General features: G+C 38.0%; 1 protein-coding gene across 4 annotated transcripts; it reads right to left on the bottom strand.

Annotated features, from left to right (window-relative positions):
• Positions 1-33,949: 33,949 nt before the first annotated feature.
• On the bottom strand, positions 33,950-100,659 carry LOC149782878 (uncharacterized). 4 transcript variants are annotated; one of them, XM_089934416.1, is made up of 11 exons: positions 100,605-100,659; positions 66,822-66,939; positions 63,268-63,440; positions 61,529-61,679; positions 57,049-57,215; positions 50,477-50,616; positions 43,030-43,184; positions 41,746-41,849; positions 36,502-36,748; positions 34,996-35,103; positions 33,950-34,267 (listed from the first exon to the last, which is right to left on the bottom strand). In XM_089934416.1, the coding sequence occupies exons 1-11, from the start codon at positions 100,631-100,633 to the stop codon at positions 33,986-33,988; spliced, it is 1,674 nt and encodes a 557-aa protein (XP_089790542.1). In that variant the 5' UTR covers positions 100,634-100,659; the 3' UTR covers positions 33,950-33,985. The 4 variants fall into 4 exon arrangements, with proteins under 4 accessions (XP_089790542.1, XP_089790544.1, XP_089790541.1 ...); XM_089934418.1 differs by lacking the exon at positions 100,605-100,659 and adding an exon at positions 94,535-94,605; XM_089934415.1 differs by lacking the exon at positions 100,605-100,659 and adding an exon at positions 91,716-92,116.
• Between the last annotated feature and the right edge of the window lie 43,520 nt (positions 100,660-144,179).

Genomic DNA, 144,179 nt, shown 5'->3' with positions numbered 1-144,179 from the left:
CTAGGTTAAGGATTGATGTGAGTTACAATTTGTGAATTTCATGCAATAGTAATCGAACATGTAGTAACATGTAAAAGAATACGGTAATATTCGATAGACGCTTACGTAGTAATTTAAGACCTGCCCGCTGGAAGCGAGGTCAACGTCCTACCGTACTAAGTCAGAATTTACGCAGTGTATGAATAGCCAACATACTCTGAGTAGCGTGAGTGAATTTTATGTACGTCTTAAAGCGTGGGGTATACATAAATTTAGGGGTAATTTTGTCCTTTAAGGAACAGCTTTCTGGGAGAGAGACGAGACAGTCTGAAGACAGAAGTCCGATGAAAAGAAGGACGAGGTCAGAATAAAAGGATCAGGAAGTCCACGAAGGGACATAGGACAGAGCTTGGGAAGGATGAACTAGGAGGACGTTGATATACGGTCAAGGAAGGGAAGGTGGTGCAATCAATCCTGGACATTGCGCTCTTTTCACCTCTCGTTATGGTGACGAAATAAATCCAAATTGGATACTCCTGTTAAATTCTATTGATATAATCTAACTTGAATTGGAATTGCCGTTATTAATTTGTTGTAATTAAATTTGTTATTTTCTTGTCAAAGGGGGCTCGTATTGCTTTATTTCTTCACAGTATTCTCGCTCAGTTCTCTGTGGAAATTATATTCTTCTTTCACTCCCGCCGGGCTATAATATCGAGGGAGGTCATCCTCTAGATAACGCCAGGGAAATCCAATTAACCATTCCTCTTACTAAGAGGGCAACGTTACAGCGGGTATAGAACCCAAGAACCTCTGATTACAAATTCGACGCTCTATAAGTTTAACTCCCTGGGCTCCTCGTTATTAGATTGTTAGTAATATTGTCCTACCTATCTCGCGGTTCTCCAGGAAACCCTTCTTGACGTTAGATTCTGGTTGATCAGCTTAAACGATTCTACGGAGTGGAAATATACATTTTAAAGTTATGAAAGTACGCAAGGTTTGTTATGTGTTTAAAGTGTAATACTCACAAAGTCACACTTGTCACTTCTAATGATTGAACGATAAAAGTGTATCTTAAATAAGGTCCCACCAATTTTTGTAACGTTAACAAGGATATATTTTTAACAACGTGGTCTTTGCTGGAATACATCATTTACTCCTTGTTTGAAATTTTGGAAATTGCATCTACGTCGCTGGGGTGCTTGAGTCGATTTGAAAATAATGGAGACTTCAGCAGTTGCAGGTTAGTTGTCGATGTTATATTTGATGTCAAATCATCTGCACAGCTGTACTGGCTGAAAATTAAATGCCCCCTTCATTCATCCAGGTATTTGAAAACCGTGTAGTATTCTTTTTATATTCAGAGAGTGGTTAAATTTTACCAGGTTGTAATCACCGTATGCTATGATGACATACTGTTGTAGGTACTAAGATCATTCGATGGTTGTGTGGCTTGGATTCTTACGATTCTCTGGATCTTTCTAAAATCTTTGTATCTTGTTTTGCATTATCATTTATTCACTACGTATTGCCGTTATGTGTAGTCAGACTTAAAATTTACACATGACCAAAGTTAAGCAAGTCTCGGCAATTAAACACCTTGCGGGCAACGTCCTACCTGAAGTAACTGCGAGGACAATAGCCGTCTGTTATAAGGCGTATTAATGATGTGAGCCATTCTCCGATTAAAAGAAAAAGAGATTGCCCATTTAACATTGTTACCTAATAAGCATAAAAAACGGTGATCATAGAGGTCCAATACCACATGATGCTTGAATAAAAAGTAACTAGGCGGTTAATATCGTGTTGTGAAATTCGTGACACAAACGAGGTCACACCAGATCTCTTCTTGTGTTGAAGAAGACGGAAATACAGTAATAGTGTTATCAGATCGATATTAAACCGCGACAATCTCGGAAAAAGAGGGTAATTTGGGCATTCAGTTAATGGACATTTCCGTGGTTAAAGCAACAAACTCCATTTCTATATCACTAAATGGAATCTCGAAGACACGAGGTTCCTTAATTGAACGATTTCCGATGGTTTAAGGTATTGATTAATTGCCATATGCAAATGAGGCCGCTCAGGCTAATACATCTTAATTAGGCCTTGAATTAGTATTTCTCCTCACCATCAACAAATACCGTGCTGCTTGCATTGACATACATTATCCGGTTTTGGTAGTGACTTCATGTAACAGGGAGAAAAAATCACAAGAGATTAGCGTTTTGGCCGGAGACCTCCGAACACTAACCGAGCGCTCTGGATTCGTGCCAGAAATGTAGATGCTCCCGCTTAGCCGTACTGGGAATGGCAACCGGACGTTTACCATTTTAACAACACTCGGATATATTCTCATCACTTTTTTGAGTATGAGTTGGAAAGTTATCTTCCTGTATACATTCTATACTGTATTACATTTAAGACTTTTCCTTTGTGATTGGGTGTAATTTTCATGTCTTAAAGTTTACCGTTGGTACATTTCTTCTTCTGTTGTAGGTATTTCTGCCTTAACTGAAAGTCACAATCGCTCAGGAAACTTAAAATGGATACTTTCTTCAATCCACCTAGCTTCGTCTTTGGAATTGTCTTGTCTGCGACGAACGGTGCAGAGCTCTCATCTATCGTTTAATTGATTGATATCATCATTTCATTTTTGTGTTCTTTTTTCTTCTTGAAATCCACATTTCTTGGTTGAATCGGTAAATCGTCATCACACTTTGCACAAAAAGAACATAACCGATTCAAGGCGATTGTTAAACTATATGATCCAAGGTCAAGGACAATGTCAAGGGCAACAAGAGAAAGAATTTCGAATGTTATAATTTAGGAACCAAAGTCAAATATGGGCTAAATAGTGTTATCTTCCCTTTAGTTTTCGTTTGCTTACAAAATTGAGTGTGGGATTTATTTACTGTTTTGCTGCGTGCAACCTTTGTCGACGATGAATGAAGAATTTAAAGCCAACATTGTATCTTGGCGTGTAGACTGATGCCTGTGATGTATATCATGTAACCGTTCTCCTTCCCCTCGCTTAAGAAAAATAATGGTACCATTATACTATCACCCTCACCCACCAAAAACAAACAAACAACACAGCCAAATATAAAAACACAAAACAACACCACCACCAATAAAATTCCACACATTTGTTCATGGTATAATGAAGGACACACTACAATCCATTAAAAATAACAAAGCTTTTATCGTTAGTATGTGGTCTAAGTTGTTTTCTCGAGTTTCACCTTTTAGGATGGAAAGGAAAAAGACTATCAAGTATCATACCAAACTTTTAACACAGCTAATTCCATGTTGATTACGATTCAGTTCTAATTTATTCCAATGAAGGAAAAAATTATGGGCCCAGACATCCACGGACGGAAAGGTCGCTGTTAGCAACGACTGGACATGGAATAAAGAATCAAACGGCTGTATTGCATTCTCACTACGTCAGAGGTGTTAACAGCAACTCGCAAAGACGTTTGTATGGCTTCTGATGTAGAGAGGTTGCTGCACTATTGTTGCTCTGAGTTCTGTAACCTTAACCCAACTGTCAGATTGAAAAGGCTTTGAAACAACCAGGACTAGTTGTTGATAAAGCTATCACTCATAGATGATATTTGCTAGACTTCTCCCAAAGCTTAATGGCATTTTAGAAAAGACCTTTCACTTGTGCGTCGTTTTCCAGAAAGAGACCAAAAAGCTTCAGTAAGCACAAGCTGTCGCAATCTGATGTGTGCGGACAATCAGTTTTTTTTTCTCCACAAGCGTAGGTTTTCATCTGTGTTGGAAAGAAAGAGAAGGACAGACAGGATAGGCACATTCGTGGATCTTTTCGTATCATGAGGAAGTTTCGTCAAGGTTGCGGAATTACGGATGGTTAATCCAAGAGTGAAACATTTTACAATGTTTTAAATTACATTTAAAATTTGATATTTCTCGCGAAATCTTGCACTAAAAATAAATTTCTTTCAACTTTTTTGTAGTGATCGAAAGTATTGCGACACGATTAATAACTTACGGAAATATATGTTATAATGCTAATTGTTTTTATTCTTTCATGTGTTTTATATTTCCACCAATTTCCTTATCGACTGTCTAGAAATGAGCATTTACTTCCTTAAAAGAGAACAAAACTTGCTGATTTATTTTTGCTAATGTATGGGGTCAACATGGATGTGAGGAAGTGAATGATGTTATAGTGCTTTGGTTATCGTTATCTAGGAGATGATCGACCACGGCGTTTTTGCTCTGATCGAGTAAAAAATAATATAAAATATAAAATTAATGGATGGAATAACATAATTCTGAGTAGAGATATAGATTAGAACAACACGAGCCCCGGTATGTAAAAATAACAATTTACTTAATTGCATAAACAAACTTAAGTTGAAAATGATGTTTGAATAATACTCTTTCTCTTAGAAATATATTGACAAAATTAAATATATATATATATCTATATATATATCTATATATCTATCTATATCTATATATCTATCTATATCTATATATATATATATATATATATATATATATATATATATATATATATATATATATATAGATATATATATATATATATATATATATATATATATATATATATATATATATATATATATCTATATATATATATCTATATATATATATATATATATATATATATATATATATATATATATATATATATATATATATATATATATATATATATATATATCTATCTATATATATCTCTATATATATCTATATATATATATCTATATATATCTATATATATATATCTATATATATATATCTATATATATCTATATATATATGTATATATATGTATATATATATCTATATATATATGTATATATATCTATATGTATATATATATATCTATATATATATCTATCTATATATATATGTATATATATATCTATCTATATATGTATATATATATATGTATATATATATATCTATCTATATATGTATATATATATATATATCTATCTATATATGTATATGTATATATATATCTATCTATATATATATGTATATGTATATATATATCTATCTATATGTATATGTATATATATATCTATCTATATATATATGTATGTATATATATATCTATCTATATATATATGTATGTATATATATGTATATATATATGTATATATATATATATATATATATATATATATATATATATATATATATATATATATATATATATATATATATATATATATCCTAACATTTTCATTAATCCGACTGTTTCGTGTAAAATGGATATTCATGAATTTATGTTCCGGTGTTACATTTGTTAGTTTGTCATTGTCGAAAGATACTCAAAGGCTATCGATAGGATGCAACAAAACAGTTAGCACGTTAATATTTTTGCCTATGTAAGTAGTTTTGTCATTCCTTCCCATCAGTCGCAGCGTATGATTATAGAAAATATTTTTTGCAGTTTCTTCCAAATAATAATGATAAACAAGATTTGTGACACCTAATAATAGAACCATGTTCAAAATGGATGTATGTGACAAATTTCCCATTGTTTGAACCATGCAACTAAGTACACTTGGAAAACATAGTCAGCAATTCAGTCCAATGCATTGGTAATAAAAGCAGTTTAAGTTTGCCTCAATTTTCTGAGAAATCCGCAAAATACCGTTTCAAGTTCGAAATGACAAACGAAATTTGGCAGTTTGCGGAAAAAGGTAAGACAAACAACCATTAGTTGCTAAACCATTAGTTACTCAACAGTTTCTGCCCGATTAATACCGAAAAGCTGCTGGGTAAAATCACCACAATTTGATTTCTAACAATTCCATAATCGTGTACATGTAAAGATTCTGAGAATGTTGCCGTAAGCCCACAATAGCTACATTTTTAAACCATTGAACCAGATGCTTCCCGCCCATAATTTTCAGCAAACGGTTCGAAACAATCTACGTTTCTTGAGTACATACGCAAAAGTAGCAAATGGTAAGTAGTTTATTTCTCTTTGTGCTTTGTTCCTGAAACGTCCTTGGCAATTTGCTCTAAAAAGCCGCATCAACCGTGATCCTTGAGATTTCTTCTCTGTCTTATATATAACTCTTCTCTGTACATCTTCTCCGAATAAAGAAGGACTGCATGTGCTCCACTGGATTAAGAATCCTTAAAGTATTTTATGTGTTCCTTTTCCGTTTGGATTAAGAATCCTTAAAGTATTTTATGTGCCCCTTTTCCCTTTGGATTAAGAATCCTTAAAGTATTTTATGTGCCCCTTTTCCCTTTGGATTAAGAATCCTTAAAGTATTGTATGTGCCCCTTTTCCCTTTGGATTAAGAATCCTTAAAGTATTTTATGTGCCCCTTTTCCCTTTGGATTAAGAATCCTTAAAGTATTGTATGTGCCCCTTTTCCCTTTGGATTAAGAATCCTTAAAGTATTGTATGTGCCCCTTTTCCCTTTGGATTAAGAATCCATATTTTATTCACAATTTGCAACTACTGGTTTGGGCGCATACTGAAGTTATTGATCAATGGCCACCACGTTTTTGACCATAGAGATATCGACTTTTCTAGGGGCAAGAATAAGAGTCGATTCAAGATTAGCTCTTGTAGCAAACGAAAGTACCGTATGTACTCACTTATAAGACGAGTAAAATTTCAGGCAACAAAGATCCTGGTCTGTCATAGCACAATGCTCCCGCAGACTAGGGTATATGTTTTTTTTTCTTCCTACCAATTACTCATAACAAACTGCACATTATGCGACGGCAGATCTGGATCTGTGCAATTTGCAATTGAATTCGACTTATTAGCAAGTATAAACTTGAAGGAAGCCATTTAAGCCGACTATAAACAAACACAAAACTTCTGTTCATTGTTTGGGGTTACAGACTTACGCTACACGGGAAACTGGCTTATACAAGTATATTTAATTCTGATTAAATACCGTCATTTTGAAATTTTCTCACATAAGATTACGATCGTAGGAACATAAAAAGATGAGTCATGAATACTAACACAATTAAGACTTGAAGTCAAAATTAACTTACGATGTAATGTTTGCCACAGATTGAAGACTGCACTTCCCTTTTAATGTGAAATATCAACAGTCTTCAAGACAATTTGCACCACGAATCATAAAAATAGCAATAAATTAATTATAGTCTGTTCGCGCGTTTAGATCTATTACAACACGTCAATAAAGGAGCTGAAATTAGCTTTGGGAGTCCACGAGAATATCTCTGTGGACTCAGAATTGGTGTTAACATACCACTGAGACATCGCCCTAGAGATCTCTTGACTGAAGACGGTTGCTGCTTAGCAATGACTTTGTCAAGCTCTTGACAAGCGTTAAGTGAAATTGATCTGTGTTAATACAATGCTGGATATCGATACAAAATAGGAACCAGTCACGAGTCCAGGATAAAGAGCATCGATTTAAGTCAAAGTGGACACTGATGTACAAGCTGAAAGATCAGATGTTCTCCTTTACCTTTCCTGACAGCCCACATATTTATCAAGATTGATTACAAGATTTGTAACAAGCGGCTATTCTGAAAATTGTTAATATTAGAAATCTGTAATGCATGTTTTAAGAGTTCAACACATAGCGTGAGCTTCAAATAAGATATTTTCCGGTAGATTTCTAGACTGCAATAAAACTTATCATATTTTGGGATTTTTCAGTGACAGTATATGCATGAAAACAAATGATAGCAATAAAGCAGGATGAAACGTACACCATTTTACATTCATTGTCATAGTTACCGTAAACTGCTTACGTAAAGACATTCAAAGATTTAACCGTTAGTTTCTCTATGAGATGGCAACACTACGTGCAATCTTGTATATAATGAAAATATCAACATAACAGATTTTAAGGAATATTTCTTAAATAAGTGATGTGCACGATAGCGCAGGTCAGAGTGTACAGGAATAGAAATCAACCTGAGCTTCTAGTTTCAAGTCGTTGTTGTTAGTTGTTCCATGAATCAGCTTATGCAAATAGATAACTAATCAGCAAACCAGTCATGCAGCAATCGGCAGATAATTATCAATTATCAATTGAACGTGAGCTTTAAAAACTCTTTAGTTAGCTTGTTTTCTCCCTTAGGGTTAGCTTAGTAGTGCCTCTCTAAGTAAATCACATACGTTCAAATACTAATCAAGTTACATTAACATTGAAGGTTTCGAATTCTGGCCGAAGACCAAAAGTGTTTCGGTCGTGGATTTATTATTTCTTTTCATAAATATTCACATTAAGCATGTTTTCTACAGTTTCCTTGATTCCGCAATTAAGTGACGAAATATTTCTCAACTGTTTATATAAAAACTAAAGTACTCATTCATTTAAAACATGTCTAAAGTTACTTTTATTTTAACAAGAAATATCTTAGAGTGACTATATTTAAATGACCTATACTTTACTCAGTATTCGTTAAAGCAACTCGCTGCAGATAGAGTACTGTTATGTTTATTTAATTTGCATTTTTTGTTATTTTTAAAAACATTTGCTGTATTCTTTATTATACGAGATTGATACTATAACATTATATGTTGAAATTGATCTTGTCCAAAATCAAGTTCATTTTCTTATTAACATGAATCATTGATGTTTTTCTTAAGTTTGTAAACAACTAATACATATCTGAAGTATTCTCTATGTGTATGGGTTTAATATTAGGATCATTATTAATAGAAGTAAACATATTAACTTGGATCTGATTCAAGGTTATTATAATTTCTATATAAATGTACCTGGTCGACATTCTATATTATAATTTTAATAACAGACCTTCTAATTATAACTAAGATTTTATTTAAGAAACGTCTTGCTTTTCATTAGGTAATAGTGTTTATTTTTAGAAAATGCTAATTGTGACCTGAGGTCAAGTAGAAGACTACATAATCTTGTTCTTCTAGTAATTATTCATCCGTGCTTTAAGATCTCATCTGAATCGGTTGTATTATTGTTTTGTCCAGAAATTCATTTAGGTAGGAATTTTTGTATTTTAATTATTTATTTACTGGAATCAAACATTCTTGGAAATAGAGACTTGATTTTATACTGAATTTTCAAAAAAGGATTTAATTCTTGGATTGTATTATTGTGATCTAACAAAAGACTGTACATCTAGGGCCACCACGGGTACATCAAAACTTTCAACGTTGGATTTAATTTAGATTTCCACTAACGTTTATTCAGAACTTTAATCATTCGGACTTGGGCCTGTAATTCTATGATTATTTGGGATTTAATACGCTGCACAGTAATTTCTTTTTTCTATTTTCTTTGTATTCTCGGGAAATACATTATTTGCTGAATTTTACAAAGCTTGTTGCTTCTCACTCTTTTCTATCACTTATTTTAAGACCAGAGAGTCGTAATAGTACTAAATTGTTGAGCATGAATTTTGTGTTGTTTGGTTTGGTTTTTTCTTCACAAAAATGGGGAAATGAATCCGCCTTGTACATCCGAATTCTGACTTAACAGAAAAGGTCGAAGCTATTTTCCGAAGGAACATTGGTCTAAAACAGTCGTTATACATGAAATATTCGATAAGAGCAAAAAGAACTCCAATTAACTTTCGTTTCTGACAAAAAACAAAACAAAACAACAACAAACAGTACGTGAAGATAAAGCATGCCGTTTGAAAGCAAAACACAAAATATATATACGCACAGTAGAAAGAATTCAATTCTCAGACGAAAATGTTCAAATATAATATGAATATTACAGAATGGAAGGTAGGAAGAAAGAAGACTATAATTTGTCATAGTATGTTACTATTAGGTACAAAAATGTTCTTGCTGTCTAATTTGGAGGAGGATGTACATGAATTATATTTTAGGAGGATCCATTTTCCTTCAATAATACTTTTTAAAAACTGCAAATCTTTGAAACTTGATTATACGTATTTATATCGAAATGATAGTTGGAATAATTCCCTTGCCTTGTTCGTGAATTCCAGTAAAGTTGCTACCGTCTTCCTAAATTCCCTCCAACATTTTTAGACACTCATTGCGAATTTAGTGGGGTTGTCGTTGAATAACATCAAGTGAAAAGAAATGTACATTCTGGACACGGATGGATAGTAAGAAAAGATAAATATTCATTGCGTTTTTTGTTTCTTTGTTTCCGTTTCTTTGTGTAGGGGAAGATAATGGAGACAAAAATGTTGATAATAATTAGGAGCTTAGTTCTGCAGAAAAGGAGCGAAACCTGTTTGTGGGCTAGAAATTGGCTGTTTGGCAGGAAATTTCAAGGAATCCCTCAAAGGTACTGCATATAAATATTCTTGTCTTATTTATGAAAGAACAGTGGATATGGCTATTTTTGAGGAAACTGTTGAAAACACAGCTAGTTTCGGACTCAACAACGACTGATTCAAAGCATATAACCCTGTAATACACGCATTCGTTACAGAAATTAATCAATCCGCGACTCATGAGTGATGTATTAGACAAAATACTTACTGTCCTTAGTAGAAATGTATGGAATCAGAGAGAAGGGGCTCACAATGGTTATATGTAAAATATTGGCAGCTTGCTCCATATCTGGAACGCGGCTTTCAACTTTGAACTTTGTGAATCGGTAGAATTCGACTGGATCCTCTTTTAAACCTAAACGGTTTCTATATGATTAACACACTCTTCAAATCTGCCCCACGCTATCGCTATTTGCAAAAATATATTAGTCACTGTGTACATTTTCTTTTTTATAACGTTGTCGTTTGTCACTACCTTTATTGCCAGTGATGTCATTCCATTCCTATTCAATCTGATTCGACATATTTGATGTTGTGTGTGTGAGGGTGGGGGGAGACTCTAACTGTCTGCTAGGGGTGCTTGTAATAGAGTTAGAATACTATTTAGAAACATATTGTCTAGCTCTGTTTGTATTGCAGCTCGGAGAGCTGGTAAGATACTGTAACATCGCTTCTTAGTAAGAGAGGTGGTTAATTGTATTTGACTGGTGCTATCTATGGGATGACCTCCTTCGACTTTATAGCCCGGTAGGAGTGGATAAATAGAATAGCAACAGATACTTGAGCAAGAATATTGGGAAGAAATAATGCAATACGAGCCCCCTTAGACAAGAAAATAACTCTAATTCAATCGACGCTATGTCAACAGAATTTAATAGCAGTGTCTATTTTGGAGTTATTTCATCATAATAACGAGTGGTGAAAGGAGCACAATGTTCACGACTGATTGCATCACCTTTCTGATTGCATCACCTTTCTCTCGTGACCCGTGTATCATGTCTTCCTATTCTCTAGTCTTCCTATTCTGAACGTTTCATCACTTCCTGGACCTTCTAGCCTTTTATTCTGAACACGTCATCTATTTCCGGACTTCCGACTTCGGTCTTCGGACTATCCTTTCTCTCCCAGAAAGTTGTTTCCTTAAGGACAAAATTACCCCTAAATCTCTATAAGTATCAATTTCTATACGTACATAAAATTTCCTCACTTACGTTACTCAAAATCATAACTAGTTATCCAAACGCTGCATAAATTATGACCTAATTCGATAGATTATCACTCTCGCTTCACGGCGACCGACCTTAAATTAACACGTGAGCGGTGTTTCTAACATTATTGTATCTCTTTACCAACGCTACCACATGCTCGATTACTACTGTATCAAATTCACAAAATTCTAGCTCACAGCAATCTCTAATTTACAAGATTATTTAAACATTTTAAAAGATCAGATATAACATGCAAGTATCGTTAACTCATGATAATCAGTATCGTCCTAACAAACAAAGGAAATTATGGCATATAGTTCTATGAAATCCAACACATATGAAAATTTGGATCGCATGCAATCCATCTACTCTATCAATGAACTAGTAACTGTAAAATTAAAGAGATAAATTGCATAACAACTCTAGCATCAACAGATATCCATGAAATTGAATAAACGATACATAATATGGATCATAGTCATGTAAAACATATTTGTAAAAAACAAACAACAAAAAATAGAAAATTACGTAAAAAATTACAATTGCGTACCTTAATGCTGTTCTCTTTCAGAAAGTGCGCGTCCTAGTACTAAAACCTGTCTTTTCTTAAAAGACAGCCACCTGGTCCCCTTTTTTTGTTTAACGAGGAAAGCACTGTTCTTTTTAGGCTTCCTCGGATCCAAAACTTCTCCTCTCTCAGGAATTTCAGACTAAAGAATTTCGACCAAGGTCGTCACGTTAAATTCACATTACTTCCAAAGCTTAAGCCTTAATTTACTCTGACCAATCGTACGCAGCGGTTATTAATTTTTTCCAAGATAATCATATCTTTCGTCAGATTTTGGTTAGCTTAGAATCTCTGACCTACGTTGCAATCAGCTCTCTTTGAAAATGACTATTGACATGGGTTCATATCAAGCGGTTATGGTTGGTAGTTCAAATGTTTACTTTTTCAGGACGGCGTTGCGATGCCCTGGTAAAATTTCAATGAGTCGCAGATGTTGGCCGTTCAAGTTTAACACTGACATGGAAGGGGGGGAGGAGAAGAGTGGACGAAATGACCTTCACAAAGACTTTTCTGGCTTAAATGTAATAAAATTGTAATGCTCAATGCGTTCAACTTTAAGGTTTAATACTTATTCAAAATTCGGCACTTTACAGATGCCGATAACACTTTTTTTTAGAAACACGCTGACTGTGTTTCGTTTTGTTCCAGATAGTAATTTTGGTAACACACTTAAAAAATGACTTAAAAACATACTGATTGGCTCTGCGTATAAATGCTCAGAATACTGTTTAGAAAGCATACCGATTGGTTCTGTCCCGGTTACAGCTGCACGCTGGTAATACAGTCAGATCACTGTTTAAAACATACAGGCTCTGTGTTATAGCTGCATGCTGTTAATATACTGAGATCATTATCTTTTGTGAGCGTGTAAGATTCGCTTAGTGGTGTACTTTGGATTCAGTTTCACCGCTGTGACAAGTATTGTAATTCACCCCATAAGACCGACGAAGAAAACAAACTGGGCATTACAGTTTGGCATTATAATTTACAAAACCAGAGCAAAACGTTGGTTTTCATGGAAGAACTGCCAAAGTGTATTCGGAATGTTGCGGGTTCAAATAATGTACAGGCCGAGCAGTTGTGTACATGGGTACAGTACTCTACTCCATTGCCTAAAGTTTTGATATGCCATGAAACTAAAAAGGACACAAAGAAGCAAACAAACTGTAATTTTCTGGTATTCTTTTCTGTTTGATAAACCCTTGTAAATCAATAAGAGGTTACAGTTACCCATCTGAAATGAATAGATGTAACATACAACAAGCTCATCTGAATGCATCATCAGTTGGTACACACAAGACTGTTATGGCCATGACATTCCATTAGTTGCATGAATGTCGTTCGTTTGTTATGAATGTTGAACAGCATTTAAAAGACCAATCGACCCATTTCAAACAATTCCTAAGGCATCCTGACAGTGGACTGGCTTGTACAATTGCTGTTGATCCATCAAGACATGGCCACCAATTCCAATACTTTATTATTCGCTTTTTTTTTCTAGTGAGCTATCTGAAAAGTGTGTCCATGGCATCTTGTTGGGAATGGCGTGTTGGTGAGTATGTTGGATGAATTATGCCCTTACCTACATTCCATACCAGACTGTCGTAACATGCCATGGTATGAGAAAAGTTTCTGAGAATTTGCAGCCAAACGGCTCAGAGCTATGTTGTTATAGCGTTTAACGCAATTTTTCAGCACAACATAGGCTATATATGGCGGCCAGTATAACAGGTGGAGGAAGAACCCGGGAAAACCCCGGAAACAACCACCGACCCACGAGAAGCTACTAGCAAGCTTTCTCACATACACACACTGGCCGAGCCTGAGACTCGAACCCACGCAGACAGAGGTGAGATGGCAGTGATCCGTAAAGGTGACCGCTTTAGACCACACCGCCCCCACCCCGTCTTAGAGCTGGAATGGATGATTTCATTTTCCGATTCCAATTCTGCTTAAATCATCATACTTGATCGGCAATTTCTAAGTAACAACCGCTTTAACTTTTGTGTAGCTTTAGAACATGTAGTTATACAAACGCTTTTGTACGAGTAAAGAAGATAGATAATACTCTTTTTAATTGCTGACACTATTCTATGTTCTATCTGAATCCATGTTACCGCATGAAAACATTCTGGCAATGGTGTTTGTGGAGAAAACCATTCCGTCGCAGTTTGTTTATAATGTAGATCACAATACTTCCCTCGTATTCTCATTAATCAGTACCTGCAAAACAGATAGAGATACTCTTAGATTAGTATATACAATAACCAGACATATAGGTGTTTAATTATGAATATGCATGACTGTGCCTAAAGCCATACGCAAATAACTGTAATACGTGTATTCAACGAATGTTTGGTTATTTGGGTGCTTCAGGACAAGATAAAACATGTATGTTATTTAGTGCTAAGACAATTCTAGTGCCTTGTCCAAATACACGCCACTGCAGCCGACTCGGCTGATCTAATTATAGGATTTGAACTCGTACCCTTTCTGTCGCCAGTCTTGCACGTCAATCAATGAGCCACTGTGGACCCTACTTCCATCAGTAGCCACTTACGAAATGCAGTAAAGTGTATCTGACCCTTTCTACGTCGTCTGAGCCCATAAAAAAGAGGTGGGTGATGGGACACCATATCACGTATACCGACCATATCAAGTATACCGATTCACCTGTTGTTATAGGCGTGCTGTCCACGAATAATCAGAAGTCTTTGGCTAATCAAGAAGCCATATAATTGGTGGGGGCCCGAGGGTTCAGGGCATCCGGTGGCAATGTTTTTTAGTGGCGCCCCTTCTTTGCTACAGAGAATAGTTTTGTAAGTTGCCAACATGTAACTCCACCTCTAATGTGCGTTTTTTTGTTGTTGTTAAAGATTAGCCTCCAGCAAATTAAGGTGAAGGTAATATAGTAAATTTCAGCTGCTAAATGAAACAATCTCAATACGGTGACCCATTCGCCTGGTGCATTGGGGGAAATTGCCCCCTCTCAAACACTTGATAGAATCTAAAGTAAAACGCACACCTAGAGTTTACCATTTGTTTTAGCAGACTTTAGGTAAATACCCGTACTCCTTAATGTTTTTGTTAAATTATCTGAAATCAGCGAGAGTTTGGTAGCATGTTGGATACGGATACATTAAGAAGTAAAATCAAGTGGCTCACTTTAACACACGTTTCTAACTATATTTTCACCCCTTCAAATCAATATCTGAATGGAAACACTGAGAAATGCCACGTGTGAAGAGTATTTTGAAACATTGTGTTGCTTTTTATCTCTGTAAGACGATCATGTTAGGTTATTTATAGAGAAATCGCATCATGAGAGAGATATGAGACGAAATGAGCATGCTATTGCACACCAATTTACCTTGGTTTCTTAAAATAACCCACGTCTGACACGATATACTTCCACAAGAACCGCGTATGTACTTTTTCCCAATAGTGAGAATACCTGTGTATATGGTATTTTACCGTCCGCTTTTGTCCCAGAAGTGTCTTGTGTCTCTTATCATTTCGGTGTGGAACATCGATTCAAGGGAGGTAACACGAATAAGCGCATGATATCCTCCGAGTTGGTAGTCTCCTTTCTTTCGTTAAACTCTGCCTATCGTGTTTTATCTTCGAAACTTTGCTTCTTGAAAAAGTAATGCATTTTCTTTACTAGACAACACAATGCCACCTAATCGTACCTGGATATATCTATGTATATATATATATATATATATATATATATATATATATATATATATATATATATATATATATATATATATATATATATATATATATACGTATATCTATATATATCTATCTGTATATACATATATATATATATATATATATATATATATATATATATATATATATATATATATATATATATATATATATATATATATATATATATATATATATATATATATATATATATATACATACATACATTCATACAGGTGTGTGTTTGTGTGTGTGTGCAATAATTTTTCATGTGTCATACATTATTATATCTTTATATATTTTTGAAGTGTATTTATGAAATGGAGCAAGGAAAAGGATCAGGTTCATTGGAGTACATCATAAATATACTCACATCAGCTAAATCATACACATTTATACAATGATTCTGGTGCTTTTGGCCTGCTTTTTTAAAATCCTTTTCTATTCGTTTGGGTAATTGTTTGTCTCTCCGTTTTATATTTTGATTTTTAAGATTCCGTGTTTCGTTCTTGATTTAATAGGCGATAACATGGAATACCCAGTGCCTTTCCTAAGGTTATGCAGGTGAAGCCGAGTGGAGGCTGGAGAAGGAGATTCGAGTGTTTGATTACAAATCAAACAAGCTACCAAATAAAGCAATTTTTAAAGATGTATTTATATTTTTATGTGATCCGAGTTCTTTTTCTCATATTATGTACGTTCTTTTGTTTTCCAGTGTTTGTCAAACGAAATATATTATATCATCCTAAACACATTTGGATTTAAAATATTCATCATGAATGGTTGTCAAACGAAATATATTGTATAGTATTAAAACATTTTGATATAAAATAGTCATCATCAGTGTTTGTCAAACGAAATATATTGTATCGTCCTAACACATTTGGATTTAAAATAGCCATCATTAATGGTTGTCAAACAAAATGTATTATATCGTCCTAACACATTTGGATTTAAAATATTCATAACGGATAGTTTCTGATATATAGATGATTTCTAAGTTTTTTAAAAAGTAGATAAACAGAACTATTTCACGAGTGAAGTGGACACAGTGTATTGTCGCGAGTGGCGAAATGTTTCCACTTATCGCGTATTCAAAATTATCCTTAATTTAGAATAACTTTGGGATTGCGATATTTTACAAACTTAGCGTTTACATATCATGCATCAAATTTCGTATTTTGTCCAAATTATCACTGTCATCGTACTAGATTTTTAATTTTGTTAATACATTTTATACTCTGATAGTGTTTGTATCAGGTAGGCTTAATGTAGAAAACATTTTATACTCGGATTGATAGTGTTTGGGTGAAGTAGGCCTAATGTAAGAACAGTTTATACTCTGATTGATAGTGTTTGTATGAGGTAGGCCTAATGTAGAAAACATTTTATACTCGGATTGATAGTGTTTGGGTGAGGTAGGCCTAATTTATAAAACATTTTATACTCTGATTGATAGTGTTTGGGTGAAGTAGGCCTAATGTAAGAACAGTTTATACTCTGATTGATAGTGTTTGGGTGAGGTAGGCCTAATTTAGAAAACATTTTATACTCGGATTGATAGTGTTTGGGTGAGTTAGGCCTAATGTAGAAAACAGTTTATTCTCTGATAGTGTTTGGGTGAGTTAGGCCTAATGTAGAAAACAGTTTATTCTCTGATAGTGTTTGGGTGAGGTAGGCCTAATGTAGAAAATTCACGAGCAGTAGAATCTGACAGGCCTCAGAGAACAACATCTTTGAACAACAGGCTTTAATGAATGTGTTTACTTGTGAAGGTTTTCTTTTCTTATTTTTTATTTTTATGTGGCCTCGGCAAACGTGCAGTCTAGTTAGGTATCAGAGGCTGTATCCAGTTCTCGATTGCCAATTAATTTCGGTTTACAATCAACATTAACCAATGTTTGATTTATGCGTCGTTTGAAACACGATTGTGAAGTGAGTTAAAATTTCTACTTAAAAGGTTTTTATGGTATTTAATCACGAGTTGCTTATTTTTTCTTTATAAATTTTACATTGACAAAAAAAAAAAAAAAAAAAACCCAACAGATTTTTCAAGAAAAATTGTACTTGGTTGAAATTACCATCAAAACATATTAGACTGTCTTTAGCAATTAATCTCAAAAACAAGGTAAAGAAGTTAAGTATGAAAAACTTGTTGGTAGCTACTTATCATAATTGTGTATACGTATGAAGAACTTGTTAGTAGCGTTACGTATATCTGATTTAATTCATATTTATTTTAATTTTGTTGTTTGTTTGTCAGCATTAAAAATTTATTTTATTGTACATGCTATTATAATATCATCTTGTTTACGTGATTTGGAATTTTTTTTTTCAGAAAATAGTTTGACCTTGATTGATTCAATTGTAAACACATAAAGCTGACCTAGTTCCCGACCTTAATTCAAAATTAGCAACAGTCATGTGAACAACTGTTTTTATTTAGTTTTATTGTGGGAATATTAAGGTTGAGATCGAGGCTGTGTTGGATACGTGACCCTCGACTTGTAAATAGTTTTTAGTGAAGTAAAAACTTTTTTTTTATATATATTTTATTCTTAGAGTAAAATGATTGGTTTTCGTCAGGGCCATGTTTTGAGTACGTGATGTAAACATGATCATGTGACCCTCATACGGGCACTCATTCTACGCCTAAAAATTACTGTATAGCCATTGTTTTAGAGAAATAATCTCAGTCGGTCTACTAAAAACTGGAACGTAAAGGTGTTTGTTTTGTTGTGTCATTTTGGGAATTACATTTTAATGTTTATTCGAATTATCTGGATTCTAAAAAAGTAATTCTTTTGTCCTGGAAATATATGTGTGCTCATTCAGAATTCTTGAACTAAGACATTTCTTAAAAATTTTATTCGGATTTCCAAAACTGGAGTGTTATTTCTTGTGTTTCTACAAGAAACTGTAGACAACCACACTATACAGGATACATCATACGTCATCGCCTTCCATCTTGGATTCTTCGTCGGGACTCGGACTTGAATTCATTAGAACATTTTATTATTAGAACTTCTACAATTTTATTCGTGGATTATTCTTGGATTATTTTGAATTTGATTCTTAAAACCGTATGCTCTTATTTTTTATATTTTTACAGTCTTTTTCCAAGGAAACAATGAATTTGTTAAATTTTTCAAAGATTGTTGTTTTCACCCTTTCTTGTGTTACGTAACATAGGAGTAGCTTCTTATCATAATTTGTATTCGTATGAAGAACTTGTTAGCTACTTATCATGACGGTGTATACGTATGAAGAACTTGTTGGTAGTTACTTTATATTTGTATTCGTATGAAGAACTTGTTGGTAGCTACTTATCGTAATTGTGTATATGTATAAAGAACTTGTTGGTAGTTACTTTTAATTTGTATTCGTATGAAGAACTTGTTGGTAGCTACTTATCGTAATTGTGTATACGTATGAAGAACTTGTTGGTAGCTACTGATCATAACTGTGTATAAGTCGAACTGGTCGGTGAAAAGATAATGTGCAGAATGATAGAGATTACACTCTGTAATTTCGTTCAGCTTGTAATTGGACTCGACTTATAAGCGACTGGAGACGTTAATGAAAATAAACATCAAACCAGACCATCTATGACCAGAACATCTTCGTATCTATGTATCTACAATGGTGTTTTGAATAAATGTTAAACTAAAGTGTCGATAATGTGTGAATGGATGGATAAACATTTTACCCCAGAAATTATAGCTATACAAAAATCTTTGAAATACGCTAAAACCTGTTTACTATCAAATTTCAACTTTTAATAAAAAGCTTTTCCACGATCCAAGCAGAGAGAGAGAGAGAGATGTTTGCTTGAAATGATGACGTCAAAAGAATATGGGATATGCTTGCTTGAAAAGAACAAAAGAACAGGGGAAGTGTCTGCCTTAATGACGTCCAAAAGAATAGAGACGTTTCTGCTTGAATGACGCCCTAAATGTCGTCTGATACACATGTAAGTAGACTGTTTCGAAATTATTGGAATTTAAATTGTATGTTCGACACTACTGAATGAATAATATCTAATGAAAGAGACATATGTTCATTTTTTTAAAATAACTTTTTAACAATTCAATTATTTTCACGTGCAATTGGTATGATAAGCTAGACACCTACTATCGTTGTTCTCGATGATGGCCGCTGTCTCCGGTCAGTAGGTGCAGCCAGTTGGTGGACAGATTCGAGTAGGTGCTCTGGGACAGAACTTGGCTTATCTGTCTTTGTTGAATAACGGTCGAGATTTTTATCTTATTGGTTGAGTCAATGTTGGAGGAACATAATCGACGGAGAATGTAACCGAGATGGGTTTATCGATGAATTGCACTCTTTCGTGTTAGGAACTATCCTTGTGTTTTCACATCTGGTGGTGTAGATCGCGACCAGGTGTTTTCACGAGCTAACACAATGATTCTATGAAGTTGGCTTCGATTTGGTATTGGCACACGAAGGTTGTTCCAATTGGTGCTTTATATTTGTCCCTTGGTAGAATATATTTCAGTGTATACGAGGGCTGGTTGACACCACTCTGAATCACATATTCGTATACAAATAGAACAAAATCAACATCGATGTTATCATCATCCGTCTGCCGATCCAGCACCCTATCTGTAAATTTTGCAACATCTTCATAGCGTGGCTGTTCAGAATCCATGATGTGTATGTAATGATAATATCTTGTATTTAATCGTTAAAAAGACGGTTACTTAAAACGCTGGAAAGATGTTGAGCCCTTCCAACAGAATTGCGACTAATGATATTGATGCTGCATGCGTACTGTTTTGTCACAGCCTCGGAAACGTGTAATTTATGATAAATTACACCAACACAACAGAGTCTATGATTTTTTGAAAATGTTGAATGTTCAATTATCCACGAAGAGTTTGGGAAAATTCTACGAATTTTCCACAGGCGCGTCAATGAACCTCATTCGGTAACTTTAGCCCTGCAACAACTATAATGTACTGGATAGGATTACAACAATACATCTGCACTGTACTCTGAATTAACAGCGTCTCTTCCTATACGTGCCTTAAAGTGTATTTTCACGATGGACTGTTTATCCAGGTCTAGATGGTCAATGGAAAAATAAATAAATCTGGTAAATATATAGGAAATCATGCTAGGAAATCTGCAAGCCTGTGTCAACATTCTGGTCTCGGTCCAGGTATTTTAACAGCCGATGATAAACACGAGTGACTTGATTGTTGTCAAAGTTAAGGAAAATATTTTCCGTGGGTTCATGGTGACCATTTAACCTCAGCGAGGCCTCAGTCACTACCAGTTTTGCAAATATCATTGGACTTTCCAACTGGATGTTCAGATTCCTCGGAGGCCGCTTCGCTTTGGGTCTGTGGTCATCGCGAGAAATTAAATCATAGCTATTCCGCTAGACTCCATTATAATGTCAAATGATCTTCTGTGATCACCGATGGGCTAATTGATGGCATCAACAGTGTAAAATATAGATAACTCAACTTTACCATAGGCGGCTGCATTATCACGCCAAATTGCATCATCGTCCCTGCCCTTCCCAGTTTAAGCTGAATGTCTTTGGCCGCGAAAATAACTTCATAAAAGTCGTTACAAAACTTGTGTGTGTGTGTGTGTGTGTGTGTGTGTGTGTGTGCGTGTAATCATGCAGAAAACTTTCCGCGTGCAATAAGCTGGGCTTGACACCGCATAAATCCAACGTTGAAATTTGGGTTGGCGCCAAACTGTGTAGGGCCGACGGCAAGACCAGGTCTGGCAGGCATAAATATATATGGGTTGTTATCGGGACAATTGCTTGAGTCTTTGACGAAAATCACAGACTGACCAGAAGACTTTGCGTAATTATCTTTATAACGGGCGAGTCTGTAAATTGTTTTAGCGATATAGACCTTGTCGAGAATTGCTTCATTTCCCTTACCGTCTATGAAACATCGTGCTCTGCTGAACAACGTCATGATATCGTTTGTTGACAGATCCGACTTTGCCGTTGGCAACGTATGAGGTGTTGTCGGTCTTTTCCTTGGACTTCGAAAAATGTATCGCACGGAAGCAAATGCCGAGATGTGTCATGAAACTGACATTCTCTTGGTTCTTGTGGATATGGCGCCTTAGCCTCGCACGTGTATTATTGGTAATTTGAACGCTTCTTTCTAGCATAACGTGCGCGTCATGTCTCACGCTGGATCGAGTGAATTTTCGTACATTATCGTTTATCATTTATACATTATTGGTTTTGTCTAATACATGCCTAAAATGGTATTTGTCTAATCCATGACAAGAATGTTATTTGTCTAATACACACCATGGCTTTGCGGCGTCTGTCAGAATACTATGCTATAACATCGCTGACGGATTTTTCTGTTTTTAACAATATATGCGTCGAGTTGTTGTTAAACTGATTTGTTCAAACCCACGCGATACTGCAGCGGTGGATAAGTCAAGTCATTTGCGGGGAACTATGTGGGTCCTAGGTGACCTCCGCGAACATATTCGAAAGTCTCAGGAGGGTCGACGAAACACGAAGTCTTATGAATGTTTCGAGACCATCCGCGTCAACGCCACGAAATATCATCAAGTTGAAGTTATCACGAAGTAATTTAGGTACGAGTACGCATTCTCGTGTTACATATATCACGTCTGTGTTTTTGTGTCGGCCACAGAAAAATATTCTGGTTGGATTGTCTTGCCAGTCAATTTTCACATTGTCGTACACGACAACATTATTATTCTCCTGGTCAACGACAGGGGCTTCATCGAGCATCGAAGAGAACTCAGTGGTATACGACAAAGACGTCTTCGACGAAACAAAGCCTCGTTGAAATGGTTGATCGACCGCGGATGTCGCAATCACGCACAACCAATACCACGTTAACCATCATATTCATTATTCGGACATCAGTAAGATTTGTTGATCGTTCTCGCGAATTGGCGACACGGCTTCAGTCGGTGATAACAGTGTTGAATAATGAAACCACATGCATAATCGAGTTGAAACCCGCTGACGCGATCTGGCTAAAGACTGTCGAGACCTGAAACATTTAAGCTGTTTCACAAACACCTACATAAGTTCCACTCTAAAACATTTCCGTTCGGTATCGGTATGTACCAGGGGAGTGAGAAGGCGGACAACGCAGATGCATTTACAACCTCAAAGCGAATCAATATTCCGGGACAACCATCCCGCAACCATTTGGAAGCTGTTGACAAACAAGCGGTCCAGCCACCGAATAGAGCACTTGTGCGGTAGGAAATACAAGTTGTTTCCCGAATATGAAACTACCCCCAAGATTTATTAACAATCGTGCAATGACCGTCCGCGAAAGTAGCCATTCCATCAGGGAAAATCCGTCGCATAGTATCCAGTGGGGACACACTCACCTTGAATCAACGTTATGCATCCATGCGATGTTTCTTTGACCGAATAAGATTTGCCGCGTATGTGAATTTGCGGGTCTCGCGTAAGCACTCAACATGCATATTATGCTGGAAATTCTCTTGTACAGCCATGTATGGGATTCCTTTCGCCTTTATAATGCCGTAGAACTTCTAACTCCATCTGGGGAAACCACAATCGAGTAATTTTGGATCGTTTTAGAATTTCCTTACAACATTCTTGTTGCGTTGATATATAGTGCATGATTCTTCCGATACTCGCTAGTGTCAAATTAGTATGTCCGCATAGACATCATCGGCGGTAATTTTGGTGCACCAATAAAGAGTTCGTGTCCTTGTATATAATCTTGACTTTATAGCCGTAATGCAGCTTTACCGTGTCTTGGACTGCATCTTGCCCAGACGAAGACCATCTTGTATTTTTCAATGTTGTTGGCAATGCATCTTATTAGTGAATTCGATGCACATTGCAACTCTTTGTACTAAGATATGAGCATCATACTCGAGAAGGTTATGACGCACTTGAGGAATTCGTATTTTACTTTCATAAATTCATAACTGCAGGTTGCATGCGCTATGTGCGGCCCCGCTGTACTCGCCAGCGATATGACAATGATCACTCACTTTAGAACTTTTAGTTCCATCGCTCTCAAACGGACATTTAGATCCAGCATTCGTACGTCGCTGCAAAAGCTCGTTAGTATCACCATTAGTCATAATAATGTCTGCGGGTGAGTATAGCTTTTGTCGAATCCGGTTTGCTATAACATCGAGCGATTTAATACATTCCTTAACCGAGTCACGGCCACGGTATAACAATGGTGGCTCAGTCGCTCCATGACATCGGACAACATTGTAGCCAAACTCGCATGGGAAATATTAGGCAACTTGCGTCGTATTTGATTGGACCTCAGGGTCATTGGAACCTTCGGTTCTGACTGGGACGTTCAGGTATTCAAAGTCTGCGTAAATGATGTATGTTACTTTCATCTTCCGTGTTTTTTCACTGACTCTTCCACAGTAAAAGACATTGTCTTCAAGCAACACATGTACGAATCGACTGCATGGAAATTTCCTCCTTTTGTACTTGCTATGCCCGTACACCATTCGTGGAAAATCCTTTATTCACATGTAACTTTACCGTGCCGTTGACCATGCATCAATAACAAATCAGTTGTTGTTGTAGGGTTTAACGCCATTTTTCAGCACACGATAGGCTATGCATGGCGGCCAGTATTAATGGTGGAGGAAGAACCCGGGAAAACCCCGGAAAGAACCACCGACCCACAAGAAGCTACTGGCAAGCTTTCTCACATACCCACATTGGCCGAGCCCGAGACTCGAACCCACGCAGACAGAGGTGAGATGGCAATGATCCGTAACGGAGAGCGCTTTAGACCACACGGCCACTCGGGGCCCCAAAAACAAATCAGTGTTAAACCGCTTGCATAGATTATTATCGCACGCAAGATGTAGTGCAGATAAAATCGCCCCTTCGAACTGGTTGTCATATTATTTTACGTATAGCATTGCTCTGCGTGTAATATATGGTGGTGTTTGTCCGGGGAAATATGTATATGAACTTCTCAGCATCTGGAAAACATCCACCCTGAACCTCTTCTGTAGTATTTTTCAAACGTATCAATGATCTTTTCATAACTTTTATCGGTTTCCGGTGTCTCAATAGTTTAAGATTAGTTTAAGGCACCGCTATGAAAACACGGTCGTGATATTATAGATGACGTGAGCCTCCTTCGGTTAAATGACCTGGCATAGTAAATTCCACCTTGAGAACCATGGCCACCTTCAATCCGGACAGCAGCGCAGTTTCCCCCACTTTGATGGAACATTAATATTATCTACGGAGTCCTATTTGATAGAAATTATATAACGTCGGTGCTCAGTTAATACACGCGCAGGTTAATTGCCCAGTAATCTGAAGATCATGAGAGAGAGGGGGGGGGGGGCAGGTACTATAAGGCCTCCTTTTAGCCAAATGTTTTACAATTTTTCAAAAAAGGTCACATCATGGCAAACTCTTCGTCAACGTTTGAAACATCATAGGCAGTAGATGCTGACGCTAAATTTGACTACAAATCAGCCATTTTATAATAAAGTTGGAGTTGTTTTTACAAAACTAAGGCGGTCCACATGCGACAAGTAATTTTATACCTTTAGGAAATTGAAAGGTATGCTGCAGTAACGCACTACTATAGTATCATTTTGGTTGTAGCATGTGAACCATGTGAAAAACGAAAAAAAATTAAGACCGTCAGCGTTCATTGGTGTCTCGTATCACTGTAACGCTCAAGTTTCAGCTACATCTAAACTGACGTTTCTGCTACAGTGAATGCATACAATGATTTTTACATACAAATGAGACATTCATATGAAATAACCAACATTGCAGATACAGACGTTTTTGCAGACAAGAATTTTCCCCGACATATTCAAGAATTGCATGGAGACAACAGATGTTACATTATTTATAATCCTACCAACAATGTTCAATGGAAAAGGTTGGAGATATAAGGGTCGATTTTTTTTTACCCCAAATCAGAAATTGATTGAAGTGATTGTAGAACATGTTTATGGCTATACCAAGATGTCCAATGTAACCTATATGATATAGCGGAACAATGTGACAGAAAAGTTAAATATTTTCTCAAAAAAAAAACAAATTTCGCCGTATTTTTGCATCTTCAAAGACCTAAAAAATTACTAGTGCAATTAAAAACATTTTCTTTACAGAACACACCTTTTAAAACTAACACCTATTCTCCTTTGCGCTCCTCCTTAACAAACAGACAAAAGAAGTCAATGCGTGTTCTGTGTCACCCCATATGCCCCTCGCTATATGGTCCAAACACTAAAACTTCAAAGTATCACAGAAATGCGCCCCGCATTTTAATTGATTAAAAAATTAACTGACATTCAAATGTCGTCTGTTATCTGCATTCTTTTGGTCTTTTTCTGATCGCGTTTTGGGACATTCTGAATACAGGGATGAGGGTAATAAAAAATATAGAACAGCCGCGTGAATGACGTCAACCCAGAACAACAATAAAATCAGCTTACGTTATTATTTGACTAAGAGGTTCCGAAAGATAAGGAATGATGATAGAAATAACGATTATAGCATTCATTGTTTTAATTCGTTTTGAAGAATTTGTACGAATTCACAGTCTTGAAATGTGACAAACATGTTTTTAGTGTAAATAAATAACGTGAATCATACAGCTATACGCTATGAAAGGAATGATATCAGCATAAAACAAATTTAAAATGCTATATGTTTAGCATTATTATTTATGTTTCCTATTTGATGAATTACTTCAGTGCACAACTTCTCAGTTTCATCTGCTAAAGACTATAGATTGGTCTCCAGCTGACAATAGACGCAAAAATAAAACTGAATGCATTATGCACAGATATTGGTCGCCAGCTGACAGTACCAAGGAAACATGGGTCTCCAACTGACAATAGCACGAAAAAATAAAATGCATTTGTTATTGAATAAATATTTATTGAAGAAAGGGATTAAATGCACGATTATGAATTTTACTCTACTTGTAATGCAAAGACACGCATAAAATATTTATTTATTTTTATTTTTGAAGGGAGAAATGATATTCGATATAAATGACATTACCCAAAGAAACCCCACACGACAACATGCAAACTGTAATAGCTAATTTCCGTTTCAAAGTTATCCACGATCCAAGTGGTATAGAGGTAAAGCTACATATTCAATAATTGCATGGAGACAACCGATATTTTGCCTTCAGTGACTTATGCTTCTTCCTCTTGCACTGTTTCTTTATTTCTGTCCAACTTTCGTTGTCACAGATTTTTTATTGTTAACTGAAACAACTATTTATCCAAATATTTGAATTTGCCTGAAAATTTCACTGAATGCCTTTTGTTTTAAATTCTGCTATTTCTGCTGGTTGATTACATTAGTCGTTATGTACTCTGTGTGTCTGTGTGTGTGTGTGTGTGTGTGTGTGATTTGGATTTGTAACGTAGCTTTAACAAAATTTAAGTCATATCGCTACGATGTCTGCAGTGTGGCAGTTTATAGTGATGTTTAGCACTGGGTTATCCTGCCGCAGGCATGTAGCATGATGTCACGCACAGTCACATTATCCTGATACAAGGCCGACTAGTCCTAACACTAACCTCTTAATACTGAGCGCCTAACGTGGCAGCTGTCTGCACCATTTTTATAAGTCTTTGGTATGACTCGGCCGGGGTTCGAACCCACGACCTCCCGCATTCAAGGCGGATTCTCTTAATACTAGGCCACTGGAGTGGTCTATCATTATGTACTAATGGTTGTTTCTATTTCCATTATTTCCTGAGGATGATTAGAAAATATATTTGCCCATGACCATTCAGTTGTGTGGGGGGGGGGGGAGAAAGAAGAAATAAGAATGGCCATATCGGGAAAATCAACGTGTCAAACCTTCGCATCTTTGTCAGTGTTCAATTGTTGGATTTTTAATGTCATTTACGTATCTTCTTTTAGCTTTCAACTACTAATCTATATTTGTTGTATATGTCTTTGTGGATCGTCAAAATCGGGCGAGATGGTCGACCATAGCTGGTCAAATTATAAATAAACAGTTCGATTGTGGACCTCACCACTGGTACAACATTCTCCTTATCCTTGAGTTAAAAGCTCCAAGTCCCTGTGTGTGTGTGTGTGTGCGCGCGCGCGCACGCGCTTGTGTTAAAATATACAAATTGTTATGTACGGACTCCATATCGATGCACATATAAAACAGTCTGTCATTTCTCACACATTAAATTTTGCTAATTTTCCTCTTAATCTAGCATTAATAAAAAAGTGGTGTACATCGTTTTAAGGTTTAGTTCTATGTTTTCGAGCTTGCAAGAAGACAAATGTTACCATGTCAACTTGGAATTCATTGACATAGGACTTTGTTTATTTGGGGCACATGGGTTTGGGTATACAAGCCTCATGCTATACAAAGAGAATGCTTTGGTGTACATCTGGATGTTAAACAATCAATGGTTTATCCAAACAATAATCATATGAGGATATCTCAACTCTGAAAAACACTTTTGGGTAAGGATACTTATCAACGGACACTTGGTTAATCTGCGGAAACAAAGTAGTGCACAAGGGCTTTGTAGGATCACCGTTCACATTTACTTTGGTTGGATCGATACAGCTGGGAGTTGTGGTTGGAGGCGTTTGGTTGGTATACTGTCAACATTGGCGTAGAACTAGAAAGTAACATAGTCCTCCAAACACTCGCAATGACATCTCGTTGCATCTTTTCCACCAAGTGTATAGCTGTTCCTTGCAGTGGTGTCCTTGCCTTCATATATCGTCACGTACGCTTTTCCACAGGTTTTCACTCTATTTTGAACGGAATTGACGCCAGGGTCTCTGATGTAGAAGCTTCTCCAGTGGATTCCTAAGTACTTTTTGGAAGTAGCTGCAGGCATGCCCCGCACCACGATGATACTATTTATACATGTTATACAAAATTGGAAACATGAATAAGTAATTTACCTCTAAGAGATGAGAGAATACTTACATCTTCGTGAAGCACCGCGGACGGCAGCTGCTGTGAGTAAAACACTATGACTATAATATGTCAATTTCATCTCAAATTCGATCTTATCTACTCAAGATGAAAGAAACATTTTATTTAAATACTTAAAAAAATCTTTGCATTGGGATACATTGGAACAAAGTATTCCATTGAATAGAAACTATAATGATCAATCATTCCATCAGTCCTGTGGCAACTTCACTTGGAAACGAGACGGAAAGTGAAAAAATGCGCTTGCCGCGGAGAGGTCACAATACACAGAGTGGCTCTTGGCAAATGGAATTCAACAGAAAACAAGATGAACTTTTTTCAATGCACTGTCATGATTCTATTTTGATACCAGAGTCGTAAAATGTAAATATTCAGCGCCAAAACAGTCTGTTTTTGAAAACAGGTCGCAAATAGCGTGTAAAAACAGATACATCGCTGAAATGAACATAGCTTGCATCGTAATAATTAAGTTTTGGGGACATTTAACGGTCAGGAATATGGATGTTGACAATCGGTTTCGGTTGGAAAAAAGAGTGTACTAATAAATTCGTACAGTGTTTTGTTCCTAAAATTTATATAAGCATTTCTTTAGTCAAATTGGAACATATGCATTTAAATGCATAACGTCCCAGTTAATTGGCGTTTCCTTCGCTGGATCATTAGTTTGCGGAAGAGTGACTGAGGAGACAATATTCATACAACAAACTACTGAAAACAACTAAAACACCTAGCCACATACGTTACAAGACGACTGTACCAGAAACCTCGAAGAAGCAGGCGGGGGATCATAATCTTTCGTACAGAAAAGCACTTGCATCAAAGAAGAAATCTCTGAAATAGGGTATGGTTTTCTCGAAAGTCCAGTCTTTTTGTACATTATGGAGCGAAAATATAAGGGTACACACTTGTAAGAAGGACACAGTAATCTATGCTTGACCTAATATTAGACACAGTATCTTTGTCTATAGTTGATCTAATATTAGCCAGATATTTAATTTATTACGCAACGTATTTATCAGTGAACCGCTGTGGGTCAGGTGTTACAATGCTATATTCTCGACAAGAAAGGTACGGGTTCGATTCCTGTCCAGACCAAGCCTATTTATCCGCCATGATGTGTTTCTTGGCAAGATACTCTATTGTTATATTCACGGGCAGATGTACAATATTAAACGTTATAATTGTATTGATAACAATTTAACTGCAGTTTTAATGCATATCTGGAAGAAGTAAAGCAAAGAAAGTTCGATAGAATTATGTGAAACAACCCCATCAACAAGAGCATATTGGTGGCAAATGAACATTGTTAAACATTGCAAAAAGGATTTATCAAACTGTACGGTGTACGAGGCTGTACATTGTACAACGTACGGTGTACGAGGCTGTACATTGTACAACGTACGGTGTACGAGGCTGTACATTGTACAACGTACATTTACGGTAGCTCCGATTGACAAGAGCTTATGCAAGTCGTGAGAGTTTCTTAACGTTACAAAAATTAAAATGTTCTATCGACCTTTACAATCCATACTCGACTGTCTTCCTTCATTAAAGATTTAGGCTATAGATTTCAAGTGATTGACACACCAGCTGTCAATATCAAACGTGAAACTGGCCTTTACAGGCAACTCTACCCCCCACTAGTTGAATATAATGCATTTCAAATGGAGAAGGATTCGCAAAGCTCATGACTGATTTCAAAAAGTGGGTTGTGCCGTTTCTGTTTTTTAAAAAAACAGCAACTAAACAATCTACTTAAATGTATATTGGCCTTTGCTGCTATACAAAAGAACGCATTAAAACGTACTTTCTTTTTTCTTTCAAGGCAATTTTGATAAAATTAGCATCCCTGCATTTGGAGGCAACTCTCCTTACCGCTTCTTTATTTCAGCTAATGTCAGTTTCAGAAACAAACTATAGAGCATGCCTGAGCAAATTACTCCAGGGTGGGGGCAATATAAGCCACATCCTAAGATGGGAATAAGCCGATAAAACCAGGCCAGGCCAGGCCGTAGTTTACCCATCCCTGCTATAGAATATGAGTGCACTGTTGTTGTTGATAAAAGTGTTTTGCCTTTGTGCATAGTAGTAAAATGTTACTGTCAATCCAAATCAATAGGATATGCTAAATATATGCCGGTGAGCTATACTTTAATCTTGAAAAATGCATAGTAATACTGTCCTCGGTATGTCATCTCCTTAGGTATTTTTATTTCATACGTTCTCTGAATTTCTTTTCGGTCATAAAATCTGATGTGATTGAAATATTAGAGGAGAGTTTTAATATTGATGCTCGAGACGAGTGCTGTTTGTAATCAGACCAGTCCTCTTCGACTTTAGTTTGTAATTAGAAAACTACGATCAAACGTTGTGACATAATTTTGCCGTTTGACGTTCTTTTTGAAATTTCCCTCTCCATAAAAAATAATTTTAAAACCATTATACACTTAATCACTTTATTGTTTTATTCGATTTGACTCTTCTAATTTATAGCATTCCAAGTCCTTAACATCCTCACTCACTTACCCTCTTCTTCCCATCTCACTCTTCTGTTTATGTTTGGAACTCACTCCCAGATCCATTAAAAGACGAAAAAAGGCTATTTTATCATCAGAAGCAAAATAGAGGCTTAGACAACACAAGGGCCTGCCCATTTTATTGTTGGTAATAGGAAATTATCTATTCTGCATACTAGAATTGAAAATAAATGTAGTGATTCACGTAATGATTTATTTTCTGATCATGAGAGATAATACAATGTGTGTTTATGATGATGATATAGAAAATGCATAACATTACATACTTACTTGAAAATGCTATACTGAACAGAGTAGGAAACTGGTTCAGAATTTAAATCATCTCTATATACCAGCACATACAGATAATTTGTTTTACCGATTATCTGATATGTCCTTATTTCGAATCTGGCATTAACTCGATTACAATGATTCCGATTTCTAAGGTTACAACTGTTCGTCTCACCGACCAATTGTGGCAGAATATCAGCAGGATAAGGAGAGACACTGTATACAATATTATGAAAGGAACATTGTTTATGAAACTTTCTTTTACCTGCCAAGGTCACCAACCAGATTTTTCATAAGTCTTACGATAGTATACACTTCTATTAAGACCAGTCACAATTCTGATTGTAGTTGTTTTACGTTAAGACAGTCTTCAGCCGAAAAGCCATTCCATACTGCAGCAGAATATTGTAAGGGTTGGATGTATGTAAAATGTTTTCTAACGTCTTCCAGCTAATTTATGTTTCAGTATTTCAAGGCACTTATCATTTTTTTAGGTCAACATAAATGATTAATCAACAAGTTTGGTCCACTTGCCTGGACTACTGAAAGTTACCCCAAGGTGTTTTTGGAACTTAACAAATCAGAGGACTTTGCAGCGATGTTCCGTCTTGGTAAAGAGAGGGGGTTAATTAGCTTTGGCTATCGTTATCTAGAGGATGACCTCCCTCGATTGTATTGCCCGGTGTAAGTGAATAGATAGAACGTCAACAGAGAACTGAGCATAACTATTGAGGAAAAGTAATACAATACGAGCCCCCATTAGACAAAAGAATAACAATTTAATAAATGACACAAACTAATAGTGTCAGATTCAATTCAAACATATTTACATTTACAGAATTGTCAATGGCAGTGTTCTATTGTTGATTCATTTCATCAAGAGTAGTGAAAAGAGCACAATGTCTCCGCCTGATTTACATCACCTAGCGTCGTTTTCTGTCTCCTTGTATTCCACGTCGCCACCCCCCCCCACCCCTTCACGTGTATACGTTTGATCTTTCTTGATCCTTCTATCCTAACCGTGTGATCTCTTAGCCGGACTTCCCTCTTTCGGACTGTCTCAGACTGTTCCAGAGAGCTGTTTCCCTTAATGCTGTTCTTTCCAAGCAAATATGCGTCCTAGCACTAATGACCTATCTTTGCATACAAGAGAGCCTCCTGTCCCCTTACTTGTCTTAACGAGGAAGAACTACCTTTTAGTTTTCCCCATAGTCAACCGAGTCTTGCTCCTCTTGCAGGACAAATCTCGGACTGAGGAAATTCGCCCAAAATCATTACTTTAAAGTCAACATTTCTTCCAGTGTGTACGCCTTAAGTTAAACAGACCAATCGTGAACAGTCATTTCTAATTGTTCCCCAAGATAATTATTACTTCCGTCAGATTTTGACAGCTTAGCGAATCTGAGATATACTACACATACCAACCTCCTTTTATTAATTGACTATTCGACATGGCGTTCTCAATGAGTGGATATGGTCGGCATCTTAATGTTTACTTTCCCAGGGCAGCATTGCAATGCCCGGGTCAATTCTAAATTAGCCGTAGATGCTGGCCTTCCCCTAACCCACGAAATCTACCAACTGACATGGGCAAATGTCGAAGTGACCCTTCACATAAAACCTTGCTGGCTTGACTGTACTAAAATTTTAATGTTCAATGTATTCAATTTTAATGTTCAATACTTATGCAAAATTCGACACATTACAGACTTCGTTTATCAAGTTTATGTTCAAGAAAAACGGGCTGTAGCTTCCGCGAGAATAACACTACCCGAGGTTAGATTAGATTTAGTATTTGTGCAGTATGGAATTACTATCAGTTTTGCAACGAACTTTCAAATTCTAATGAATGATCATTTCTAGCACATTCAGTTTTCTATCTTTGAGTGGCATTGTAGGTGCTGTCAAGAAGTCCTCCAATTTTTTAAAGTAATAATTGTCTGTTGTCCACATAATGTATAGATTATTGTCCAAAAATATAATTTTTTTAAATGTCCGAAAATATAATGAAGGCTAGTAGAACCACTAATTTCAAGTTTTAAAACGTACATCTAAAAGAAGAAACACACCCACAAAAATTGGAATAGAACAAAAGTTTTCCCATTATTATCTGCTAATGACTTAGTTTCCTTACTGTGAAATTCATGAATGATACAATATATAAAGAAAATAAAAACGATATTGTCAATAGATGATCGGTTCAAGAGCGCCGATTATTATATAAGTGTGAGACCAAGGCTGGAATAAATAAGAAAGCATGCCAACCGATAAAGATATTTTCAAAAATGAAAAATAGCCCAACAATTGCAATTGTTTCACCTAATTTCTAATCATCCTCACGTTGATCAGGATATGAAAACTGACATAAATCCAGAAACACAACCTTACAGTTTGAAGGACGGACGGACAAACGATATATCAAGATGTAGCGGCCAAGACTCTGGAAAGTTGATTTTAATGTAATAATGAACAACTAAAATTCACTCTCGACCTGTAAGTGAAATGTCGTAATAACAGTATTAAGATCAAACAATTATGACATTTTGGTCCGCTTGATGTCAGATCGACGTCCGCATACATTTTCACCATCGTCTTTGTGACTGTTGAATCTTGGACTCCATAAAATGACGACGAACAGATCAAACACTGAATAGTCATTGTGATGCACGCACAGCCCAAACAATAGAGCTGATAAATTTTAAAACAATTGTATGGTCGACTTGATGCACGTAGTGCCTAAAGATGGATAAATAAAGAAAATAAATCAATAAAACATTGTATGGTCTTCGTGATGCACATGTGGACCAAACATTGTAGCGTTATTCATCTCCTTTCTGATTTTCGTTGAGGACACGGACTGCGTATAGGGGAGAAAATGTATAGGCATGAGATTCTCGCACGTTGTACGTGACGGGAAATTAGGCATGTCATCTCCTCTCGCATAGATACTCGTGCAGTCCTCATTTTGGTCAAAAATGCATTTGAGATAGGGTGTTGGATCAGTACCGTGAACGCAAAATACCTGAATAATCAAAAGAATTAAGACAAAAGCATGTTTAATTTACAGAATGCAAGTATACTGGGGGGAAATAAGTGGATGCAAGTTAGCTGGATTTTTTAAAATGGGGGAATACAGTTTATTTCATCTGCTGATTGAATGTGTATGATGAAATTTAAATCAAGCTGACCACCTCATTACACGGCCAGTCCATATTTAGTTAACAAAGTATTGTTATTTATTCTTATACCGTATTATGTCATTCGATCCAACATCACCATTAACTCATCGAACATACATGGTTTTATCTTATTTTTCATTTGGTTGCTGCAAGTCCTGACAAAGTTACTCAGTTAAGCTAGTGTCAAAGATATAAAGATTTGAATGTTCTTAAAATGATAGCTTTATAAATCTGTCATACGTGTCTTGTAACCTGGAATTTTATAACATTCAAGTAATAACTTACTATATCGGCATGCTGTTTTACGTTCGCCATTCGTCTCGATGTGCTGTCGATTGGAACTCTCTTCTTTAGTTTGAAAATGCTGCGACTGTCGTGAACACCAACGATTACCTGCAAAAGAAAGCCCTTAGACGTGTATTTGAAGGTCACCAATCTACACAGCAGTTTACAAATCGCACCACCCATATCCCTACTCATGACAAAAACAATTAAAACACGAGACAAAGTCAACTTGCAAGTAGTCAAATGGTGGTACAAGGACTTTCACATAAACTAAATAACAACAACAAGGAAACAATATATGCAGTATTGGATCCATTCCTAACGAATACTACTGAAAATTGTTTTTCGGAGTTTTTAAGTTGTGCTTTCTTGGTAAGGACCAGTGATTTACAATTTAAGCAGAAGACAGCTCTTATCCCTCAATAATTTGTTTATTACTTTTGAAACGCGTGAAGCTTGTGTTTGTGGGGCTTTGTTTATATATTTTAACGTAGCTTTAACAATTGTAGTCATATCACTATGATGTATGCAGTGTGGTAGTTTATTGTGACGTCTAGCATTGGGGTATCATGCCGCAGACATGTAGCATCATGTCCCACCAAGTCACATTATCCTGATACAGGCCGATCAGTCCTAATACCAGCCTCTTAATGCTTAACGCCAAGGGATGCAGCTATAAGTGCCATTTTTATTTAGTCTTTGGTGGTCTGATATATTTGCCATAGAACAAAGCCTACGGGCATATTCAGTAGAAGTGAAATAGATGATGTTCTATACCAAATATAAGACGTTTCTGTTCCATTCCAAATATTAGACTGTTTCTGTCCCATACCAAATATAAGGCTTTTCTGTACCATAACATAAGACTTTAATGTCCAATACCGACATAACCATCACTTCATATACAAAATATTGTCCTTAAAAATACCATTAAAAATGCAACAGAAAATTCCATGCAATAAACTAAATTCCTTTTCTTCCAACAATTCATACACATTAACGCGGTTACAACTTTGTTACATGTCATTACTTATGCGTGCTCTCCTGGGCGTTTTCTAATATACCTATCTTATTCTTGCAATAGTCATGTGTTTTATAATCTGAGGACTTTAATTGCGGTTTTACTGTCCCAAATATCCGTTGGACAGGCTCCGCTAGTGCTTCCCCGGTATAAGCCAACAAACAAAAGTAAACGTCCTCAAATTATCGATACGTTATCGCCAAAAAGCAAACACCTTCGAGGCGGTATCATGAGTAAGAGGTCCATAAGTACATTTGTTACCGTTTGAATAGTATGTAGCGATAGGTCAATAAGAACCCATCCAGCACTCTCGTCTATCGCTGGATGGCGTGAATATACGACACCTATGGAGTTTCTAGACTGGATGCCAGTTTCGTTGGCTTTTGTCACAAGCAAAGTTTTAATAAGGTCAGAGTAAACATTCGCCATTTGAAGGGGTATTGTGAGCTGAATTCCACTCATTAGGCATGGAATAAAAGTCTAACCTGTTTCCCGATCTCCTTCATTCTCTGTATAAGAATGACGTGTCCCTTATGGAAAAGATCAAAACAGCCAATAGTGTATATTTTGTCGACTTTCTTCTTGGAAATTTCCAAAATGGGAATCGAATGACTTCGCGTGAGTGACCGGGACAGAAGGTCTTTTTCTGGTGAATCATCTTTTTCTGGTGAATCATCTTTTTCCTCACTATCAGACATGTACTCCCCTTTGACCAAATCCACGGAATTCAACCTACGCATCACAAATGGAAGATATTAGCATGATTGCTCATATAAAATTAACATTCATAACATAATTTGAAGGATTGCTATCCAAAAAGACTGAAGTGATTCAGCTCGTTTTATAAATTCCATTTGAAACGAGACTTGCCCCGAAGTCACTAAATTGTCTATAAACAAAAAGGTAAATTCGTGCTAACATTTGATAAATTTTGATCTACTTTAACTTCTTAATTTGGCTCGAATCATTATTTTTTCTAAATTATCGTAATGTTTAAATTTCTGCATACATAAACAATTTCAACAAAACTGCATGACTCTTACGTATAAATTTTGAAGGCTGAGTACAGCTTTTTGTGCTCTGATTGTTCCATGTCGATGAGAATAGGTCCTGTTTTCTCCAAACCTTTCGAGTACAAATAACTTGAGCTCGAAACCATAAAGTCAGAGCGAATACTCAATTACGTATACCTAATTGAAACCACAAAGTTGGATGGGTCACTCAAGTTACATATATCAGACTTAAACCCCCGAATCGGAGATATAACTCCAGTTACATATATCAAACTGAAACTACTAAATCGGAGATGTAACTTCAGTTACATATATCAGATTTAAACCCCCATATCGGAAATGTAACTCCAGTTACATACATTAAACTGAACCACCAAATTTAGAGATGTGACTCCAGTTACATATATCAAACTGAAACCCCAAATCGGAGATGTAACTCCAGTTACAGATATAAAACTGAAGAAAAAACAACAAATCGGAGATGTAACTCCAGTTAAATATATCAGACTTAAACCCCTGAATCGGAAATGTAAATCCAGTTACAAACATCAAATTAAAACCATTATATCGGAGATGTAACTCCAGCTACATATATCAAACTAAAAACCCCAAAAGAGGACAAGTATAAATACTAATTTAAAACCCTAAAGTGGGATAGGACACTTGTTACATGTACCGAAACTGAACCCCAACGTCAGATAGGTCACGCAGGTCATAATTGAGACAAATCTTAAATGAGTGTGATAAAATGACTTTAAAATATTTCTCTGACGCCCCTCAAATGCTGCGTCATACGAGTAGTTAAATGGGGCACCCTAGCGACAATGGGAAAATATAGTACAGAACCCTGTGGGGAACTCTAGCGACAAGACTTACCAGTTCACCCCTGGGCGATTCTAGCGACAAGGGAAATTGCATAGGGAATATTGGACCTGTGTAGGGACAAGGGAAAATGGAGATGTTATATAGGGACAATAGGAATGGAACAGGTAGGATGACGTCACGGTAATGAACATTGGTAACAATGTAGCAAGGGGCTTACCTGAATACGCGATACTCTAGGGAGAGACAAATACAGTAGAGATATAGACATATACAACACATAGATCAAGGGACAGGGGATCTTGAACATGTTTGGACCTGTTTAGAGAGAATGGGGAAATTGTATAGGGCCTGGCTAAGGACAAGGATGGTAGAGGGCCAAACACAACAGAGACAAAAACAGACATATATTAGTTCAAGCCCGAGATTTATATATAAAGCAATACCTAGACCTAAAATTATGTTGGCGCTGTTCATATATTTGCATAATTGTAATGATGCTATAAATAGCTATATTCAAGGAAAGGACCAACGCCAAAACGGATGTAACTAGAAGTAACGCTAAAATGTCGAAATATGTCCCAGAATCTAAAGGAGACTAAACATATCCCTAAACATTAGGTTACATTGGTTTAGACTAAATTGGATAAACCTAGTAACTATTTATAGTCTCAGCTGGTGTGACGATCGTGGATAAACAACCACGTATCCATTTATAGCTATAACATGTTGAAATTCCTATGAAATCCCACTATCTAGATATAGCTACAACTTGTGGGAAATTCCTTTGGAAAAACCCACTGTATGTTTATAGTTTCAACTTGTATGACGTTCCTGTTTAAAAACCCTATTTTCTATTTATAGCTACAACCTGTGGGGGGAAAAAAAGTATACATCTATAGCCTCAAAATTAATAGCTTCAATGACGTCACTGAACTGAACACTAGAGGAATAATGGCAACAGTGTTGCATATAGCTGACCTGATACACGCCACTGTAGGTAGGTAGGTAGGTAGGTAGGTAGGTAGGTAAAGTGGCTTATCGCTTACAGATGAACTTTCAGGATACCGAAACGTTGTCCGACAGGTTTAATGGTAGTTTGTTTGAAATTTTGGGTGGACATCCACAGATGGTCGTACCGAAGATCAACAGTAATATGGATTTTTACAGGGCTTTTGTATCCCCTGTAGAACTGAACCAAAGACTCAATTTGATATTTGTTTATTCCGATGTGGTGGAGTACAACGTAGTGGGACACACCTCCGTACCGTTACTACGGTCATTCCTTTCAAAGTGGATTCTGCCACGACCAATGATCAGGAAGGTAGAAACACCTATTACATTCACCGCGAATTTGTACATCCTCACTATTTATCCGTCAATAAGTCGCATTTTGACACTGCAAACATTGCTATAAAAGGAGATCTGGGACAACATATTCCATTCTCCAAAGGGAAAGTCACGGTGAAACTCCATTTTCGAAAACGATTCTCTAACGAGTTATAAATCATGTAGCCAGTGTACCGAGGCGTCCCTCTACAGCGAGGTCATATTTTAGGAGATCTGCTGAAATCGGCCATTCGTTCGGTGGCCTAGGTTTTGAAACCGATGGTAACACAAGGATTGCATGCTTTGAAAGATGCCGCATTAATGCACGGCAAAGAATTTCTCCAATATGTCATCATCGATAATCAAAACCCCAAAGAAGCTTTCTTGGGAGCAGGCAAAAATGTTTTGCTTCAAACGGGCAAAGACAATTTGGGCCGACGAGAAACTCCCATAAATGCCATGGACGCTACCGAGTCAGGCAGAAAGAGACGACAAAGATACCATTCCAGAGGACTTCACACCCTTAGAGCTAGAAAGACCAAGAAAATAAGAACCGTCAGAAACTTAGACGTTTTTGATTATTTAAAAACAGAGAGAAAAAAAGAAAAGAAAATGATGCACCAAGAATCTTGCGTCTGTTCCAAGTCGGAACTGGATCTATTTGCCATGCCACCCACTATGATGATAATGAAAGAATCCCAATGGGTCGAATTTCATCCCGTCTTCTCTGTCAAGGACTCAGGATCAGCTCATATCGAGTTTGAAATCAAATCCACGATCGTCACACAAGTTGATACTATAAATGGTTACTAGGTGTATCGATTTTAGTCTAAACCAATGTAGCCTAATGTTTTTTTATATGTTTAGTCTCCTTTAGATTCTGGGACAATTTCGTCATTTTAGCGTTACTTTTTGTAACATCCATTTTGGCATTGATCTTTTCCTTGATTATAGCTACTTATAGTATCATTACAATTATGCAAATTTATGAACACCGCCAACATAATTTCAAGTCTAGATAATGCTCTATATATAAATATCAGGCTTGTACTAGTATAAGTCAGTTTCTGTCTCTGTTGTGTTTGGCCCTCTAACGTCCTTGTCCCTAGCCAGGCCCTATACAATTTCTCCATTATCCCTTGACAGGCCCAAACATGTTCAAGGTCCCTTGTCCCTTGATGGTCATCAATCTATGTCTATGTGTTTATGTCTATATCTCTGCTGTATTTGTCTCTCCCTAGAGCAACACGTATTCAGGTCAACCCCTTGCTACATTGTTACCAATGTTCAGTACTGTGACGTCACCTCACCTGTTGCATTCCTAACTCCACTTTCCTTTGACGCTATACAGGCCCAATATTCCGCATGTTCAATTTCCCTTGTCGTTAGAATTGCCCAGGGTGATCTGAAAAGTCTTGTCGCTAGAGTTGCCCAGAGAGATCTGTAATATATTTTACCATTGTCGTTAGGGTGCCCCACTTTACTAATCATACGTGACGCCATGACATTGTATGTTACGCCTTTCGTGACGCCATGATATAAAAACCATGATAATGGTTAAAATAATGTCTTCTTCATTACGTCACGTAAAAAACGACAAACCTGTCAGGTTTCTATTATAAGGGCACTCTACAGATAGCATGAACTTCTGAGAGAGTGACAGGTGTAAAGTGAGGCTGTTTACATTTGCAACGTGCACACTGGCGAGAATGTTGGCATACCGCTATATTACTTTCAAGTACTGTGGCTTAAATTTCTTCTGATATTGTACTTGTGAAAACTGTAAGTGATATGAGCACACAGCTAACCAACAATCCAGGAAGTAAAAATTACAAAGCGGAGCAAGCAGTTTTTTTTTTATATAGGTATACATCTGAAGTAAGGCCAAGCGTTATACTCTATAGTCCAAGACTACAACTATCAATCACACACCAAAATAATGGGAATTAAAAGTTCTTTTAACAATACCTAAGATATGCAAGGTCTTTTTTTTATACAGCCAGAATAATCAGTGAGGAAAACCGGGGAAATTCCTTTTCTTTAAAAATCTAACCTTATACAAAATACGAAACCTCTATAAGATGGATGTTAATTTAAAATGTTTACTCTCAGTGTAATTGATGATGCATCCTTGTTCGTTAAATACGCATTGGTTAGTAGGGTAGTTTACGACGAGTACAAAAATAACTAGTATTGGCTAGTCGGGTAGTTTACGACGGGAAAAAATAGCTTGCATTGTGTTACAAGTGACAAAATAACTGGCTTTTTAGCAGAAAGTTTTAAATCGCCTTCATGCTACCTGTCAGTACAGACATAAATAGCATTTTAGCTTTGTAATTAATAAAGGAAGAGATCAAAAGGATTGAATGCTATCAGCTTTTGATGTTCACTTCTTTACGTTTAGCAGAGTATTTTATAAATAAAGTATCTTTTTTCCTTCCTCTAAGTAAATTTTGCTAAGAGTTGCCCCTGCTACACTAATATGGAGAAATCCTTACATTATAAAAGATGGAGTAAAATTATATTAACTTTGAGTGTAGTACCCATCGATATGAAATGCAATACCTCTTCGTTGGACTTGAGTCCTTGGATGAATACGACAAACTTCCTTTATCTTCTGATTCTTCCTCTTTCTCTTTCCTTTGTTTTGTCTGAATCGCATTGGTGACCTTCAAGAGAAAACTTTTTGTTACGCAGACTGCCCGTAAGTTATCAAGAAGTTACACCTTCTTCCATATAAATCTTTAAAAGTGCAACCTTTCAGCGATAAAAAGACTGGATATAGCATGAGAAAAATAAGTTTCGTACTTTAATAGTATAAACTATGGCGAAATGTATCATATCAGTTAAACTTGATAGCTGTAAACATTGCTAAATATCGATAATAAATTTAAAATAATCTGGTCTTTATTTTTCTTTGGATGATAAGCTCGTGACTTGTTCTATCGTTTATCATTCTGTGATAAAAATGAAATACGAGCCAAGTTAGAATTCAAAAGGCATGCACCACATTTCTAAACATCGCTTTTTTTCTTCTAAAGACTCAAACTGAATAATGCAGTTCAAAATCTGATCGTACCAGATTTATTATTATTTCGACACATTTTTAATCTTATCCACGCTTTTTTACGCATCAAAATACAGCCTAAATCTAATTGCTTCGTACACGTAATGTATTTCGCAATCAAGGTCTTGAGACATTGCCTACCGATTGAGATCCGATTGCTTATTATTGGGTGGTATTATCAGTAGTGACCATAGCCAATTTACGTTCTGTGAAAAGATACGCTTTAGTTTCTGTTCTTTGTTTTGTTATGCTGCTGCTGTTGTTGCTACTGTTGTTGTTGTTGTTTTCTTTATAAAGTAGAAAGCATAAGATTTTCTTTACTTTTTCTATTGGTATCACTTCCACTCCATACAATTTGCATGATTACTAGTTAGGCATGTCTTGTCATATATAAAAATTTGTCACGGGTACACTTTGCCACATGCTATGCTGTTTACATGCTGTGGAAATGGCTGTCGGTCTTCTGCCAGTATTGTCATATCATGTTTGCATATTCGGCATTATTTGTTGGAACCAGTGGTGGCGCTAGGGAGTAGTCGGGAGATATTTTCATAGCATTTCACCTTCAAATTAGTAAAACAAGGGCAAATCTTCACAAAACTTACCTGGGGGAGGGAAAGGTTGGATATTGGCGAAAAAAAGACACGAATTTGTCCTCTGTACCAAAGTAGGGGCGTCATTACAGAACTTTACCCCCGAGCACATCAAGCCCTCGTGTCACCACTTGTTGGAACCCTTTAATCTCCAATAGTACATGACGAAGAATGTGACAAAAAACTTACAGTTGGAGTCTCACTTTCTGTCTTCCGACAACTGTCTTCCGGTAGACTTTCTTTGCTATCAGTTTCTGGCTTTCCTCTGGCAGTAAGTTTGTACTGAAGACTTGCATGAGCCAGACGCACGGACAGCAGCAAGCAAACAACACCCAATATACCACCTGAAGCAATTATTACTCCAATTAATTAAAATACGTACTATACGACATACTCTCACGGTGGTAATTATTGCTCTAATTAATTAGTGTAATTACCCTGCGACATACTCATACGGTGGTAATTATTGCTCTAGTTAATTATTGTAATTACCCTGCGACATACTCATCTGGTAGTAATCTTATCTTTATCCGTAAATAGTAAGTAATTTATTATGCGACGTAAGAGCCAGGTGATGAACGTCAGACTAATAATTCAAGGATGACGGGTTCGAAACCCACCCTTGCCATACTTGGTCGACTGCCATGGTGAATCCTTGGGAAAGACATGTAGCTACCTTTTCGTCGGCATAATGTAGTCATTCATGTGTTAAAAGTAGAGCTTAAAAGGGGAAAGAAAACATACTTCAGTTTTCTGTAAAGTGATTTCTACGGAACCCCAGAGCAGTCCTTAGTGGTCCATTTGGAATGGTGCAAATTCCTTTATTTATGTAGTGCATTTATTATTGTATGCTGTGCATTGCCGATTAAATAATGCACATTTCTTTTTATATGATGTGTATGTTTTACTATATGACATGCATGTATTATTATATAATGTGTATGTTTTATTATATGATGCATACTTATTAATACTAGTATATTATGTGCAGTTATCGTATGGTTTTAGACATATTCTGAATTAGTGGAGTATCCATCACAGAATCAAATGTGAAAACACGGCTGAAGAGTAAATGCAATAATCAGAAACTAAGTGGTAGAAATGGTTAAATAAATATGAAAGTTTAAAAAGAAAATCTCCACCAAAGACATGAAAACCACCCAAAATTTTAAAAGAAAGCCACGATAATGAGTCATTGTTTATTCAACCAGGCCCTTCAGGAGGTTATATGAATCCCAGTGTCATCAGACAATGAAGATGATATTGAAGATAGAGAAAAGAACTGTGCCTGCAGGGAATACAAAACAAAGGAACTGAAGTACTTCATTTCTTTGGCACTCTCAATGTTGGCACAAGTAATATTCATAACTGAAAGCACCATTTAGTTTACTGTTGCAAGCAAAAGGATGATAAGCAGGAATTACATATTTATATGTCCATGTCATCTGAAAGAGTAAAACTACATCAGACACAGAGGCTTCTGAATGAAAAACATAGGCTACAGAAGGCCTGTTTCGAGACTTTATAAGACAGAACTTCGCCATCTAAGAAGGCAGCCTTCAACAACATCAAAATGACTGTCCAATATCAACTCAGAGAATTGCAACACTCATGGCTCAGCGGTAAGGGAGATGAGATTCATTTCTACGCAGAAACGAATGACATGAAGAACGTTGCTTTGAAGACAATCTACTGCCACGGTCATCAAGAACATCTCTAATACTGAGTGCTAACAGCACCACATCACTAACTGACAAAGAGAATATACTTCAAAAATGGACAGAACACTTCGACAACATTCTCGATTTACAGTAATCTATCAGTGATGAGGCAAGTGATCAAATTGAAATCAATGTATCACTTGCTGATCCTCTAATGCTGACTGAAACTGTGAAAGTAATTGACCTGCTGTAAAATAACAAAGCATCTGAAGCAGATTAATACCAGCATAAATCAACAAAACAGAATGCTCGCACATGGCACAGAAGCTGACTGAATTCTTCCAATGAATGTGGAATCAATCAACTATACCCCAAGAGTCCAATGATGCATCCATCGTCCAATTATACAAGCGGAAAGACAACAAACAATCCATCGACAATCATCGCGGCATCTCCTTCTTGTCAACAGCCGGAAAAATACTCGCCAGAATTCTGCTGAATCACTTTGCACATGACACTGATCAAGAGCTCTTGTAATGAGAGTCAGCGTGGCATCAGAAAATGACGAGGGAACACAGACACGGTGTTTGCAGAGCATCAACTCAACGAGATATACCAGACACGGAACTATAGCTGATACACGACATTCGTCGACCTGAGAAAAGCCTTTGACACAGTCAACCGTGGAAGCCTTTTGGAAGATTATAGCGAAATTAGGATGCCGAGAGAAATTCAAGGTAACGGTTCGGCAATTCCATGACAGCATGCTTACTCGTGTCGTTGACGATATATCATCTAATCCATTCCCAGTCACCAAAAGAATTAAGCAAGGTTGTGTGGTGGCTCCAACTCTCTTCAGTGTGGTATTCTCTGCCATAGTAACATGCGCATTTCGTGACTATGACACTCGGATTGACATATTAGATACAGGATTGACAGCAAGTTCTTCAATCTGAGGAGACTAAAGGCGAAAACAAAGTTGTAGGAAGTGACTGTTCGTTATCTCCTATTTTATGGCGACTGCACCTTGAATGTTAATTCAGAGTTTGACATGCAGCACAGAATGGGCCATTTCTCTTCCGCTTGTGATAATTGCGATCTCACAATCAGTAATCAGTATCAAGAAGACAAAGTTGATTCACCAACCTGCATCATGATGGCCTTTCGTAGAACCTATCGTCACAGTAAATGGCCAAACACTCCTAGTAGCTGACATGTTTACCCATCTCAAAGCACACTCTCACGTGCAGGCCACATTGAGAATGAAACCAATGCCAGAATTGCTAAAGTAAGTATAACCTTTGGCAGATTACCCGCAAATATATGGGAGCACAAAGGCAGCAGTCTACGAGCAAAACGTAAGGTCTACAACGCCATTGTGCTGCCAACCCTACTGTATGCTTACGGAACCTGGACGGTGTAAAGACGCTATGTTAAGAAGTTGAACCATTTTACACAGTCTGCCTGAGGAAAGTGATGTTGATAAGATGGCAGGACAGGATCTCAGACACTGATGTTCTCACATTGGCAGGCATTCCAGGCATCTACATTCTACTGTTGAAATTGATTGACATGGACAGTCCAGGTCACCAAGATGTCAGAAACGCGACTACCAAAGATCTTTCACGAACAGCTGAAGGAGGGAAATCAACCTCAAAGTGGTCAGAAGAAACGATTCCAAGATTCCCTCAAAGCATCCTCGAAACACTTCCACAATGACCCTGAGTCTTGGGAACATCTCGCACAGGATCGCTCAAACCGCTGCAGTCTAATCCATACTGAAGCTATAGACTTTGAACGGAGAAGAATTGCAGTGACATTGCTGAAGCACCAGCAGCGTAAATGTCAGAACTTCAGCAGGTCCTCTATTGATAAAGCAATCCTATGTGGCATCTCCTACAAGTGTGCAATAGACAGTTCAGCCAAAACAAATTTAGCACGATCAGCTTCTCACGTACTCGCAAAAATCAAACGAGTTTGTAATGCCATGGTCATCTTCGAACTCGAAAGATGAACAAGAACGACACCATTTTGTATGTTTCATGATTCAAGTTACCGTTACTTTCAAAGTAAGTGAAGTTGGAGCCTTAAATGTTTTACTGCACTGGAAACAGACTGGTTTCCGGAATGGTCACCGAAACAGGTCGATTGCATGTTTCTGTGATGACATGGATTCTCTCATAACGGTTTTCTCAATGTCTTGGAGCGGACAGTGTTTTGTGTTCGATATACTGATGGAGTTTTAGTTTTTATAAAACTGGATATATGCTTGTATCCTTGTTCTTGTCGGGATATCCTGCAATTTCATCGTGATGCATAAAGTCATGAAATGTGGTGGAACACGCCATAATTTTTCCCTTCAAACATATATAATTTATTTTACCTTGATGCATTTTACGTTAATTTTACAGTGCTGATTAACGTCAATGAAATTGGGTGGAGCACCCTACTTAATATATGATATTTAGGTTTTATTACGTGATGTACACATTTAAATATATCATATGCAGTTGTTACTGTCAGCTGTATATTTTTTTATTATATCACGTTTTGTTGTAATTATACATTGTACATTATTCACTATGAGTGCATTTCTAACTGTATGCTGATTCTGTTTTTAACTATACGATGCACACAAAGTATTTGAAGTGCGTTGGTTACTATATGATACTGTAGAATAACAAACGTTTTATGCTTTGCAAACTTCATTGTGTGATGTGGATGTTTTATTATATGATGTGCATTTTTCATTATGATAGTCATGATATGCTGTGCATTTTTCATTATGATGATCATTATATAATGTGCAAACTCATTATGATGATGATGATCAAATCGAAAATGCCCCAAAGAGAAAGAACTGCACGATGCTGACTCATGTAGGACTCATTGCCCCCTTATCCTCCATACCTATAAATTTCTTACCACTGAGGCTTAGTATTGTCGTCTGCGAGTGACCTTTACTGTAAATGCTTTACAGTTGGGTACTTCAGAACTAAAATGAAATATAGTACAAGAATCAGTCAATTTGCCAATCATGAAAATCTAGCAATTGAGGATAGCTTTAGTGTATTTCTGTATCGATTCCATAATCAATGTGAACTGATTATGAACTGGAAAACACTTTTTATATTCGCTCTTTGGACTTAAAATGCAAAAGAGATAGACGCTTACACTTTTCAGCCTATGACCATCAATTTGTTTGTTGAAAATGACCATTTAAGTGTTAATACGAAAAAGTGTAACGGTAATTGCTATTTTGTATAGTTTACACAATCCACCACCCGAACCCACTCCCTCCTCAAGTACAACCACTCCGGGCGGCTTAACCAGTTAGAGCGTCCGCCTCGGATGCGAGAGGTCGCGGGTTCAGACCCCGGCCAAGTCATACCAACGTCTTCGAAAAGTGTTACTAGCAGCTGTCTCGTTAGGCGCTCAGCGTTATGAGGCTAGTGTTAAGACTGGTTGGCATGGTGTCAGGATAATGTGACACGGTGGGACATGATGCTACATGTCTGCGGCATGATGCCCCAGTGCTATACATCACTATAAACTGTGGCACTGCAGACATTGTAGCGACATGACTACAATTGTTGTCGCTACGTTACAAATCTAAAATCACATTCACACTCCTGAACAACCTCAATAGGGGTGGGAGTTTCTCGCTAAAAATTGAGAAGATTTGGTAAATTTACATTCAGCGAAAGAGGAAGTTGTGTGGGAACAGACCAAAGGACAAACAGTATATATAACATAATATATTTAAAAACAAATTAAACCTCACTGGTCAGAAGTGTATCCGTATTGAGGGCAAGATGGCAAAAACGTCCTAAACAAGCCAACAAAAATTGGTCATTTTTCACTGAAACCAAATCAGCACACGAATTTCTAAGACACCGACAGAAAGCGCATCTTCTGCCAGTTGTATTGATGTGTGTTTTATAATTTTATAAATATGAGTTGTAATACTCGCCATATAATCTTTACTAAAACTATTGATTGCATTATATTATGGTTGCTGACATAGCGTCAACTTAAAATGATCTATATATATGATGGTGTAATAAACGTTTTTGTTCAAAACCGGTGCATAACTCAGTTCTCACTGGTAGAAGAGTTTCTTTTTTGATCGTCATCATGATGAGTTTGGGCATTATATAATGATCATCATAATGTAAAATGCACTTCATATAATGACGATCATAATGAAAAATGCCATCATAACAAAAAATGCACATTATATAATGACCATCATAGTGAAAAATGCACATGATAGAGTGACCATCAGAGTGAAAAATGCACATCATATAATGACCATCAGAGTGAAAAATGCACATCATATAATGACCATCATAATGAAAAATGCACACCATATAATGATCATCAGAGTGAAAAATGCACATCATATAATGACCATCAGAGTGAAAAATGCACATCATATAATGACCATCATAATGAAAAATGCACATCATATAATGACCATCGTAATGAAAAATGCACATCATATAATGACCATCAGAGTGAAAAATGCACATCATATAATGACCATCATACTGAAAAGTGCACATCATATAATGACCATCATAATGAAAAATGCACATCATATAATGACCATCATAATGAAAAATGCACATCATATAATAAAACATCCACATCACACAATGAAGTTTGGAAAGCATAAAAAAATGTCACAGCCCCATATAGTAACAAATGCATATAAAAAGTAATGGATGTATATCATATAAATAAAAACATATTACGTATCATCAGACATGCACATCACATAATAAAAAATGTACAGCGTACAGATATAACATAACATAATATAATAAAAAATGTACAGCGTACAGATATAACATAACATCACATAATAAAAAATGTACAGCGTACAGATATAACATAACATAATATAATAAGAAATGCACATGCGATATTAACAACTGCACATCATATATTTAAATGTGTGCATCATGTAATAAAACCTATATGTCACATTATAAGACATGCACATATAGTAAAAAATATTGTCATAACATAAGAAATGCACATCATATATAATAAGCAATTTACTCAGGTAGCAAAAAAGTACAACATATAAGGAGTGCACATCATATAATGCGTTTTCATCCGTGTGTATTCCAAAAGAACGAACCACTTAATAAAGCTTTGGAATTCCATGGATATCCAGTTTAATCAGTATGGTACGTAACACCGCTTTGACATTCCAATGATTTCCAGTTTAATCAATATGGCAACCACTTAACAGTTTTGGCATTCCATGGATTTCCAGTTTAATTGATATGGTACGTACCACAGTTCTGGCGATCCATGGATTTCCAGTTTAATCAATATGGTACGTAACATAGCTTTGATATTCAATGGATCTCCAGTTGAATGATATGGTACGTTCGTGATTTTAGATCATGTTTTGTTATCTCCCACTTTTACCGAATCGCATTTAAACTTTTACCGATACGCATTTAAAAATCTGACTTGTCAAACCGGTAAGACTAGATTTTCTTTTGATACATATTCAATTCCATTAAAAATCAATTTGTATATTGTAGCTGTTTTGTAAAGAAAGTTATGTTACCTACATGGTATTTATGAAACTGCCCTACTCCTAATGATGTTTACGTACGGACTAGTGTCCAGTTTCTAGTAATTCATCAAGTATTGCAAGTTTCAACTTTAACATAGTGTATCTTAAAATCAATCTTGGAAAATACCTATAGTAATTATAACCGTGCCATTTGCGAACAGTTTAGGTCCAAACACAACAAGTATACGCAATCGGGATTTCATTAATCGCCGATGAGGATCATTTGCCATTAATGGGCGAAAAAGACCACTTTGCTTTTTTAGTCAACCCTTTTAGAACGACGCCTCTTTAAGTCTGTAACAGGCAGCTGCTTCTAAGCTCAGCATGGATATATAGTAATACGAAGTACTAGTTAAATAAAACTATTAATTACCAATGCTTTCTATCGGGATTGTTGAAGATTGTGAGAGGCACAGAAATCCAATGCCGAGTGATTCAAGCTTTTCCTTCAGTTTTCCTTCCATCACCGCCGCCGTGTTTGACTGAACAGATTGGTTCAGCTTCCCATATTTCCTATAGGAGAAAGACATTCAATATGTACCTAGATCACCTAGATCTTCTTTATCATGATGGATGTGTTCACCTGTAAGAGATTCTCGATCCGTCTAAAGACACCAAGACACCCATTGACACCCCAGTACTACTCCGAAAACACCATAAAACTGTTCAAAGATACCCTCAGCTACCCAGAATACACGTATACAATTAAATAAAAGCAAAATAACAAAGACTTACAAAGACCGGTATTATAAATCTATACGTTTATACTTTTTAAATTCTTTACAAAATCTGTAATAATAAATGATGCAAGTACTACTCATATTCAAAACAATTTTGTATGACGGACAGCGGAATACTAAATAGATCTCAATTACAGTGTGGTACATATTTCTTACATTACTTTTATAATCTTTAAAATCAGATGTTGTAGTTACTGGTAACATTTAAAATTAAATGTTGAACTTTAATTTTTAACAATGAAAATAATTACGCATATACGTCAGAATAACACGCTGCTATATTTCGATTTCATCGCAAGGTAACTTACTCCAATTAATACTTAAAAGCTAGCTGGTTAATTGATGTCAGTGATGTACTGCAAATCAAAGTTTGAATTGCACACATTAAGACCCCGTGAATTTAATTTTGTCAACGGATTCGGTGTTATTGACGACTCGAAATATTAATTTCCTCATTATATTCACGTGCATTATTATAAACAAATCACTGACTCGAGTATATAGTGCGTACTGCAGTTCACATATACTTGTCGGTTGATATTCTAAAATCTCTATCAGTTCATACAAATTCCAAAACTCACCAAGCCTCTAAAAATAGCACAAAACTGCAGCAACTAAAAGAGCAGCATTCTGGCTATGCGGTTCATGTCGTTTAAATTGTACGTATGACTTTATACTTTGCAACTCTTGCAACCGGTAGAATCATTCAAATTGTGAACAGATGTCTGCAGAAAAATTTCATTTCTTTCTTCAAAACGACCAAGTACCATATAGGGGACGTCCATTAATTATGTCAACAATTTTTAGGCAATTTTTTACCACCCCTCCCCCCTTGTCAACAACTGTCAAACTTTCAGTGACCCCCCTACAGCAATTTTACAGCACATGCAAATGGGGGGGGGGGGCGGAGGCATTTGCCTGAAATGAACAAGAGTCTATTATCAAGGTGTACAATATTTGTAAGGCATTAAGGTTACTGCATCTGGTTGAAGAAGTTATATGCTTGTGTAGGTTACATAATTTATTTTATGTATTATATTAAAGATGACTGTATAATAGTCAAGGTCTCAAGTTTCCTAGGCTCAGTTTTCCATCCTTGGATGGATAGCTCATGGACTTCAATATATATAGCATCTCTACATATAACATAGATGCTATTTAATAGAAGTCCATGGATAGCTATACTATTTAGATGGCTATGGCTCAGTGCAGTCTTTGAATTTAGTAACAACTTCCCTTAAAAATCTGTCTACAGTCTACAATCTACACTGAATAAAAACAAAATATTATGATGCAAGAATATGACTTCCTTGGCAAGAGCTCAATCGGTTTAGGATTAAACTGGTGGGCTGTTGACGGGCGAGCGAGTGTGTGCCATACCAACGCACCGACTAATTTCCTATTTTTTGGTTTATTAAATTTATTGTAAAAAAATAACATTGTTGACGTCAATTTATCTTGAACTCCCCCCTCCCCCATGTCAACAATTGTCAAACTTCTTCAAACCCCCTCCCCCCATTTTGTTGACATAATTAATGGACGACCCCATATATGCACAACTGCTTCACGTTAGAGAACTCTTCTGCTTACAACTACACAGGATTATGCCGCTTGGCATATGCAAAAGAGTTTGTTTTGTCTGTCTGGGATGTATGATTCGATGATATTTTTGTTGCGAAAAGAAAGGTATTTGCTTTAGTGTCCAGATGCTACGGCGTGAATTTAAAAATCGGACAAAAGAAAAACAAATGCTTGTAATGGTTAATATTTTTACTTTTTGTATCCATAGTAAGCGAATTTAACGGCGTTGACAGTCTCAGCACCGCATCAACACGAACGTGTGTGTGATTTGGATTTTTAACGTACCTTTAACAATTTTTCAGTAATATCGCTACGACGTCTGCAGTGTGACAGTTATAGTGACATACAGCACTGGGGCATCATGCCGCAGACATGTAGCATGATGTCCCACCCAGTCACATTATCCTGACACCAGGCCGACCAGTTCTAGCACTAACCCCTTAATGCTGAGCGCCAAGCAAGGCAGATGTTAGCACCATACACAAGAGAGACGAGGAGACAGTTGCTTGAATCCTTTCGTTTCTATGGAAAACAGGTCATCTCGTCAAGATTTGTGAAAATAGATGGAAACGCACAAGACATTATGAGCAAAGGTAGCCTGTCTTCGTTCGGTGTTCCTTCATTTAGTACTGACGATGGCGACGGCCTTTTCAGCTCTGTTTTAATTACGTAAACGGGAACTGAAGATTTCGGCGAGGATGAGCACATCGACTGAAATGTGACTAAATGCTGAAACTTACAAGTCACGACCAGACTTCAACCAGTTAACGGACCACTCTCCCTTCTTTAAATATTCCCTCATTTCATGCAGCAGAGATGTCGGGTATTCATCAATATGGACAATAAGTGTCCTCTTCTGCTGTAGTTGGTTTACCAATTCAGACACTGAATAGCCGGTTGGACAAAAACTAAAATTTTGAACAAATTGTTTTCTACAGGACAAATCCAAAACAATTTGCAGCTTACCATATTATGGAACAGAATAGGTCCATTGCATGGTACCACTGGACTGCTAATTATTTCGTCCCAATTCTAAGGAAGAACGGCAATCATGTAAACAACTAGCAAGTTCACCCATGGTGGTAATGGCAATTTTTCTTTCTTACTAACTTAGTGAATGAATTTAAAATTACAAAAACCGTGAAGTCAGAATTATCGAAGACATTATCATCTGAGACAATAGAAAGTTCAGACATGGATACAGAATGCTGTGTAAATCAGGAAGTTGTTGATAATTGTCAAAGCACACTACACAGCAATCCATCAGTCACCAATGATACTTTTATCAAGTCAGATTAAATGAGTTGTGACAACACTGATGTGAACATTGAAACTGATGATATCCTAGCCGTTTTATCTATTTCTAACAACGTGAAAATGGAAAATTTGATAAATGCTGAGCAAAAGAATCAAGACTCAAAAGTGCTGCCTTAAAAAGACGCAAAGGTCGTGTATACTGGGAACCTCAAGAACCACAACCAGCAGAAGATAGCACTGTCGTCTAAAGCAGATACTACGCGACGCTCAAGGGAGATTCAGTTTTTAAGAAAAGGATCTCATACTTTGTAAATAATGGGGATAAAACTTGAGCAATGTTGCGCTTCTCGATCACCAAGGAAATCAACCAGTAACTTCACAGTCGCATGGGAACACACATTCTGAACAAAATTCGCTAGAAGAAATACAAAAACCACAGAAAGAATGAACAAACAACAACAGAGAGAAATCTTTCGTTACTTGAAGAAAGATATCTCATAGAACTGTGCACGTGACTTCGGAGTGATAAGAAACCAGAAGTATAATATCAGGAAAAAAGACAAAAGCAACTGCATAAAAGCACCAGTGTAGCTAATTAGGATTTGGATGTGCTGGGATTGTTTAATGAAACCCCTTACGTTGAAACAGTGATACACAACAAAGAACAAGTGCCATCAATTAGCTACTAGTTGTATTTGTCCTGGTGTGTTCCTCAGTCATATGAAGATGCGACAAGCCAACACAATGTCAGTCAGTACATCAGTACATACATGACTGAAGTTGCTCTCACTCCTCTTAGATTTTGACTATTTCTTATTATCGTTCTCACCATATACCAGATGTGGGTTTATATGTTACCGAATTGGTCATTACACCATGCATTTTGGGCACATGCATTCAAATGAACACAGCAGAAGCTATATTTTGCAATTAATTCTAACTGCTATTAATACCTATGTTACATTTGGGGTAATTGCTAATAGGTACAAGTATGTGTGTGATGTGTGCATGATTTGGATGTTTTAACGTAGTTTTAACAATTTTTCAGTCATATTGCCACGATGTCTGCAGTGTGGCAGTTTATAGTGATGTCTAGCACTGGGGCATCATGCCGCAGACATGTAGCATGATGTCCCACCCAGTAACATTATCCTGACACCAGGCCGACCAGTCCTAACACTAACCTCTTAATGCCGAGCACCAAGCGAGGCAGCTGTTAGTACCATTTTTGTAAGTCTTTGTTATGACTCGGCCTGGGATTGAACCCACGACCTCCCGCATCCGAGGCGGACGCTCTAACCACTAAGCCACCGGAGCGGTCGGTACAAGTATGTAATTAGCTGCTACTGGAACCATAAGGCGTGAAATATAGGTTCTCGTGACATACTTTGGAGGAGTAGTGTCAGACATACCACAAAATATCCACAGAAAGTTATATAAACCTTCAAGTAAGATTATTGAGAAGCTGGCCTAATAATGTTGCGTAGAGTCATTGACGGATGAAATGCAGGTCACCGAAATCTGTTTTTATGTGATGATGTAATACTTATCATAATGGAGCCATAAAATAACCACATGAATGTACTTTGAAAGCTGTAAGGCACGATGACCACATGCCTGAGGTGACAATATTCACTGAAGTTTGAAATTCAGGTGATGGTGACTAACATTAACATGGCAGCTAAGTTCTCTCAAAGTTTCATTCACACTCTAAACTACAACACCAAGTAAATGACAGCACATGAAACATTGTCCTCTCAAAGTAATAAATGAATTTTAAAAAAACCTGAAAAATGGATGATGGAAAGATGAACAGACAGATGGAAAAACTACGAGACAAATAATGCCCCAATCATATTTATTGTGGTTCATACAAATATGGTTTGTGTTTTGTTAAAGCAAATGAAAATGGAAACATGAAATCGGATTTCGAAACAATGATCTGATAGAAAAGCAATACTTCAGTATCATACTTTCCACTGTTAGATGTCATAGGGTAACGTAAAATTTGCATTAAAACCTAACAAAAAGGTAAGGACATTTTTGTCAATGCACAGAAGTAAAATTGGAAAATGCTTATTAATACACAGAAGTAATATTAAAATGCACATTTCTTGCATATGTATAGAGCCAAAAACCTTAAGCACGAAGTTTAACCTGTCGTCTGCACGTATTAATGTTATACGGATACGCAAGTGAATTAAAATGCTGACTTTCCTTATATGAACCACAATGACCTTAAACACAAACTTTAACCTTGAAAGAAATTTAAAACTGGGCCTTCCCCCAATGATCGGAAAATAAAATTTTGTAAAAAATCGACGTGATATTCCAACAGACTAACTTTCTGTCTAAATTTGCCTACGCTGACATCAACGCTGCCAGTCATAAGTTTTCTTGTGCATGGGACAGGCAGACTAAGACGCTAGTATGCTATTTAGCTTGTGCCTGCAAGACGAATTATTATCTTAATCTGCAGGTCTTTTAAGCGGCAACAGGTTAATTGTTAACGTATTCCCACTTATTGGCAATGATACCATAAATTGCCTTGAGAAAAGCGCTTAGGTTACTTTACATGGTTCGGCAAAATGACAGGTATAAACGTAATTGACTCATTTAATCTGTTGGAAAAAGATAATCTCACATTTATCCATGGAATGGAACTTATCTATTAGTCTTGTCTCTTGCCTGGTGGATCCGCATTATCTCAATTGGTAGAGAGCTAAATTTGTAATCCAACGCTAGCGGGTTCGATATCCGCCTAGGCTATCTTGGGTCTGCTGCCTCTGTGTGTCCCTGGAAAAGGCACGAAACTTCCATTTCCCTGGGGAAGATATATTGCAGTATCCAATAATGCGTCGCAAGTGACGTTAAAGGAACCCTCCACAATAATCCCCAAACAAATCAGCCAACCACTGAATTTTCGATGATGCCATTTTACCATGAATTTTTTGGACCGGTTCAACAATTCAGAACCTCTGAAAAGGTGAATTGAGCCGAAGAAAGTGACCACGTTCACATACTCCTTCTATAAAGTGTTCTTTATCACATTTGTCTCTCGCTAGATGGCGTACGTTTAAGTATGGAATTTAAAGAAAAGTTTCTTTTTTTAAAAAATATTTTAATATAGGGAACCAAAAGTCCACAGTACACATGAGCGAAAGGTTCATATGACTCAGAAGCAATATTGGTGGTGGTGGTGGGATAATGTTTGAATATGTTACATTCACTGTTTTACAGCGGCTGGTTTGTATATTCTCAGTGACACCCACAAAAATATAAATTTACTTTGAAAACCAAGAGCCTCGTGATATACTGACATACCTAATTTACAAGAATCATTCAAAAAATTATATTATACAAATACCTGGCGTAATATGCTGAGAAATAGTCCTGCACTCGAACCACTCCGAGAACGAATTCATATGTGATAATAATGGAGCATGCAACTAAGTATAGCAGACTTTCTAATGCGGTCATGCGACTAAAATCTGTCACCATGAGGATAGTCCACAGAGATAACACATTGACGATCTGAAACAAAATGTATACGATTGCAGCACGAGTTTTTGCTAATTTGCTAATTAGTTTTAAGATTTTGTATATTGATAAATAATTATGAATTTATATTTTTTATTGGTGGGGAATCATATTTCGTGATTCTGGCAGTAAAGACATTTTCCCCGGTTTTTAAATCCATAGACACGCCATCGAGGGACAAGGAGTCATAGATTCTTCGAAGAACTATTCTTGAAATTTTCGCTGGCTAAAACGGGTTATATAAAATCGAACCTGTCAGCTACCCTTGTGATCTGTAGACACTAGTGACCGCTGAATGTAGGTTGACCTTTACAACTTGTTTACTGAACAAATACCATGCACCAATTATTATTATTATTATTGATATTATTATTATTATTATTATTATTACAGGCAAAGAGCATAATTTCAAATATAAAAAATGTCACCGTATAAATTTATCGTTCATTCTTCTGGTGGAAAACGGTTTTATTCATAGATTTCTTCAAACTATTTTTCACGTATAGTATTCGATCACCCTCCGGTTTGTATGTACTCCCTCCATCATGTTCGACTAAATTTAAAAACGAAATACATCCATGATATAAAATAAATGCACAAAACTGACATTTCATTCATTGATTTACAATATCTAACCTGATTGTCACCAAGGAAAACGGAAGCTCAATATGTAAACATGCAAACAGACTGCGTTCTGTTCGTTCATGGTTTCTAGAATAGTAAATTACAATAAAAACCACGTCGTCTGCGTCCGATATTTGCAATGTCAAGTGTTACGCATATTTGATTTAATTTCATTGTTTGTTTGTTAGTTTTAATTTTTTAAAATTCCATTACATGTTATAGTAATGTAATTTTGTTTACTGGAATTTGACATTTTCCATAAATTAGCTTGTCCTGACTGTTTTTTCGTAAACACCTAATAATAGAACATTTTTATCTAAAAGCTGACCTAGTTCCTGGCCTTGATTGAGAATCAAGTAAACAACTTTTTTATTCATTCTTAATGTGTGATTTTTAGAGTGGAATAGAGGCTGTACTAAGTGTACGTGACTTTTTACATGTAATAGCCTCTATTTCGAAAATCTGGTTTTACCAGAATTGCGCAATAGTCAGGTTTAATACCGAGGTTTTGAGAAATAATCTCAGTTGGGCCTTTAAACACTTAGATATCAAGGTGTTTTTTGTGACCAGTTGAAGTTTAATATTTTAATTTTTCTTCAAATTATTTGGATTCTAAGAGATTAATTCTTTTCCCTGGAAAATATTTAAGTACTCATAAAGAATTCTTGGACAAAGACATTAATTGAAATTTTCGTCGGGACTCGAACTCAAATTCATTAAAACATTTTATTACTAGGACTTCTAACTTTTTATTCTGGGATTATTCTTAGATTATTTATGGATTTGATTCTTAAAGCCGTGAGTTTTTTCTCTCCATTTTTACCTTGTTTTTCTAGGAAAATAAATTATTTGTTAAATTTTATAAAGCTTGTTGTCTTCACTCTTTTCTTGTTACTGTTTATGAGAGCCTAAGCACGTAACACTAGTTTTAATTTTTTAGGAACTATTGTATAAGTGAGTTCAAAGAGATGTAAATCCAAAATTTATGGAATTACTGAGATTTTCAAAGACGGTGAACTACATCATATCTGTTGTTTGAAAACATAGACTGGCCCACGCAAATAATGGCAACCCAGCAGCTAAAGACATTCGTGTTTGATTCGAAACACCAACAAGCTGACAGTGTTCGGGACCCCCTGCCGATAGTCAGGTAAGAACTTCTAAATTAATGAAAGGAATGACAAAGTTTCGTGCATTTTTGTATCATTGATGCCTTTTGTTTTTAAAATCTGAAGGGGATACAAACAAACGGGATGGTGTGAGAATACTATAGCATGATTTTGCTTAGATATATGACAAATAGCTTAGCTGCTCGTACTTTACAGTTGGAGTCAGCTCTCCTAAAAGTAACAGCCTTAGACCAAATATAGGAAATGTCAACCAATGACTGACATGCCACTTTTGTTCAAAGACATGTGATGCCATTTAAGTTGAAATACTATTCCCATCATGTGCTAACTACACAATGTGCATGAGGTTTCGTTCAAAATTATGTGATATTGCAGACTTTTTCCTACCAATTCTTGAAAAGATTTGACCATTAAAATATCTTGTATGAAATAGCTACAGAAGTGTAGGTCCTTTATCTTTTCTTGAATTAAAACGAAGAACCTAATGATTATATATACCTGTTAAAATTTTCATATCAAATATGGATCAATATTTAATGAAAATGTTGCATGTACATTGTGACTAGCTTTCACTACCTTTCTCTCGGATCAAGAAAACATTATTGGGCATATGGATCTGTGGGGACTAGTCTATACTATTATAATTCGTCGTCAGTTGGTGTCTTTTTTGTTGTTGTTAGTTTTGTGCTGGAGTTTAAAAAAAAAAAAACTTATACTTAACAATTTGCATATTCGACATTAATAACCAGTGTGTGAAAGCTAAATTTTGAAATTTAACATTATAAACAATACATAGAATGAGTCTACCATGATCTTGATCTCTAAAGAGCTTGCCATGATCTTTATTACCAAGGAGCTTACCATGATCTAGATAACTAAACTATTTTCATGCAGTAAACACTTTAAACAAACTTGTTAAATAGGTAAGATAAACTGAAGCAAATTTGGGCCGAACTTAGTTCTCTATTAATCTTTTCGGATGAATATGTTTTCTATCAATCTTTCATGGTGAAGATATTAAGTACTGTCATCAGCTTAACACTCCTCCCGAAAAAGGTGAGTGGGGATGGAAACAAGCGACTTACGATTTACCTTGAATATTTATCATAACATTTATTTCTAATAAATATCGTAGATTGATTCAAATTCTAAAACAATAATTAGCCAGTTTAAAGTTACACAAGCAGATTGACTTGATATAAGCAAAATAAGGTATGTTTACACATCAGTTCACATAGCATGTCTTTGCTTGATCGGTACATTTCCGGGAAACAAAAACGCTTCGTTTGCACGGTCGATACGATATGCTAGAGTGACCACTTGGCGCAGTAGAAAACTACTGTTTGGCTAGGAAACACCTGACCATTTACCCCAGAAAACAGATGACCGTTTAATGCATGACTTTATAGCCCCAATGCTGTCGTTATGTGCAAAAAGTCGTATATGCTAAATCATTTGAATAATACTGAATCTTGAAAAGATATTGTCCCTAAACATTGTTGGATTTCATCAGAACCAGATAACATCGACATTTCATCACACTGTGAGCCATGTAACTTCTCCCTCGAACTGAGAAACCATGACATTTTTCGCATGTGTACTAATTAATCCGATGTTGATCGGCGACATCCGTTGGTCGACCGATTTCAATCGAAAGCTGAAACACAGTATTTGATGACGTTACCGTTGTAAACACAAGAAGTTAACACCACGCTATGTCAGACTGTCTTCAGCCCATATTCGCCCTTAAAAGTAATCCAGCGCCCCAGCTGATTACCAGTATTCACACGAGTCTTCTTTTTATCTAATGCACGCGTTTTCCTCTCAGATCAAATTTAAAAAGACAGCTTGCCTCTTTTCATTCTCTCTCTAATCAATTTGTGCGCTACGTGCAAATGTTGTTATTAAATTAATCACTAAAGGAATTGTCGAATGTATCACGTCACTACTTTTGGAGCCCTCTCGAAGAAAGAAAAAAAAGCGGAATTACGAACGACTTCACTGACCGAATTAAGGGTTGGCACCTCTTCATTCTAAACTGACTTTCTGAACTTCATTTAGACCTAACATCTTGATTATTTCGAAGAACGGTCTATGTCGGATAGCTTTTTCTTGACAAATCATTTTCTTCCTTCAAATTTTAGTTACATTGGAGAAATGGTGAAATTTATGATAAATAGCGGCATTGGGGCTTTAAAAGAGGAATATTACGAAGAGAAAGGGAAACTATTGGTCTTGTATGGATAACTTTTATCAGCATATGACGGCCAGTATATCTGGTGGAGGAAGAACCCGAGAAGAACCACATACCCATGGGAAGCTACTGACAAGTTTTCTCACATAACCACATTGGTTGAGCAGAGACTCGGACTCGCGCTGGCAGAGGTGAGGTGTCAGTGATCTGTAAAGGCAAGCGCCTTAAACCACTCGGCCAAATGTCTGAAATGAAAATGATCGACGAGACCCGGTGACAGTTATACAAATATGACTGTAAAGCGCAGGTTTGACTGTACATTAATTTCGTCTCAGTAAAATACATAAATAAGCGTCTACCTTGTCGCAGAAAGCATCCATAAAGCCACCAAGCAAGGGGTCGTCCAGTGGTCCGTACACCTGTTTCTGGACCTTGGCCACTATACCATCCAGATGGTCAAGAAAGTCATGAAACATGATGAGCAAAAAGGCTGTCACGTTGTAATCATATCTGCGTTTGAAAAGAAATCTTTCTGAAGGTTTTATCTTTACTTTTAAATCTGTCAAAGTTACACTGTGTGGTCCTTGAGTTAAATAAATATTGTAAAAGATATAAAACTGAACAAATGTAGGCAAAGCTATTTATAAAACAGATAATATATGCAATGTTTTCTATTCCTGATTTAATCTAAATTTTTAGTTGACATTTTTTACAACATCAAAATTGTTCAGGGAACACAAATACTTCACCACAGCGCCTGATAAACTGACCTTTACTCAAAACGTAGCCGGATAGATGGGCAAACGGACAAACAAAATTAATACAATATGCTCTAAATCACCTATTTGCCATACAAATATTATTATATACTGTTCAGGGCACCAGACACTGTAAACGTGATGGTAATGGTGGACTAAATATGTCTATAAATTTTGAAACTGAGGTTAGCTTCTTTAGAGATTTTGCATAGAGCCATAGATCAGTCTGTTACTGTAACAATGAAATGTTACAATTACATATATTGTGTGTTAATGTAGTGGAAAAGTCCTGGAAAGTACTAAACTATATCACATGTTTTTGGTTCCAATGAATGGTTTTCATAAGATGGAAAACGAAACAAAACATTATATTATCCAGAATAAACACTTTTTTAAACAAAGCTATGCAAATTTTTGTGCAGTCTACATTTTATTTCGGGCGTTCATAAACATGTTAAAAATGCATAATTCATAATAAAATGACAACAACAAATGTATTTACTTATATATTTAGCACAGGAATTTGCTTTATATGAAAACGTTTGGTAGAAATTCTTTTGTTGTTGTTGTTTCTTAACGGTGTTGTAATCAGCGAAACAGCCTCTGACAGGGTTGAATAACAATGATCGACAAAGGTAGCGATGTACCCGTTCCACATTCATGGCTGTGGAGGGGAGACAGGCATTCGGAGCATCATTGTTTTTTCCCCATGCGATCCTCATTAATGTTGCAGATATATCTAGCTGATTTGCTAACCTTACTTTTCTTATCTCAGTCTGGTTTCATAGCCTTCATGTAATAGCAACTATTTTTCAAGGGAATTAACCCTTGATGTCTTCTGCTGTGCCTGACGGAGTTGTTTTAAAATCAAACAACAACAACAGAGATAACAAAAATAACTTTACTTATAAAGCAACTTAAAGTCTCTCTCCAACTTTGATAGCACATCATACAAAACGTTAATTTCTAAGAGAGCTAGATATACCTAGACTCGACATAGATATTTATTTAGATTTTCATAAAACAATATAGGACCTGATAAATACTGTATGTGATGAATCTGCTAAAGTGCAGGGTCATTTTACTTTGAATGAAGAAAAAAAAAAAATGGGTGCGAAAAATAATCAATGTTCGTTTTAATACTGAGACAAGGAAATCCCAGTCGCTGAATGACATTATTTGTCTCTATATCACGTGGAAAGAATTAATGTAACCACTTGACTGGGATTTCATTATCTCGGCGCAAACTAAAACGTCTTAAACTGTCGGAAACATGTCTAGCACGCGACTCAATAGGCTGAAGACGTTTACAGTGGGAAAAAGATTTGATTATTATTTACTTAAGGCAATAGGCGACTGGTATCACAAGCAGAGTTCTAGACCAGGAAACGATATTGGCGGTGAATATGGTCAGCTCCCTTCCACTTATCCGTACACTCCTTGGAATTCTGGACACCATGGGAGACATACGTATTTGCAGAGGAGAGTAGCAGTAAAGGTCATACCAGTATATCTGAAAGATAGAACCAACATAACTACATAACTGTATGAACGTGACCTAGGAAGTGTTGGTGTCAAGCAGTTTGAATCACCCTACTGTAAGTATATCAATAAATAGATCATTGCTTACCCAATGATGTACTTTCTGTTATTAGTCATTTATACAACATATCCATTTTCACGTTCAATCTAAAGTTTCTAAATGAATCACACACTTTATACAGTTTCGTTGAAAATCTCTCTCTCTCTCTCTCTCTCTCTCTCTCTCTCACACACACACACACACACACACACACAGACACACACACTATGTGGAAATCAGTGGGGTGAGACGTGAAGAAGAATTTGATTTGGGTGGAAACTTTGAACCTGAAATTACACCAAGTAACACAGAAAAACCGGATTCGTCGTAACTGTGTGAACACTTTCCATGGGATTTTTCATAATATGTTTAAGATAACCAATTATGCAAAGTTGCAAAAGGACAGAGAACGCTAGAGTGTGTATACTGTAAATTCTTTGGCTAGATGGAAAGTAGGCCTATATGTTGTAACCGGTATAAATTTATACATTTTTGCGCCTCAGAAAGACAGGTTCTTAAACAAACTGTTTAAAATAGTTTAAATACCAAATATTATGTGCGTCTGTGTTTGTATATTTTGGTCAGCCAAGATCTCCCAATGTTACTTCCATACGTCTTTAGACCCAGACCTGTATCTATCTTTCTGAATCTTTTGTAGTTAAACTGACAATCCAATCGAACAACGAAATGACGAATAAACAGGAATTAATTCAGATATTAAAACTATTTTTATTGAATTCAAATCAATACTGTCTTTCACATACCATTGCTACTGTCCGCAAGATTCGCTCATTTTTGGGGATCGATTGATTAACAACCGACTGCACTTTAACTGGTATGGATGCAACTGTACTTAAAAAAATGTAAATGGACTTTTCATGTTAAATCTCAAGCGTATCTTTTAGTTCTTCTCTAGCTTAATTGCCCGTCGTAGGACGGGAGTCATAAAAGAAAGTTTCAAGATAAAAGTAACAAAAAGGGAAAAACAATGGGATGAGCGAGCTTAAAAGAGAGTTTGAACATAAAAATAGATAGAAGAAGTAAAAAAAAATTAACAACTTGAGAGTTTCGAACTCGCGACCTCTTGTCTTGAAGATAAATATTAAACAAAAAGAAGAAAAAAAAATAATAAGAAATAAACGAATATTGATATGAGCCAGATTAAAATAAATTTTGAACACAAAAATAAAACAGCATAAAAAATATAGGAAATGGCTTCGATTTTCGAACTCACAACCTCTTGTTTGGCAGCCCGGATACACAAAAAGACAAATGTGGGTTTTTATATATAAGACTAGCTCTTGCGCGTCCTATGACGTGAGTTACCAATTTTCAAGATAAAAATTCAAAACAAAGTAAGACGAAAAATAAATAAAAAAATAAATAAATAAATAAAAATTATTGGGATGAGAGAGTTTAAAAGAAAGTTTGTACTTAAAAATACAAAAAGGGTATTTTAGAGAACCTGATGCCGCCGCATTTTTCTCTCGTGACGGAATAAAAACAAAGAAGCATAAATGGGATGAGCGAGCTTAAAAGAAAGTTTGAAGATAAGCATATAAAAAGTAAAATAAGGTTTCGGACCCACCGAATTTCGAACTTGCGAGCTTTTGTGTGGCTGCCGGGACATGAAGACAGATATTAACAATTTCTGAGGCCATTAGGAATGGCTGGAGAACATTTTAGCCGATACTAGTCAGGTTTGTAGAGTTAACTCCCTTCGTGGATAAACGATATTAAATGGTCAATCTTGACTTAGATCGGAAACTCACGTTGCCGGGGGAAGGCGGGGCAAATTTCCATCAAACAACTGTTTTTCTGAGAAGGTGATCCCATAATTAAGTTTTGCGAGGGTGAGGTGGCGGGGTAGAAAGAATGTCATACTACGCCGCGAATGATAAACAATATATGTATGTTTGTATGCGTAAGAAATAAAACATGCAGAGAAGATGTGATATACCACTCTTTGTTTAACTTCTGTAATAAAACGTGTCTTGTTTCGTCTAAAGAAATGAAAAAAAATATTCGTTTTATCAAAGATTCAGCATATATATATATATATATATATATATATATATATATATATATATATATATATATATATATATATATATATATATATATATATATATATATATATATATATATATATATATATATATATATATATATATACATCGAGAGAGAGAGAGAGAGAGAATCTATGTGTGTAAATTATCGTCTTTAAGGGTTACTGAAACAAAACATCTGGGGATAATATCTGATTTTATTGATACCATGATGACATTTATTTTGTTTTCTCAGAATGATGTAGATCCACTCGCAAATTTGTAATATGATAAAATACATGCTGAACATAATTTATTTTAAGAAAGCTTTGCATACAGAAAGTAGCCCCCCCACACACACACACACACATATGCACAAACCCGCCAAGAAAATGGAAAAAGATATTTTTGGAACGGATGTGAATTAAGTTTTAGAGCCAAAAAGTGCACAAAAACATTCAATGTGGAATGTCATTGTCCTTTTAAATAGCACTTCTTAAGCTTGGGTTCTGCCGATCGTAAATTAATTTTCAGATGAAAAGCTGTTCTTATGAAGTACGGATTGCTGTGTAGAAGAAAGCAGACAGTAGCCGACTATGTTCCTCTAACGGTATGATCCAATAGAAAATTGTCTTCGACATATACATGTTTCAATCACTTTTAGAAATAGGGCTTAACTTGTTTGTCCCTCCAGTCACATTTTGTTTCGGCTATTAAGCGACCGTGGTTTATGCCTCATATTGTAATCATGTGTGAAGGATTTTGCATGTTTGTATATTATTTTATATACATTTTACCGAATTGTAACATCTTTACGTTTTATATTTTATAATTTTACATTCTTCAAACTTAACAAATTGCTGGCACTACGTAGTCACTTTTGCGCTGAGTTGCTATAAAACACTAGTACATACATATATTGCATACCTACCACACACATAATAGCCAAGATTTGTCGATCCACTTCGTTCTACATCTTGACAAGGTTAGTCGATCCACTTCGTCTTACATCGAACCTTGGCCTACGTAACTAGGAAGAGCAGAATCTACCACTCCTCTGTCTGGTTGGATGCAGATGGAAGAGACTGGTTCAATACGATTGGTCGTTCTGTTTTCCAAGGAAGATAACTGAGTATAATCAGTGCGGTCTCTGTATACAATAAAGGCATTTTTTCAAAACAATGTTTCGATTAAAAGCATATGCCACGGATCGATGAGAAACGAAGTGAATCGACGCCATCTTGGGTAATGCAGATATACCTACCAACACAAACAGCAATTTCTCTATTCCACGTACAAGAAGTGACACTGGTAGATATACAAAAGAAAGGAAGCTATCCGATGAAGAATCCATTTCTAATGTTCGCATGGAGTACCTTCGACTGAAAGGAGAAAATAGCATTGTTAAGTACAAAGAGAACACTACTGTACGCGCAAGAACTGTTAATACGGTGATTTCGAGTGTCTATCTGAGATGGGGTTATTCTCCACTTTAAACTTAAAAGGCTTGAGACCACATACGCAGTTAGGACCAATGTTCTATAAAAATGGATAAAGCGCGCCTGCGTACGGTGTACTATCAATCTTGTTTGGTGCGACTCCAGTGCACGACAGGTAGTGACTATGGAAAGTAATATGGTGCACATATTTGATGAAAGAATGGCAAAGTTGTTTTTTAAATTATTTCATATTTCGTGTCATACTCGTTAAAGCGAACGTGGTTTACGACTAGTGAAGACTTGAAGCACTTGAGGTGTAAGACAAGGAGCTTTCTTCTTTCCTTAAAAAAGTGCATGATTAAACTGTAAACTTGCTATGGTCAGGGGCTTTTATCATTCCTTAAAATATGCTGTTGACAGGCGCTTTTATTATTTCTTAACAATAAACTTATAACATTTGTGTGGAATTGTCTGATGACATGTGCACGTCGTGCCACTGGAAAAAAACGTTCCAAAGTGCAAACAGTCTTCTGGTATCATAACTGACATAGGGCTATAAAATAATCCTTTCGCTAAGTATGTAAATGACGTATAAATTGAGATGAGTTCACCATCCACTCGTTTGATAGGTATCGTGGTCTTTCTTCACACTGAAATAAACCATTGATCTTTTTCCAAGTTAGTAAACACGAAAGCATGCGCATACTGCATCCATAAAACTGTAAATACGCACAGTAGCAGTCCATCCTATTTCAGTCATGTCATCAAAGAGCAAATACGCACAGTGGCAGTGCATTCTATTTTAGTCATGTTATCAAAGAGCAAATACACACAGTGGCAGTGCATTCTATTTTAGTCCTGTCATCAAAGAGCAAATGCGCACAGTGGCAGTGCATTCTATTTTCGTCCTGTCATCAAAGAGCAAATACGCACAGTGGCAGTGCATTCTATTTTAGTTCTGTCATCAAAGAGCAAATGCAAACAGTGGCAGTGCATTCTATTTTAGTCCTGTCATCAAAGAGCATATACAAACAGTGGCAGTGCATTCTATTTTAGTCCTGTCATCAAAGAGCATATACAAACAGTGGCAGTGCATTCTATTTTAGTCCTGTCATCAAAGAGCAAATACGCACAGTGGTAGTGCATTCTATTTTAGTTCTGTCATCAAAGAGCAAATCCAAACAGTGGCAGTGCATTCTATTTTAGTCCTGTCATCAAAGAGCATATACAAACAGTGGCAGTGCATTCTATTTTAGTCCTGTCATCAAAGAGCATATACAAACAGTGGCAGTGCATTCTATTTTAGTCCTGTCATCAAAGAGCAAATACGCACAGTGGCAGTGCATTCTATTTTAGTTCTGTCATCAAAGAGCAAATGCAAACAGTGGCAATGCATTCTATTTTGGTCCTGTCATCAAAGAGCATATACAAACAGTGGCAGTGCATTCTATTTTAGTCCTGTCATCAAAGAGCAAATACGCACAGTGGCAGTGCATTCTATTTTAGTCCTGTCATCAAAGAGCAAATACGCACAGTGGCAGTGCATTCTATTTTAGTCCTGTTATCAAAGAGCATATACAGACAGTGGCAGTGCATTCTATTTTAGTCATGTCATCAAAGAGCAAATACGCACAGTGGCAGTGCATTCTATTTTAGCCCTGCCATCACCGAGCAAATGCAAACAGTGGCAGTGCATTCTATTTTAGTCTTGTCATCAAAGAGCAAATACGTACAGTGGCAGTGCATTCTATTTTAGTCCTGTCATCAAAGAGCAAATACGCACAGTGGCAGTGCATTCTATTTTAGTCATGTCATCAAAGAGCAAATACGCACAGTGGCAGTGCATTCTATTTTAGTCCTGTCATCAAAGAGCAAATACAAACAGTGGCAGTGCATTCTATTTCATTCCTGTCATCAGAGAGCAAATACACACAGTGGCAGTGCTTTCTATTTTAGTCCTGTCATCAAAGAGCAAATACACACAGTGGCAGTGCATTCTATTTTAGTCCTGACAACAAAGAGCAAATATGCACAGTGGCAGTGCATTCTGTTTTAGTCATGTCATCAAAGAGCAAATACGCACAGTGGCAGTGCATTCTATTTTAGTCATGTCACCAAAGTGCAAATACACACAGTGGCAGTGCATTCTATTTTAGTTCTGTCATCAAAGAGCAAATACGCACAGTGGCAGTGCATTCTATTTTAGTCCTGTCATCAAAATGCAAATACGCATAGGGCATCCTATTTTAGTCGTGTTACCAAATGCAAATACACACAGTGGCAATGCTTCCTATTTTAGTCCTGTCATCAAAGTGCAAATACACACAGTGGCAGTGCATTCTACGTTAGTCTTGTCATCAAAGAGCATATACACACAGTGGCAGTGCATCCTATTTTAGTCCTGTCATCAAAGAGCAAATACACACAGAGGCAGTGCATTCTATTTCAGTCCTGTCACCAATTTGCAAATGCACACAGTGGCAGTGGATTCTATTTTAGTCCTCTCATCAAAGCAAATACGCACAGTGGCAGTGCATTCTATTTTAGTCCTGTCATCAAAGAGCAAATACGCACAGAGGCAGTGCATTCTATTTCAGTCCTGTCACCAATTTGCAAATGCACACAGTGGCAGTGGATTCTATTTTAGTCCTCTCATCAAAGCAAATACGCACAGCGGCAGTGCATTCTATTTAGTCCTGTCATCAAAGAGCATATACACACAGTGGCAATGCATTCTATTTTATTCCTCTCATCAAAGCAAATACGCACAGTGGCAGTGCATTCTATTTTAGTCCTGTCATCAAAGAGCAAATACAATGTGGCAGTGCATTCTATTTAGTCCTGTCATCAAAGAGCAAATACAATGTGGCAGTGCATTCTATTTTAGTCCTGTCATCAAAAAGCAAATACACACAGTGGCAATGCATTCTATTTTAGTCATGTCATCAAAGAGCAAATACGCACAGTGGCAGTGCATTCTATTTTAGTCCTGTCATCAAAGAGCAAATACAAACAGTGGCAGTGCATTCTATTTTAGTCCTGTCATCAGAGAGCAAATACACACAGTGGCAGTGCTTTCTATTTTAGTCCTGTCATCAAAGAGCAAATATGCACAGTGGCAGTGCATTCTGTTTTAGTCATGTCATCAAAGAGCAAATACGCACAGTGGCAGTGCATTCTATTTTAGTCATGCATTCTATTTTAGTTCTGTCATCAAAGAGCAAATGCAAACAGTGGCAGTGCATTCTATTTTAGTCCTGTCATCAAAGAGCATATGCAAACAGTGGCAGTGCATTCTATTTTAGTCCTGTCATCAAAGAGCATATACAAACAGTGGCAGTGCATTCTATTTTAGTCCTGTCATCAAAGAGCAAATACGCACAGTGGCAGTGCATTCTATTTTAGTCCTGTCATCAAAGAGCATATACAAACAGTGGCAGTGCATTCTATTTTAGTCCTGTCATCAGAGAGCAAATACACACAGTGGCAGTGCATTCTATTTTAGTCCTGTCATCAAAGAGCAAATATGCACAGTGGCAGTGCATTCTGTTTTAGTCATGTCATCAAAGAGCAAATACGCACAGTGGCAGTGCATTCTATTTTAGTCATGCATTCTATTTTAGTTCTGTCGTCAAAGAGCAAATGCAAACAGTGGCAGTGCATTCTATTTTAGTCCTGTCATCAAAGAGCATATGCAAACAGTGGCAGTGCATTCTATTTTAGTCCTGTCATCAAAGAGCATATACAAACAGTGGCAGTGCATTCTATTTTAGTCCTGTCATCAAGGAGCAAATACGCACAGTGGCAGTGCATTCTATTTTAGTTCTGTCATCAAAGAGCAAAAGCAAACAGTGGCAGTGCATTCTATTTTGGTCCTGTCATCAAAGAGCATATACAAACAGTGGCAGTGCATTCTATTTTAGTCCTGTCATCAAAGAGCATATACAAACAGTGGCAGTGCATTCTATTTTAGTCCTGTCATCAAAGAGCAAATACGCACAGTGGCAGTGCATTCTATTTTAGTCCTGTCATCAAAGAGCAAATACGCACAGTGGCAGTGCATTCTATTTTAGTTCTGTCATCAAAGAGCAAATACGCACAGTGGCAGTGCATTCTATTTTAGTCCTGTCATCAAAGAGCAAATACGCACAGTGGCAGTGCATTCTATTTTAGTCCTCTTATCAAAGAGCATATACAAACAGTGGCAGTGCATTTTATTTTAGTCATGTCATCAAAGAGCAAATACGCACAGTGGCAGTGCATTCTATTTTAGCCCTGCCATCACCGAGCAAATGCAAACAGTGGCAGTACATTCTATTTTAGTCTTGTCATCAAAGAGCAAATACGTACAGTGGCAGTGCATTCTATTTTAGTCTTGTTATCAAAGAGCAAATGTGCACAGTGGCAGTGCATTATATTTTAGTCCTGTCATCAAAGAGCAAATACGCACAGTGGCAGTGCATTCTATTTTAGTCATGTCATCAAAGAGCAAATACGCACAGTGGCAGTGCATTCTATTTTAGTCCTGTCATCAAAGAGCAAATACAAACAGTGGCAGTGCATTCTATTTTAGTCCTGTCATCAGAGAGCAAATACACACAGTGGCAGTGCTTTCTATTTTAGTCCTGTCATCAAAGAGCAAATACACACAGTGGCAGTGCATTCTATTTTAGTCCTGTCATCAAAGAGCAAATATGCACAGTGGCAGTGCATTCTGTTTTAGTCATGTCATCAAAGAGCAAATACGCACAGTGGCAGTGCATTCTATTTTAGTCATGTCATCAAAGAGCAAATGCAAACAGTGGCAGTGCATTCTATTTTAGTCCTGTCATCAAAGAGCATATACAAACAGTGGCAGTGCATTCTATTTTAGTCCTGTCATCAAAGAGCAAATACGCACAGTGGCAGTGCATTCTATCTTAGTTCTGTCATCAAAGAGCAAAAGCAAACAGTGGCAGTGCATTCTATTTTGGTCCTGTCATCAAAGAGCATATACAAACAGTGGCAGTGCATTCTATTTTAGTCCTGTCATCAAAGAGCATATACAAACAGTGGCAGTGCATTCTATTTTAGTCCTGTCATCAAAGAGCAAATACGCACAGTGGCAGTGCATTCTATTTTAGTCCTGTCATCAAAGAGCAAATACGCACAGTGGCAGTGCATTCTTTTTTAGTCCTGTCATCAAAGAGCAAATACGCACAGTGGCAGTGCTTTCTATTTTAGTCCTGTCATCAAAGAGCAAATACACACAGTGGCAGTGCATTCTATTTTAGTCATGTCATCAAAGAGCAAATACGCACAGTGGCAGTGCATTCTATTTTAGCCCTGCCATCACCGAGCAAATGCAAACAGTGGCAGTGCATTCTATTTTAGTCTTGTCATCAAAGAGCAAATACGTACAGTGGCAGTGCATTCTATTTTAGTCTTGTTATCAAAGAGCAAATGTGCACAGTGGCAGTGCATTCTATTTTAGTCCTGTCATCAAAGAGCAAATACGCACAGTGGCAGTGCATTCTATTTTAGTCCTGTCATCAGAGAGCAAATACACACAGTGGCAGTGCTTTCTATTTTAGTCCTGTCATCAAAGAGCAAATACACACAGTGGCAGTGCATTCTATTTTAGTTCTGTCATCAAAGAGCAAAAGCAAACAGTGGCAGTGCATTCTATTTTGGTCCTGTCATCAAAGAGCATATACAAACAGTGGCAGTGCATTCTATTTTAGTCCTGTCATCAAAGAGCATATACAAACAGTGGCAGTGCATTCTATTTTAGTCCTGTCATCAAAGAGCAAATACGCACAGTGGCAGTGCATTCTATTTTAGTCCTGTCATCAAAGAGCAAATACGCACAGTGGCAGTGCATTCTATTTTAGTTCTGTCATCAAAGAGCAAATACGCACAGTGGCAGTGCATTCTATTTTAGTCCTGTCATCAAAGAGCAAATACGCACAGTGGCAGTGCATTCTATTTTAGTCCTCTTATCAAAGAGCATATACAAACAGTGGCAGTGCATTTTATTTTAGTCATGTCATCAAAGAGCAAATACGCACAGTGGCAGTGCATTCTATTTTAGCCCTGCCATCACCGAGCAAATGCAAACAGTGGCAGTACATTCTATTTTAGTCTTGTCATCAAAGAGCAAATACGTACAGTGGCAGTGCATTCTATTTTAGTCTTGTTATCAAAGAGCAAATGTGCACAGTGGCAGTGCATTATATTTTAGTCCTGTCATCAAAGAGCAAATACGCACAGTGGCAGTGCATTCTATTTTAGTCATGTCATCAAAGAGCAAATACGCACAGTGGCAGTGCATTCTATTTTAGTCCTGTCATCAAAGAGCAAATACAAACAGTGGCAGTGCATTCTATTTTAGTCCTGTCATCAGAGAGCAAATACACACAGTGGCAGTGCTTTCTATTTTAGTCCTGTCATCAAAGAGCAAATACACACAGTGGCAGTGCATTCTATTTTAGTCCTGTCATCAAAGAGCAAATATGCACAGTGGCAGTGCATTCTGTTTTAGTCATGTCATCAAAGAGCAAATACGCACAGTGGCAGTGCATTCTATTTTAGTCATGTCATCAAAGAGCAAATGCAAACAGTGGCAGTGCATTCTATTTTAGTCCTGTCATCAAAGAGCATATACAAACAGTGGCAGTGCATTCTATTTTAGTCCTGTCATCAAAGAGCAAATACGCACAGTGGCAGTGCATTCTATCTTAGTTCTGTCATCAAAGAGCAAAAGCAAACAGTGGCAGTGCATTCTATTTTGGTCCTGTCATCAAAGAGCATATACAAACAGTGGCAGTGCATTCTATTTTAGTCCTGTCATCAAAGAGCATATACAAACAGTGGCAGTGCATTCTATTTTAGTCCTGTCATCAAAGAGCAAATACGCACAGTGGCAGTGCATTCTATTTTAGTCCTGTCATCAAAGAGCAAATACGCACAGTGGCAGTGCATTCTTTTTTAGTCCTGTCATCAAAGAGCAAATACGCACAGTGGCAGTGCTTTCTATTTTAGTCCTGTCATCAAAGAGCAAATACACACAGTGGCAGTGCATTCTATTTTAGTCATGTCATCAAAGAGCAAATACGCACAGTGGCAGTGCATTCTATTTTAGCCCTGCCATCACCGAGCAAATGCAAACAGTGGCAGTGCATTCTATTTTAGTCTTGTCATCAAAGAGCAAATACGTACAGTGGCAGTGCATTCTATTTTAGTCTTGTTATCAAAGAGCAAATGTGCACAGTGGCAGTGCATTCTATTTTAGTCCTGTCATCAAAGAGCAAATACGCACAGTGGCAGTGCATTCTATTTTAGTCCTGTCATCAGAGAGCAAATACACACAGTGGCAGTGCTTTCTATTTTAGTCCTGTCATCAAAGAGCAAATACACACAGTGGCAGTGCATTCTATTTTAGTCCTGTCATCAAAGAGCAAATGCAAACAGTGGCAGTGCATTCTATTTTAGTCCTGTCATCAAAGAGCATATACAAACAGTGGCAGTGCATTCTATTTTAGTCCTGTCATCAAAGAGCAAATACGCACAGTGGCAGTGCATTCTATTTTAGTCCTGTCATCAAAGAGCAAATACGCACAGTGGCAGTGCATTCTATTTTAGTCCTGTCATCAAAGAGCATATACAAACAGTGGCAGTGCATTCTATTTTAGTCATGTCATCAAAGAGCAAATACGCACAGTGGCAGTGCATTCTATTTTAGCCCTGCCATCACCGAGCAAATGCAAACAGTGGCAGTGCATTCTATTTTAGTCTTGTCATCAAAGAGCAAATACGTATTTGCACTTTGATGACTAAAATAGGATGCCCTATGCGTATTTGCATTTTGATGACAGGACTAAAATAGAATGCACTGCCACTGTGCGTATTTGCTCTTTGATAACAGAACTAAAATAGAATGCACTGCCACTGTGTGTATTTGCACTTTGGTGACATGACTAAAATAGAATGCACTGCCACTGTGCGTACTTGCTCTTTCATGACATGACTAAAATAGAATGCACTGCCACTGTGCGTATTTGCTCTTTGATGACAGAGCAAATACAATGTGGCAGTGCATTCTATTTAGTCCTGTCATCAAAGAGCAAATACGCACAGTGGCAGTGCATTCTGTTTTAGTCCTGTCATCAAAAAGCAAATACACACAGTGGCAATGCATTCTATTTTAGTCATGTCATCAAGGAGCAAATACGCACAGTGGCAGTGCATTCTATTTAGTCCTGTCATCAAAGAGCAAATACAATGTGGCAGTGCATTCTATGTGAGTATTGTCACCCAAGACCAAATACACACAGTGACAGTGCATTTTATTTTAGTCCTGTCATCAAAGATCAAATACACACAGTGGAAGTACATCCTATTTTAGTCACCAAAATGCAAATCCGCACAGTGGCAGTGCATCCTACTTTAATCCTGTCATGAAAGAGCAAATCCGCACGGTGGCCGTGCATTCTATTTTATTCCTGGCATCAAAGAGCAAATCCGCACAGTGGCAGTGCATTCTATTTTAGTCCTGTCATCAAAGAGCAAATACGCACAGTGGCAGTGCATTCTATTTTAGTTCTGTCATCAAAGAGCAAATGCAAACAGTGGCAGTGCATTCTATTTTAGTCCTGTCATCAAAGAGCATATACAAACAGTGGCAGTGCATTCTATTTTAGTCCTGTCATCAAAGAGCATATACAAACAGTGGCAGTGCATTCTATTTTAGTCCTGTCATCAAAGAGCAAATACGCACAGTGGCAGTGCATTCTATTTTAGTTCTGTCATCAAAGAGCAAATGCAAACAGTGGCAGTGCATTCTATTTTAGTCCTGTCATCAAAATGCAAATACGCATAGGGCATCCTATTTTAGTCGTGTTACCAAATGCAAATACACACAGTGGCAATGCTTCCTATTTTAGTCCTGTCATCAAAGTGCAAATACACACAGTGGCAGTGCATTCTACGTTAGTCTTGTCATCAAAGAGCATATACACACAGTGGCAGTGCATCCTATTTTAGTCCTGTCATCAAAGAGCAAATACACACAGAGGCAGTGCATTCTATTTCAGTCCTGTCACCAATTTGCAAATGCACACAGTGGCAGTGGATTATATTTTAGTCCTCTCATCAAAGCAAATACGCACAGTGGCAGTGGATTCTATTTTAGTCCTGTCATCAAAGAGCAAATACGCACAGAGGCAGTGCATTCTATTTCAGTCCTGTCACCAATTTGCAAATGCACACAGTGGCAGTGGATTCTATTTTAGTCCTCTCATCAAAGCAAATACGCACAGTGGCAGTGCATTCTATTTAGTCATGTCATCAAAGAGCATATACACACAGTGGCAATGCATTCTATTTTATTCCTCTCATCAAAGCAAATACGCACAGTGGCAGTGCATTCTATTTTAGTCCTGTCATCAAAGAGCAAATACAATGTGGCAGTGCATTCTATTTTAGTCCTGTCATCAAAAAGCAAATACACACAGTGGCAATGCATTCTATTTTAGTCATGTCATCAAAGAGCAAATACGCACATTGGCAGTGCATTCTATTTAGTCCTGTCATCAAAAAGCAAATACGCACAGTGGCAGTGCATTCTATTTAGTCCTGTCATCAAAGAGCAAATACAATGTGGCAGTGCATTCTATGTGAGTATTGTCACCCAAGACCAAATACACACAGTGACAGTGCATTTTATTGTAGTCCTGTCATCAAAGATCAAATACACACAGTGGAAGTACATCCTATTTTAGTCCTGTCACCAAAATGCAAATCCGCACAGTGGCAGTGCATCCTACTTTAATCCTGTCATGAAAGAGCAAATCCGCACGGTGGCCGTGCATTCTATTTTATTCCTGGCATCAAAGAGCAAATCCGCACAGTGGTAGTCCATTCTATTTTAGTCCTGTCATCGAAGAGCAAATACACACAGTGGTAGTGAATTATATTTCAGTCCTGTCACCAAAGTGCAAATGCACACAGCGGCAGTGCATCCTATGTTAGTCTTATCACGGTTTCTACGGTGCAAATAAATAATTGCTTACGCATCGAGGAATTCTGGGAGCAGATGATCCTCCACAATTATTCAAAGGAGAGACAACACTCAACCATTTCGTTACAGTAACAAGTCCTTTGTTTGTCTGTGCGGTGGTTGTGAGCGAAAGAATGCATAGAGTTCAGTCGCTTGTATGCAGAATTCAAGGCGAAGGTGGAATCTTTTAGGTACATTAGTTTGACAGCTATCTTGTGTGACCATCGTAACAAATGAAAGTATATAACGCTGAATTGGAACGTTAGAGGGCTAAAAAGCAGGTAAACTGAACATGAGTTCTCTTAGTGTGCAAGTAAGAGGAATATAGCACACGTGGTAAAGCGAAGAAACAAAAATTGTGCTAAAAAATCTTATCGTTTGTTGCAATAATATTTTTGGCATTTATATACTTAATTTTTTTTCAAACGAGAAATATGATGTCCAAAAGAATGGCAGCGACACTCTAATTCTTAAGAAGAAAGTGAATAGAGGGATCTATATGCAAAAAGATCTGACAGTCTGATTCTTAAGGAAAGGAATAGAAAGTTATTTATGCAAGTAAATACAGCTGACAGTCTGATTCTTAAGTACAGGAACAGAGAGTTCTGTAAGCAAATACAGCTGACAGTCTGATTCTTAAGAACGGGAACAGAGTTCTATAAGCAAATACAGCTGACAGTCTGATTCTTAAGAAAGGGAATATAGAGTTATATAAGCAAATACAGCGGACAGTCTGATTCTTAAGAAAAGGAATATAGGGTTCTATATGCAAATACAGATAACAATATTTTGCTATTGATATTACAAAATGTAAACTTCTTGAATGGCTTAGTGCAGATGACCACAAGTTTGCAGATGTAAAGTATGATGAAAATTATGTAAATGGCAATGTTACAAGGTTTCGTACATTTTATTCAGAGAAAACCAATGTCACGCACAGATCACGAAATTGAAGAAGACATCTTAATGTTAGGGAGGACTTTAAAAGCACTGAGATTCTGTGACTTTAAGCTCGTATAATTTTATTTTTATTTTGGTTTATACTTTTAATCATGCTGTGATGTTAATGAATGTGTCATTTATTTAAAATAAAGTTTTAGACCAACCAGATTTTGTCATTTTATGTGTGGTGTCAAGTTTCACCTTTAGTAAAGTGAAAACGTTAACTCATTAGAAAACACTTTCGATGAGTTTCATGCAGAGGGTGTCTTTTTCTCTCCGCATACTCCGCAACAAATAAAAAAGTCTGCCCTGATGTAGCTGAAGAATTACTAAAAATGGCATAAACATTCCAATAACAAAACTCCAAACAAAACAAAAACCATAATAAAATGTCAACAGAATAGAAAATTTGCTGACAACTACATTGGATATGTGTAATTTTTTCCACCCCAAAAAAGACAGGTCAAGAAAGTATAGGCACAGTTGATTAAAAAAACAGAGAGCATAAGTTACTTTTATTATTATGTCGCTTTAGGTTAGATCTTAAATTCAGAAATACTGCACACACAACACAAATGCCATTGAAGGGAGGCCACTAGGACTGTGGAGATGAATATTTTGAAATCTTTCAGTCTCCTGATAGTTTCTTTTTTCACAAGGATGAAAATACGTACAATCCGTCCTATTGCTGTAAGATCATATGCACGAAGTTGTGGATTGAATTTAGCAAATGCGGGAGTGTTAAGTTTTCTCATCGAAAAAAATCATATATGGTTAAAGTTGAAATCACTGACAGTACGGCTTCCAATAGATATAATTAGAGACTGTTTTCTAGAATCTTTCAGAGAAAACGACCCCTGCACTATATATTACAGAAACATTTATTCATGGCAGACATGGTTTCATCTACAGGGAGAAGGTAATTTAAAACTCGACATTTTCCCTAATTATGAACCTATCACTTACCCGTCCACCAACTGCCTTTGAATAAACATAATTTGTCTCTTTGATGATATTCCTGCCATATATTTGGCATGTCTGTGCGATCTGTAATTGCCGCAAGTCTCATCTCTGTGATTAGTTGGCATCTGATCAAATGTTTTTGTACAATCAGTAATACGTGTAGTACGGGGGGTATTTTTCCCTGAAAGAGTCTGGACAACAGCATATAATTATTTCGCTTGGAAACCAAACTGTCAGTGATTTCAATTTATCTGCCATGGCTGGAATCCAAGAATGAAAAATCTTGCATCTAAGCTTCTTGAAATTCGGAACCTGTGCCTAAGATCATCAAATATAAAGAATAACTGTAGCCTCATTAGAAGAAACATTATTTGATCTGCTATCTTCAAATGTAAATTAAAAGTGTCCAATTGAGACTTACGGCCAATCAAAATAAAGACTTGTCTTTTGACCCCTTTATATAGCAAAAGCATCATTATCAGTAACCAAAGGTATAGCCGCAGAAATTGCTCCACATCTATTTGATTTGAACCCACTTCTCCTCTATCAAGGTATTGTTTGTCTGAAAATACCGTGTCTGAAAGTATGTCCATTCTTGTGAATAAAAATAGTCATTGTGAATTTTAAAGTGTAATTCCTATGCTGTGTAGCTGCAGTACAATCAGCTGGGGTTTCTTTTGTTGTTGTGGGATTTAACCCCATTTTTCAACACACGATAGGCTATACATGGCGGCCAGTATTAATGGTGGAGGAAGAACCCAGGAAACATCCGGGAAGAACCACCGACCCACGAGAAGCTACTGGCAAACTTTCTCACATACCCAGATTGGCTGAATCATAGACTTGAACCCACGCAGAGAGAGGTGAGATGGCAGTGATCCGTAACGGAGAGCGCTTTAGACCACTCGGCCACTCGGGGCCCCAGCTGGGGTTTCAATAATAAATTTCCGAAGTTGTTTACATTTACCAAGTGACCTATATGATGAACTGTTTACAAAATAGTCGACATCTACCAAGTGAACTATATGATGAATCTGACAGCAAAATACTAATGAAGAGATAGAAAAAGTAAAAGAAATGCGAAAAATTAAAGTATTAATGAGTGATAGAGGAACGATTGAGGGACATTCCATTCGTCGCCAGCAGTTGAGAAGAGAGGATCAGGGAGTAGAGCTCAGTCGCTGTAGTTGTGGAGGGGGTGGGCTGCAAACCAGGCCAGCTGGTTTGCTGAGGTTTCAGCAGGAATGTGGACAGTCGACCTTCTCACTCACACCCCACACCTCGCCCAGATAAGCACCCTGAATACCAGGGACGTCATGGTGGGGGGGAGCAACATTAGCAGTATGAATTTGCATTGTGCTGCAAAACTGATTTAGCCTATATACGAAAACTAACAAGACCATAAAGTTTAGCCCTCCCCCCCCCCCATCAAGTTTTGTCTCCCCCCTGAAAAATGCTGAAATGACGTCCCTGCGGGATATCTGGAACATCTGCACCGAGAATGCGGTACTGGCCATTGAAGAGGGCTGAGCCTTCGTTCGTACCGTAACTTAACCAGAGAGCTACCAGCAGTGACACGGGGCAGTAGAATGAGGGCTGGAAGAAGAGTAACAAAACCTAGAGACGATAACTGAAACCCACATGGCGATGCTGACCTTTGAAGAGATCTCAGCTTTCTTTTGCACTACACCACACCTCCTATCCCTCATACGCACCCAGAAGCTGTCACCAGTGACTGCCTGTTTGGCTGAATGTATGAGGTTTTTTATTTGGCTTTTGATAATCCCTTTTAATCATAACTTCTTAAATTACAAATTCTACTTTTTTCGAGCCACTGTCTAAAAATGTTAGAATTTGGATTATAATATATAAGATCAATAAATTTTAAATGCTAACATTTAATCACGAATAGGATTTATTTTTGGGAAATATTTAGTATACTTCGAGCACAAAACTTTAATGAAAGAACTAACATTTTTAACTAGATAGATTATTACAATTAAACTATGCGTCTAACACATAATTGACCTTTAGGTACAAGACCGACTTAGAAAACTGGGCAGAGTTTGGTTAAAATATACAACTGGTGTTCCAATTCATAATCCCTCGCCGCCTTGCGCCTCTGGGGATGGGTTTTTTCAACTTGGTCTAGACTGGACATGTGTGTAAATACCTCGTAATTAATTAAATATTACCCTATAGGCACATCAGGTTTAACTCGCCGCACATTGCCGAAGGGACTGTGATAGATAGCGAATGATTCAGGTAATATACCTTTTTCTAAATAATGTTTTTCTTGTAAAGAAATTTTTTAGTTTGTGTTGGTCACTGTTGATACTCTCCAGTGACCGCTTCAAGTGGGCGGAAACCATTATTTGGAAAGCAGGTGACCGATGTATACACGATATAGGAGTTTTGCCTGGTGTGTGTGTGTGTGGGGGGGGGGACCAGGTGACCATTAGGTGAGGTTTGACTGTCGGTATACATAAGTTAATATGCAGTCAGTAATAAAAAGAGACTAATTAATGAATACTGGCTATCATCTGTGACTAAGAACGTGGTAGTGTTACATCTATTTATAACCATCTTGGTTCTCTAATGACTGACTGCATTTTCAAATTCGTTACATGAATGGCAGTCTGCTGTTATACCCCTTTTAAGACAACTAATTTGTCAAAAATTTTAACCTTGACCCATACAAGTGTTAATCTGATTATTCTGAAGTAAAAGTGTCTAGCGATATAATTATTTTATATAATTTTAACTCTTAAGGCATGAAAATGCAATGCTTGGACATTTCCGTCACACTACCGTTTTGAGATTTAGAACAATTTAAGGTAGAAATGATATTTTTACCCGGTAAATAGTAAAGACCTGAGCGGCGATGACCAAAAGTATTAAATACCGTAATTCAAGTGACATCAACAGGAGTCGTTTCCAAACACTGAGACGAAGTGTTGATATTGTTCATACCTTACCTCTCTATAAAAGTTTACAAGGGAATTCCTTATCGAACGAAAATCGCTACCATTCTTACATGTCCAGAGCAAACAATGCTGAATAGAAGTGGTCACAGAACAGTATACTAGAAATGCGCGGTATAACCAGTATACCGGTTTAACCCGGTATTCGTTTCTGCTGTTACATACAACGATACTTTCTCATGGTATCGGTACTTCGGTAGTTTCCGTAATTAAAAAAATGTACGGAAATTCCCGAATAATCTTGTGAAGAATTTATTGTTAATAACGTTTTCATTTATTATGACAAAATAATTCAAACAATTATTTAACAAAACGCTTTCATTTTTCACAATTTTTTTTATATAATAATACAGGAATAATTATATTTATGATTATTTAATCACATCGTTGACACGTGTCACGTATGTCAGCATGCTATGGAATGCCGTGAAAGATATTCAGGCCAAATCATGTTTTTTTTTGTTATTTGCTGCCATTTACTAAAGTGTTAAGTACACGAATAGCTCTGTACGACTGCGAATTATTCTAAAATTTTCAGAAGAGCAGGTGTTTTTTTACTTCAAGTTTACATAAATCATGGGGGGTGCGTGGCCTGGGCCTGACGTCCCGCTTGCCAAAGGAAAGTGAAGCGTCTCTCATAGCCTCTCCTTCCCAGGTGTAGTGATCGCCGCAGGACCACTGTCTCGCTCTGCGGGGCAGGAGGTTACTTGCATATGGCCTCTCCTACACTATTGTGTCCACAGCAGCACCTTCACGCGGTGTCCCCTGTTTTTAACAGAGCCTGCTGTGTGGCGCGACCGAGTACCCGGCGGTATAACTGGGTGGGCAGACTGGGCTCATTAGCCTTGGCAGGCAACCAGTCTAAGAGAAGGGAAACTCTGACCCCAAACCCGGGCAGATGAAGCTCGTTAGCCTTGTCAGGCAGTTCATCTAGGAGAAGGAAACTCTGATTCAAAACCAACCAAGTCCCATCCATTGGATTATGGCTCCACTGCCTTGTGGATATCTTCGGGAGAAGGAAAGGCTATGGGAGTAAACCCAGACAGAAAATCAGGAGTGGAGCCCCTAAGGCGGCTGGGGGTCGACTACGACATCCTTCCGGCAGCTCCTGCATCCAAACTGGTGCCAAATGTCATGCTCAGCATTCCTTTGGACCCCACCAGCAAGGACGAGAGGGGGATCCTGATGTCTGGGCAGCCCAGGATCTCCATACTCCACGCCCAGGCTTGCGCCCTGGAGAGGACACTCCAGTCTCGCTACTGAGTGAGGAAACAACACGGAAGCTGACAGTTTACGGGTTATAAGTCCCACCCGATTGGCGTAGGGAAAGGGCGCCACGGGTCAGCTTTGACGGTGGGAGGGATCATCGTGTCCCACTGGCCAACTATCGCCCGCCTCAAGCCTGGCAGCCCCCGGTCAATAAGGTGTTGACCCGCCATCGTCTGCCTGCTCCAGTGGGTGTCTGGAGCTCAGTGTGTTGTTCAGCATGACAAGCAGACGGTAATTCCACACCAGACAAAAGAAACAAGAAACCAATAAAGAAGACTCCAGCTCTTCGATTTGCAAGCTGGAATGTGCGCACCATGTGTACAGGCATCTCCGACGACCTCAGAGAAGAGGACGACACCAGAAAGACGGCCATCATCGATAGAGAACTCACCAGACTAAATATCAGCATAGCTGCCCTCCAGGAAACCAGGCTCGCCTCTAGTGGCTCCCTCAGAGAGGAAAACTACACATTCTTCTGGAAGGGTCGAGAACCTGAGGAGCCCCGTCAGCACGAAGTGGGCTTTGCCATCAAAAACAATCTCCTGGCCTCGGTTGAACCTCCCACAGGGGGCACTGAGCGTCTCTTGTCCATCCGCCTCACCACTACTTCAGGTCCTGTCAACATCATCAGTGTCTACGCCCCAACCCTCACGTCATCAGAAGACGTGAAGGATCAGTTCTATGGGCAGCTGGACGAACAGATCAAAGGATGCCCCAAAAATGAACCACTATTCCTCCTCGGCGACTTTAATGCCAGAGTAGGTGCGGACCAGGAGTCCTGGCCTACCTGCCTCGGATATCATGGCACTGGAAAGACCAACGAAAACGGCCAGAGACTGCTGGAGCTATGCACCTACCATGGCCTGTGCATCACAAACACCTTCTTCAAGTGTAAGCCACAACCCAAAGTGTCATGGAAACACCCCAGATTTCATCACTGGCACCAACTCGACTTGGTCATCACCAGGCGCTCTGCCCTTAACAGCGTCCTCTCCACCAGAACCTACCACAGTGCAGACTGTGACTCCGACCATGCCTTGTGAGCAGCAGAGTGCGACTACAGCCACACGCGCTACATCGCTCAAAACCAAAAGGACGTCCTCGCATAAACACTGCACAGATGTCAGTCCCTGCCAAGGTGGAGGAGTATGTGTCTGCCCTGAACAAGGCTCTCCAGGACCTGCCTGAGTATGACGCTATAGCCAAGTGGAACGCCATGAAGGGTGCCATCTACAGTACAGCTATGTCAACGTTTGGCAAGAAGGAACGACCCAGCCAGGACTGGTTCAATGCACACCTATCAAGGATGGAACCACAAATCGAGGAGAAACGAAAAGCCTTCATAGCTTACAAAAAATGCCCTAATGAACGGACGCTTGCTGCTCTCAGAAGTGCCCGAAGTAACACCCAACGCATTGCTAGACAGTGTGCGAACGAGTACTGGCAACAACTGTGTGAAGGAATCCAACGCAGTGCCGAGTCCGGACACATCCAAGGCATGTACAGTGGCATCAAGAAGGCTCTAGGCCCTACAGTGAAAGGGGTCACTCCCCTGAAATCCCTGACGGGAGAGAAGATCACAGACCGTGGGCAACAGATGGCCAGATGGGTGGAGCACTACTCAGAACTATACTCCCGAGAAACGTCAGTCACTGATGCAGCCCTCATCAGCATAAAGAATCTGCCCACCATGGAAGAGCTCGACAAAGTGCCAACCTTAGAGGAGCTCAGCAAAGCAATCGACTGCCTTCCAAACGACAAAGCACCAGGTAGTGACAGCATCCCGCCCGAAGCTATCAAACGTGGAAAACCAGCATTGATTAAACCACTGCACGACCTACTTTGCCGCTGCTGGGAGGAAGGAGTAGTCCCCCAAGACATGCGTGATGCCACAATTGTGACCCTTTACAAAAACAAGGGCGACCGCAGTGACTGTAATAATTACAGAGGGATCTCGCTCTTGAGTATTGTTGGTAAAGTGTATGCCCGCATCATACTCAACAGGCTGCAGTTGCTGGCAGACCATGTGTACCCGGAATCACAGTGCGGCTTCAGAGCAGGCAGGTCGACGACAGACATGATCTTCTCCCTACGACAACTCCAAGAGAAGAGCAGAGAGCAAGGTCAACCACTCTACATGATGTTCATCGACCTCACCAAGGCCTTTGACTTGGTCAGCAGGAAGGGCCTTTTTGAACTTCTGAGTAAGATCGGTTGCCCCCAAAAACTCCTCAGCATGATAATCTCTTTCCATGCAGATAAGAAGGGAACAGTCCTGTATGATGGATCATCCTCAACTTCCTTCCCAATTAACAGTGGTGTGAAGCAGGGCTGTGTGCTGGCACCAACACTTTTTGGGATCTTCTTCTCCCTGCTCCTGTCCTACGCCTTCGACACGTCCACGGATGGCATATATCTACACACCAGGTCTGATGGGAGGCTGTTCAACCTGGCACGACTGCGCTCAAAGACCAAAGTGAGAGCTGTGCTCATCAGGGAGATGCTTTTTGCAGATGACGCAGCTCTTGTGGCCCACACCGAGGAAGCCCTCCAGAGACTGGGAGACCGTTTTGCTATTGCCTGCACGCAGTTTGGTCTCACAATCAGCTTGGAAAAAACAAATGTCAGCGTGCAAGATACCACCATTGCCCCTTCGATCAAAATCAGCGGTGTCACCCTGGAAGCAGTCAACAACTTTACCTACCTAGGGTCAACCATCAGCAATACTCTCTCGATTGATATGGAGCTGGACAGAAGGCTTGGAAAGGCAAACACCATCATGGCTCGATTAACAAAGAGGGTTTGGGAAAACAACGCGCTGACAGAGCACACCAAGGTCCGAGTCTACCAGGCCTGCGTTCTCAGCACCCTTCTATATGGAAGTGAGACGTGGAGTACCTACATGAGGCAAGAACGCCGGCTCAACTCCTTCCATATACGGTGCCTAAAACGCATCCTGAAAATCAGCTGGCAAGACCGTGTTCCACACAGCGAGATCCTGCAGCGTGCAAGTACTCCCAGCATGTACTCTCTGCTAATTAAACGCCGCCTTCGATGGCTGGGTCACGTCCGACGCATGGAGGATGGAAGGCTGCCAAAGGACATCTTATATGGACAGCTGGCCACTGGCATGAGAAGAGTCGGACGCCCCTCACTCCGTTTCAAAGATGTGTGCAAGAGGGACATGAAGACATGCAACATTTCACCCGATGGCTGGGAAGAGCTGGCTGAGGACCGAGGCACCTGGAGACTGATGGTAAACAATGGCATATCAGTCGCTGATGCGAGGAGAGGCCAGTTGGCGGCAGAGAAACGTAAGAGAAAGAAGAACGCAACAACAACCACAGTAACGCAGACTTCCCAGTATGTCTGCACCAACTGCAGTAGGGACTGTCACTCACGTATAGGCCTGCACAGCCACAGCAGACGTTGCCAACAGAGACAGACAACACCCCAAGGGCGCTATTCGCATGGTCTTTCGAGACCGAGTCGCCAATGATGATGACATAAATCATCCACTCGTTTGTTGAATAAGTGTGTCTTATGTTTACTACATATCTCTTATATACCTTGCCTGGGTGTTGGCATCCAACTCAAAATTTCCCTGCCTATTATATCAACAGAGTATTCAGCAAATTGTATGTTATATATATATATATATATATATATATATATATATATATATATATATATATATATATATATATATATATATATATATATATATATATATATATATATATATATATATATATATATATATATATTTATCAACAAGTTCTCTAATGTCAGCACAACGTCTTTTACGGAGTGTCAATTTTAAGATCACAACTTGTACAACAACTGACATACACATAGCCAATTCATGTACCATAACGTATAGTCCAATAGATCAAACCCCACCCAAACCTATGTTGATAATGATGGACGATATGTGGGTATCATGTCACCTGTTCATTAAAATGTGCCATTTTGCTGCCTACAAATCATTCCGAAACATGTCTGCGTACAGTTTAGACAATTACCGTTATTTTGTTTATAGCCATATTTAGCGCGAAATTCAAAATAGCCATACGAAAGAAACTTATGCTATTCCGCGAAGATTTACAAGTCACCAAACATAGGATTTGACCCAGAAATATTTCGTGTATATCGCCCAAAAAATCCTTTAGCTTAACAGCCACGAGACATACTGGCATCGAATAATTAACATAAAATATGAAAATAATGGATGGAATAACAGAGATCGAAGCAAAGATATAGAATAGAACAACACGAACCCACGAATGTAAAATATAACAGTTTTATCAATTACATAAACAAAATGAAATTGAACACGACATCTGAATGATGCACTTACGGTTAGAAACAGCATTACACAGTTTATGCGAAATGCAATTGGCCGTTCTGTTATACCGATAAAACAAATTTCAAATTGCCGGCATGTCAGTATAACCTGATTGCTTCCGGTTCTTTCCAAATCAGTGTCGGTGACAGGTCAGCGTTCTTGTATTTCTTTTTCCTTTTCGTCCCCTCTCCAATTTCTTTGGGTCATCAACCGTAATCTGTATGTTTGCTGTCTATTCCCATTATGAGGTGCAGGTATGTTTTTTTTTCTCCCTTAAAATTAATGTAATACGCAACCTGAAAATGTCAGTTTTTCTTCTTCTCCTGGAATCAGACACTGAAGGGGCAAATTTCTGGCGATCTAACAAGAATACATTAGTTGAGACCAGAGAACCATTAATTAGATTTATGGAGACAGACGCGTATCAAATCGCCATACTACCGTGTGTGTTAATGTCCTTTAGAGGGAGAATTTTATTCTTAATTAAGCATTTGTTTATACAGCAGCCAGACGGACTATTAGGGGCACGGTAAACTTTATTTTCATGGTAAAACTGTCACAATTGAAAGTTCGCAGAAGCTCTGTAATTTTCACACTACCAGGTCAAGCTGACCCCGACTTTGGCGCCTCTGAAAAGGCGGCAGAGATATTTGATTCTGATTGGTTACCTTAAATAAGGGGCGTGTTTCCCACACAAAATTTCCTAGGTTTTAATATCGCCACATCGAAAATTTTAATCAGTCTAAGCTTTTCCTGCAAGAGGAAACCCAAGAATATGCTCCGAGGATTTGCAAGAAATTTCCTCGTAAAAGAACTGTTGTCCAAAGGGGACTGTTGTCGAAAGAAACCGACGAACTAATTTGGCGATTAGAGGGAGGAACGTTGAAAGCAAAGGGAGAAAATAGCTCCTGCGACGTATCAATTCTGAGACATATACTGAGAAGTATAGAGAGAAGTGCAGTGGGACGCACAATCCTGTGACGTAATCCTGAGACGTATTAATTTCTGAAATGAATTCTTAGAGTATCTTGAGACGGATGGTAGAAAGTATCATCCTGAGATCCAAGGGTCTGAACTGCTACAGTGGAAGCAGAACAAACTGGGGACGAGCAGGTTATGCAATCGTGCAAGACGTTGACTTCGATTGTTTACTCGATCCTATGATGAACTAAATCTATCAGTAAACAGATCGGCTATTTTATTTAAATCTATTTGTGTTTCTTTGTTATTCGGTGAAAGTTATATTTCTAAAAACAGAGCATATTCCTGATGTAATGAATTCTCACAATTGTTTTATGTAATTGATTAAATTGTTTGTTTACATGTGCGCGGGATCGTGTTGGTTTGTTCTATATATTGCTCAGATCTCTATCTATTTCACCTATAAGTTCACCACTTATATTTATATTTACTCGAACCGGGCAATAACATCGAGGGCGGTCAACCTCTAGATAACGAAAACCAAATTAAGCGGGACACCCACCAGAAAACAACCCCCTTACAGACACTATTCCCACTATTTTTACGTTCGATAGCATAACTCAAAAGAACTAAGCTATGGTCAGTTCGCAATTTGAAAACATACATAAACAAGGTATTAACGTGAATTTGGTATATTCTAAAGGCTACTGATATTCCTAGCTTGAACTATGATATAACTAGGCTTCTTTTATAACTATTACGCCCCACTGTTGGCTATAAATTACCGGCCGAACAATGTCAGTCGACACACGATGGTTTTCTCAGTGGAAAGAATCCACAACTTAATTACAGAAATTAATTAATGAACTTCACGTCTTGTCTTAATTAAATTACTTGCTAACTAGCGATTCATAGACATGGCAAAATCAATTCTTAGTATACATGATACATATCATTTAAGACATAAATTAATTCTCACAATTCGTGTCAGAGTCATGCATGAAATTCCTACAATACATGACGTCTATTAAGTATAAACCACTGAAGCCGAACACCTTCATACAAATGAAATATTGTGTGACATTCTAGAATGCATGAGTTGTATAATATTCATGACAAATGAAGGCAAACAATTAACTTCTAAACTCAAGGAAAATTGAAGCATAAATCTAAATTCAGCAAATAATTACAGACTTACATCAATGCTTATTGTTTGTGATTGAGAGAATATCTTTGTGTCTTTTCCGAGATTCACTCCATTTTCTGTAAAGCCAAATTTCTCTCTGGTTCCGGGTCTCTCAAATCCTTCCAGACCCACGTCCATTGAACGCTTTTTTTAAACGAGAGAAATTACTTATTAATTTTCATCGGAGTCCCTTAGATTTCATTCGGCAGAAAACTTAGACTCACTAATTCTTCGTGAGGGAGACTACTTAAACCTTGGGATTTCGTCTGGGAATACACACACCCTCGTTTAGCTTAGCCAATTAGGATTAATTTTCTCTAATCGTCGGAATAATCTCTTTAGTCCGCCTTTATTAAAAACAATTCTGGAAAATATCATTTTATGACACCTTTTACGATTGGCCCAAGATTTTCCCTAAATTTGTCTCTGGTTTGTCTAAACTCCGTCATTCCCTCCACTTGACCATACATTGACATTGGATCCAAAGAAGACATATTCGATCTCAGAACGTGACCTTTTCTAGAGAGAAAAACTTATCCTAAACATACGGATAAATGTTAATTCTATTGTATGTGTCTGGTTCAAATTCAGGTTAAAATCTTTACAAAATTGTGATTAATATATAGGAATTAAAAAATTCACACGGATAACAGTTTTTCTGATTTTGTCCCTCAATACTCATCTGATCGTTATTACGTCATCGAATGCTTTGTAATGGGAAGCTCGGTCCTTTTAGTTAGCTGTGAGTGGTGATACTAAATGTTGAAAGCTTTGGACCCATAATCACTAACGTTCTTGGTGTTTGCATAAACGAATTAACTCCCGTAATCGAAACAGGTGCTCACATTAATATGCTATAACTATTCTAAATACGGTGATCGGATTTTAAATTGTGAAAGCAAACAGTAGCAATAAAAAGCCAATTCCGAATCCCGAATCCACTATTAAAAGTAGTGACAGAGAACGGGGATAGTGTGAAACTTTCTTTTGTTGCAAGAGTGACAGAATGAGCATTGTCTTGGCATCTTACCACGTGCATTGAAATCTTATGTTGATATTTTAGTGCTTTTTCATCCTTGATATATAAAACTTCAGCACATTATAGGCTATATCATGACGAGGAAACGTGAGCCAAGTGACTTTCGGAGGAACACACCGAAGTTGTCGATCCTGGAGTGGGGGAGGTACCCATCCTGCGTTTCGTGGATTAGGAGTCTGACGCTGAACTAAATGAACTAACGCGACTCGTGACCCCAATTCTTCTGCTGAAATCTCACATCTGATGATGTGTTTAAAAAAACACACAAAACCAACAACATTGGTTTGGTCGCAGTGCTAATATTTCGTGTTTTCTCAAAACTTTCCCACATCATTATAAATGATTCCACAACTTCGAAAAATACAAAAATGTAATTTTTCCAGGATCTACAACTGCCCTAAGGTAGTCGTGAGAGATTTCACAAAATCTGACACCTTCTTCAGTTTGTTTAGTAAATGCTTTGTCATAAATATTGCATTTTATTGCTTGTGAAACATTCTGACTTCGCTTCAGAAAAAAATCCTTGTAAGGCAACACTGAAACAGAATAAAACCTTCACAAAAACACATAAATGAAAAGCAACAACAAGAATAAGAATATGATGCTGATTTTGTGAAATATGTGTCTACAAAACTCCGCAAAGACGTCATGCAAAGTTTTGGAGGTTTCACCTGTGATTAAGCATATTTTTACAAGTCAGTAAGGAAGGTTAGTCAACCCGACTTCTTACTACTGTCGTATCCATTCGTGAATGCAATATAGTCTTATATCCTGTTGATTGTTTCGAAAACTGGTACCAGGTTTTTGGTTCTTACGTGCATATGTGCAGATGTTTTTGCAATGTACGTATATGCGAATATATGTATTTGATATTGTATTATCGACAGAGTGATCTAAACTAGAGCCTTCATGAAAGTAAAGCAAGATAAAGTGAACACATCTGGAGTTTACATAACCTTCAGAGCACTTTGGATCATGAATCAAATAAAATAGGTAAAAAAAGAAGTTTGAAATAATGTTATTATTACCTGCAACTCGTGTGATCCCTGGTAAGCATACACGGCAATAGGCTGGTTAGGCCACCTCATGTTCAAGGTGATAAATAGCTGTATCACGTGTGATCACATGATAATGCTATCTTACCAATTGGGTATTAACCTTCAGGTCGAATTTTTGTCTCACGCGCGGCATCCGTATCAATACGAGTCACCACTGAAATGCTGATGTACATTACAGTCCTCGTATCGTTGCTTACAATTGACCTGGCATACATGTTCTATATAATAACTACAAGGGAGGACACTTCTCTCCTTGCTCGCGCGACCTATTTAAGAATAAAGCTGATGTTTCATAAATTTGACACCGATATTCAGCTCAGGCAGTTGACTGTGTATCCCTGACAAAAGTTTGACTTAATATCATACTTTTAAGGAATGCCAGATAATTTCCCCCACGGTACCGCTCGACATCGCGCCCGCTTAATATGCAAAAACAACGCCCTGAATGGAATAATACTACCTTCTCAATGGCCAACTGAAAATAAGTCATAAATAAATACAGGACGTCATTTTCTTTTAACCAGTGAGAGGACAGTATTCCATTCAGCGCTTTGTTCTTGCATATTAAGCAGGCGCGATCAGGGCCATGTCGAGTGGTACCGTGGGAAAATGTTTTGGCATTCCTACTCTATACTCTATGCAATTTCGTTTACATTTAGAGTAATTGTTGATAATTGCATGAACAATGATCTTATAATGTTGGAGTTATGATCATTGGAGTTTAATATTTGATAGAATCTAAAAGTCATCTAGGTGTCCGATCATCAGTGTTGAATGCTCAAACAAGCTGTCAATGAACTTGCTGTTACGTTATTGGTCATATCTTGGCAGCGAAAGTATTGGACTATGGGTATTGGCATATGTTACAGTTCGCCTGACATACGTCATTCAAAGACTGGTTTATCACATGGTAAAGGTTTGTAGATATTATTGGTTGATCATGGTGTCCTACAACCAGTGCATTGTTAATCAAATCTCCAATGGCTTTCGGTACAATTTTGGAACGAATGTACTTAAGTTATATGAGTGCTCGACGCATAAAACGAGCGGGTCTGGTTTATGACGGATCAGATTTGATAAATGAATGTGCGTTGTGTTGCCACGCCTTTGTGATGACGAAACAGTACCTATTCATTTTTTTTTCTCTCTGAGTCGCAATCAAAAACCGAGATGTAATTAATTTATCTATCTTATCGGTCTGTAAAAGTTAGCTAGCGATATCTTCATCTGTCAGTCCATTTATCTATCCATCTTTTCATCCATCCATACAGTTAACTAACAATAAATCTGAGGCCTCGAGTGGCCGAGTAGTCTAAAGCGCTCACCATTATGGATCACTGCCATCTCACCTTTCTCTGCGTGGGTTCGAGTCTCGGGCTCAGCTAATGTGTCTGTGTGAGAAAGCTTGCCGGTAGCTTCTCGTGGGTTGGTGGTTCTTTCTGGGGTTTTCCCGGGTTCTTCCTCCACCATTAATACTGGCCGCCATGTATATCCTATATTGTGCTGAATAATGGCGTTAAACCCTACAACAACAACAACAAAAACAACAATAAATCTAGCTATTCGTCTGTCCATTCATTTAGCTATGCATCTACCTGTATCTAGTATCTATATGATTCTTGGTGTTCGGGCATTTCCTTCTTTCTTTTCATCTTCTTTCTTTTCATATGTATGTATGTATGTATGTATGTATGTATGCATGTATGTATGTGTTTGTTGTTGTTGTTGTTGTTGTTGTTGTAAGGCTTAACGCCATTTTTCAGCACAAGATAGGCTATACATGGCGGTCAGTATTAATGGTGGAGGAAGAACCCGGTAAAACCCCGGTAAGAACCACCGACCCACGAGAAGCTACTGGCAAGCTTTCTCACATACCCACATTAGCCGAATCCGAGACTCGAACCCACGCAGACAGAGGTGAGATGGCAGTGATCCGTAACGGAGAGCGCTTTAGACCACTCGGCCACTTGGGGCCCTGTATGTGTTTGTGTATGCGTGCGTGCATGTATGTATGTATGTATGTATGTATGTATGTGTGTGTGTGTGTAAACATGTGTGCACTTTAGTACTCAAAATAGCTGCAAAACCATCAGATCTGCGTAATCATTTGTTTGTATTATACACACGGTTCTAACAACATTATATATATATATATATATATATATATATATATATATATATATATATATATATATATATATATATATATATATATATATATATATATATATATATATATATATATATATATATATATATATATGTACGTTTGTATGTATGTATGTTTAGGACTTGTAAATCAAATGATGAGCTCACATGTCGCCCAAGCCAGCTCGTATCGGCTGCCTTAGTTCGATAACTTTGCCAAATAAAAAATTGCTGAAAGTGTGGTTAAAAACCAGCATCAACAAATCAGTTATTAGACACATACAAACGCACGCACGTACGCACGCACGCACACGTATACACACACACACACACACACACACACACACAAACACACTGACGAACGCGCCTCATTTCTCATCACCGTCCAAACGGTGCTAATTTCCTTGGTTAACTTGTTGCTGAATTACATATGTTCCATTGCATTTGCTTTCAGGCAGCGTTCTGTATATGTACATGAATTGGGATTTTATCAAATTATTGGGACGAAAGAAATGACTGTGCAGTGTACGTACACAATACTGCTGAGCTCTAAATACTAGTATGTTTGCATAAGACTGAGTGAATTAGTTTATGAACTTAGATAAGACACGTGATAAGATCTTCATATATGATAGACTTACTGTTTATTCGGTCATCTACCATCACCTTGATCTTGAAAACTCCCACAACAACAATGTGCCTTTATTTACGAACGAATTCTCAAGGCAAGTTATCTAAATAGCATCGTCAGCTTAGATAATTTAAAACCGCGCATCAGTATATAATGTTGGCCACTATAAACAAAGATGTAAAGACACTTCGTGAACAAACATTGTCCTGTAAAAGGGTGTAAAACAGGTCACGACAATAAATATACGGAATGAAATTACCGTACTGCCAGGATACTGCTAAATTAATGGCTCACATACATAACGTGACAAGGGATCTAGTAAGCGCAAAAAAAAGAGCAGGTAGAGTTGTAAATAAAAAAAAACTAATCATATTGCAGGCATTTTTGAAGCGTGACAGAGGATCTGCTGTGCGCAAATATCGATCACAAAGTTCGATGCCGAAGCGCAGAAAAAGATTTGAAATAGAAATTTGACCTCGCCCTGAGAGAGGTAAGTTGAGCAGTTCCGATAAATTCTACTCTCAGGAACACAATCTTTAGATAGTGAGACTGGCAATCTGCACCAAAAAAATATGACAACATTTAAATATTTTAAATAACCCAGTCGCATATATTAACAATTAGTCTTAAAATATATGCATTGAAAATAATGCTATCTCAATAATTCAACGATGCATACATGATTTACCGATTCCGAAAAATGTGAGAAAAAAGTTACACGCCCCTGTCTTACTTGAACTAACAAGAACGAGTTGATACGTATTTCCAAAAGCATACAGTAGCACGGTCACTCCGACCGAATTCTTTAATTAAATACGTATTTTCTAATTTAAAATAAGATGTATTCTGTATACGTGAATTATTTATTTCTGTAGTCCCTCTTCTCAATTTAATCCAGTCGCTCTAATGAAGACACGTGGTACATGAGATTCACCAGAATTTACAGAAAAACACTGTCCAATGTCCACGTATTAGTTTTAGAGTAAAGATAAGCAGTATGCCCCCCCCCCCCTTAAAACTTTAACGTTGTTTTCCTGAGTTTATCGTGGTAAAAGCTGTCAGTTGTTGTTGTTGAATTTAATTATAGTGGCGTGCTAGTTGTTCCTGGTTAAGGGAATGGTGCCACCTCCCCCAGGCTTCTATGGGTTCAAGGAACCCTGATAGTTTGGCCTCAATATGTGGGTCCATAAAGGTCCCTTACAGTTGAATGGTTGGCTGTTATTAGTGGGAAGGAGAGCTCGGAAACGGTTCTGGTTGTTTCACATCGCTGGTTTCTTTTTGCATTTGCCTGGTGTTTCTTGCGTTTTTTTGTTTTTTTCTTTCTTCAAAACGTTCTAAAAAGGGGGGAGTGTTCTATGCTGTTTATAGAGGTTGTTAGTAGAAATCATGTATGAAGAGAGATTTTCAAGGTTATTATTTTATTACTAGTCGAGGTGTTTAGGGTGTGCTTCCTACGTTATGTTATTTATAAGTTTTTAGATATTGCCTCTTTAAGTTATTTATTTATTAATGTTTTTAGAGATTGAATGTTATTTATACTTTATTTAGCAAGAGACTGGAGTCCTAGCCGATTACACGGTTCGTTAAGGACATCTAGGACATCCGATTTTGCGTTATGTAAGCTGTGTGAGTCGGCAAGTGACAGTTTATACCACGATAAGCTCAGAAAAAAAACCGTTAAACTCATAAGTGAAATTTCAGTTTTTCGCTATGTTATTTTTGTTTGCTTCATTAAAAAACAGAAATCTTAATTGAGCGTAGTAATACATGTTTGTGGTTTTCTGTTACGTAGCTATTTATAGCACTTGGGATCGTCCTGCTTGATCGTAATAAGGTCATCATAATACCAGTCGTTCAAGCAATGGAAGCCAAATGTATTCAATTATTTATTTTTAAAAATTGTTAGAATGTTCTTTTCCATTAATGCTTACTTCGTGTCTGCCTTAACTGGCAGTGTTTATCTTAGGCTGTACACGTGACTCTATTTATAGAAGTGGGTATTCTTAGAAAAGTAGTTCTCCTTGCAGTTCATACAGAAATAAACGCAATTCATTTTGATCACGTGGTAACATTCTGACCAATGGAAATGTTACTTTTCTTTACCATATACTGGCATTGCCATTATATATTATTGACTTCTGGAACAGATAGAAACTGGTCAAACGATTTCGAGATATGTAGAACCTTTTTCAAGGCGGACGACACAAAGAAGGAGCAATTACAAACAAACAAAACTTAAACGTAAATAAAAGATGCATTTAGATGTTGCCTTCTTACTGGTTAAACAATATATATTGATGTACAAAATATACTTATTTATGATCAAAACATCGACCAAGTTTAAACTGAAGCTGCTCAACAAACTGGAATTAATGAAGATAAAATGTTGATAACAATTCTCCTTTTGACTATTGAAACTCGGGGTACAATGAACTTACTTGCTTTGAAAAGTGTTACTAGCCTATTGAAACTCGGGGTACAATGTACTTACTTGCTTTGCAAAGTGTTACTAGCCTATTGAAACTCGGGGTACAATGAACTTACTTGCTTTGAAAAGTGTTACTAGCCTATTGAAAACCGGGGTAAAATGAACTTACTTGCTTTGAAAAGTGTTACTAGCCTATTGAAACTCGGGGTACAATGAACTTACTTGCTTTGAAAAGTGTTACTAGCCTATTTAAACTCGGGGTAAAATGAACTTACTTGCTTTGAAAAGTGTTACTAGCCTATTGAAAACCGGGGTACAATGTACTTACTTGCTTTGCAAAGTGTTACTAGCCTATTGAAACTCGGGGTACAATGTACTCACTTGCTATGAAAAGTGTTACTAGCCTATTGAAACTCGAGGTACAATCTACTCACTTGCTTTGAAAAGTGTTACTAACCTATTGAAACTCGGGGTACAGTCTCCTCACTTGCTTTGAAAAGTGTTACTAGCCTATTGAAACTCGGGGTACATTGTACTTACTTGCTTTGAAAAGTGTTACAAGCCTATTGAAACTCGGGGTACAATGTACTCACTTGCTATGAAAAGTGTTACTAGCCTATTGAAACTCTGGGTACAATGTACTTGCTTTGAAAAGTGTTACTAGCCTATTGAAACTCGGGGTACAATGTACTTACTTGCTTTGAAAAGTGTTACTAGCCTATTGAAACTCGGGGTACAATGTACTCACTTGCTATGAAAAGTGTTACTAGCCTATTGAAACTCTGGGTACAATGTACTTGCTTTGAAAAGTGTTACTAGCTAGTACCTCAATATCGATTTAAGCAAAACGTATTTTCTTTCAAATGCAAGGATCAAAAACTGATGTCGTCTGATTACATTGAAAACTGACATAATTGCAAGCTTATCTACATGCTGAGGAATTTAGAAACCTAACAGAACATATATGAAATATTACGGCTTCGTTCATTAGATTATAACTTATACACATATACGGCATTTCTTCTTGCGCACTGGAAAACTTGTGCAAAATTTCATCGCTGCACGAGTAGTTAACAGGCAGTCTCTTTACAAAGAATGTTGCATAACATGTCACAGGTTTGCGATGATAATGTGCAAGAGTATGGATTTAGCCCATCGATATATCTAGGGATTTAGCACATCGTTATACCTTGTGACTATTAGTCAATCAATACACATTGGGACCTAGCCTATCTTTACACAGAGTGACCCAGACAGTCATTACAGATAGGGATTTAGCCCATCACTACACATCGGGACCAAGACTATCATAACATAGAGGGACCTAGGCCATCATTACACTGAGGAACTTGTCAGCCCAACAGTAAACATAAGAGCCTAGCCCATCATTACACAGAGGGATCTAGCCCATCATTAATACATCGACGGATTTATTAGGCCATCACTAAACAGTTGCACCTAGCCCATTATTGCACAGAAGGCCTAACCTTTAGGACCCAGTCAGTCATTACACGTAGTGACTTAGCCAAGCCCATAATTAAACATAGGGACCTAGCCTGCCATTACACAAAGGGACCGAGAAACTTGCACGTGCAGTTATATAGAACATTAATCGCCTCTGATTAAACTAATTCTCTGTCAAGATTGTGTACCCTGTCACAAGGTTGCAAGTGTGTAACCTGTCATAAGGTTGTAAGCGCATGACACAATGGAAGTGTATGAGTTGGCCCATCATTTACATCTAGCCTATCATTGCACCTTGAAATGTCTTAACCCATTACTCACAATGGGACCTAACCCATCACTGATGAACCTGAAACAGGAGCTCTTGAATGAATGTGTTTTGATACGTAAAAGCATCATTATCACAAATATGAATAGTTTCTCTCCAGCAGGTAGGCCGAGTTGCTCTATGACACCTACGTCAACCACAGCCTGAAGAACACTGCACTGCTTCATACGGTTTACAGTCAAGATATTTGTCTATTTCGACAATTTTTTTGGGCAGAGACCTTTCTGAAGATAATACGATGGTTTCAATATCTATTGAAAATAACAAAACATGTGACCAAGACCGGTCTGTCTAAACCAAAAGAAAATTGTAATTTAGTAACAGATAGTAAAGAATCATCAAAATAAAAACGCCCTCTTATATAAGAAACATCAATCACCAGGTCATCTTTGCAAACACTCACTTCCATCAGTTGGAATAGATAATGACAAATGAAAATAAATCTTTGATGTCGCACATAATTAGTTTGAACTTCAATGTGCAAAATGGGGATAGAGTTTTTGCTGCATTGTGTCATATGATAAAACGTTATTTTATCATAGGCGTTCACACCAGTTAGGCACAAAATCTAAAATTCTCAAACAATACTTATTTTAGACTTAGTTATGTATAGTTGCATAAATTCATCACGCTTGTTTGTGTTTATTGTTTGTCTTGTCTGTTTCTGTCTTCTAATTGTCCTCGATAAAGACTGTGAGAGTCCAAGGTGGCTATGCTAGTTATAACCTAGCTTTGCTCTATTCGTTTTTTTTTTTAGCATCTATCAACACACGCGTTCCTTGCTGGATAAAGTGTATTTCAAACGACCGTTATTTAGCATTATATAGCTGTTTCTACTAACGATCTATTCTGCAGATAGCGACAAGACGTTTGGTTTGACAGTAATGGTGCATGCTTATGGCAAATCCTTTAAGATATCACGGACACTTCTGACCTTTGCTGGGTGAGAGCGGTAACTCTGATACAATTTTTACCAAGAAAATGTTTAATTGGTTAATGTACTTTATAATTACTTTACCGCTGCATTCAATCCTTTTTGACAGAAAGAAAATCCAACAATGCAAGAATTACGGTATGACCTTCGCCCATTCTGCCTTTCCACGCTCATTGAAATCTGCCGTTTGTCGAGCGTTTTTGTTGATGGTGTTACGCCACTTTTAACACTTTGATTGTCTTTATCATACCGAGGAAATTAGAACTAAGTGTTTTCCCAAGGACACACTCAGAGAGCAGATCGCGGAGGTGGGGTATTGAGCCGAGGACCCTTGGATTACGAGTCCATCGCTCTGAGCTACCAAAGCTCGTAAAGTCTTCTCTTTAAATCGGATCATCTGTTTAAACACACACACACACACACACACACACACACACACACACACACAGAGTTCTTGCCGCATTTTGAATATATCGTGTTTTCTTAAATCTTTGTCACAGCAATCAAGAACATTACAAATCTACTTTTTCTAGTACCTGCAGCTGCCGTAACGTAGCCGTGAGAGATGCCCGAGTTCTTACTACCATCAATTCCATTGGATAATGCGCTGAACAATCTTAAACCCTATTGATTACTTCGAAAAGAGGTAGACATTCAGCTGCCTTTACAGGCATATATACATACATATTTATGTACTTACGTACATGCCATCTGCTATATTTGTAAACACGACCACCCATAAGATCTATATTTATCCCTGAAATTGTATTATCGGCACGGGGTGATTTAAAAGGTAGCATTATGAAAGTAAATGCAAGATAACGTGAACACTCCCAATATTTACATAATCTTTAGAGTGTTTTGAGATTTTTAATGGCATACAATATGCATTAAAAACGAGCTTCAAAAATTAATATTATTATTACCTGCAGTTCGTGTACTCCCTGCTCAGCATACACGTCAATAGGCTGGTTTGCCTGCCTCACGTTCGAAGTTATATATATCTGTATCACGTGTGATCAGATGATAATGCTATCATACCAAGTGGGTATTAACCTTCAGGTCGATTTTTGTCTCAAGAGCGGCATCCGTATCAGTCAGGGTCAGCACTGAAATGCTGATATACATCGACAAATATCGGTAGTTTGGCACAACCAGGGACTGACGAAATGGGGATTCGGCATCGTTACGATAATGTCATAAAACAATTTTTTCTTAGTGTAAGGTAAGAATATACAGTTTGTCCCCCAAAAACGCAGAAAAAATTCACTCATTGACTGTGCTGACAATGCCAGTAAAAATGCCAAGAACACAAGTAGTGAAAGGGGATACTTTACGGACAATGGGAATTAGCATTACAGGGACCCCTGGGTCAGATTACGGACAGTGGAAATTTAACATGGCGAAAAATCGTGGGTCAGATTACGGACAAGGGGAATTAACATGGGAATAAATCGTGGGACAATCTACGGACAAGGGGAATTTAACATGGGTTTTTTTTAAATTTTAAAAAAAATTTTTAAAAAAGGGGTAGGCAATTCAAAGACTATCTCTTTTCGAGAAATATGGCTGGCCCTGAAAAGGGCCTTTGGTTTATGTTAATATTCCCTTAACATAAAGGGCATTTGCGACATCTTCTTTTCCTCAAACTTCGTCTTACAGCAGGGCCATACATCAGAGTCCTCTTGAGGCAACCTTGTCTCTCTATATAGACTCTTCTTATCCACAGACTGCTGTTGGTCCTGTAGACAACGGTCCACTTGGATCGGACATACATGAGCATGTCCGTCCTGAACATCATTGTTGACACAAGAGTTGAAGATTCAACGTCGGTCCACATGTTGAGGCTCCGAGAATAGGTGAATCAATGTAGTGAACTGCGCTTATTTATAGGGACAGGAAGGATTGAAACGGATTGAGTTCATTCACCAATCCGAACACGCGTTACAGAATTCAGTCAGCCCGCATCCAATCCGAAGAGAGCAGTCTGTGACGTCACGTAGTCAATATAGATTCGCTAGCGCTTGTGTGCAGTCAATCTATGCGATAGTGATTCAACATGACGGAAACTCAGAAAACGATCCAGTGGGGTGCACCAGCAGGGGAGACTGCCCAAGGGAACTCGGACTTACTTTCAGAAGAAGTGAATTGGGATTTTGTGGATTTTCTCTCCTCGCAAGAATTTGTTCCGGAACCTTCGTTACCTTCTTCATTACCGCAAGTGGAAAATTTTAGACAGAGACAGAAAGAAGAATTGGAGAAATTTATACAACGACAAAAGGAAGCGGAACAGGCTTTTCTCCTACAGCAACAGCAACAAGAAGAAGAGGTAAGAAAAAAACAACAGCAGCAACAGCAAGAAGAAGTAGCAGCAAAGAAACAAGAGGGTGAAAATCAAACGGTCACGGTACTGTTGGACATTTTAGCGGAGTTAAGAAGTCTGAAACAAATGTATCAGACTTCTTTATCACGACCGAAGAGAATACGACCTTCCCGAGCCAAACACGCCAACCCTGTGACTAAGCCTACCGTACCACCCTTAGTGATTTCAACCCAATCATCATCAACATTACGCAGTCCAGAAGTAGGCCTCGGCCGTGGCAAAGGCATAAGGCAGTTAAAGTTGATTGCTTAAACTCACCCCTACACCAAAAAAGGCCCTTTTCAGGGCCACCCACATTTCTCGAAAAGAAATACAATTTCAATTTGCCAATAACTCAAAAAACCCCACCCATTTTACCTTATAGTACGTGTCTGTGTATGAGTGCGTGAGTGTAGCTTCTTATTTTAAAATCAAAACTCAAAGACTCTTACCTTATATCATTCATTTATTCTTTTCTCCATTTTTTACAACCCAATTTACAATTCACATCACAACACTTTAATTAAAAGTTCATTGATTTCTTCTTTTCTCCTTGTTTAGTCTCTCTGTTTTTTGAATTTCTTCACTGTCACACTCTTTTCCTCTTCTTCTTCCTCCTCGCTTTCATCCCTTCTTCTTTTTTTCTCCTGTTTCTTTTTCTTCACCTGTCTTCTTTTTTCCTCAGAAGAATCCCTCTCTTCCTCTGAAGAATCCCTCTCTTCTTCTGAAGAATTCCTCTTTTCTTCTGACTCCTCTTGTTTCTTTTTTGGGCAATCTGGAGACCAATGTCCTTTTTCTTTACAATAATAACAGGTATCTTGACTTTTGTCTTTTTTAGTCCCTGTTTTTGTTCTTTTTTGACGGTCTGGACACTCTGAAGACCAATGCCCTTTCTTCTGACAGATATAGCAAGTATCTTGACTTTTATCTCTAAAGGAAGGAGAGTAGTCCGTCGGCTGGTCTGAAGAGAATTTTCTAATGACCCCTCGCAAAGCTCTGACGAAACGTTCCATCTGGTTAGTCTCTTCCATCGTTGTGCTCGGCTTGAGAGTGAAATGAATAGTGAAAGGACAAGACACACACCCTTTTATATACGCTGGTCTGCTATGACTATAAAGTAGTTTATGGTGTTTGAACTTGAGTCATTTGACTTTTTGCTTTCAAGATGAAACGATCCCATTCATTCGAGAAGAAAGAAGAAGAAAGTAAGAGGCAGAAACGTGATCTATCGCCTCGTACCAGGGCTGAAATCTTGGCACAAATTCATGCCAGTGATTTTGAAGAGGACATGAGTGAACCAGAATCCCAACCCTCTAAACCAAGTTCATCACCCTTAGTCAACCCTGAAAAGTACTATTCCATTCGAGAGACGGAAAAGCGCTCCTCTAGAAAATTTAGAACTACGGCTTACAAATACACGGTGAAGTTTAAAGATTTCAAGTCCGACGTGCCGTTAGAGAAAGCAGAAGTGTTCATCACCGAGGTGTGGGATTCTTTGCTCACTTCACTCAAGCGACAATGTCAACCCAAAGAAGACGATCGCTTGAGACTTTCCATACAACACGACGGTTTGAAATCCCCTGTTTGGATCGAGTTTAGCACCCCTGCAGAATTAACTGCTTCCAAAGTCATGGACAAGATTCAACACGTACAACAATCTAATGATCAGTTTGACATCACCGATGGTAAAGCCACACTGGACATGACCCACGTCTCTCCTCCTCAAGGGACTGGACGTAAAAAGATGTTATTGGTGGACGACCTTCGCAACACCAAAAAGAGTCTCGTCCGAATTAACAACCCTCAAGACCAGATGTGTTTAGCCCGTGCCATCGTGGTGGGACGAACCTATGCCAACAAGAACAACACGGTAGAATGGAAAAGAACCTGGGACACTATTCAACGTTCCGACCGAGCCAAACAACGAAACGAAGCAGAACTCCTGTTACAACAAGCCGGACTGCCCAAAGACACACCCTGCGGCATTCCTGAGATGCAAAAATTGCAAGATGTCCTAGCTCCACGATACACCTTGAAAGTGCACCCTCAAGAAATGCGCGGGCCTCTATTGTTTCGAGGCCAAGATTTTAAGGACGGAAAATACATTCATGTTTATCATCACGATGACCATTTCGATACCATTACCAGTATCACCGGATTCCTGGGATACGGTTATTACTGTGAGAAATGTGACTATGGTTATAATAATCGAGAGCAACACAAACATTGTGGATGGAAATGCTCAGGATGTTTGGCCTCTCCACCCTGTCTGAGCGAAGAACCAGTGCCTTGTTCCACTTGTCTGCGCACGTTTGTCAGCCCTACCTGTTACCAACAACATTTGAAGACGCAAGGTTCACAGAAGAAATGCGCTTGTCAACTCCTGAGATTGTGCCCTACGTGTGGACAAGGCATACGTACCAATAATACCAAGGCACACGTATGTTCAGGAAAGAAAAAATGTCACATTTGTCACCACATCGCCGACTTGGAACACGAATGTTACGTGCAAAAATACCAACCCCCACCAGAGAAAGAGGACGGTCACAAGAAGAAAGGCAATTTCATCTTTTTCGATTTCGAATGCATGCAAGAGACTGGCATTCACATTCCTAATTTCTGCGTGGCTCATCGAGCGTGCGAGAAGTGCATTCAAGAACCTATCTTCAGTCATTGCCCTCACTGTAGCAAGATTCCCGGAGGGCGTGAAAAAATCTTTCGGGGACCAAACACGTTAGCCGATTTTGCCCAATGGGTCTTAGACCCCGTCGACAAGACGTGGAGCCAAGAGGACATCGAACGTTACGGAGATTGTCATCGCCATGCCACGGTGATGGCTCACAATTTCTCCGGATACGATGGACAGTTTCTTCTCAGATACTATACGGAACAAGGCACCGAGCGTCCTAAAGTGACTTTGAACGGAGCCAAAATCATTTTCATGCAAGTGGGACAAGTACAGTTTAAAGATTCGATGAGCTATTTGGCCATGCCTTTGAGTCGAATGCCTAAAACGTTTGGAATGACAGAAATGGCTAAAGGGTACTTTCCACACTTTTTCAATACGGAAGCCAATCAACACGCCGTTCTACCCCATTTACCTGAGGCTCACTATTACGACCCCGACAACATGCGTACCGAACAACGAGAAGCTTTCTACGCTTGGTACCAGATTCACGCCTCGGACCCTTTCGACTTTCAGGAAGAAATGCTAAAGTATTGTCGTTCCGACGTGGACATTTTACGGCGTTGCTGTGGAAAATTTCGAGAACTGTTCATGGAACACGGAGGGGTCGATCCTTTGAAAGAAGCTTGCACCATTGCCAAAGCGTGTTCCTTAGTGTATCGACAACGATTCATGCCTGAAAAGACCGTGGCTGTCATCAGTCCTCAAACGACCCACTTTGTCAAACGTCAATACTCGGTCAAAGCCCTACGTTGGTTACATTACTTGTGCGACAAGGAAGACAAGTGGATTCAGCATGCCCGCAACGGAGGGGGCGAAAAGACCATCGGAACGTATTTGGTCGATGGCTGGGACTTAGAAAACCCCAAGATCGTGTACGAGTTTAACGGTTGCTTATTTCACGGATGTCCCGTCTGTTACCCTGACCGTGGCACTAAAAATCAGTTTTTGCAACGAACCATGGAAGACTTGTACCAGGACACTTGTCAGCGACGCCTAAAGTTAGAACAGCAAGGATACCAAGTGGTGGAAATGTGGGAACACGAGTACGATCACCGTATGAAAACCGATCCCGAGTTTAAACGTGCCGTGGAAAGTTACCAGTTCATGGACCCACTGAACCCGAGGGATAGTTTGTACGGAGGAAGGACCAATGCCACCTGTTTGCTGTACCAAGCCGACGAAGAGATAGGAGAAGAAATCAAATACTTGGACGTGTGTTCGCTGTATCCCTACGTGTGCAAATATTGTCGCTTTCCTGTAGGGCACCCGCAATTGTTAACGGAACACATCGACCTGAAAAACATTCGACAATACGAAGGCTTGATCAAGTGTAAAGTTTTGCCTCCCACGAACCTATACCATCCCGTCTTACCTCACCATTGTCAAGGCAAATTGATGTTTCCCTTGTGCCGTACTTGTGCCGAAACGTGCAACCAAGATCAACCTTGTCAGCACAGCCAGGAAGAACGGGCCTTGACGGGAACCTGGGTCAGCGTAGAATTGTTCAAAGCTTTGGACATGGGATACCAACTGTTAGAAGTGTACGAAATTTGCCACTTTCCCAAGACACAACAGTACCGCAAGGGTGATCCCAGTCAGAAAGGCATTTTCGCCGACTACGTGGATGCCTTTTTGAAACTGAAGCAAGAAGCCAGCGGCTATCCTTCCTGGTGTCACACTCCCGAAGACCAAATACAATTCAAAGAGAAATACTACGAACAAGAAGGCATCACTTTAGACCACATCGAGAAAAACGAAGGCAGGCGATCGTTTGCCAAAGTGATGTTAAATTGCTTGTGGGGTAAAATGGCACAACGACCGTGTTTACCCAAGACGGAATATTTGACAGAACCTTCCCGCTACTTCCAGATGATTCACGACAAAACCAAATACATGAAACACGTGGACGTCGTTCGAGAGAATTTGATCTTGGTCAATTACGAAGAAGATCTGGACTTTGTACAAGACGACCCTTTTGGAAATGTCATCATTGCGGCTTACGTGACAGCCCATGCTCGCTTAAAATTGTACGAAGCTTTAGAACTGTTAGAAGAACGCGTCCTGTACTTTGACACGGACAGTTGCATTTACATCCATCACCCGATTCAACATCACCCTGACATCGAAGGAGACCGTTTAGGAGCCTGGACAGACGAGCATCCCGACGACAAGATTCTAAGTTTCGTCAGTGGCGGTCCTAAAAATTACGGCTACGAATACCGGGACAAACAAGGAGAAGTGCACACGACGTGCAAAGTGAAAGGACTGACTCTGAATTATCGTACCAGTCGAGTGGTCAACTTTGGGGTATTGAAAGAAGCCTTGCAATCGGGAGAGGATGGAAACTTTAAAGTGACCACTCACCAACCGAACAAGATTGTACGTTTACCCACTCACCACATCGTCAGTCGACCTTTGGAAAAAGTTTATCAAATCGTGTACCAGAAGCGAGTTCGACTTCCCAATCATTTCACCTTACCGTACGGTCACGTCGGTATTGGTCTGTATATAAAAAGGAACCCTAGGCAAAATCGATAGTTCATTGTGACTACCAAGACTGAGCGAACAAGATGAATACTTTCAGAGAAACACAGAACAAGTTGTTTAGAAGGGCACAATTCAAGTGTGAGGCTTCGGAAGTGGAATGCGATTGTGAGCCTTGCGATGGGACCGATGCTGTACCTTGTGACCTGAGCGATGCCGTAAAGCATCATGGGAACTTTAGTGCCCCTACCCCTGTCATGGAAAGTGATGCTGTGCGTGTCAAACCTGTGGGATGCGAAAGTGATGCCGCTCGTCCTCTTGGACATTTTACTGGGTTTCGTTTTAAAGGGGAATGTTCACCTTCACGTTTACCTCCCTACGGATGTCATCCAGCCCTGAGCAAACTCCTGCCCATTTCACTCAACCCTCATCGAAACGAACCTGTGAAAAACGAATATTCGTTTCCTGTGCGTTTGTCGGAATACTGCGACTTTGAAAATCGTCTTCAATCGTTCAAAGGAAAATGGCCTAAGTATCTGGGAGGACCGACCCCCGAAGAATTAGCCAGAGCCGGATTTTTCTACTTGGGCGAAGGAGATAAAGTCAAGTGCTTCAGTTGCAGTGTGTCACTTCACCACTGGGAACCGCAAGATTCGGCCTACGTAGAACATGCTCGATGGTCACCGAATTGTCATTACTTACCTTTAGTGGGACCGAGACATTGAAGTAACTTTTTACCATAATAATCTGTTCATGGATACTTTACAAGAGAACATTCGTGCTTTGCCTGTGGAGTTGAGAGAACGCATTTATCGAGAACTGGTCAAAATACAAGTGAAACGTAAAGAACAATTGCATCCGATACGTCACCGGTGTTTGAACCACTGGTACCTGAAGGCTATACAAGGACTGATTCAATTGAAAGTGTTCCATTGGACAGACATTGATCAACGACCTCCTGGTTATAAAAAGGAATGGTTTGGTATTGACGATTTTATCTACTACATTGTAAACGTACTGCATCGAATTCCAGAGGAAGAGTTAACGAATTACCAACATCTTGAACACAATGTCAACTTGGTGAAAGAGGAAACTTCTGAACGAATTGTAATGTGTAGATTAGTGACTCAACGATTTAAATTCGACACTGAAGTGAAACCATGTTTGTGCAAAGAGTACATTTCTTGTGTCAGACCAAAGAGGATTTAGTATGACCTATTCATGGATACTTTGCTAGAGAACATTCGTGCTTTGCCTGTGGAGTTGAGAGAACGCATTTACCGAGAGCTGGTGAAAATACAAGTCAAACGTAAAGAACAATTGCATCCGTTACGTCACCAGATCTTTAACCACTGGTACCTGATTGGTATAAGAGAACTGATTCGTCAGAAATTGTTTCAGTGGTCAGACCTTGTTCAACACTTTGAGTTAGTGAATGATCGAAATGTTCATTATTTTGGTTACTTCGAGATTCACCTACAGCAATACATTGAGGAAGACAAGTTAAAGGATTATCAACATATTTTACGTGGAATCTACTTAGAGGAAGAGGAAACTTCTAAACGAACTCTGAAGTTTCGGTTACAGTATGCAAGATTTAGATTCCCTACTGGAGAACGAAGATCTCTGGCTAGAAAGTACGTGTATTGTTTCCGAAACAAAGAGACTATAAAAACAGGCTGCCATGCCACGACTTATGTCACATGTCATCCAACAGATTCCGTGGAAGGAACTCAATGACCATATTCAAACCGTGGATCATTACCATCGATTATTACAAGAACTGTATCCATTCAATTTGGGACGACAAGTGGTGTGTGTCTTAGTGACTTGTTTTTTGGGATTTCGTTTACCAGCCGATTCTTTGTGGACTCTTTACGATCAGTACTTACCACCTCCATGGCCTTAAATGGTCACGAAAAACTCCTTTTGCTCAAAGCCTTGCGGTTTCATCTGGATACTTCTCGACCTCAACAGGAAAAAAAGATTCGTCAACTTTTAGCTACCCAAGACGTGTATGACGATGTGTGTGTAGCTTGTGACTTACACCCTCATTGGACAGATGTTCGTGACTGGAAAAAGGGGGGTTTTGAGGTTTGGACCCAAGAAGTGGCCCAGTATGCACAAGAGTTGTTCAAGGAAAAAAGTTACTTTTCAACCTGTGTTAGTGACGGTGCCAGAAGAACCCGTCACCGAGAACAACCACTCGCTTCAGGACAGGACTGTCATGGACATTCCTGAAAGGTCATTCCGGGAGGACACTTGTGTGACAATACCTCATGCAGAGACTGTAAGAACATTACACACTGTCCCTAGGACATCTTGGTTAACCAAAACATGTTGTACAGACACTTGTTTATATTCCACTTTGATCACTTTGCTGTGTTTTATATTCCTGTACATCACTATTTGGGTTGTATGTATTTTTGTCTTTCGTGTTCATATTTGAAACATTCAATAAACGTGTTCTGAAAAAAGTATATAAACTCTTGTCTTGTTTGTTTTTTCGTGTCACAAGTGACATTTCTCACACCATGGCTGCCTCTGCTGTCTCTGCTCCCTCTTCCTCTACTGTCAAAGTCATCGACGAACACTTAGATCGTGCCAGTTGGGAGGCTTTGTATCTTCGCCATCCCTTTAACATGCTCATTGCTGGACCTAGCGGTTCAGGCAAAACCGAATTCGTCAAACGTTTGATCGAACATAAACATCATTTGATCGATCGGCCCCCTCAACGGATCGTGTGGTGTTACAAAGAGTGGCAATCGGCGTACAACCTCTTGCGTGAAAGTCAAGGCGATTCCATCGTGTTTGTGGAAGGCATTCCTAAAGAAGACGATGGCATCGTCTCTGACTCCCGTCTAACCCATTTGGTCATTTTCGACGACATGTTAGGAGAAGACGAAGAAGAAATTAAATTGTGGTTTACGCGCAAAGGGCATCACCGTAATGCCAGTGTCGTTTACATCACCCAAAATTTGTTTCAACAAAGTAAAGCCCATCGCACCATCAGTCTCAATGCACATTACGTGGTCTTGTTTAAAAGCTCTCGAGATAAATCGCAAGTGCAAGTCTTAGCCAAACAGTTAGGAACGCCTTGGCTGACTCAGGCGTACGACGATGCCACTCAAACTCCACACGCCTATTTACTCGTCGATTTGAAACCTACGACTCCCGAGGATTTGCGATTTCGTACCCACTTGTTTCACCACTGGTGCCAAGACGGAGGGCCTGTCCTGTACACGTCTCCGTCCTCGACTTCATTTCACTCCCCATGAAAAAAATCTATAAAAACCTCAGACCCTTTTTCGTCTGTCTCACACAGTGTGAACATGACGTCCCTTCAGTCGCATCTTCCCGTCAAATTGATTCGTGCCTTGTATGGCATCAGCCGAGAAAAAGATCCACAAACACGAGCCCGTGTCTTAGAAGCTAGTCTCAAAGAAGTCTTACGATGGTTCACGGTGACGGCACGTCAATTACTCCAAGGAATCATTCAGATTCCTCATCAAACCCAACGCTTTTTCGATCGAAACAAAGTCGCTTTGGTCCAACTGGCCGATGCCCGCATCGACACTCAAACCAAAAAACAAATCATTTTGAAACCTGGAGGGAGCGGTACTCTAGGAGGGGTCATCATTCGCTCACTCTTAAGATGGGATCCTAATGCCCCCAAAGTTATCCCCAAGACAAAAGTTCAACGAAGCCCCAAGAAGAAAAAGAAAAAGACCAGGTCCCCAAGAAGAACTTCTCCAGTGGCAGGACCCTCCTCTTACCAGACACCACCACCATCACCCCGGAAGAAGAAAAGAAGCCCCCAGAAAAAGAAACAGAGAAAAAGTCCTCAGAAAAAGAAAAGTCCACAGAAGAAGAAAACTAGTCGCAAGAGAGGCACTTCGGCCAGGACGCAACCTTACACTCGCAAGCCACGACCTGCCACAGCGTCTCCGGCAGCCTCACGTTTGTCCACTTCTCCGTTGATGTCACCAGGAACTGAAGAGTACTTGGAGACGTTGATCACACCAAGAACTTCTCCGTTGATGACCCCCAAAAGAACTTCCCCAGTGGCAGGACCTTCCAATTTAGCGGCAGTGGCTGCTGCTCACAAAGTACCTTCTCCCAAAATCAAAGTTCAAGAAAGATCGGGCATGTTACAAAGTTTACTGGATTTGTCCAAGCAAGAACTGGCTCGATTTAGTCCGTTACGTACCCCTGCACGACGTGTCATGCCTGTCCTCAAACTGATACGACGTAAAGACAATCAATGGCGACGCGTTCCAGTATAAAAAAGGCCTATGACCGAGTAGGATATCAGTGTTTTTTGGTGCTCCTGAAGACTCAAAGATGTCACCCTCCAGAAAACCCCAAGGAAAGAAAAGGAAAGGACTGCCACCACGTTTAGCCAAACATGGGGACATGTTATCTGTCCTGTCCAAAGCTTCTCCACCCCTACGAAAAAAACTCATTCAAACGGCCTCCAAAGAGGTCATCGATACCGTGTGCGAATGTTGTTTGAACGTTTTGAAAGGCACGATCCCTTTGTCCAAACACCAGAAACAATGCTTAGGCAAACATCGTCACGTTCTTCGGAAAATGGTTCAAAAGAAAATTCCCATTCGTCAAAAAAAGAAGATGTTGGTCCAACGTGGAGGCATTTTGCCTCTCTTGTTAGGCCCCATACTGAAAGGAGTCTTGGGAACCATGTTGGGAGGACTGGTGGGAGCAAGATAAAAAGGCCCTCGGAAGTCCCAAGATCTCAGAATCGGCCGCTGACAACCCATGGAAGGACGAAAACTAGCTTTAGTGCCTTACAAACGATGGATGGAATACCATCGGTGGCAAGAACAACGCACCCCGCATTTACCTCCCAATCCCAATTTGAGCGAGATGTCCCAGTTACAACACGAATTGCAATCCTTGATGGATCGCCAATATTTGTCCGAAACAGAAAAATCGCAAAAGTACGGTCAACTCTTGCAAAGACTGCAACTCTTTCACCAGAAAGCTTTAGACGAAACAGCTTTACCCACTCTGAAAGATTTTAAGACCTTGATGAAAAGTCCAGCACCATCATCATCATTACCACCACCACCACCACTACTGTCATCCCCAACCGTCACCAGAGATGCTACCCCACGAAGACCTGAGGAAGAAGAGACGCGCGAAGTGTTTCAAACACCGTCAGCAGCTCCCATTTCGAGTAAGATTGCAGCATCCTTATTGACCCCGTCCCCCACACCCCAACGAGAAGAAATGAAAGCTTGGGTTAAAAAGATGATGTCCACACCTCCTTCGACAGAAGTGAAAAAGAAAGAAGGGAAACCAGAAGCGAAAAAAGAAAAGAAAACCAAAGCCATTCCATTGCCACCTCCACCACCACCACTACCTTCGACTTCTACTCCCGTAGCCCATCGGACACGTAAATCCGTTTCCAAACCACCCTTTCGACCCACCCAAAGTAGCATCACCGAAGAGTGGGTGACTTATTAACACACCAACCAACACAAAAAAATGGAAAAAGTCTTAGCCAGCATTTACTACGATCCCTCCCATCCTGCAGGTTACGCAGGAGTTCAAAAAGTGTATCGTGCTGCCAAAACTCGACTGAAAAGTCTCCGTTTACCTCAAGTGCAACGATGGTTACAAGAACAAGCTACCTACACTTTACACAAACCCATTCGACGCAAGTTTGCCAGAAGTCGCACCCGAGTGGAAGGCATCGATCATCAATGGCAAGCCGATTTAGCCGATGTCTCTCATTTGGCCAGCTACAATCGTGGCTACAAATATTTGTTTTGTGTCATCGACGTCTTTTCCAAATTTGCCTGGGTCGTGCCCTTGACTTCCAAATCGAGCAGCGAGTTAGTGCGAGCCCTGCAACGGGTGTTGAAACAAAGCGGTCGTCACCCTCTTCGATGGCAAACGGACAAAGGCACCGAATTTCTGAACCAAGCTTTCCAAAAAGAATTAAAGAAACGTGACATTCATTTTTTTACCACCGAGAATCCCGAAACCAAAGCCAGCATCGTGGAACGTTTTCAACGCACTTTGAAAGAACGCATGTGGAAATATTTTACGCATCACCACACTCTGAAGTACATCGACATCTTACCGCACCTGGTGCAAGCGTACAACCAATCTTACCATCGAAGCATCGGACGTGCCCCGCAAGACGTGACTCCCGACAACGAAGTGCTGGTGTTCGAGCGCCTGTTCGGTACGTCCCCGACGAGGGCTGTCCCCAAGAAAAGTGGAGAGTTGACCGTAGGAGATTGGGTGCGCATTGGCAAAACCAAACGCACTTTCGACAAAGGTTACTTACCTAACTGGACGACCGAACTGTTTCGCGTCACTGGACGAGTACATGGCCGTCATCCTGCCGTCTATAAATTGGAAGACATGAACGGAGAAGTACTCAAAGGAACGTTTTATTTGCCCGAGTTACAACGTGTCACCAAAAAAGAAGACGACGTGTACGACATCGAAAGCATTCTCGAACGCAGAACCCGTAAAGTGGGCAAACGACGTGTCAAAGAAGTCAAAGTACGTTGGAAAGGATATCCGCCCAGTTTCGATTCTTGGATCGACGCTTCGCAAGTCATCGACTATAAAAAGAAGAAGTGACCATCATGCCCTTTCACACATCAGACGCAGCTACGTCGACCAGTCCTTCTTCCCCTAGTTCTTCTGTGCAAGATTTACAAAAACAACCCTTGTGGGTGTGGTGTGGAGAACGTGTGCCTAAAACGCAAATCGTCTTTTTCTGCCAAATCTTCGTGGTGTATTGTGTCATCGGGGCAGCCATCGCCAATTTGAGTTTGCAACAAGGAGACAAACAATTGTGGACCATTTTATTGAGCAGTTGCATCGGTTACCTGCTTCCCAATCCCTCCCTGAAATTCTCCTCAAACGGGAACGTTGTGTCCAGTGCCAGTGTCAGTGCCAGTCACCACTCCAACAACCACAACCAGAACCCCATTTTGGGCGGAGACACGCCTCTGACATCCAGTAATATCCCCTCGGACAGCCACAGAACTCTGGAATTATGAGTCACCAAAACCAATTTTACTTAACCTTACCCAGTGACAGTTCCATGGAGGTGTTTCCCCACAACACGTTGTGCTGTTACACGGCCAAATTACCTCAAGCCATCCAGTTAGATCACGAAGCCCATTGGGAAGTGGCTTTAGTAGAAATGATTCACCCGACCCAAGTCCACAATATCACTGCCCAGCAAAATTGGTTTAAGGTGGAAGTTCATGACAAACAATTGCAAGAGGAGTTGGATAAGATTGGCACATCTACCAATAAAACCTATGATGACAAAACTAAAACGACCACCTACAACTTGTTCATTCTCCCAGGCTATTATTTCAGTGGTCATCATTTGGTCAGCGCCATAGCCTCCAGGTTTAATGGCGTGTTCCATAAAGCTTTGAGTAATGTCCAAAAAAGTGTCACCCTGGAATACCACAAAATAGCTCGTCGCTTTCTGATGAAATTTTCTGAGGGGTCCAAAAAATTCATGTCTTTCTTATTTTGTCCTGAAATGTTTGACATATTGGGCGGTGACACGGAGATGAGAATGGTCATGATGAAGAAAAACGAATTGCCAGTCATTTCCGACAACGATATTTTTGCGAGGTATTTTCGTTTCCCGGTAGAACTGAACCAAGGACTGAATTTGATCTTTGTGTATTCCGATGTGGTGGAATACAACGTGGTGGGACACACCTCCGTGCCGTTACTGCGTGTCATTCCTTTCAAAGTGGATTCTGCCACAAACGCTGACGAGGAAGGTGGAAACACTTATCACGTTCACCGCGAATTTGTCCATCCTCACTATTTGCCGGTCAGCAAGTCGTATTTGGACACGGTCAACATTACTATAAAAGGAGATTTGGGACAAAATATTCCATTCACCAAAGGAAAAGTCACGGTGAAACTCCATTTTCGAAAACGGTTCTCTCACGACTCGTAAGTCATGTATCCAGTGTACCAAGGGGTGGCTCGACAGCGAGGACACGGTTTAGGAGACATGTTAAAATCGGCCTTTCGTTCGGTGGCCCCGGTGTTGAAACCGATGGTAACACGAGGATTGCACGCCTTGAAAGATGCGGCACTGACACAAGGCAAAGAATTTCTCCAAAATGTCATCATCGACAAACAAAACCCTAAAGAAGCCTTCATGAGGGCAGGCAAAAATGTCTTGCTGCAAACGGGTAAAGACATTTTAGGCCGACGAGACACACCTATAAATGCCCTGCACGCTACCGAATCAGGCATTCAGCAAGGACAAGGCAGAAAGAGACGACGAAGAAAACACCCTTTCACCAGACTTCAAGCGAGAAAGGCCAAGAAAAGAAGAACCGTTCGAGACTTAGACGTTTTCGATTATTGAGAAAGAGAAAAAAAATGATGCACCGAGAGTCTTGTGCTTGTTCCAAGACGGAACTGGACCTGTTTGCCATGCCCCCCACCATGATGACCATGCAAGAATCCCAGTGGGTGGAATTTCATCCCGTCTCCTCTTTGACGGAATCAGCTCCCATCGAGTTTGAAATCAAAGGACAACCCGAAGATTACATCGATCTGAATAGCAGTTACCTGTATTTGAAAGTGAAAGTGATCAAAACGGACAACACCAATCCAGGAGGCGATGCTAGAGTAGCTCCTGTCAACAATTTCATGCATTCCTTATTTAGCGAAGTGGACTTGTACTTGAATAACAAACTGGTCAGCAGCAGCATGGATACTTACCCATATCGTGCCTACTTGGAAAATCTCTTGACGTACGGAAAAGAAGCCAAGAATACTCATCTGGATGCTTGCGTGGTATGGAAACCTGACACAGCAGGTGTAGGCACGTTTAGCGACACAGTCCTGACAGAAGATGACAATCCTCACAATGTGGGGTTTAACACACGTAGAACTAAAATTCTGCAAGGGCGAAGTTTAGAACTGATGGATCGTTTGCATTTGGACATGTGGTTACAAGAAAAGTATTTGCTGAACGGTGTGGATATCCGCCTGAGACTGAATCGTAGCAGTGCCGCTTTCCATTTGATGACCCATGCCAATGAATACAAAACTGTTATCCAAGAAGCCAAGCTCTACGTGCGTCGCGTAGAAGTGTTACCTAAAGTGGGAAACGATATCAGTCAAACGTTAAGCAGAACAACTGCCAAGTATCCCATACGACGCGTAGAAGTGAAAACGTTCACCAGTCCTGCTGGACAGCGATCCATGATCGAAGATCATCTGTTCCAAGGACAGTTACCCAAGCGTTTGATTGTTGGTATCGTCAAGAATACAGCCTTCAACGGAGTCCACAACGAAAATCCTTTTGAGTTTAAGCATTACAATGTGTCCAAGATCGAAGTCAGTCGCGATGGCAAGACCTTGTGTACCCGACCTTTCGAGCCTAAATTTGATCCCGAGAAGAATTACTTGAGATCGTACTTGTCCCTGTACGAAGCCACCGGTCAGTTAGGAACCAACACCAGTCACGGCATTACGTACGACGATTATAACGGAGGCTATGCTTTGTGGGCTTTCGATTTCACTCCAGACCAAGGCAGCGACGAGGGACATTTCCACCCTATAAAATCTGGCCAGATTCGTGTGGAACTTCAGTTTGCGAATGCTTTACCAGACACGGTGAACGTCCTCCTGTATGCAGAATTCGATAATACCATAGAAATCAATAGTTTGAGAGAAGTCATTCTAGATTACTAGAAGCCATGGAAGACTGTTATCCCTCTTTACCTAGTGGAGAAACTTTGGACATGGAATGTGAGGAGACCGTGGAAGGAGAAGAATCTCAAGACAAAGACGAAGAAGATATCATAATGAAGTCGAGATGGCCAGAACAAGAAGCCCATTTAGTCTCCTGTTTTGCCAAACACTTGGTCGACAAAATAACGGAATTGATCAAGAAAAATTGCTATGGATGTCAAAACGATCATCCCAGTCAAATTCAACACGATAAATGCCTGATGTTGAGTCAAGAAGAAAAATTGGACGAGTATCTGGACGAAGCTTGGAGTCTTATCTCGAACAAAGACGTGTTGCACCAGTGGTATAAAGACTTGCGTGAACATTCTTGTCCACCATTAACCACTCAAGAGATCCATCGTATCGAAGCTCTCCTAAATCAGAGTGAGGAAACAGAACGAATAACCGTTTATTCGTCAGACATTTTCAAGCAAAAAGTCAGGATCGAATTGACGACGTATTATTACCTGTGAAGAAGAAAAAAACCACACAAATGGATACCTGGGAACTTTATTACCTTTTGAACCACAGTTCGTATACGGCTTCTTGGAATCCTGTCGTCTGTGCTAAAGATGAACTCCCTCATCGCAAACCTAAAGACCATCAAGCTTACGTGATCAACACGGACGACAGTCATCTCCCAGGAACCCACTGGGTAGCCGTCTACTTTCCTCAAGAAGGATGTGTGGAATATCTCGATTCGTACGGATTGCCCCCTTTGGAAGACGATATCATTGACTTTATGAGAAGAAATGCTCAAACCACCCGATTCAATAATGTGAAATTACAAGGCACAGATTCCTTGGTGTGTGGACAGTACTGTGTGTATTTTCTGCATCATCGCAGCCTGGGCTATTCCTTAGAACATTTAGTGACTCATTTCGATCCTCGTTCTTCTGCTAGAAACGATGTGAAAGTAGATCGATGATTTTGTGACCATTATGCTTATCTTTTGTCTCAAGCTAGGAAACGTAGTGTCCATCAATGGCCTAATGATTTCCAACAGTGGAAATCACAATTTCATTCACAACGTTGTCAGCCCTGTTCAAAGTAGATTGTCCATTGAGAAAAAAATGTTTGTGATTTGAAAAAAAATTGTTTGATGTTATAGTGTTGGATTATTGTTAAAAAATGTTAGAGTTGTTGTTTAGTGTTAAGTGATTTTTGAATAAAAAATGTTGTGTTTTGAAAAAAATGCCTTTGTGGTTTGTTTAGCTATAAGACTGTTGAATTGATGCTCTTTCATTTCTTACTATCCCTCTCATGACACTCACTGAAACGTTGAGACTAGAAAACCGTGTGGGGGATGTTTTCCTTCACGTCCGCGCTTTGACTTTAAGAACCGGGGTTGTTCCCAGTCTAACCATCCATTGTCGACTCATCCTCCTACGAAGATGTGCTCCAAACTAGCTAAACTCAACGAAGCCTACGTGAATTTGCATAGGGTCACACACAGTCTGATACCGAAGCCAGAAGAAATAGAGAATGTGAGAATGTTAAAAATCACTGAAGACCTGATAGAAGAGCTCTTCAGAGAAGAAATGAACAGGGAAAAAGAAGAATGGACAGAGAAGTACAGACTTCAGAGACAGCAGCAACAGCAGCAGCAACAACAGCAACAACAGCAGCAACCTGAAGCTGACAGAGGCTTTGTCGATTGTCGTATCGACACCAAAGAATTCTTCTTCTCTTTCCGAAGAAGCAGACCTATCGCCAGAAAGTCTATCCTCAGAGGACATCGCATTCTTAGAAACTAAAAAAGAATGCCATAGCAAAAAAAAAACAACAAGAAAACAGCCCTTTTCAGGGCTACCCAATACTCTAGAAAAGAAATAACGATCCATTTGCCAATGTGTGTAGGTAGAGTAGTGTGAAAATAAACACTAACTCTTTCTTAAAAAATGTGAGGGTATGAGTTTGTGTGTTTGTGTGATTGTGTTTGTAAGTGATAAAGTAGGTTGGTGTGGATAGTAGATTAAAATGATGTTTGTTTTTTGGGCTGTTTGAGGTGTATATTTTGGGTTAGATTGGATTGCTTTGCGTATGTGGATAGTCTATTGAAGTGATGGGTAGCATTAAAAAGTGAGCGAGTGTTTCTTTTAGGTCCGCGCGTTGTTGTTGTTTCTTGGTCATGATCTAGGTAAGATGAATTTTATGTTTTTAGGGATGTTTTCCTTCACGTCCGCGCTTTCAGTATAAATTGAAACTCGTTCGGCAGTCCAGCTACCCTTGTTGATTGATCAACACCAAAAATGAACACGAGACTGGAGAAACTGTTGGAACTTCATGTGCATCTGGAATATGCCAGGCGCATATTAAATGAACTGGCCGCGGAAGCCATTGTCGAGGAGGGAAGGATAAGAGAGGAGGAAAGAAGAAAAAAAGAAGAGGAGGAAAGAAGATATAAAGAAGAGGAGGAGGAAAAGGAGAGAAGAAAAAATTTCAGAATCCGAGAGAGTGAAAATTGGGATTCTGAAGCGACATATCCTGCCTCTGCTCTCTCCCCCCAAAAGGTAAAAAGTAACTGGGGGATAAGATGTGTATGTGGCACCAGGCCTGGAAGGTGCCACCATTAACCAGGTGTCCATGAAGTTCCAAACAAAACAGCCCTTTTCAGGGCTACCCAATACTCTAGAAAAGAAATAACTATTAATTTGCCAATGTGTGTAGGTAGAGTAGTGTGAAAATAAACACTAACTCTTTATTAATAGTGGAAGTGTATGTGTTTGTAAGAGCTCAGGTATGTTAGTGTGAATAGTAGATTATGGGTTTCTTAGCAAATGTGGAGAGTATAGTTAGGGTTATATTATATGAAATGAGAAAGTAGGGGGATGTTTTCCTTCACGTCCGCGCGATGTTGGGTCATGATCTAGGTAAGATCCATTTTATGCTTTTAGGGGGATGTTTTCCATCACGTCCGCGCTTTTCGTATAAGAACCCACAGTATTAGTTGTTCAAACCATTCTGCAAAGAATAAAAAGAAGATGGCGTCAAACCAAATGGACAAAATACAAACCTTGCAAGACGTTTTAGACAACTTAGGAATAATGGAACAGATGCTATTAAGACTGGTTGAAGACCATTATTCCTATAGTCCCCATCGTGTGAAGATGGAAATTAATAACTTAAGGAAAGCAAAGGACAAGATTAGTGGTGTCATGAAAGAGATCAAGGAGGAGAAGGAGGATGAAGAGGAAAGAATAAGAATACGCAATTGGAACGAAAAAATTGAAAAAGAAGAAGAAAATGAAAAGAAGAAGAAAGAAGAGGAGGAAGAGAAGAAGAAAGAAGAGGAGGAGAAGAAAAAAAAAGAAAGAGAAGAAGAGTGTAGGAGATAAAATAAGAACTTGGTGGAGGAAAAGAAGAAATTAGAAGAAGAAAACCCAAAGGCCCTTTTCAGGGCCAGCCATATTTCTCGAAAAGAGATAGTCTTTGAATTGCCTACCCCTTTTTTAAAAAATTTTTTTAAAATTTAAAAAAAACCCATGTTAAATTCCCCTTGTCCGTAGATTGTCCCACGATTTATTCCCATGTTAATTCCCCTTGTCCGTAATCTGACCCACGATTTTTCGCCATGTTAAATTTCCATTGTCCGTAATCTGACCCAGGGGTCCCTGTAATGCTAATTCCCATTGTCCGTAAAGTATCCCCTTTCACTACTAACACATTTTCATTGGTTCTCGAGTGTTTCTGAATGTGCTAGCCCTTACAACTCAAGTTGATCTGGAAACCATAAAAGATGGCGAGAAAACCTTGACATGTTCCGCCATCTTTGTTCTTGTCTAGTCCCGCCTCAGAAATTGCGTAGATTCATTACCAAAGAACGAGGTTATTAACGACTCTAGAACAAGGTTTTTGGCTTTAGGGCGAGAGCAACCTCAAGAATATCGAGCTCGGATCAAAAATATTGTTTTCGTGTCACGTCTAAGGACACACAGTGTGACACTTTAATTTATTCGGTGTTCAATCATTTCATTTCAAGCAACCTAAATAGCATCTTTCCATCGAAATAGTCTCTCGCATGCTTATCAACGTGAGCCATATTGACACCGCCTACCTTTCCTTACCAAGTCTGATAAGTAGACACAACATTCTCAACATTGGTGACAAATGTGGATTTGTGTTTTTTCATTGTCATCAATGACATGAAACAGATGAACGCTTACACAACAGTTTACACCGTGTAACCTATCCCTAGGGTATAGACCATGTTTCCTTATTACCAAACACATCATTTTAATATCAGTTTTTACAAAAGTAAATCCCCACAACAATTACTGTATATAATTTAGTTTACGTTTCGAGTAAATACTGAAAACTGGATAAAAATGATCTTATAAAGTTAAAGTTACGATAATTAAAATTGAAATTTGATATAATGTAACAGTCATCTAGGTGTAGGATCCTCAATCCTGAATACGCAGACAAGTTGTCAGTGAGCTTAATATTAAGATATCATGCGAAAGTTTGATTATGATGTTCGTTAATATGAGCATTGCATTGCTTGTCAAATCTCAGTTGGTTTCCGATAAAATTTTGGAACGAATGTACTCAAGCTGTATATTTGGCACACGGGTAACGTGCGCGGATTAACTTCGACAAAATGTATATGCATCGAGTTATCACGCGTTGATGATGATGCAATAGAAGATATCTATATTTTATTTGTATTATTCTCAGTCTCAATCTAATTATAACCGAGATGTTCCTATTCTAGCTATTTATCTGTCTCTTTATCCATCCATTCATTTATCCATTCACCTTTCATCCAATAATCTATTTATCTATGTCTAGTATCTCTAAGTTTGTATGTCTGTTAGCCTGTCAGCTGTATGTATGTATGCATGTATGTATGTATGTATGTATGTATGTATGTATGTATGTATGTATGTATGTATGTGTTGTTATGGATATATGCATCCTTTATTAAATTTAATGAAGTTTTGTTTAAGTCATTTGGGTTTATGACGTTTATATTTTAATCTTTTAATACAATAGCTGACTGGCACTAAAGTACAGCACATGTACAATACGTGTAGAATTCTCATTCAGAAGTCAAGGCTCATTGCTTAGGTCAAGTCAACGTCTATTTCGGTCAAGTACGCCAAGCATTAGTTTGAATGGCGGTCACGGAAACGTCATATGATACTAGGATAGCAATTGTCCTATGACGATATCATACACGACTTACTTGTTAATTGCATTAAAATTATAGGTCAGAACATGTCTGCTAACTTATATCAAAATAATATAATGTGATTTAAATGTTCGAGAATCTTTTATGTGATTCAAGTTTTGTTGATTTGGTGCGGACATCGAGACTATATAAGAAGATGCAAGCACCACGTATATTTTTCTTCATTTATGCCAGCTTTGTCAGATAGAGGAAATCATGATAATATTGTTCTATGGATTAGGAGAGTGAAAAGGCTTTATTCTAACCAGACAATAGCTTCAAAATTATGTAAAGTTATTCGTGGACTTGAACATTTAAGTAATTTTCTTGGATTATGCAAAACATTCAAGAACTTTAGTGATATTCTTCTTTCAAGGACTTACCTTGAAGTAAAACATTTGGACTTAGAACTGTTCTTCTTCAGTGATGATAGCACGTTAGTACATAAACACATTAGAACCTTCATTTGGAATACCTCTGGATAGTTTCCGGATTAATGTGAAATTGATCGTACAGTTTAGGATGATATTCAAGGAATTCGCACTCTGTAAGTTATTTTTAGTTCTTTCACTTTGTTTGATTTTGCATTTGAGGGAAACACATTTTTACTTTGGGAAACTGAATACTTGTTGGATTTCACCTCGTGTTGTTACTTAATTTACGACCCTAGATGTAACAGTATGTATGTATGTATGTATGTATGTATGTATGTATGTATGTTAATATGTTAAAAGGATGTAAATTTCTGTCAATCTATAACGAGCACATTAATTTGGGACAGATAACAATTAATTAGATTTATGGGGACAGGTGCTTGTTAAATGGCTATACTGCAATGATTTATAATGTCTGTGTCGGGAGAGGAAGTGATTCTAAATTAGGCCTTCGTTTACTTAACGGTTAGACGACTAGAAAAGGGAAGGTTACCTTCGATTTTATATCGAAACTGTCAGATTTGAAATTTTTTAGATCTGTTGTTTTGAATTATATAAGTCATACTGGCCGCAATTTTGAAGCCTAGTTATAACAGGCGGTAAATATATTTAGTCCTGATTAGTTACTCTAATCGAAAAAGTCTATTCAGTCTGCAATTTTCCTGCAAGAGTGAAATATAGGAGACTCCGAGAGAGAATTCGGAAGAAATTATCTCGTAAAACATCTGTCAAAGGGACCGGATGTCTGGAAAGTCAACGGACACAATTGTAGTGGTAGAAGCGAAACAAAGCTTGAAAGCGCAAGGTATTTGCTTCAATTTCATATAATTAGTTGATACCAATATAATGGTTTGCTTGAATTTAATTGTTTATATTTGCATGGATTTATTTGTTTAAATCCGTAGATCAATTCTCTTGAAATAAGTATAACTGTGTTTGAACTGATCTATCTGAATCCGTACACTGGTCTTCTTTACATAAGTTTGACGAATTGTTTTGAATTTGTCGTCTTGATTGTTATAGGAATTTAAGAATTTCATCCGTTTGAATTCACCGATCTTAGATGATTTCATGTCTGCTAACGACGCGAATGTGTGCATTCGCTGAAATTAACGTAGTTAATACATTTCATGAATTTCATTCATTCATTTGTGTAATTGAGACGAGAACGGAACCATTATGTCTCGTGTAATATTAATGGGAATCAGTGATGAAATAGACATTAGGAAGTAAATTAATCTTGTGAAACTAGGTCTGTTTATTGTCTGCCACGTTCAGCTTGAGCAGATAGCCTTTGGTCTGTTTGAATTCCGATAGAACGATATCTGATATAACGAGAGGGGAGTAATGATCTGTTCCCAGTATGACAAATGACAGAGATTTAGGTTGCTTCTTTGTATATTTTGAAAGGGGAAATAGCTACACGGACGTATCCATGGACGTATCCATTGAAGTATCCACTGACGTATCCACGTACCTATTTATCCAAGTATCTACGTACTTACGTATCGACCTACCCGCACAAAGTTTGAGAGCCGAAAGGAGGCGAGAGAGTAGGGAGGTCGGACATGGGAAAAGCCAAAGGACCTAGAGGAACCACCACAGTAAAGTGGAGTGGAATGGAATAAGCAGGTTATGAAGTTGTACAAGGCAATGACTTCGATTGTTAACTCGATTATATGATGAACTAATTCTATCATTTAAAACAGACCGGCTATTTATATAAATATATTTGTGTTCAGATCTCTATTTATTCCATCTATAATTTAACCCTTTATTTTAATATTTACTCGATCCGGACAGCAATACCGAGGGCGATCACCCTCTAGATAAAGATAGCCAAGTAAAGCGGATGCCTTGCAAGAAGGTACAACTTCACAATACCACCACGAGTAAGCAACCGTTACATATGTATGTATGTATGTATGTATGTATGTATGTATGTATGTATGTATGTATGTATGTATGTATGTATGTAAGTGTGTGTGTGTGTGTGTGTGCGTGCGTGAGTGCGTGCGTGTGTGTGTAAACTTGTGTGCACCGTAATATTCAAAATAGTTGTCAGACTATAGCATAGCTGCGTCATCGTTGAGCATTAATCCCAAAAGGCACTATCAACAGTCATAATCATAGATGAAATTCAGTTTTAATATTCATGATCATGGTTCCAAACATGCTCAGTTTTAGTCGATTGTTAAATATTTACTTGAATATTACAAATAAAGTTAATATCTGTTTTTCAACAAATGCATTTTCTTTTCTGTTGTTTTGAAAGTGGATACCTTGTTCGAAGTTGGCTAATTTAAGAACGATACCATCCAGTCTGTTATCTTCTCATATCAAGCCAGATACAAGGATGGTCAGTGTAACACATGTTGACAATTACTCTACTAATTTCTGTGAGCTTTTGTTTTTCATTACAAAAATGCTTAGTGACATCTGTAGACAGTTGCCTCAGTTGTAAACCTTTGGAATAAACTGAGCTTTATATTTCAGGAAAACTCTTCGCTTTCTTTGCACAGTATTGAAACACTCATTTTGGAAGAAGTATGTGCGAGGTTAGTAATGTTATATTGGCTACAATATCGACGATTCTCTCCGTAGCGAAGATGTGGTAGAAGAGAGTAATGCTATTTTGTACTAATCATCAACTGATTGCACCTTAGATTCAGAGCCAGTCGCATCGTGCTGGAGGCAAATGTTTTCCAATTTGCAGTTTTAGTTTCGTTTCTACCTACAATCACAATTACTACAGCTGCATAATGTTAAACTTAGAACCCTGACGAACACAGGAATGATACAGTGGACAATGACCTACTATTATCTGCAACTCAGATGGTATTTTTAAACCTTATTTTTCATTAAGCCACAAACTGCACAGCCCTTGTGAATTGATTTTTCTGATTTTCAGCTCTTGATCTCAACTTTCTTAATTTGTCACTCTTGACGCCTTGTCACTCTTGACGCCTTGTTCAGCCCTGTTTTCAAACAGAAAATGTAACGGTATGCGATGCTGTAGTCATCTAACCATCTCTTCCAGATAATATGGTGTTCTGTTTCACAAACATTCGTCCTAAATTGTTTACCACTGCATTGTTAGCATCTCGTTACACCTTCACATTACACGATACCAAATAACTATAAGGTATATTCAATATATTTGTATGAATTGAGCTATTTCTATCTGTAGAGTTTGTTCGGGTTTAATGATGTTCGGTGGATTCTACTACTTAACTTACATAGGTATTTTTCCCAACTTGTTAGGAGTTATGCATGAATACCATACGTTGTTTTTTATTGTGCTAAAAAAGACATACAGTCATCCTTTACGAAACTGGACACTATCGAAGAAACCTGCAAGGAACATTCATACTAACACCTACTGCAAATGCAGAGAATGTTTAATTTACTTGATCGTCTAAAGGATGGGACAAATCACTCAGTCACGTGGGTATCAAATGTTACGCCATCACTATAAGTAGACGCACATAAAGAAAAACGATAATAATACAAAGCTACACCATAAAATGTATAATGTAGGGTTTTTAAGTATCACGTAACCAAGCCTTGTTCTCTCAATCTTCCAGCTAGTCAATATCTTTGATCGGCTTTGATTGAGTCCTGCAGGTTTCCTTTGGTATTCATCAAAGATTTTGTCGTCAATAATTTTCTGTGTATTTCATTCTGAACAAGTCAGAAAAGGTGACGCTTTTCACCCCAGCGAATGGTTACAGAAGCAGTGAACACATGGCCGCATAGACATTCCTGATCATAGGCAAATTCAAATCTTGTACAAGAGAAGTAAATACTAACTAAATTAAATTGGCGCTTTTCACGGAGAGCATGACAAACATAATACGTTCCCAATAGGAGCCCCAGTCATACTGTCCGTTTTTTCCATGAGATGATGTTATTCGTCCTTCCAGTTCGAATAAGATCATGACATCCTAACATGCTTGGTTTCTGTGAACACCAAAGTGACTGATCGGGCCAAATTGTATTCTGAACTGTCTAAGACACAGTGGATATGCGATGCCGTTTGGGCTTGCTTAATAAATAAAGGACATTCTGTGGTTCTGAGATTTACGGCACTCGCGTTACTTGACTGCTTCTGCATTTCTCCTTAGCTCACATTCTGCAGCTCCAGTATAAATGAAACTAACTAGGTGGAACGATCCGCAGCGAGATCGTCCTAAGACTCAGGGTCAATGTTAATATGTTTCAGTGATGATTTGGTGGAACCTTTGAAGCGTTTCTTTTGATCTCTTGGAGATCATTTTCCCTCCTTCAACTCGCCATAGAAGGTCATCTTTGATAATCGTACGTCTGACATTTTAGTGACGAGTTCTGCCCATCTCATTTGTGATTTCATCAGCAAAGTGTGGATGCTTTTAATACATGCACAATGATAGCCTCAGTGTCTATGACCCTGTTCTGCCATCTTATCTTTATCAGTTTCCTCAGGCAACCTATAAAACAGTGGTTCAGCTTCTTGGCATGGCGTTTGTGAAAAAGTCGTGTTTACACAGCAGAATCGGCAGCACAGCGGCTAAATAGACCTTTAGTTTTTGTTTTTTTGCAGACTGGGTCCTCTGCTGTACCATACATAGGCTTGTAGTCTCTATTTGGTTTTATCATCAATGTGGACTGCACGCGACAATGTACTGCCGAGGCAGGAGAACTTGACCACTGCATGGAGGGTTCGGCCATTCAGTGTGATGGTAGGTTCTACGTGAGGCTCACCTGGTATAAGTTGGGGCATCACCTCTATCTTCGCGATACTGACTGTGAGACCGATATTTTCACAAGCTGATGAGAAATGGTCAGTACCAAGCTGCATGTCAGATTCATATTTGGCATCAAATAAACAGTCAACAGCAAATAGGAGATCACGAACAGTTACTTTCTGTAACTGTATTCGCATGTAGTCTCTTCAGATTGAAACGTTTCCCATCACTCCGGTATCCGATATAGATCCTAGTGTCATATTCAAAGGAAGCATAAGTAGACATATCAGAGCAGAGAATATCACAGTGAAGAGGGTTTGGGGCCAGAACTCATTCGCATTTGATTGCATTGGTGACTTAGAATGATTCAGATAACTCATCGTATTCCATGAAAAGCGAGTGAGTATGCCAGAGAATCCTGCTAGAATCACTGAACCATTGCAATGAATTTCTATGGGCAACCAAATTGTGTCGTGTGCTAAAATCTTTGTTTCAGGCCTATGAATGCCCTGTACAGGTTTGTGTCCTGTTCGTGTCATTCCCCTGGAGATGATGAGCTGCAAACACAATGCACGTGGTCCCACGTCCTTTCCTGAAGCCACAGTGAGGAATATTTTGTCGGCTGCTGACAGCAAGGAGATGCCCCAACAGTTGTCGCAGGATTGCATGTTGCCTTTTTGCTTGTGCAAGTGGACGATGGATGCACCTTGGTACACCTGGGGTATAGTTCCTTGCGTCCACATTGACTGGAGAAGTTCAGTCAGCTTCTGAGTTACGTGCGTACCTCCGGCTTTGTATACTTCTTCTGATAAAGCATATGCTCTAGTTGCTTTGCCCTTTGTCAACGATCAATTGCTTTCTCAGTTTCAGTCAACTCTGGAGGATCAGCAAGCGATATGTTGATTTCGACTTGGTGCAGTCGATCACTTGCTTCTTCAGTGATAGAAGATTGCTGATTTAGGCTGTTTTTGAAGTGTTCTGCCCATTTCTGCATTATTTAGTCATTGTCAGTGAGTTGAGTGAGCGGTGATGTGCTAGCAACATTCAGTTTTGGAGATGTTACTGATGAATATGGCACTTAGACTGTCTTTAAAGTATTATACAAATTCTTTATACCATTACTGTCTGCATATGACTGAATCTCATCTGCCATGTTACTCAGCCATATCAGAACCACTGTCTCCCCAAAACTTTGTTCCGATTTTGATGTATTGGTTGTGGACGAAGTTGTACCATATTGTTTCGTGTATCAATGGCTAACTGTTTGCAATTTAAAAAATGCGACCCATACCAATAACATTTCTGGATATGTTATGATTCGTTTGTAATGCTACTGAAACATCAAATGCAAGCTTAATGGAATTTCGTTGAAGTTTCCATATTCCGTCTATTATACTGTGAGTATTAAGTAAGTTTGTTCAGGTCTAGATTGCATTGTAGCTTGTGAATACGCACACATATTACAGATATACATAACAGAGTGGCACAATGAATGAGTACACAAATTGCAGACATACGTAACAGAGTGGCACAATGAATGCGTACACATATTACAGATATACGTAACAGTGGCACAATGAATGCGAATACTAATTACAGATATACGTAATAGAGTGGCACAATGAATGCGTACACATATTACAGATATACGTAACAGAGTGGCACAATGAATCCGTACACATATTACAGATATACGTAACAGAGTGGCACAATGAATGCGTACACATATTACACATATACTTAACAGAGTGGCACAATGAATGCGACCACAAATTACAGATATACGTAACAGTGGCACAATGAATGCGAACACAAATTACAGATGTACGTAACAGAGTGGCATAATGAATGCGTACACAAATTACAGATATACGCAACAGAGTGGCACAGTGAATGCGTACACAAATTACAGATATACGTAACAGAGTGGCACAATGAATGCGTACACATATTACAGATATACGTAACAGAGTGGCACAATGAATGCGTACACATATTACAGATATACGTAACAGAGTGGCACAATGAATGCGTACACATATTACAGATATACGCAACAGAGTGGCACAATGAATGCGTACACAAATTGCAGATATACGCAACAGAGTGGCACAATGAATGCGTACACAAATTACAGATATACGCAACAGAGTGGCACAATGAATGCGTACACATATTACAGATATACGCAACAGAGTGGCACAATGAATGCGTACACAAGTTACAGATATACGCAACAGAGTGGCACAGTGAATGCGTACACAAATTACAGATATACGTAAAAGAGTGGCACAATGAATGCGTACACAAATTACAGATATACGCAACAGAGTGGCACAGTGAATGCGTACACAAATTACAGATATACGCAACAGAGTGGCACAATGAATGCGTACACATATTACAGATATACGTAACAGAGTGGCATAATTAATGCGTACACAAATTACAGAGAGCTACTTCACTGGTTTTCCATTATTAAACACGAAAGATACATAAAGACGATAATGAAATTACAAACACGAAAGATACATGAAGACGGTAATGAAATTACAAACACGAAAGATACATGAACACGGTAATGTCATTGCACACTAAAGACCGTACAAGGGAAGAAATATTTTAAAACTGTACTGTGACAATCTAGTTTTGGATGATATTCCACCTGAAATTACGATAGGAAGAAATCTGGACAAATTAAATAATAACATATCTATCCAGTTTCAAGGTCAAATATCATATGAAGAACTCTTTAAAGCAGTCAAAAGTATGAAATGTTGAAAGGCATCTGGACTGAATGACTTTAATTTTACATCTTTTAAAATGTTTTTTATTTTTAATTTTGGGGGTGGGGTGGGGGAGAGATACTATTTTGCACCGTTCATTTTAAGGTTAATAAATATCAGAAAAAGGACGGTTTCGTTTTCTAAAACGCAAAAAGAAGGTATTAGCACATGCATTTCTAAAGCAGACAAATAAAGTTAAAGATTGGGGGCTTATCTCTTTTTTATTATTATATATAAAATGACGCTGCTTTATATATCAAATAAATTGAAAACAGTTATGGACGATATTATGCATGAAGATCAAAAAGGTTTTATAAGTGGTAGATTTATTGGCGAATACATCAGGATTATCTACAATAGTTTATTTGAAACAAAACAGCAAGAACTTCCGGGTATAGTTACAATCGTTAACCTTGAAAAAGATTTCGATACTGTCTCCCGGCATTTTATTGATAAATATTTAGTTTATTTTAATCTTTGGAAGTTATAAACGTCATTGGATTAAACTGCTTTACAATTGGACTGAGTCTTGTATTTTAAAAACTGGACATTTACTAGTAAATTGAAGAGAGGCTGCTGGCAATGGAATCCAATCTCACCCTAATATGTGTTGAAAGATTAGGAAAATTGATTACAAAAATGAAAGTATAAAGGGAATATCGATTAATGACAAAATACATTTTGAGAAAACTTTTAAGAGAATTGAAAATATATTTAACAAGTGAAATGCAAGAAAACAAAATTTACTTGGCAAAATAACAGTAAGAAAATTTACGGATCTCTCTAGACTTTTTAAAACTAATATTTGTATTTTCTTCACCTAGTCAATCATTATATTTGATTTTGAAAAGTGAATAAATAATATTATATAAAGATTTTGGAATGGTTGACCAGATAGAATAAAACGTATGATAATCATAAAAATAAAGGAACAAGAGGATTACAAATGCTTCATTTTTATAAAATTTCTGAAAATTACTTGTCTGCGCCAAATGATTAAAAAAGGAGCAGAAAATTGTAAATTTAGATGTTTCTAAAATATTTTCTTCAGGTACAGGATATATTTCACAGGTTAGTCATGCATTGAAAGATGAAGAAGTTTTTGTGTTTAAAGCTTGGTCATCTTTTATAGATAAGGTCAAAATTGATTCCATAAACAAGATTTTATTTTGTCCACTATGACGATAGTTAAAATATTTACATACTTATTTGTTATAAAACTTGGTACATAATTGGCGTATTTCATATCTTAAATTTGTTAGTAGAGATGATGAGTTCTTGATCTTCAATAGCCTGGCAAAATACAAGGTGAAAAAAAAGTATTTCTAGATCACTTTAATCTTTTAAGTAAGATACCGGAGGAATTTACGCAGCAAAGGAATCTATAATTCATTGAAAGTTTGGAAGTAAGATAGTAATCATCATGACAATTATTTTTATAAAATCCCTTTGGTATCCCATGCCTCAAATTAAGATAAAGCAGAAATATTCAGACGAAACGCATAGGCCATTTAATCTCAATGTTCCTCTCTCTCTCTCTCTCTCTCTCTCTCTCTCTCTCTCTCTCTCTCTCTCTCTCTCTCTCTCTCTCTCTCTCTCTCTCTCTCTCTCTCTCTCTCTCTCTCTCCCAGTCATAGCAGTACATAGCAATGTCTTATCATTTGCTTCCGAAAAATTGATTCTGCGTTATAGATTAATGATTACCCGGCTACTTCTAATATATACCTTGTGATTTTGATACTTTATTAGAAAGTTACTTCCCTTTAACCAACGATAGATTCATACACGTACCACAGGATGTTTTCATTTCCTTCCCTTTGATTGTAATATCCTTACGCTAAGATCACCAATATCACCATTCTACCAGTATCATCTTTATCCTCATCTTTATCGTCACAATATTTTCACACCTCCCCCTCACGCACATTCATCATTCTCAAGCCTCCACTGCCACGTTTAGATAAAGATGGATTTTTGCCCATTATTAAGTTTATTCATGATATTTTTCCCACTTTAAATTTCTCAACTTCCATTGTTTCCAGCTTGACGTATTCTGTTTCACAATCCTCGTGAATATTGTCTCTTGTTTTGCTTTGCATTTTGTTTAAGTTCATACCCACACATGTACAACCTTTCCCCTGATTAAATAATATGAGTTGGTTCCAGCCCAAATGAATTTCTGGACGCAACAATAATACACATGATTCTGCTAACATCTTACAGAATAACTTCTAGAAAAACAAAATGATATAGTCCTCTACCTGACCTCAGGTCACAATTAGCATTTTCTATATATATATATATATATATATATATATATATATATATATATATATATATATATATATATATATATATATATATATATATATATATATATATATATAAAACTATTACCTAATGGAACGTTTGCTTTTGGAAGGTTCATAATGTTTACAATTTTAAAAAAAAATATATAATTAGAAGTGTATTACTAAAATTATAATATAAAATGTAAGCAACAGGTAGACACGGCAATTCATGGGGAATTTCCAAAGTTCAAGACGACTCAGACTGAGATAAAGAAATATACTACAAAACCAAAATCAATGATTTAGGTCAGGTAGAAAATAAACTTGATTTTGGACAAGGTCAAGTCCAAGATACAATGTTACATTATCAATAACATATAATGAAATACTTTTTTTTTTAAACTAACAAACTATGCAAATTTTAATATGCATAACAATATCATGCACATTTGCATGTTTGTTTTTTCATCCACGGTGCCACAAAGCAATAAGTTGTACTTTCTGTCATATTTATAGTGTAGTAACAATTTTCTTTCTACGTTTTCTCTTGATTTGTCTCTGTTTTGATGCACTTGTTTATTCTTGATTTAATACGTGCCCCCTGCCTTTCTTCTTTAGTGCGCATCTCTGTTTCTAACTCTTTGATGGATTCAGAGTTAACATTACACTATCTTCCAGCTCGTCACACCTCGCTGACAGGACAGAGACCTCACATCAACCCATACTATCTCCACTTCAGCTCTCATATCTTTCACCTCTCTTCTAAATTGCTCTACAATGTTTTAGAATAACCTTTTAATTGTCTAATATTTCAGCCACCTTTTTGTCAACATTGTCGAACATCTTATTGGTGTTATTTCCTATCTCATCTCATTCTACTTCGCTAGCATCGTTGCATATATGCGTCACATGAGAAGCATTTTGAACCTCACCTTTGGATTTTGTAGTATTATAACTGCTTTGAATAATAATTCTTAGTACAAAATATGACTTATTGTATGCTCATTGTTTTTCCATTAACTTTACATCATAAGAATAGTGCAGTAGTTTTCTTTACTAAACCGATTCATACGGCACGACACGTATGTTTAAAAATAGTATCGTCTGTTTGTAAATAATTTTTATTGTAAACATACAATGTACGCTCATGTAGCAGACATCGGAGCATTTGATTTGTTAGATTTGTCTGTAGATGAAGTAAACAAACTGTTTCCTCCATTTTGAAAGTAGAGATAATAAAGTTAACGATGTTGATGTCCACAACAAACGCGAGACGGGCAGTACTGAAAATACCATTCTGATAATTTAAACAGTTATGTAGGAGAAATGTTCGTAACCCTTCGCAAGTCGAATAGTTCACATTATGAACTGTGCTATCAATGGTCAATAGACTAACCGAGAAGGGCATGTTAATGCCAATTGCTATCCCGTATTCCCTCAAAGTTGTTCCATTTTTCAAGTCAGTGCAAAAACTAAATTAGAAAAATAACCGACTGAAATTAGTGTGTTTAGGTCGAAACCTAACATCCTAAACCGACTGAAATTAGTGTGTTTAGGTCGAAACCTAACATCCTAAGGGCCAATAAGATAAGACAATGAAGAAGCATTATTTCAGTTGGTGAAATTAGCTGTCACACCGCAGCTGCTTTGCAATTTTTCCTTGTTTTACTTTTTTGAGAAAATGTTTGGACAAGTCATACATGTCATATAAACATCTGGCGTACCCCAAGCAAAGATCATGTAAGTGACATAGCATAAATATATGTCATCTTTAGCTGGTAGATAATAACAGTGGTAATAAATATACCTACCTTTTTGCGTCTTGAGTTTCTTAAAAAAAAAGTTCTATCTTGGCTATTTCTGACATTAAAAATTACATGGGTTCCAAAAACTGATCCACACCGCGAAATCGTACTGTAATTTTGACTACCTTTCCAGTTGAAATCAGATTCTTTATAGTGCACTCAAAAACGAAATGAATTTGATATTCCCTTGCAAACAATATTTAATCCTGCGTCGTTTTTTATCATTTCGATTAAAAGAATTCATATTTTCCCACCTTATGTTTCAAAACAATCAATAACAGAAAATAAACACAAGTACAGATTCATCAAGGCCAGTCCCTTGAGTCACATGCACATCGTACAGTAGTAACCCATCTAATAAATCCAGTCCATCACGACTAGAAAAGCAGAATTTAGTTTGATCGACAGAAACACAAAATCGCTCTATCCCAGACAACTGGGAAAGTTATTTTAATTTTAAGTAGAACAAAACGATCATTAATTTTGAAACGAATGACTGAGCGCGCAATACGCTACCAAGTTCGAAGGTCGCAAGGCGGTGCTATGTGAGCAAGAATACTGTTACTTTGTATTGTTGAACCTACAGCGGTGTATTTACTTTGGAATCCAACATTAATTCAATTACCCTGTTTCTTGTAGTGTGTTCTTTTTATTACTCATCCTTAGGCAGAAAAGCAAAATGAGTATATAATAAAAAGTTTAATAAATTTGAACTCGTTTTTACTGAGTAATACTGTACCCCAAATGTCGTGCATTATTACTCAGAAAAACTCGTTCTTATTTTCCCATACAAATACAGTAACCTATAATTATGTGTAGATGACGTTATACTTTCTCTGACTTAACAACGATACACTATATAACAAAAACAGGACGGTGATCTTACTTCAACAATCACAGGGTGGGTGGGTGTTAGTGGCTTTACAATGCAAAGCTTGTGACGGACGCAAAATACTGCTGATGGAAAGACTAATATTGCCGTCTTACACTGATATCACTAGAATTCGCATTTAGGCGTTTCATTCAGAGAACACATTTCTGATCCCCTAATTTTAGTCCTGCATTCTGCCACTGCACAACACGGACTCAGTAATAAGTGGTAGATTTTCACATAATTAGTTTCCGTATATTTGACCAATCACAGGTCACGTTAGCATATGCTGCTTAACCCTTTCCTGGTAAGCGGTAAATGCTTTTTAAGTACGTCACATTTAGCGACAAAAACCACTTCAGTTAATATTTGTGTCAGATAAATTTTAAGAGAGAGTTGCATTTTAAGTCTGAGCTAAAATTGAAATGAACATGTGTCCTTAAACGAATTTAAATTGACATGTATTTAAGTACAGAAACGAATTGGATCTGTACATTTCTGATGACGTTCAAACGGTTCGTTGCTGTCAAAATTAGCCGTCGATTTAATGTTTTTATTTATTTTTTGCCTTTAAAAAAATGATGTATTGTCATCGTCTGCAGCAAACACCAAGAGTATATATAGTCTGCACAAAAAAAAAAATTAAACGCAAATCTGAGACAGAACAGTAGTGGAATGAATCTTTATTTTCTATTAAGCCCTTAGGATTGTGTTGAGAGACAACTGCATATAAAACAATCTTTGTAATTGGTTGCGTCATACTTTTCTAAGTCTCAAGGGAGATAAATGCGTTTTTGTGTTTTTTTTTTTTTTAAACATGATTTTACTGTTTCATATATTAGCTTTAGATAGTGATATTTTATGCACGCTCTCGCGAGATATCGAGGTATGTTGAAGTTCATGTGAATGAAATCAATATTACCTATGTGAAGACAGTCTCGACTGTTTTCACCGCCTTAAATAGGCCCATTCAAATGCATTCAAATGAACTGATTCGTGGCAGTTCTGTAAATACGTATATATTATCTACAGTTGAATGTTGCTTACAGTGTCATAAATTCAAAGTAAATAACTGACGGTTTTCGCTTAACTTTTTATGGATTAAAAATATATCAGCCATTAGAAGTACATGTAGACGTGAGAGAAATTGCGATAGGATGCAGAAACTGTACCGACATGGGGGTGAGTATGTAGATAAAGGCTTTTTAAACAAATCATTCAGAATAAATCTTGATTTTTCGCATTATAAGATCTTATGAGTGCATTGAAGCATGGCAGGGTTCAACAAATTCGACCCGAAGCATTTTAGAGCCGTTGCTTGTAAAGACACCAATCACGGCTATATTATTATATATGTTTTTTTTAGAACAACCGATAATTCAAGCAAACGGGGTTTTGTTGCATTGTCTTTTCCACAAATAATCCTTTTTCTCGTCATAAAATAGAAATGTTACATGTGGGATTATTTTGCATTTTTATTGCTAATGAATTACTGTCCACACACAAAACAACAGCAAGTTACGGGTGAATTTAATGACCGTGACTACATATATGTACGTACATATTTTGTTTTGTTTTTGTTGGATTTAACGCCAATATTTTAGCACATATATTAGGTGGAGAAAAAACCCGATGAAGACCCCAGAAAGAACCACCGACCCACGGGATGCTACAGGCAAACTTTCTCACATATTTACACGTTGGTCGAGTCGAGGCTTGAATTCACGCAGACTGGTGAAATGTGTAAATGATCAATAAAGGCGAGCGCCTCAGACCACTTGGTTACCCAGGGTCTCAAGTGAACTTACAGGTGTGCTGAATTCCTTTGTACTTGCTTTATTGACATCAGAAACTTCATTTAAAAAAAATATAATTAAAATAAATTAGTCGAACACCGTAAGCCCATTCATCTTCATAGTAATGGCCACTTAGGTACGTCAATGAGTAGATAAGATAAATTGAATGGTAGGAAAATCCTACACACGTTATATCTACAGATCAGAGATTTTTAAAATGATCTCCATGTTGCCTTTCTTGTGTCATCTGTTACCGTAAATCCCAATGTTGTCGAAACAGCATTTTCTTGGCAGTTAGTGAGACAACTAAATGCATACATATATACTAGTTCACGGCAACGTACGTATTCATATTGTCAACGGTTACATGGCGAAACTTCACATTCGTTATAATGCTCGAATTTAAACGAATTCGCGAAAATTTAATGATGTTACATTATTTTTTTTTATATTATTATTATTATTATTATTATTATTATTTTACAGCAGTATGCAGCTTTAGTCTCTATGAGTGATTGTTTAAACGTGTTTCGAGGGCCTAAAGTGCTCGCCTTTACCAATCATGCCATCTCACCTCTGTCCTTGTGGATTCGAGGCTCGGCCAATGTGGGTATGTAAGACAACTGCTAGTAACTTCCCGTTGATCGGTGGTTCTTACCATGAATTTCCCCGGGTTCTTTCTTGACCAGTCACACTGGCCACCATGAAGAGCCGATATTGTGCTCAGTGGCGTACTAATGGTAAATGGCGCCCGGGCGACGATGAAGGCCCAGAGGGGTTTTGGCACCCCAAGACCTCTGGCGCCCTGGGCCACCGTCCCATTCCATCCACCTCCACCTCCGTTAGTACGCTACTATTTGCGCTCAGAAATGGCGTCAAACCTATAACAGCAACCAGGGCCGGCCTTAGGCCGATTTAACCGATTAAGTAATTTTAAAAAATAAATATGTGGAGAGAAAGTATTTTTAAAGCGATGGAAGAAAATGTTTAGTTCAATATCATATAAAATTTGTTTAAAAGTTTATTTCCAAACGACGTGCTCACAGAGAGTCCCTCGCGTAAATCCAGGGGGGCCTGCCAAAATGATCCAAATCGGGCCCCGCGTTTGCTAAGGCTGCTACTGCAACGTATTGAGAATACACTTCCAGGGACTTCTTCGGCTGTAAAAATAGTCCAATCTTCCTTCTAGGAACCATTTTAGCACAGAGCTATGTGAAAGAATTATTTATAGAAAAGTCCCCGTTCATACACTTGTGATGTTGGAGTACATCCCTCCTCCATAGCGGACGATACATATGACAGAAACCGTGTCCTTGATTTCCCAGTGGAAAACTTGTAAAGAGATCTGTGCTGTCAAATTTTCAGGTTTCAAAGCATTAGTATCCCCATTAGATCCAAACATCAAATACCAATAACTTAGCCGAATTAGAAGAAGGAAAAATGTAATACATATAACGTTTCTTGGTATTTTAATTATTATTTCATATATTTGTGACAGTAGTGATAAGAAACACAGGCACACTGATAATGTACATGTCCAGTACAAGCAAATAAATCCACGACACGTCATACGAAAGAAGTTAATGAAAGTGCTTCTGAAGATACAAATTCCTTGCACAGTTTATCCAAAATTGCGTAGTTATCCTATCTGAATGTAAGGTCAAAATGCCCTGTTTGCAGTGAGGTTTCAGACATTTAAAGCTATTGAAAAGAAGCCATTGAAATTAGAATGCGACCTTGGGGTAAGAAAAGTGTTTAAACATAACAATCAGTGATAAACCGTTTGCAAGTATATATAAGAAAAGCACCCCCATCTACTAACTCTATACATACATGTACTATCATATATCAGTTTGAACCCTGTCCTTCATGTCTGGAATTTCAAAAAACGTTAACGCTATTACACCAAGCGTCAGTGCTGTTGTCACAGCTAACGTTAAATTAGATTTGTTGTGTTTTATATAGACTACTATTTTTGTGTAGAGATAGATATAAAACACAAAAATGCGGCGGAAACAATATTGTGTGTATAAACGATTTTTTTTTTCTCAGATAAAGCTTCTTAAAAAGTATGAAGTCACGATAAAATATATGGTATGGAAAATAGAAACAAAATTCGTTCGCTCTTATTTTCATTATTTTATTTCCGCATACTTGACATTTCATTTTTTTTGTTAACACACAGTTATCGACGAACATGCCAGTTTCCTGTCATAAATGCTCAAATCCATCTAACTGGTACAATCTCTGAAAAGGTACACTATCCCGACACTTGTTATGTCACATTAAAGTCTAATTGAAGAACAAGAGGTCATCAATCAATCAATCAATCAATCAATCAATCAATCAATCAATCAATCAATCAATCACGGTATAATACTCAAACAACACTGTAATTGCCATAAAGAAGTTATGACAGTTGTATTAAAACCCTTGTGGGTGTTGTATTAACTTAACACTAGTATGTATTATGAAGCATCTTTAATACGGTCCCTAAATTAGTTCGTTTATTTTGAAAAAAAATTAAGTTATGTGGTTGGTGTGCATGGTGTTCCTCTCCAAATCAGGGTTTTATTTTACAGGTGGAGCAAAACTACACATTCCTGTATCTTTTTCTGAGATGGCAGCAGATTACCTTTGAATAATTACATTTTTAAAACTTTCATGTATTATTTTTAAAAGCATTTTCAATTTTCGAGATTATCATTAAATGTGTATGGTCGGTCCACATACACACGCACGATTTTAGTGTAAGTTTGGGTTTCATATCTTGTCGATTACACCACATTTGACATATAATATTATGGGCATTCGCTATGGAATAAAGTACCAACAGATCAACTCTAGAAAACACAATGACAGCGACATACCATTTAGAACATGCATTACTACGACATTTCTGACTTGAAGTGTTTATGTCCTGTTTATATTTATTACCGGTAAATTAATATGATGACAACACTATATGGTTGTAAAAATAATTTCACTCAAGGTCGTGTCATCAATCATTCTAAACGAAAATCCAGCCCAGTTTATTTCGCTTTGGTGTTGCGTCCTCGTGACTATCATGACAAAATGCCTTAATAATAGTTAAGTGCTTGGATTGCCTACAAAATACCTGGTTCAGAGAGAAGCTTACATACATTACTTATTAATTTAGTTTTCATCGATCTATCGAGAAAATTCATAGATATAAAATACAGACAAATTGAGAAAGACGATTTTATTTTTTATTTTAGAGATTTCTTTTTAGATAATGAAAACACAATGTCATCAATGCTTACAAACACTTCTAAATGTAAATACTTTATGGTAGTCAAAATTATGCTGTTTAATTCATCCGATTCAAAACTCAAACTTTCCTCCGATGCGCAAGCTGGGCTTACAGGTGACAACTATTTATATGAAGACTCCTCTGTATAACTTCGAAAATTATTAATATCTATTTAGTCTACTATGTTCAGAATTAATTCGGTATACAAATTTAATTGGAAGTAAAAGAAAGAAAGAACAGTTCAACTGTACCAAAATTAGAAAGTGCGATATATATATATATATATATATATATATATATATATATATATATATATATATATATATATATATAAAGTTTGCGTTCAACAAGGCGACGACATAGTGTGTATTGTTTCACTTACAAAAGGTTCACAAGGTATTTGCATTCGATGAGCACATTTTCCTGCACAAATAATAATCAATCCTTTGTTCTTTTCTCAGATCAAGCACTAATTATTCAGAAATGCATTTGCTTTCATGTGAAAACAATTAAAACAAAGTTGAAGTTCACAAACCAGGATCAGTTACTGTAATTTGAGATCAAAATCAATGTTTTGGAGGACATGTTTTGTAACATATTCTTACAAGACCGTGGTTTATTCAGAAGTGTATTTGAGTGAAAAACATTACATTACGGTAACCGTACAACTATCTTTACAAAAAGAATTGAATTACCTTTCAATTTCTTTTTATTAAGGGAACATTTAAGTTGCGTATTTAATTCGAACACGTATTGCGAACTGCAGAACAACTATGAGAATTACTTAGCCGGAACGAGAGTACAAATACAAACAGGTTCTCAAGTTTTCTATCTGAGAATTAAGTTAAACAGGTTTAGGATCGTTGTGAATTGGTTCGTGCTGCATTATATATGTACGTGACCACATAACTGATCACCATTGATTTGGTATGTAAAGTTTTATTTTTAAGAAAATGCCCCCCCCCCATTAAATGTTGTTTTCCTACAGGCATTTTTATCAAATTTAAAGCTATGTTTTGGGTTAGACTTGCTACGACTTATTTTAGTTGATGGATTTCTGCTGCCTGTTAAGCATTTTTCTATTCAAGTGGCATCAACGCACAAGGATAGGTTTATCTTTTGAAATACATGCAAAGTAGTCAGTTATATTTCTATCGGGTATTATCATGAATTTAAATGTTGTTTATATATACCGCGCCTATACCAGGTGTATACAAAAATAAAATAACATTCCCTACATATACATTCGTATAGGGCTATAAGCTACTACACGTTACAATACATATGATCAGTTACGTGTGTAAATTTACAAACTGTGATGTATTAAATATTTAATTGCATGCTCTATGTGTACAAAACTGAGCTGGGGAACACATATTGTGTTTAATTTTTACAAACAATATTGGAAGTGATGTAATACCATACCAGACAATTTATTTTGGTCAATGAATTTGAAATTCAATAACATACTCAATCATGTTATAACGACATAAGATTACTAATGAGTAGACATCTTTAGAGCAGTCATAATAGACACTTTTACAAGACAGATTCGTAATATGATACCAGGGCCGGATTATCCATGGGGCAAAGTGGGCAACGTGCACAGGGCCCCCGAGGCTCAATCAGCCCCGTATATTATCATCTGATTTCAAAAGCAGTGTTGTTAATAGTACTGTAATCAAATCTATGGACAAGGCAGAATATATATGGGCCCCTACGTTGGTTGTGCCCAGGGCCCACAAAGGCCTTAATCCGGCCATGCATGGTACCTAAATTATAAATGGACACCGGAAAGAAACATATGAACTGAGATAAGATGGAGGAGGAATATTCTTCTTCCGTGAATTGTACGATCGAAGCAGATATGTTGGGTCAGTTTCAACCAGTCCAGTTCCTCTTGTCCGTTTTTTTGTTGTTGTTGTAGGGTTTAACGCCATTTTTCAGCACACGATATGCTATACATGGCGGCTAGTATTAATGGTGGAGGAATAACCCGGGAAAACCCCGGTAAGAACCACCGACCCACGAGAAGCTACTGGCTCTCTTGTCCTTTAATAAATGGATTATTTGTTTAATTTTTTTACTTGATGGGGCCTTATCACACTATCACTGTCGCTCATTGTATTCTCTCTACGCATAACATCCGGTTGTGCTACTAACTAAATGTGAGGAATTTCGGGGTATAAAGTGGAAATAAAAAATCTCTGCCAGAAATGATTATGTCGTGTTTTATCTGAGCATAAAATAACCTGCCTAAAACAAGGAGTAATGTTGTTCCCGGTAATTGGTTTCCCATCATAACCACACTCATCTTGGCATATAAATGATCAACTGAAACGTTTGCATTGCCCAAAATCGTGTTTGTAAGTTCTAAAGCTTGGAGAAACTGGCATTTTAAGTCATTTATTGTGTATGACCTTTTTGAAGAGCTCTGCTTGGATTGCACGTTCAACATAGGAATCGTATCTCGATGATTTTGATCATCAAAAACTCAAAATCAAAATGTCTAAACCACTTGCATCTGTTTCTTCTCTGGTGGGAATGTTAATTAGGCACTAAAGTAACAATATTGAATTTGGTGATGTTCGCCCTGAAGATAAATTTGTTTTTGGAAATAAATTAATCTTAATAACACGCGATACACACACACACACACACACACACACACATATATATATATATATATATATATATATATATATATATATATATATATATATATATATATATATATATATATATATATATATATATATATATATATATATATATATATATATATATATATATATATATATATATATATATATATGTATGTATATATATATATATATATATATATATATATATATATATATATATATATATATATATATATATATATATATATATATATATATATATATATATAGAGAGAGAGAGAGAGAGAGAGAGAGAGAGAGAGAGAGAGAGATAAAGGGCTGCGAGGATAATTCAGAAACATTCTATTTCGTCTCTCCTGAATATTTTGCTTTTATGTCAAAAATGGCTATCAATACAAAACGTAATTTTTATTTTAAATGAATCTTGCCATATAGGTCCCTCAACGATCTTTATCCGGATTATATATCTAACCTAATTAAACTGCGATTAAACTGCGATAATCTCTAACCTATTTAAACTGCGATCATCTCAAACCTAATTAAACTACGATCAGTTCTAACCTAATTAAACTACGATCATCTCTAACCTAATTAACTACGATCATCTTTAACCTAATTAAACTACGATCGTCACTAACCTAATTAAACAACGATAATCTCTAACCTATTTTAACTGAGATTATCTCAAACCTAATTAAACTACGATCAATTCTAACCTAATTAAACTACGATCAATTCTAACCTAATTAAACTACTAATTAAACTACGATCATCTCTAACCTATTTAAACTACGATCAATTCTAACCTAATTAAACTACGATCATCTCTAACCTAATTAAACTACGATCATCTCTAACCTATTTAAACTGCGATCATCTCTAACCTAATTAAACAACGATCATCTCTAACCTATTTAAACTGCGATCATCTCTAACCTAATTAAACTACGATCATATCTAACCTAATTAAACTAAGATCATCCAATGTTGTGCGTAATCCCAGGTCTATCTAAGAACAATTTCAGTTTCCAATACCGAGAACAAACATTTCAAAAGTTCTTTTACTATATTAGCACCTACCTTTTGGAATCCACTATCCTTGCAGATTCGTAATTCAAATTTCCCTTGCTTCATTTAAAACCTAATTAAATAAATTCTTTCTTGATCAACTGGAATGATGTATTGAAACCTCTCAATACTGAATCGTATCAATGCATCCAGAGACAATGTGTGTATGTTGTATTTTATGTGTGTGTATGTGACTTCTGACATGGAGAAATGTGTACACCGGCATATAGTACAGTGCTCAAATATGTACTTATTGAGTACTGACCCATTTTAAATCGGTGTGTGTGTGTGCGCGGACATACCTGACTGTGTGTGT

Source organism: Sinohyriopsis cumingii, chromosome 15 (genome assembly GCF_028554795.1).
Source record: "Sinohyriopsis cumingii isolate HCF-2022 chromosome 15, ASM2855479v2, whole genome shotgun sequence".
Taxonomy (NCBI): Eukaryota; Metazoa; Mollusca; class Bivalvia; order Unionida; family Unionidae; genus Sinohyriopsis; species Sinohyriopsis cumingii.
The sequence above is the reverse complement of the archived record's forward strand: the minus strand, read 5'-3'. Positions and strand labels throughout refer to the sequence as shown.

Excerpts from the sequence above, each read along its gene's own strand:
- LOC149782878 (XM_089934416.1), bottom strand. The coding sequence starts at position 100,633 with ATGCTGAGCAGGGAGTACACGAACTGCAG. Across the intron at positions 50,617-57,048 it reads TTCTCAGCATATTACGCCAG|GAAATATGGGAAGCTGAACC; the intron begins GTATTTGTATAA and ends TTTCTCCTATAG. Across the intron at positions 41,850-43,029 it reads CAGAAAGTGAGACTCCAACT|GTCACCAATGCGATTCAGAC; the intron begins GTAAGTTTTTTG and ends TTTCTCTTGAAG.